This window comes from Scyliorhinus canicula, chromosome 8 (assembly GCF_902713615.1).
Source record: "Scyliorhinus canicula chromosome 8, sScyCan1.1, whole genome shotgun sequence".
NCBI lineage: Eukaryota > Metazoa > Chordata > Chondrichthyes > Carcharhiniformes > Scyliorhinidae > Scyliorhinus > Scyliorhinus canicula.
Window position 1 is genome coordinate 7,571,393 of NC_052153.1, and position 144,179 is coordinate 7,715,571.

Here is a 144,179-nt window from a genome sequence, read left to right on the forward strand (position 1 = left end):
TACCCTCCCTTCACACCCCTCCCCCCTTCACCCCCCCACCCCTACCCTCCCTTCACACCCCTCCCCCTTCAACCCCCCCACCCCTACCCTCCCTTCACACCCCTCCCCCTTCAACCCCCCCCACCCTACCCTCCCTTCACACCCCTCCCCCTTCAACCTCCCCACCCCTACCCTCCCTTAACACCCCTCCCCTTCAACCCCCCCACCCCGACTTTCCCTTCACAGCCCTCCCCCTTCAACCCCCCCACCCCTACCCTCCCTTCACACCCCTCCCCCTCAACCCCCCACCCCAACCCTTCCTTCACACCCCTCCCCCCTCAACCCCCCACCCCTACCCTCCCTTTACACCTCTCCCCCCTCAATCCCCCACCCCGACCCTCCCTTCACACCCCTCGCCCTTCAACCCCCCACCCCAACCCTCCCTTCACACCCATCGCCCTTCAAACCCCCCCACCCCGACCCTCCCTTTACACCCCTCCCCCTTCAACCCCCCCACCCCTACCCTCCCTTCACACTCCTCCCCCTTCAACCCCCCCCGACTCTACCTTCACACCCCTCCCCCTTCAACCCTCCCCACCCCTACCCTCCCTTCACACCCCTCCCCCTTCAACCCCCCCACCCCGACACTCCCTTCACACCCCTCCCCCTTCAACCCCCCACCCCTACCCTTCTTTCACACCCCTCCCCCTTCAACCCCCCACCCCTACCGTCCCTTCACACCCCTCCCCCTTCAACCCCTCCACCCTGACCCTCCCTTCACACCCCTCCCCCTTCAACCCCCCCCACCTCGACCCTCCTTTCACACCCCTCCCCCTTCAACCCCGGCACCCTGTCCCTCCCTTTACACCCCTCCCCCCTCAACCCCCCCACCCCTACCGTCCCTTCACACCCCTCCCCCTTCAACCCCGGCACCCCGACCCTCCCTTCACACCCCTCCCCCTTCAACCCCCCACCCCAACCCTTCCTTCACACCCCTCCCCCTTCAACCCCCCACCCCTACCCTCCCTACACACCCCTCCCCCTTCAACCCCCTACCCCTACCCTCCCTTCACACCCCGACCCTCCCTACACACCCCTCCCCCCTCAACCCCCCCACCCCTACCGTCCCTTCACACCCCTCCCCCTTCAACCCCGGCACCCCGACCCTTCCTTCACACCCCTCCCCCTACAACCCCGCCACCCCGACTCTCCCTTCACACCCCTCCCACTTCAACCCCCCCATTCCGACCCTTCCTTCACACCCCCCCTTCAAGCCCCCCACCCCGACACTCCCTTCACACCCCTCCCTCTTCAACCCCCCACAACCCGACCCTCCCTTCACACCCCGACCCTCCCTTCACACCCCTCCCCCTGCAACCCCCCACCCCGACCCTTCCTTCACAACCCTCCCCCTTCAACCCCCCCACCCCGACTCTACCTTCACACCCCTCCCCTTCAAACCCCCCACCCCTACCCTCCCTTCACACCCCTCCTACTTCAACCCCCCCACCGCTACCCTCCCTTCACACCCCTCCCACTTCAACCCCCCCACCCCTACCCTTCCTTCACACCCCTCCCCTTCAACCCCCCACCCCTACCCTCCCTTCACACCCCTCCTACTTCAACCCCCCCACCCCTACCCTCCCTTCACACCCCTCCCACTTCAACCCCCCCACCCCTACCCTTCCTTCACACCCCTCCCCTTCAACCCCCCACCCCTACCCTCCCTTCACACCCCTCCTACTTCAACCCCCCCACCCCTACCCTCCCTTCACACCCCTCCCACTTCAACCCCCCCACCCCTACCCTTCCTTCACACCCCTCCCCTTCAACCCCCCACCCCTACCCTTCCTTCACACCCCTCCCCCTTCAACCCCCACCCCAACCCTCTCTTCACACCCCTCCCCCTTCAACCCCCCACCCCGACCCTCTCTTCACACCCCTCCCCCTTCAACCCCCACCCCGACCCTCTCTTCACACCCCTCCCCCTTCAACCCCCACCCCGACCCTCTCTTCACACCCCTCCCCCTTCAACCCCCCACCCCGACCCTCTCTTCACACCCCTCCCCCTTCAACCCCCACCCCGACCCTCTCTTCACACCCCTCCCCCTTCAACCCCCCCACCCCAACCCTCCCTTCACAGACCCCATCCCACCACTGTGAACCACTCGTGTCGCTAACGGTGCCCTCTCTGGGTCTCCTCAGCAAAAGCTCTCCCATAATCATTGGGAGAGGGTCCAGACTGGCGGAGGGGTGCCGTACCTAAGAATCCTCCCCACCTTCGAGGAGCGGGCCCTGGAGGTGACTGGGGTGGCCGAGGACAGATCTGTCATCCAAGCGGAGGCAGGCGGACGCCACAGAGGTGAGGGAGCACCGAGCTCCATCCAGGGGACCTGGCAAACGTGAGTAGTGATTACCTTACTGACCGACCCATCCCTCCCACTGACCACATGTCCATTCTCCCACAGCTCCTCCAGCCGACAGTGCCGGCCCATCCCTCCCACTGACCACACGTCCATTCTCCCACAGCTCCTCCAGCCGACAGTGCCGGCCCATCCCTCCCACTGACCACACGTCCATTCTCCCACAGCTCCTCCAGCCGACAGTGCCGGCCCATTAGGTGACATTAAAACGCACAAAAAGTGGCTCCCGGCTAGGTCTTTGTTTTTCTTTTTTTAATAAATTTAGAGGACCCAATTTTTTTGTTCCAATTAAGGGGCAATTTCACGTGGCCAATCCACCTCACCAGCGCATCTGTGGGTGTGGGGGTGAAACCCACGCAAAGACGAGGAGAATGTGCAAACTCCACACGGACAGTGACCCAGGACTGGGATTCGAACCCGGGACCTCAGCGCCCTAGTCCCAGTGCTAACCACTGCGCCACCGTGCTGCCGTCAACGGCAGAGTCTTTGTTTTTGATCCCTTTTATCCGTCTTTTCGGGGGATTTTGATGACCACACAACCGTTGTGGTGTTAAAGAACTGTTCCCCGATGGAGACATGTCGGAAATGTCGGCAAAGAAGCCAAACTTGAAGAAAGTTGAGGAGTGTAGCCTGTCGAAGGAAAGGTGAAGGAGCGAAGGTGGCCGCCACACCCATTAGTTTAAACACACTGGCTACAGTGATGACACAGGAGCTGGAGGAATTCGGCAAGCAAACCGCTATCGAGGAGGCTTTGGGCCCGATTCAGGAGCAGTTGGTGAATACTTGGAACGCGGTCAAAGCGCAGGATGAGACATTGAAGGATGTGAAGGAGGCCGTGTTGCAGCACGAGGATAGGCTTTCCTTGTTGGAGGCCGAGTTGCTGACGGTGGGCGGATAACAACAAAAGCCTGAGGCTGAAGGTGGAGGATCTGGAGAATAGGCTAAGGTGGTTTAATCTCAGGCTGGTGGGGTTGCCGGAGGGATTGGAGGGCTCGAAGCTGACTCAGTACTGTGTGGAGATGTTTTCTCAGTTAGTGGGTGGGGTGAGGTGTTTTTTTTTAATGTGATTCATTTTCGGGATGTGGGCGCCTCTGGTTAGGCCAGAATTTATTGCCCACCCCTTCCGAAGGTCTCTATCAAAGCCTTAGACCATAAGGCCATAAGACATAGGAGCCGAATTAGGCCACTCGGCCCATCGAGTCTGCTCCGCCGTTCAATCATGGCTGATATTTTCTCATCCCCATTCTCCAGCCTGCCCCCCATAACCCCTGACCCCCTTATTAATCAAGAACCTATCTATCTCTGTCTTAAAGACACTCAGTGATTTGGCCTCCGCAGCCTCCTGCGGCAAAGAGTTCCACAGATTCACCACCCTCTGGCTGAAGAAATTCCTCCTCATCTCTATTTTAAAAGATCGCCCCTTTAGTCTGAGATGGTGTCCTCTGGTTCTAGTTTTTCCTCCAAGAGGAAACATCCTCTCCACGTTCACTCTATCCAGGCCTCGCAGTATCCTGTAAGTTTCAATAAGATACCCCCTCAACCTTCTAAACTCCAACGAGTACAGACCCAGAGTCCTCAACCACTCGTCATAGGACAAGCTCTTCATTCCAGGGATCATTCTTGTGAACCTCCTCTGGACCCTTTCCAAGGCCCCAGCACATCCTTCCTTAGATACGGGGCCCAAAACTGCTCACAATACTCCAAATGGGGTCTGACCAGAGCCTTATACATCCTCAGAAGTACATCCCTGGTCTTGTATTGTAGCCCTTGCTGAAGTCCAAGTAGACTACGTCAAATGCATTTCCCTTATCTGCACATCTGGTCACCTCTTCGAAAGATTCAATAAAGTTGGTCAGACATGGGACGGCAAGGTGGCACAGTGATTAGCGCTGCTGCCTCACGGCACCGAGGACCCGGGTTCAATCCCGGCTCTGGGTCACTGTCCGTGTGGAGTTTGCACATTCTCCCCGTGTCTGCGTGGGTTTCACCCCCACACCCCAGAGATGTGCAGGGTAGGTGGATTGGCCACGCTAAATTGCCCCTTAATTGGGGAAAAAATTAATTGGGTATTCTAAATTTATTTTTTAAAAGTTGGTCAGACATGACATTCCCTTAATAAAACCATGCTGACTGTACCTGATTAATCCCTCCCTCTCCAAATGCAGATTAATTCTGTCTCTCAGAATTGCTTCCAATAGTTTCCCCTCCACTGGGGTTAGACTGACTGGCCTGTAGTTTCCTGGTTTATTCTTTCCTCCCTTCTTCAATAATGGCACCACATTGACGATCCTCCAGTCCTCCGGCACCTCTCCTGTGGCCAGAGAGGAATTGAAAATCACTGCCAGCACCCCTGCTCTTTCCTCCCTTGCCTCAGCCAACAGCCTGGGATACATTTCATCTGGCCCTGGATATTTATCTACTTTTAAGTCTGCCAGACCACTCAGAACCTCCTCTCTGTCTATGTTAATCTCTTTCATTTTATTACAGTCCTTCTCCCTGATTTCTATACCCACACCGACCCTCACACGAGTGAACACTGACTCAAATAGAATAGAATTCTTACAGTGCGGTAAGCGGCAATTTGGCCCATTGAGTCTGCATCGACCCTCTGAAAGAGCATCCTACCTAGGCCCACTCCCATAACCCCACCTAACTTGCACGTCTTTGGACACTAAGGGCAATTTATCATGCCCAATCCACCTAACCTGCGCACCTTTGGGCTGTGGGAGGAAACCGGAGCACCCGGAGGAAACCCACGCAGACACAGGGAGAGCGTGCAAACTCCGCACAGACAGTGACCCAGCGGGGAATCGAACCCGGGTCCTTGGCGCTGTGAGGCAGCAGTGCTGACCACCGTGCCGCCCCAGACATTAGTGAACCAGGTGGCTTTTTTACGACAATTGGCAATAGTTTCATGGTCATCTTTCGACTTTTAATTCCAGATTTTTTTATCGAATTGAAATTCCACCACCTGCCATAGTGGGATCTGAACCCGTGTCCTCAGATCATTATCCTGGGTCTCTGGATTACTAGCCCATCGATAATACCACTGTGCCACTGCCTCCCACTGAGGGGTACATTGCGCCGTGGCCCCTGGCACTCCCACTCACGCGCTCTTGCATCAGTCTACCCAACAAGCTCCAATGGAATCTCGCATCGACCGCATGAATGCTGCATTCAAAATCCCTGCTCTTCCCAGCAGCAACTCTCCCCAGTTAGGTTAGCAGCAATCCCTGGGTGATTGAAAGCCAGGTAGCTCTTTAATTTCCTAGTCCTTGAAACACCGCTGGATTTTGGGACCAAATATCAAAGTCAGAGTACAGTCAGGGGAGCCGCTTGATTTCATCGGCATTTTTTTTTTTACGTGCTTCGCTTGCGACACGTTGGAATCAAATAACATCTTTCACAGCTTGTTTCCTTTTCGGTGCTTTGAATGAGCTTTGTTCTCATCTATATAATTGGAAAGCCTTCTGAAAAGCAATCGCGACGGGCAATATATACACAGGTCACGCCATGAGGGAACGCTGCAAATTCTGTGCACACATTCCCCGCGTATCGATGGAAACTGGTGGCTTGTATTGAACAGAATGTTTTCAACAAGCAGGAGCGTGGAGCTGGGTAAAACCGAGACTGGCCGGGGGAGAGGAATATCGACGCAGCTCGCTGGTGATCTGAATCTTTGATTTTGCAAAGGTGAACGTTCTCATGCTCCAGTTTGAGCGGGGGTGGTTAGGGGGGGGGGCAGTAACGGGGTCCTGGCGGGCGCGGGGGTTGATGGAACCGGCCGAGGTTGTTGCCGTGGAGTCAGAGGCGTTGGTGAGGCGGCCAAATCCTCAATGGAGAAAATAGCCAGCAGGAAGCTGGCCCCTCTTGGCATGATCAGTGCATATTGCCCGTCGCCATTACTTTTCAGAAGACATCCTGCCATGGCAGATGATGACATTTGAAGCTTCCTGGGAATCGCCGTCTGTTACCTTTATTCCTGGGTTTTACAGAAGACGATGTAAGTAGTTGGTGTCCAAGACAGGGAGCGCCCAGTGGAAATAGGCCATCTATTGAACATATACAAAATGCCCTTCCGCCAAAGATTAATGATTCATTAAGGTGGAATACCTCCTCCATCTCTCATATGTGGCCCTGGACAGTGAATTTTCATAGACAGGGTGACATCAATCACAGCTATCTGATCCTGTCCAGGCATAAATTCAATGCACCAGGGGTGACTGCATAGTGATTATTAACAGGAAAACTAGATGGTTTCCCTTGCCTGGAGCAAGAAACGTTTACTGTCCAGAACACTGACTTTACTCAGGATAGACTGGGAAAGCATATGTGGCGTGGGTCCCAAAGGTCAGCCGCTGTGGGTCCCAAAGGTCAGCCGCCGTGGATCCCAAAGGTCGGCAGGCGTGGGTCTCGGTCGGCCAGAGTGGGTTCAGAAGGTCAGCTGACGTGGGTGTTGAAGGTCGGTCGCTCTGGGTCCCGAAGGTCGGTCGCTCTGGGTCCCGAAGGTCGGTCACTCTGGGTCCCGAAGGTCGGTCGCTCTGGGTCCCGAAGGTCGGTCGCTCTGGGTCCCGAAGGTCGGTCGCTCTGGGTCCCGAAGGTCGGTCGCTGTGGGTCCCGAAGGTCGGTCGCTCTGGGTCCCGAAGGTCGGTCGCTCTGGGTCCCGAAGGTCGGTCGCTCTGGGTCCCGAAGGTCGGTCGCTCTGGGTCCCGAAGGTCGGTCACTCTGGGTCCCGAAGGTCAGTCGCTCTGGGTCAAGAAGGTCGGCAAGTGTGGGGCCCGAAGGTCGGTCGCTGTGGGTCCCGAAGGTCGGTCGCTCTGGGTCCCGAAGGTCGGTCGCTGTGGGTCCCGAAGGTCGGTCGCTCTGGGTCCCGAAGGTCGGCAAGTGTGGGGCCCGAAGGTCGGTCGCTGTGGGTCCCGAAGGTCGGTCGCTCTGGGTCCCGAAGGTCGGTCGCTCTGGGTCCCGAAGGTCGGTCACTCTGGGTCCCGAAGGTCAGTCGCTCTGGGTCCCGAAGGTCAGTCGCTCTGGGTCCCGAAGGTCGGTCGCTCTGGGTCCCGAAGGTCGGTCACTCTGGGTCCCGAAGGTCAGTCGCTCTGGGTCAAGAAGGTCGGCAAGTGTGGGGCCCGAAGGTCGGTCGCTGTGGGTCCCGAAGGTCGGTCGCTCTGTGTCCCGAAGGTCGGTCGCTGTGGGTCCCGAAGGTCGGTCGCTCTGGGTCCCGAAGGTCGGCAAGTGTGGGGCCCGAAGGTCGGTCGCTGTGGGTCCCGAAGGTCGGTCGCTCTGGGTCCCGAAGGTCGGTCGCTCTGGGTCCCGAAGGTCGGTCACTCTGGGTCCCGAAGGTCAGTCGCTCTGGGTCCCGAAGGTCAGTCGCTCTGTGTCCCGAAGGTCGGTCGCTGTGGGGCCCGAAGGTCGGTCGCTCTGGGTCCCGAAGGTCGGTCGCTGTGGGTCCCGAAGGTCGGTCGCTCTGGGTCCCGAAGGTCGGTCGCTCTGGGTCCCGAAGGTCGGCAAGTGTGGGGCCCGAAGGTCGGTCGCTGTGGGTCCCGAAGGTCGGTCGCTCTGGGTCCCGAAGGTCGGCAAGTGTGGGGCCCGAAGGTCAGGGCTGCTGACTCCTATCGCTAATAGGGAATTGGCAGTCATGTTTAAGCCAGCACTCCACACAACACAAGTGGATCCCCCTGGGTGGGCGGGCCATGTAACATTTGGGAGTCATTGCCCAGCATCTCAATCATACCTTGATGCCTGGACACTGTGCCTGAACACTGCGGGAGGCAACACCACTTACACAGCAGTCAACATCCTAACACCCAGGGTATGGGACACAGCTCTGGGGCCATGTCCATGGCCAGAGGGTGGTGAGTGCTGCGAGGAAGGGTGGATGCCTGGAGAGATGGGCCATGGGTTCGGAGGTCACATTACGGAAGGAAGTGACAGAGGTGCCTTACTGCTTGTAATAAAGGGTTTGTAATGTGTCACAGGTGTCCCAACAATGCCCCACTCTTTCGATGGTGCTGCCCCACTCTCTCGGCCACCCCCTCACCCCCCAACCCCCTTCATACCCCCCTCCACCCTTTCCCCCCCCCACCCCCGGTGCCCTCAGTGATCCTCAACATGCTTAACCCTCCCTAGCTCTACCGCTATGCCTAGGTGTGTCCCCAGGATGCACAACTGAGGTGGAGGCAGCCAGCTGCTTACCTCGTCCCATGGCCATTGATACCCCTGGGAGGCGTCCTCTGGGGGCTCAGGTGCTGGGGGTGCCAGTGTACCACCTTGTCCTTGAACACCAAGGGGGCTCAAATGGGTTCACTATTTCCTTCTTGAATGTGTCCCACTGTTTTGTCACAGATTTACCTAAAAGTGTTTGCCCCCAGTTCCCTCTGGCCAAATCATATCTGGTCTTATTGAAATCAGCTTTGCCCCAGTTTAGGACCTTGTTCTCAGGCCCATCCTTGTCCTTTTCCAAAACAATCTTGAATCTCACTGAATTATGATCACTGTCTGAAAAATGCTCCCCCACTGATATTTTAACCATTTGCCTGGCTTTGTTATCTAAAATTAAGTCCAGGACCGCCCTCACCCTCTTATAGGACCTTCTACACACTGGTTTAAAAAGCTCTCCTGGATGCATTTTAAGAATTCCGCTCCCTCTAAACCTTTCACACTCTGACTACCCCAGTTAATGGTGGGGAAGTTGCAATCCACCACTGTATTACCTTTACACTTCTCTGAAATTTGCCTACATATCTGTTCTTCTATTTCTCTCAGACTGGTAGGGACCCTATAGAACACTCCCAGCAATGTGATTGCTCCTTTTTGCTTTTTAAGATCTACCCATGTGGCTTTATTTGAAGAGCCTTCTAGGATCTTGTCCCGCCTTACTGCCGTAATTGATTCGCTGATCAAATTGCGACACCTCCCCCCCCCCCACTTCTTTACCTCTTTCCCTGTCTCGCCTCAAGATTCTATATCCTGGAATATTGAGCTGCCAATCCTGCCCATCTCCCAACCATGTCTCAGTGACAGCAATGGCACCACACCGCCTTGTTTTAATTCGTGCCCTCAACTCATCTGCCTTGTTTGTCAGACTCCTCGCATTAAAATAAATGCCATCCAATCTTGCCAAACTCCCTTGTGACTTAACTGGTCTCGAAATTCTATGCCTTCTTGACTTACTTGATGGTTCTTCTAATTTTGGCTCTGCATCTCTCCCTGCTGAACCCTCTCTCAGGATCCCAGACCCCTGCCAAGTTAGTTTAAACCCTCCCCAACAGCACTAGCAAACCTCCCTGCTGGTCCCGTTTCAGTTAAGGTGCAAACCTCCCACCTTGTACAGGTCGCACTGTCCCCAAAAACAGTCCCAATGGCCCAGAAATCTAAAGCCCTGCCTCCTGCACCATCCCTCCAGCCACCCATTCATCTGGATTAACCTCCCACAGCTTTACTCACTAGCACGTGGCACCGGAAATAATCCAGAGATTACTACCTCCTGGGTTCTGCTTTTTAATACACATCTTGGGCGACATTCTCCCCTACCCGGCGTGACGGAGGGTCCCGGAGTAGGGGAGTGGCGCCAACCACTCAGGGGTCGCGCCTCTCCAAAGGTAGGGAATTCTCCCCACCTTTGGGGGCCAGCCCCGCGCCAGAGCGGTTAGCACCAGAAGACTGGCGCAAAAAACCGGCGCCCCCGGCAGCGGGGCTGGCCGAAAGGCTTTCGCCGGTTGGCACATGCGCCGGCAGTGACGTCAGCAGCAGCTGGCCGCTGACGTCACTGCCGGCGCATGCCCGATGTGGGGTTCGCTTCCGCTTCCGCCATGGCGGAGGCCGTGGCGGCCGCGGAAGAACATAGTGCAGCCAGGGCACTGGCCCGAAGTCTGAGCCAGGGGCCCCGATCGCGGGCCAGGCCATCGTGGGGGCACCCCCCCCGGAGTTCGATCGCTCCCCGCCCCCCCCAGGACCCCGGGCCCGCTCGCGCTGCTGAGCCCGCCGTTCCAGAGGTGGTTTAAACCTCGGCGGCGGGAGAGGCCTCCCAGCGGCGGGACTTCGGCCCATCCGGGCCACAGAATCACCGGAGGGGCCTCTCCGATCGGAGTGGCGAGATTCCCGCCACCGCCACTTCCCGGGTGGCGGAGAATCTCTGATCCCTGCTGGGGGTTGGAGAATTTTGCCCTTTAACTCCCTAAATCCTGCTTGTAGGACCTCATGCCTTTTCCTGCCTATATCGTTGGTACCAATGTGTTCCACAATATTGGTAGTTTTCCCTCCCCCTTCAGTGTGCTCTGCAACTAGTCGGTGACATTCCTGACCCTGGCACCTTGGAGGCACCATACCTGTCTAATATACACCAGTATATCATGGTGCAGACACACACTGATGGACACACACAGGGACCAATCAACATGTACAAACACCGCAGCCAATCACCAGTTAGAATACACACACTATAAAGGCAGCGGGCACCACGGTTCCCGTTCATTCTGGGTGCTGCCTCTGAGTGTAACAGGAACTCATCCAGCCCAGCACAGACTCACACCACGTGCTGAGAGAATCAACTGGTTCGGACAGGCTTAGGGCTCTAGTTTAAACTAGCATTGTTTAAACCCGCAGTTCTCGTATGACGATTAGTTCATAGTTAGTTAATAAAATAGAGTTGAACCTTCCTCAGTGTTGGTGCTATATGTTAACCTCGCAAACCTACATTATCCAACACTTCAATACCATCCTGGAGTCTCTTTTGTGCCTGTGCCCCTTACGATTGAAGCCGCTACCTTATAGCCCTCCCATTCTCCTTCCTCCCCTCTTGTGCAGCAGACCCACCCACGGTGCCCTGATGTTGGCTGCCACTGCTTTCCCCGACACTGTCATCTCCCCCAACAGTGTCCAAAATGGTCTATCTGTTTGAAAGGGGGATGGCCACAGGGGACTCCTGCACTACCTGCCTTCCTCTACTCTGCCTGGTGATCACCCGTGCCCTTCCTGTCTGCTCAATCTTCACCCTGCGGTGTGACCACCTCACTGAAGGTGCTAACCACGACCTGCTCAGCATCGCGGATGCTCCACAGTGAATCCACCCTCAGCTCCAGTCCCAAAATGTGGTTAGCCAATGGCTGCAGTTGGACACACTTCCTGCACACATGGTCACCAGAGACAACTGAAGTTTCCATGGTTTGGCACAGAAGGAGCACAGCATGGGTGTGAGCTCTGCCTCAAACCACTTACTGACACCCTTTTTTAACATAAAATGATGCTTATATAAGAATATTATTAACTTACCTCCCTTACGCTAGCTTTACTTCCCTTACCCTACTTTGTTTACTTACATTACTTTATTATAAAGACCCTGACTTTCACTTATTTGTGTTGTTTCTCAGCTAACCCCTTCTTCCAAAAATAAACACTTTTTATTTTTTTATGAAGTATTTTTTATGGCATTTTCAACTTTAGTGAGAGAAACTTTGCGTCCGATATTTACAGTTTATACAGTTCTTATGTACACACAATCATTCTGGGTCCCGAAGGTCAGCAGGTGTGGGATCCAAAATCGACCGGCGTGGTTGCGAAGGTCGGGCTGTGTGGGTCCCGAAGGTCGGGCTGTGTGGGTCCCGAAGGTCGATCTGGGTGCGTCACGAAGGTTGGCCAGCGTGAGTCACGAAGGTCGGGCTGTGTGGGTCCCGAAGGTCGGGCAGTGTGGGTCCCGAAGGTCGGGCTGTGTGGGTCCCAAAGGTCGATCTGGGTGAGTCACGAAGGTCGGGCTGTGTGGGTCCCGAAGGTCGGGCTGTGTGGGTCCCGAAGGTCGGGCTGTGTGAGTCCCGAAGGTCGATCTGGGTGAGTCACGAAGGTCGGGCAGTGTGGGTCCCGAAGGTCGATCTGGGTGAGTTACGAAGGTTGGCCAGCGTGAGTCGCGAAGGTCGGGCTCTGTGGGTCCCGAAGATCAGCTGGTGTGAGTCGCAGAAGTTGGGCAGTTGGCAAATGTGGGTCCTGGGGAAAAGGTTTTAAAAACACTGATTTAGAGCGGGGGAGGCTGTTGAGCCTTCTTTTGAGATGAGAAGCCCGTGGGGCCTCGTTAAGTGGACCAATTAACATTGAATAGCGTTGCCGGCCTCGCTGTGCAGAGCACCGGAAGCTCGCGGAAGTTCCTGCTTGCTACCACACTTGGAAATGTTTCCGCAGAATCGCGCCTTTGGAAATGTTTTTTTTCAGTGGGGAGCTGAATTCGCCGGCGGGATCGGCTCCTCAGAGACTGTGGCGCCATTTTGAAAGAGTTCCCCCATCTCTAAGTGAGCGTGGGAGTCCCCCACATTCCCCACCCACGTAAAATTCCTTTCCCACAATATCTATCCCAGTAATTGTGGGGAAGTTGAAATCCCCCATTATACTATTCTATTACTTTTACACTTCTCTGAAATTTGCCCACATATCCGCTCTGCTATTTCTCTCGGACCATTAGGGAGCATTCAGAACACTCTTAGATTTGCTCCTTTTTGCTTTTTAAGTTCTGCCCATGAGGCTTTATTTGAAGAGCCTTCTATGTTGCCGTCCCTCCTTACTGCTGTAATTTATTCCCTGATCACAACTGCAACACCCCCTCAAAGAATCATAGAACTTACAGTGCCAAAGTAGGCCATTCAGCCCTTTCAATCTGCACCGGCCCTTAGAAAGAGCACCCTACTTAGCCCACACCTCCACCCTTTCCCCGTAACTCAGTAACCTCAGCTAACACTAAGGGGCAATTGATCATGGCCAATCCACCTAACCTCCACATCTTTGGACTTTGGGAGGAACCCGCAGCACCCGGAGGCAACCCACATTGTCACCCGAGGCTGGAATTGAACCCAGGTCCTTGCAGCTGTGCGGCAACAGTGCTAAACACTATGCCACCGTTCCGCCCTCCTCTTTTCACTCCTTCCCTGTCTCACCTGAAGATTCTATATCCTGGCATATTGAGCTGCCAATCCTGCCCCACTCTCAACCATGTCTCAGTGACGGCAATGGCATCATACCCACTTGTTTTAATTTGTGCCCTCAACTCATCTGCCTTGTTTGTCAGACCCCTCGCATTAAAATAAATACCATCCAATCTCGCTTAACTCCCTTGTGACTTAACTGGTCCAGACATTTTATGCCTTCCTGACTCACTTGGTGTCTCTTCTAATTTTCATTGTGTCTCTCTCCCTGCTGAACCCTCTCTCAGGATCCCAGCCTCCTGCCAAGTTAGTCTAAACCGTCCCCAACAGCACTAGCAACAGCAAGTTAGCCTAAACCGTCCCCAACAGCACTAGCAAACCTTCCTGCAAGGACGCTGGTCCCGTTTCAGTTCAGGTGCAAACCATCCACCTTGTACAGGTCGCACTGTCCCCAATAATGGTCCCAATGTCCCAGAAATCTAAAGCCCTGCCTCCTGCACCATTTCTCCAGCCACCCATTCATCTGGATTAACCTCCCACAGCTATACTCACTAGCACGTGGCACCAGAAGTAATCCAGCGATTACTACCTCCTGGGTCCTGCTTTTTAATACACTTCTTAGCTCTCTAAATCCTGCTTGTAGGACCTCATGCCTTTTCCTGCCTATATCGTTGGTACCAATGTGTTCCACAATATTGGTAGTTTTCCCTCCCCCTTCAGTGTGCTCTGCAACTAGTCGGTGACATTCCTGACCCTGGCACCTTGGAGGCACCATACCTGTCTAATATACACCAGTATATCATGGTGCAGACACACACTGATGGACACACACAGGGACCAATCAACATGTACAAACACCGCAGCCAATCACCAGTTAGAATACACACACTATAAAGGCAGAGGGCACCACGGTTCCCGCTCATTCTGGATGCTGCCTCTGAGTGTAACAGGAACTCATCCAGCCCAGCACAGACTCACACCACGTGCTGAGAGAATCAACTGGTCCGGACAAGGCTTAGGTCTCTAGTTTAAACTAGCATTGTTTAAACCCGCAGTTCTCGTATGTCGATTAGTTCATAGTTAGTTAATAAAATAGAGTTGAACCTTCCTCAGTGTTGGTGCTATATGTTAACCTCGCAAACCTACATTATCCAACACTTCAATACCATCCTGGAGTCTCTTTTGTGCCCGTGCCCCTTACGATTGAAGCCGCTACCTTATAGCCCTCCCATTCTCCTTCCTCCCCTCTTGTGCAGCAGACCCACCCACGGTGCCCTGATGTTGGCTGCCACTGCTTTCCCCGACACTGTCATCTCCCCCAACAGTGTCCAAATAGGTCTATCTGTTTGAAAGGGGGAGGGCCACAGGGGACTCCTGCACTACCTGCCTTCCTCTACTCTGCCTGGTGATCACCCGTGCCCTTCCTGTCTGCTCAATCTTCACCCTGCGGTGTGACCACCTCACTGAAGGTGCTAACCACGACCTGCTCAGCATCGCGGATGCTCCACAGTGAATCCACCCTCAGCTCCAGTCCCAAAATGTGGTTAGCCAATGGCTGCAGTTGGACACACTTCCTGCACACATGGTCACCAGAGACAACTGAAGTTTCCATGGTTTGGCACAGAAGGAGCACAGCATGGGTGTGAGCTCTGCCTCAAACCACTTACTGACACCCTTTTTTAACATAAAATGATGCTTATAAGAATATTATTAACTTACCTTCCTTACGCTAGCTTTACTTCCCTTACCCTACTTTGTTTACTTATATTACTTTATTATAATGACCCTGACTTTCACTTATTTGCATTGTTTTCCTTCTAAAAATAAACACTTTTGAAACTCACGACTGCTTCACTCTGAAGCTGACTGCGAGATCAATGAGAACAGGAATCCAAGCCTGGTGTTTATGAGACTCAGTTGCAGTCCGCTCCTGCCCAACTGAGACTGAGCTCTGAACTCAATCTTTTTAGCTTCCCCGACTCCCGATTTCACCCAACTCATGTTTTCACCCAGCTCCAAAAGTTCTATTGTTTAGCCAAACAGCACTCACAGAATGGCCGTTTAGATAACAAGCAAGTGGGAGTGGCTTGTGGAGGGGAAAGAGATGGTAGACGATTGAGAAGGTCTCTGAGATATACACATTTTAATGTATAGTCAAGGTAGCCGATGGGGGCTGACAGCCGGACACACGGAAGGCATAATCAAAGAACAACAAAGGTATATTTGACCAGTCCTTAAGGAGGAAGGGAGGCGGTTACCACCTAGCAGTCTCAGAAAGCAGACAGGGCAGTTTCCAGCCACCAAGCCTGAAGGCTAAGTTCACAGCAAACACATGACTAAGTCTTAGCGCGAAGGCAGTGCAGAAAACCTTTGTAACAGCAGTTTTAAAATATCTTCGCTGGACCAAGAAAAAGACTGGTCCCAGATTTGAGTATCATCCCCGTATTGCATGGTAATTATAGCTGGTTATTCAATGTGGGTGTTGTTTGGGGAACAGGGGAAGTCTTACAGAGTTCAGCTTTCGTATACATTGACGAGGGGTGCGTTCTACATAAACTGTGTGTGTTTAGTAATTCAAATGCCTTAATTACGTGAGAGTAGCGTCGTCCTGTTTGTGTGTTTTTGGCTTTTCTTTACTTTAATAAATAGTCTTTAATAATTGTCACACAACAACGGGGCTGTTTATTCTCACTGGGGTTTCCCTTGTCTCCTCAAACCAAAACAAAACAAAACCATACAGCCTCCACAAACCAGCGTTGCAAGTTGCTATACCCTCACAGGTAACAACAGCCGTGCTTGACGACACAATACTGGGGCAGGATGGAACTGTACTAATGGAACAGGCCCCTCCCCGATAGGAATGGAATCAGCTGGAAATGTTAAATAGGCCTGGAAATGGACTTTGTAAGATGAAGAGGGAGATCTAATTTGATAGAGATGACCATAAACCGAAGATATAAGCAATAAAAGACGAGCAAAGTCTGATTTAGGCAAGAACAAGGGGAGCATAAATGGCCAGAGACTAAGTAAAGTTTACAGCCTAAGTTTAAAATAATAAGTATAAAAAATAGAGTCAGGTGTAAGATTAATAAAACTAAATCGAATTGTCTGTACAGCAATGTGCACAGAATCTGAATCATAATGAGGGGATTGGGGATCATAATGTAGAGAGATGTGGCAGGGAGAACTGAAACAGGCTGCTTGACGAAAAATATTGGCAATCAAATATTAACTAGTCTAACGTACTAGGAGCAGTTCTCCAAAAGCTAGTGCTTTGAAACAAACCTGTTGGACTTTAACCTGGTGCTGTAAGACTTCTTACTGTACTGGAACAAGATAAGGGAGGAACTAGGGTGGGGTAGGTGTACTGGTTGGAGATAACATAATGGCGGCAGTGGAAGAAAGTCATTGAGATTGTAGCGGTCATGTGACGACGCGGGGGATGCGGCTACAAAGAGTCACGTGACACGAGCGCAAGAGCTCTCGCTGGAGCTCGGGCAGAGCGCAAGCACTCTGCTTGTTTGCACTCTTCCCGCGCCATTCCCGTCATACATTCTATACAATCGGCAAATGCCCCACCTATGCCCCCCCCCCCCCCTCATGGCCGTGGCTCTGTTAGCAGTGTCAGGGGGCAGTGTCAGGGACACTGCCCTGCCATGACCCCTGACCACCCTGGGCCTCCAAGCCCCCACGGCTTGGTCTCCGGTGGTGGAGACCATGGGCGGGATTCTCCTGCCTCGCAGGCTGTCGGCGGCGGGATGCGGCGAACCCTTCACTTTCAATGGGACTTTCGGTTCCCACCGCTGTCAATGGGAGTTCCCGATGAAGCCACCCCGTACCGCCGGGAAACCTGGCGGGGGTGCTCTGCCAGCGGGACCAGAGAATGCCGGCGCCAGCAAGCGGCTGGAGAATTTCAGCCCATTTGTAATACCCACCGGCCTCAGCTACGCCTGCGCCCAGGAGAATCCGCGGTTCCGGGAGAATCCGGCTTTAACCTGACAGAGCGCTATCTGGTTTACACGCAGCGAGGGCATGTACCGGATTGTGTCAGGTGCCACGGGGCAGGAGCATTAATAATAATAATAATAATAATAATCGCTTATTGTCACAAGTAGGCTTCAATGAAGTTACTGTGAAAAGCCCCTAGTCGCCATATTCCAGCGCCTGTTTGGGGAGGCCGGTACAGGAATTGAACCCGCGCTGCTGGCCTTGTTGTGCATTACAAGCCAACTGGTTAGCCCACTGTGCTAAACCAGCCCCTTTGGGCTCCATTCAGCGCCTGGCACAAATCCCATTTTGGGGCTTTCCTGCTATTTCCCCAGAATTGTGGATGTGTGCCAGGCTAGAATCGCCCCCTGAGTATTGATGATACAAGTCTCGGCTGTCAGCGTTTGGGAACCCCGCACTTTTACATGGTATCAGGAGTTGGCAATGTGACACGAGGACCTCACCGCGTCGACCCGCTCGTCTTCGACGAGGACATTGCAGACAGTGTCGTTGGATGTGGTGTCATGTGAGAGTACCTTTAAGAAATGGATGTTTAAGCAATGTACCTTTAAGAAATAAAGCAGATCATATTACTGAAGTGATGTCAGAGGGTTGGGGTAGCTGAGTTGAGTTCACTTCTGCTTTAGTTTCAGTTTGAGAGAGCAGCTGAAAAATGTCTGGCTGGATTGCTGAGAGCTGCATGAAGAAAAAGAGCTTGGGTGTGTCTGTGTTTGCAGTGAGCTGGATCTGCTGTGATCTCGGCCAGGAAAGACTATCTCTGAATCATTTGGGTGATTTAAACTCATAATAGTAATGTCTTTAACCTGATGTGTTTCTGTTTAAAGGTGTTAAGTCTTTTGGAGGTTTGAAGGAACATTTTGAGGGATTATTTAGTGTTGTATTATTTTCGGGGTTATCTTTGAAGTAAGGGGTGGTAAGGGATCCAATATTTATTTTAAAAGGTTAAGTTGAATTCATGGAATAAACATTGTTTTGTGTTTAAAAACACATGTGTCCACAATTGTAATACCACACCTGGAGACCAAGCTGTGTGCTTCAAAAGCAACAATACATTAAAGGGAGAGGTTGGTTGAACTCCATGATACATATTGGGGTTCTGAAAATGCCGCTCCCATAACAGTGGGATCACTTTGCTCCGTCTGTCACATGTTTTGCATGTTCTGAGCTATGAGCTGGAACCTCATTTTTCAGTATGCCTGCTGCCTCTCCTGCCATGTCCTCCTGCTCTTATCACTGAACCAGGGTTGATCCCCTGGCTTGATGGTAATGTGGGAGCGAGGGATATGTCGGACCATGAGGTTATAGATTGAGGGTGATGACAATTCTGCTGCTGCTGATGGCCCACAGTGTCCAGCTTTGAGCTGGTGGATCTGTTCTGAATCTATCCCACTTAGGGCAGAATGGTAGATCCACACAGCACAACGGAGAGTATCTTAAAGAACAATCAACAGTGTTCAGGGTGAACATATCCATTGTTTTCGTTAGAGAGAAGAAGGTTAAGAGGTGACTTAAGGGCAGCACGGTGGCCTAGTGGTTAGCACAAGCGCCTCACGGCGCTGAGGTCCCAGGTTCGATCCCGGCTCTGGGTCACTGTCCATGTGGAGTTTGCATATTCTCCCCGTGTCTGCGTGGGTTTCACCCCCACAACCCAAAGATGTGCAGAGTAGGTGGATTGGCCACGCTAAATTGCCCCTTAATTGGAAAAAAATAATTGGGTAATCTAAATTTATTTTTTTAAAAGAGGTTACTTAATAGAGGTATACAAAATGATCAGAGGGTTAGATAGGGTGGACAGTGAGAGCCTTCTCCCGCGGATGGAGGTGGCTAGCACGAAGGGACATAGCCTTAAATTGAGGGGTAATAGATATAGGACAGAGGTCAGAGGTAGGTTTTTTACGCAAAGAGTGGTGAGGCCGTGGAATGCCCTACCTGCAACAGCAGTGAACTCGCCAACATTGAGGGCATTTAAAAGTCTATTGGATAAGCATATGGATGCTAATGGCATAGTGTAGGTTAGATGGCCTTTAGTTTTTGACTTCCCATGTGTCGGTGCAACATCGTGGGCCGAAGGGCCTGTACTGCGCTGTATCGTTCTATGTTCTATGTTCTATGAACTACAGGAACAAATGAACCAATAAGGAGACATAATGGATGAGTAAAGAGATAGGTACAAAACAGAATCGAAAGGCAAAGACACAAACTAAAGACAGAGGCAAAAAAGCTGGGGATAGCAAAGTGGAATATGAGGAGGCTTGGAAAGAAGTTTAAAAGTAGCAAAGATGAATCATGAAATGAAGTTATCAAAGAATATAAAAATAATTTGTCAAGTATTCAATGGACATATAAATAACAGCAGAAAGCATTTGGTAGGAATAGGGTCATGAGGGGATGCAATAGGTATAATTAGGTATATCCACAGATAATGACGGAATTGACAGAAATATTGCGCAATGGTTAGCACTGTGACTTCACAGCGGCAGGGATCCGGGTTCGAATCCCGGCTTGGGTCACTCTCTGTGCGGAGTCTGCACGTTCTCCCCGTGTCTGCGTGGGTTTCCTCCGGGTGCTCCGGTTTCCTCCCACAAGTCCCGAAAGACGTGCTTGTTAGGTGAATTGGACATTCTGAATTCTCCCTCAGTGTACCCGAACAGGCGCCGGAATGTGGCGACTAGGGGCTTTTCACAGTAACTTCATTGCAGCGTTAATGTGAGCCGACTTGTGACACTAATAAAGATTACCACATGGACTTTCAAAAGGCCTTAGGCAAGGCAACACATCGGAAACTCATGACCAAGGCCAGAGCATGTGGCATCAGCAGACTGATAGTTGAATGCATGACAAGCTGATTATGAAACTGAAAACAGAGAATAGGAGTGCAGGCATTTCGAGAAACTGGTGGAAGGTAAATAATGGTGTCCCAATAGGGATTGACACTGAGATCAGTGTTTCTCACCATTGACTACAATGATTTGGACTCGGGAAAGTGGTGGGTTTGTTAACAGAGGTGTAAATTGGAACAGACTGGCAGAATTAAAAAACAATGCTGCCAGCATTTATTGCCCATCCCTGAGGACATTTAAGATTCATTGGTGTGGGTCTGGAGTCGCAGGTAGGCCAGCCCAGGTAGGAAAGACAGATTCCCTTCGCCAAATGAAATTAGGGAACCATGTGGGCATTTACAGCAATGATTTCATGGTCATTATTTGACTGTTTTTCAAAAAGATTACAGATTTATATTGAATTCAAATTTCCCCATCTGCCAAGGTGGGGTTTGAACCCACGTCCCCACAGCATGATACTGGGTGTCCGGATTACTACTCCAGGGACAGTACCACTGCACCACCACCTCCTTCTGGAACGGACAGTCCCATCGATTGTGGAGATGCAGCCACTGAGCCAGGGACTACCTGAGGAGATGTCGGCGAGCATCCAGCACCTGCAGGCCCGGGTGGAGGAGTCCATCCCCGTGCAGGAGCTCCTGGTGGTGCCGGCCATGCGTGGATGGAGTCCGCAGTGAAGGTTTCGGCCATGGGTCAGGATGTCCGAGGCCTGGGGCACTCTGTGTAGGCAGTGGTTGAAGCCCAGGACAGGGCTGCCCTTTCACAGGCAGCCATGTCGCAGAACCACGTGGACATTGCAGCGGCGCTCCCGAGTGTGGCCCAGTCACAGCGGGCCATAGCTGAGAGAGTCGGCGGCATTGCCCACCTGCTGGCTGTTGTGGACAGACAGAGGGAGATGGCCCAGTCTCAGATGGAGGTGACGCAGTCACGGGCTGATGTGGCACAGACCCAGAAGGTGGGGGCACAGTCATTGGGTGATGTGGCGCAGTCCCAGATGGAGATGATCCACTCCCTGTGCTCCATGGCTGTGACCCCCGTCGAGATGAGAGTGGGCCTCCAGGACTGGCAGGGTCCTGTGGTGGGGGAGCCTCAGGGGCTAGCTCCGCTTGCACCCCTGTCCCACGCAGTAGCCCGGGGACCATCAGGCACCCCGAGGGAGGAGGAGGTGATGGGGCCCGTGCCGGTGACTCCCGCAGGGGAGGGGCCGGAATATCGCAGCACCTCGGACTCCCCCCACCCCATCCCTGGCATATCTGGTGGGCAGCGGATAGAACAGGGTGGCACCACACCACCTGGGACACCCGAGCAGCAGCCGGGCCCATCCAGGCCCGGTTGCCCAGAAGACTGCCACCAAAGGGGCTGCCAAGGACAGTATTGCAGCGGCAGAAAGGATGTCTGATGCGGACCCGTCTACTGAGGTAGCATGGGCTGAGGTCAGAAACAGGGACGGAGAGGTCATCCTGTTGGGAGTTTTCTATAGGCCTCCGAAAATCTCCAGAGATGTCGAGGAAAGGATTGCAAAGATGATTCTGGGTAGTAGCGAAAGGAACAGGGTCGTTGTTATGGGGGGGACTCTAACTTTCCAAATATTGACTGGAAACGCTACAGTTCGAGTACTTGCCTGGTATGGAGGGAAGATCATATGAGGAAAGGCTGAGGGACTTGAGGCTGTTTTCGTTAAGAAAGAAGAAGGTTAAGAGGTGATTTAATAGAGGCATACAAGATGATCAGAGGATTAGATAGGGTGGACAGTGAGAGCCCTTTTCCTCGGATGGTGATGTCCAGCACGAGGGGACATAGCTTTACATTGAGGGGAGATAGATATAGGACAGATGTCAGAGGTAGGTTCTTTACTCAGAGAGTAGTAAGGGCGTACCCTGCCTGCAACAGTAGTGGACTCGCCAACATTAAGGGCATTTAAATGGTCATTCGATAAACATATGGATGATAATGGAATAGTGTACATTGGTTTCACAGGTCGGCGCAACATCGAGGGCCGAAGGGCCTGTACTGCGCTGTAACGTTCTATGTTCTATCCTCCAATCACATGGCCAGATCCGCTGTTACCGCCAACCTCGGGCCTGCATCCCATAGTGAGGCGGGTAGGAATCACGGCGGGGGTGCAAGGGGATTGCGGGGTGGCACAGGGAGGGTGTTCACGGGAGTGGATGGCCAGTGTGGGAGGTGTGGGGATGGGATCTCCGTTCCGCTGGCCAGGCTCCCTCGTCGGTAAACAGAGCGTCCTTTGCGCATCGGCCCTGACGCACACATTGTGCCTGCCCGGGCCGCATGTCCTGCCCATCCTCGCCCTCCCCCGCATCCTCTTCGCTGGTTGGGGACTGACGTCCGTCCTCCTCGTCCAGCACGTCGTCCCTCTGCTGCACCATGTTGTGGAGGAAGCAGCAGGCCACCACGATGCGGGCGACCCTCCCAGCGCTATATTGGAGGACCCCACCAGAGCGGTCCAGGCACCTGAACCGCATCTTCAGGATGCCACAGCACAGCTCGATCATGCCCACGGTGGCAGCATGGGCATCGTTGTAGCGGGTCTTCGTGACAGTCTGTGGCCTCTGGGTAGGTGTCACCAACCACGGCAGCAGCAGATAACCTCTGTCGTCCAGGACCCGACCCCTCAGCTGCCGGGGAGGGGGCTCTAAAAGAGGTCAGGGACCACCGAGTGTGTCAGGATGAGGGCGCCGTACACACTGCCCGGGTATCGGGCCGCAGGCATGCATGATGCGAGGCTCATGGTCAACGTCCAGCTGAACGTTCATCCAGTGGGACCCCTTTTGGTTTGTGAAGACCTGCCTGTCATCTGCAAGTGCTCGGAGGGTGACATGAATCCCGTTGATCACCCCCTGGACCAGGGGCATCTCGGCGATGGTGGTAAACCCCGCTGCCCAGGCATCATGGTGGGCTCGGTCCACATTGAAGTGGATGTATTGTGCCGACTGGGCATACAGTGCCTCTTGAGATGCCGTACAGGTTCCCACTCAGCGCCTGGAAGGACCCTGTGACGTAGAAGTTCAGGGCGACCATCACTTTGACGGCCATTGGGAGCGGGTGTCCCCTGCCCTCATTCCCCCGCGGTGCCATGTGTGCCATGATCAGGCGGATATTTTGCATAATCCCCCTGCTCATCCGGAGTCTTCAACGGCATACCCGGTCCAGCAGGTCCTCGAATGACAGGCGCTGCCGGTACACACGAGGCCTCATGGGGGCCTGTTGGGCGGTTGGCCCTCCATACTCATTGGCTGCCACCTGTTCCTCTGGGGCAGGCTCCACTGCTGCAGCTTCCTCCTCCTCGAGCAGCCCGAGATCGTACAGCCACAGGGCATCCCCCAGGGCTGCAGCAACCAGCAGGAAGACCACCATTGCTGGTTGAATCCCAATATCCATTGTCTGCAGGGGGTGAAAGGCCGACATGTTAGCACGGTGAGTACTCCCGTGCCCGACGGGCTACATGGTGGGCCCGGCTGGCACTACAGATGTTCTCCCCCACATGTTCCCCTCTGAACCCCTCCCTCTCATCTCCGCACCCCTGTCCTGGTCGGTGCCTTGCACCTTGGGGGCCTCTGGCCCAGGCACACATGCCTGTTGCCAGGTGTATAGTCGGCTGACGCTGCCTTTGCCAGCGGTATGCAGCACGGCTCTGTCCGGTGGCCCCTGTGATGGCTACTGTGTGCATTGCCCTTGGGTGGGGCGCGTGATGCACCACTGATGGATGGTGGCCAGTAGGGGGGGTTGGTATAGTGGAGGGTGGGATGAGGGGGTGATGGGGTGGAGGGTTAGGGTTGGGGTGCAGGGGGTGATGGGGTGGAGGGTTGCGGCTGGGCTGCAGGGGGTGGGGCACCCATACGGCCGGTGTCATTCTGCAGAAACACGGGCCAAGGTGGGTAGTCAGCGGGGTGCGCAGCAAGATGGCTGCCTTGCAGGTCGCAGCAATGGCAGTCCGTGCCTGGACACTCCGGCCCTGGTCACCCCCCCCCATCACCACCTCCCCCTCGGCCCTGGCAGGGCCCACCACTCCAGCCAGCCCGGTCAGTGTCAGGACTGGCAACCCACGGTCACCCCTCTGCATGTCCTACCTTCTCTCGCTCCCTCATCAGCCACGATGCCTATTGCCCGATTTTTAAAAGCACAAGTGAACCTCACCATTGTTAATTCTCCCCCTCCCCCCCCCCCCCCCCCCTCCTCCCACCCCCCCCCCTCCTCCCACCCCCCCACCCCCCACAGGCGGAGCATCGTGAGTGCCCTGGAGAATGCCAGGTCAGGCCCGTTAATGATATGTAAACGGTGTTTACTGTGCGTGCGGAGTGGAATGTATTGACACTGCTGTAGGGACGCCGGAGAATTACGATTCAGCGCCTGCCACAATTTTGCCATCCAGACCGATTCTCTACCCGATCGCCTTTCCCCTTTTCAGCTTGGGGAGATCAGCTCAGTCCTGGGTGTAGCTCGCAAAGGCAGGGAGGCAGTGAATTTAGAGAAGCTTTGAGAGAGAGGGGAGCTGAATTCTGATCTGTCTGACTCAGAGTCCACAATTCTTTCCAAGTAGGATAGTTAAAAAAAAAGAATAATGATGTTTTAACTTTCGGACCACTGCTCCTTCCTCAGGTGAATGGAGAGGTATGTTCCAGAACCTACCTCTTCATTCACCTGAGGAAGGAGAAGTGCTCCGAAAGCTAGAGTTTCGAATCAAACCTGTTGGACTTTAACCTGGTGTTGTAAGACTTCTTACTGTGTCCACCCCAGTCCAACACCGGCATCTCCACATTAATAATATTTTAAGGCAGAGAAGTCTTGTCTGAAGACAAGGAAGAGGCTGAAACAACCCAATTGAAGCAGCTATGGGAAGATATTCAGCCAGAGTCTGAAACTCTTCCAACCGAAGACAAATCTGTTTTACAAAGTGAATATTACTCTATGCCTTCCTGATTTTAAGCTTGATTGAGAGCTGTATGTTTCTTTTCTTGTTTAATGGGAAAGTGACTATTCATGTTAAGGGGCAATTGTTCTTTTCCGGTGTGAAGTCAAAAAAATTAAAATTGTATTCATGATAAAGTTTTGTTTTAGAAATGTTAAATCCCAATTTTTTTCATTCATTCACTCCTCAAGCGAATCGTTCTTTCCGCACAATCTTAAAGTAAATTAAAATAGTGGGGTTTTGGTCCAGTATCGTAGCCACTGTTGGGGTTTGTATTAATGTACGAATGAGAAAATGGAGACCGTTGCATATTCAAGCAGGTGAGAAATAGGCAGAAGTTCATCAAGTGATATTACCGGTGGGTTGTAGAAAGGAGGTTTTGCAAGTGGCGGCTGAATTTCCAGTCGGGGGTCATTTGGGAGTAAAGGAAAACTCAAGAAAAAATACAAAAATATTTTTATTGGCCTGGACTGTGTCAGGATGAATTTTGTTGTACATGTCACACGTGTCAGGTAATAGGGAAACTTTGGGTGGTAATCAAACCAACACCTTTCATACCCATTCCAGCATTTGATTAACCTTTTATTAGGGTCCTAACTGTTTGCGTGGTATCCTTTCCTGAAACCAAAAGTGGGAATCAGAATCTGTTGACCATAATGGATGCGTCCACAAGATTTCCAGAGGCAATTCCATGAAGGAACATTACATCAAAGAGGGTTGTAGAGAGGTTAACCATATTTTATGGAATACCAAAAGAAATTCAACCAGATCTGGGATCCAATTTTATGTCAAAGTTATTCAAAGAAGTCATGGATAGCTAAGGAATAAAGCAATTTGACTCAACAGCGTATCATCGGGAATCATAAAATCATAGAATCCTTACAGTGCAGAAGGAGGCCATTCGGCCCATTGAGTCTGCACTGACTCTACCAGGCCCAATTCCCCACCCTATCCCCGTAACCCCACCTAGGGGCAATTTAGCATGGTCAGTCCACCTAACCTTTGGACTGTGGGAGGAAACCTACACAGACACGGGAAGAATGTGCAAACTCCACACAGTCACCCGAGGTCGGAATTGAACCCGGGCCCCTGGCGTGTTGAGGCAGCGGTGCTAACCACTGTGCCACTGTGTCTAAGATGCTGTGGAATTGGCTTTTTGAAACATTTTTCAGATACTAAGTTGAGAAGTGGAGTGCTGTTGAAGACCAAAAGTGTCCATTTGGAAGACCTAGTTGAACATAGAACAGTACAGCGCAGAACAGGCCCTTCGGCCCTCAATGTTGTGCCGAGCCATGATCACCCTACTCAAACCCACGTATCCACCCTATACCCGTAACCCAACAACCCCCCCTTAACCTTACTTTTATTAGGACACTACGGGCAATTTAGCATGGCCAATCCACCTAACCCGCACACCTTTGGACTGTGGGAGGAAACCGGAGCACCCGGAGGAAACCCACGCACACAGGGGGAGGACGTGTAGACTCCACACAGACAGTGACCCAGCCGGGAATCGAACCTGGGACCCTGGAGCTGTGAAGCATTTATGCTAACCACCATGCTACCCTGCTGCCCTTGAGGAGGCACTAACCTCTTAATCACAAGAGGCATTTGAAAGATAGCATTGAACTCGAAAGACCATGGCCGGGATTCTCCCCTACCCGGCGGGGCGGGGGGTCCCGGCATGTTGGAGTGGCGTGAACCACTCCGGCATTGGGCCGCCCCAAAGGTGCGGAAGTCCAAGCCTTCACGTTGAGGGGCTAGGCCCGCGCCGGAGTGGTTCCCACTCCGCCGGCTGGTGTGAACGGCCTTTGGCGCCACGCCAGCCGGGGCCGAAAGGACTTCGCCGGCCGGCGTAAGTCCACGCATGCGCCGGAGCGTCAGCGGCTGCTGACGTCATACCGGCACATGCACAGGGGAAGGGGTCTCTTCCGCCTCCGCCAAGGTGAAGACCATGGCGAAGGCGGAGAAAAAAAATCTGCCCCCACGGCACAGGCCCACCCGCCAATCGATGGGATCTGATCGCGGGCCAGGGCACCGTGGGGGAACCCCCAGGGTCAGATCGCCCCGCGCCCCCCGCCAGGACCCCCGCGTCCACCCGCACCGCCAATCCTGCCGGTAAGAGAGGTGGTTTAATCCACGCCGGCGGGAGAGGTTAGTCAGCGGCGGGACTTTGGCCCATTGCGGGCCGGAGAATCGCCGCGGGGGGCCCGCCAACCGGCGCGGTGTGATTCCCGCCCCCGGCGGGAGGTCGGAGAATCCCACCCCATGTTGAGGGCCTAAGGTCAGGACTAGACAGAGGATTGGGATAAATGAATTCCATTTTTACAAGTAGGGAAACACCTAATGAATTGACTAAATTCAGTCCATTCGAATTGATATTTGGTCATGAAGTGAGAGGACCACTTAAATTGATCAAAGAGAAGTCGGTGAGACAGCGTTCAGAGACTACATTGCTGGGCTATGTGTCAAACCTCAGAGAGAGATTAACTAGGGCTGGTGAGTGGGCTCGGAAACATTTAAAATTGTCACAACAGGTAATGAAAAAAGAGGCAGATAAGAAATCCAAAATTTGCAGTTTTGTTAGTGGGGAGAAAGTACGACTATTGTTACCAATGGTAGGTGAAACATTAAAAGCAAGATTTAGTGGGCCTTATCAAATTGAAAGGAAATTGAGTGTGATTAATTATTTGATAAGAGCGCCAGGCAGAAGGAAAACTCATAACTCATATATTAATATGCTCAAAAGATATTTTGATAGAGAAGGCAAGAAGGAGGAAGTGTTAATCATTGTAACCGAGGTAGAAGAGATAAATCCAGACGATTCTGAATTGGACATTCCTCAAATTGAATTGAATAATGAGGAAGTATTAAAAAATTGGGATAAATTATTGAGTTACCTCAGGAGAAAAATCAAATTGACCTAAAGGAGTTATCACAATCACATAGAGCTGTATGTGGGAATAAATTGGGAAGTACAAATGTAATTACGAATTAGATATGTAATTAGATATAGGAAATGCTAACCTATTAAATAACATGCATTGGTTCCTTGGGCAAAGTTAATGAGGAGCTGAAGGCGAGAGAGAAGTTGGAATTGGAGCCTCATTAAGCAGAAGGTATCAGTGATAGTTCCACAAAAGAGAAAGTTAGCTTGGAAAGGCATATTTGGGCGAAAACTAAGATCCAGTATCAAATTGCACAGCACTCCAGCATACCAGCATGAACTAGAAAAGGAGCAACAACAACTTCAACAAGAGAGGGAATTAATCAGAAGACAATAGGGTGCAATGAAAGAAAATGCAGGAACTGCGAAGGTCCAAGAGCAGTCAAAGTCCTGTCATGATAGAGGCACAGGAGGTCTAGGACCAGTGAGCCCAGGGGGCTAGGACCGGGTGAGAGCGACCAGGGAAGGGGGTTGCAGTGACCTGGACATGCTCTGGAGCACCTCAGCAATGCCTACCTGAGACTGGGACATGCTCCCAATAACTTGGACATGCTGTCAAGGCCCTCATCCATGGCCGTCACTGGCTGTGCGATGCCTTGGACACCGCCAATCAAGGTGCTGACGTTATGCTCCAGGTTTTCCACTGCGGTCACCACCCTAGCAGTGTTGGCCTCAGTGCCATGCATTGCCGGCACCATCTCCTGCACCCACAGCCTCTGAGACTCCTCCAATCGGCTATGGAACCGTTGGAGTGTCGCTGAATCTCACGGCCGCACCCGAGCGACTGTATCAGCTCCTGGATAGCTTGGTCCAGAGACACAACATCTAACTGGGACCCAGCTGGGTCCTGGGATGCAGCAGATCTCCCAGGCACCCTGGATGGGGCGGCAGCACCGGCTGAAGATCCTGCAGGAGAATGGAGGTGGTCAGTGGGAGGTTGGGATCACCATGTGCTGGCATGAAGAACACATGTGTGACAGGTCATCTGGGTGGGGGGGGGGGGGGGGGGGGACAGTGGATACTCACCCCTGCAACGCAGGACAATCTCGATGTCAGTAACTGATCTGTCCTCGGCCACTTGCACAACCACCAGGGCCCGTTTCTCGTACAGGGTAAGATGTCCAGCACCCCGTCTGGGCCCTCTGCCGTCTGTTATGGGCCAACCTCTCCTGCGGGAGTACAGAGGGGGCATCTTGAGTCATACACTGCGGGGGGCATGGTGGACAGCAGGCATAGGCACCACCCCTGGGCATGGGTGGTGTGTGCCGGTGGGTGCCAGGGTGTAATGGGGCATGGGCGTGACATTGTGCTCTGGGCAAAGTGCCAAGCGCAGGGTCATCGGCGGGTGGCAGGCGGGACCGGTGTCATGGGACCGATGCCAACTTACCCGTGTGGCCCGGTGGAGGTCGTTGAGATTCTTGCGGCACTGGGTGGCGATCCTCCTGGTGGCACTCCCTGCGCTCACTGCCACTGCCACCCAGGCAGCACTGGCTGCCCTGTGGCTGACCCTCCGACCCCCTCAGGGGAGCAGGGTATCCCGTCTGGACTCCACCGCGTCCATCAGTCAGGCCAGATTGGCATCTCCGAATCCCGGAGCTGGTCTGTGTGGTGATATGGCTACGTGCTGTCTCGGGTTTACTTTGCGGGATCAGTTTAAGAGCTGTTCGCCTCATTAGCGGGGAGCTGCCATGCGCAGTCCCGGCCAATCAGCTGGCGGGACAGTGGGGTATCATGAAGTGACCTAATTAACGTTAGATACTGGTGACGGCCTCTCTGGATTGACCTTCAGACAACACCCAGCTGTTCCCATTCGCTACCACACTTAGAAACTTTCCAATTCGATCGCCCCCAACTTGTTTTCAGCTTGGCGGACATTAGGCAAATTCTGGGTGGAGCTCAAAGAGGCAGAGAGGCAGTGAATTTAGAGAAGCTTTGAGAAAGAAGGGAGCTGAATTCTGATCTGCCTGACTCTGAGTCTTTTCAAGTCGGATAGTTAAATTTATAATATTTTAAAGCAGAGAAGTCTTGTCTGAAGACAAGGAAGAGGCTGTAACAACCCAGTTGAAGCAGCTATGAGAAGATATTCAGCCAGAGTCTGAAACTGTTCCAACCGAAGACAAATCGGTTTTATAAAGCAAGTATTACTCTAATCCCTGCTAACTGTAAGCTTGATTAAGAGCTGTATGTTTCTTTTCTTGTTGTCTAATAGGAAACTGTATAGTTGTATTAAGGGGTAATTGTAAGCTATTTTTATGGTGTGAAGTTAAAAGTTAAATATTGTATTCATATTAAAGTTTTGTTTTAGAAATATTAAATCCCTATTTTTTTCATGCAATCACACCTGGAGTGAATCATTCTTTCCGCACGATCTTAAGATAAACTAAACTATTGGGGTTTCGATCCAAATTGTAATATAAGATCATGGCTGATATGATTGTAACCTTAACTCCACATTCCCGGCTATCCCTGATAACCTATCACTCCCTTGTTTACCAAGCGACTATGTTACTGCCTTCAAACTTTAAAAATACTGCTTCCACCGCCTTTATGACCCCTAGTTCTAGATTCTCCCAGAAGAGGAAACATTCTCTCCACGATCACGGTGTCAATAACCTTCAAGACCTTATATGTTTTGGTCAAGTCTCACTCTCCTAAACTCCAGCAGGTACAAACAGAGCCTGTCCAACCTTTCCTCATAAGACAGCCCCGCCCATTCCCGGTATTAGTCTAGAAAACCTTCTCTGAAATATGAATGCATTTACATCTTTCCAAAAATAAGGAGGCCAAGGGGCAGCACGGCAGCATTGTGGGGGCAGCACGGTAGCATTGTGGGGCAGCATGGTAGCATTGTGGGGCAGCACGGTAGCATTGTGGGGGCAGCACGGTAGCATTGTGGGGCAGCACGGTAGCATTGTGGGGGCAGCACGGTAGCATTGTGGGGGCAGCACGGCAGCATTGTGGGGGCAGCACGGTAGCATTGTGGGGGCAGCACGGTAGCATTGTGGGGGCAGCACGGTAGCATTGTGGGGCAGCACGGTAGCATTGTGGGGGCAGCACGGTAGCATTGTGGGGCAGCATGGTAGCATTGTGGGGCAGCACGGCAGCATTGTGGGGGCAGCACGGTAGCATTGTGGGGCAGCACGGCAGCATTGTGGGGCAGCACGGTAGCATTGTGGGGCAGCACGGTAGCATTGTGGATAGCACAGTGGCTTCACAGCTCCAGGGTCCCAGGTTCGATTCCGGCTTGGGTCACTGTCTGTGCGGAGTCTGCACATCCTCCCCGTGTGTGCGTGGGTTTCCTCCGGGTGCTCCGGTTTCCTCGCACAAGTCCAAAGATGCGCAGGTTAGGTGGATTGGCCGTGCTAAATTTCCCCCTTAGTGTCCAAAAAGGTTAGGTGGGGTTACGGGGGTAGGGTGGAGTTGCGGTATGTTCTTTCCAAGGGTCGGTGCGAACTCGATGGGGCAAATAGCAGCAAAAATTCTCACACCATTCTCGATAGATGGGCCACTGAGGTGTTAATTCTGTCTCTCTCTCTTCACAGATGCTGGCAGACCTGTCGAGTTTATCCAGCACTCTTGACTTGCCCTTCTCTGTTTATTCAACGTGTGTTATTTCTCAATGATCTGCCTCCTTCCAGGGACAACCCAGTGTCTCCTTATTGGTTTGTGTGTGTGTGTGTGTGTGTGGAGAAGGAACACGCCCTCCAGGGGATAAATACCGCTGTGGAATCACCCCCCTCCAAGCAGCAGCCAGGGTGAAGGAGCCGCACACTGTGTCACCTCCCCTCCCTGGCCGAGTCCAGGAGCTCAACTCGCACCAGCCCCGAGCGCTGCGCAATTCTGCGGGGCATGGCCGGCGGGGTTCCCGCTGCCCAGGGCGCCAGCCTGCAAGTCTTCAAGGGGACATTCATCCATTCCACTGACACCTCCCCATTGGAAATGCTGGACCCCTGTATCCTGGGAGTGAACGGGTTTGGAAAGGTGAGAATTGTTTCAAACTTATTTCCTTTATCCAAATGGATACAAGTTGTGGTTGGAGTGGGTTGCGGGGGGCGGGGGGGGGGGGGGGGGATTTTGTCTCGGGCGTTCGCTGCTGCGGCCAAATTTGCAAATAGAAGCTCCGAGGGGTAATTGTGCAGCGGGGACATATTCCCAGCTCCAAGTGTCAACTCCAGCTGATTGCTGCAATGCAAATCCTCACCTTGCTCAGAACAGGCTGTGCAGGTTTCCATACTACTGCCACCCTGCCTGCCAATTGTGACTGCCCAATTCTACCCCACACCACCCCCTTGGGAGGCAATCGTGATGCTTTATTAAACCCCCCACCCTCTCCTGTCTGAAAGCTGCACTCCACCGAGTACACAATATGGATTTTATTTCCTCCAATGAGAAACTAGGGTCCATAGTTCAGCACAAAAACAGCTCGATACCCTGCATTTAGTCATTGCGGCAAGCGAACCCATCCCGGGCGGCACTCTCGACTTCACAGCACCAGGGACCCGGGTTCGATTCCCGGCTTGGGTCATTGTGCGGAGTCTGCGCCTTCTCCCCGTGTCTGTGTGGGTTTCCTCCGGGCGCTCCGGTTTCCTCCCACAAGTCCCGAAAGATGTGCTTGTTTGGTCATTTGGGCATTCTGAATTCTCCCTCTGTGTACCCGAACAGGCGCTGGAGTGTGGCGACTAGGGGCTTTTCACAGTAACTTCATTACAGTGTTAATGTGAGCCTACTTGTGACAATGATTATTTTACCTTTGAGTCTTCCCTTCCATCCTATTCTAGCTTAAAGGGTTGTTTCCTTTTTTTTTGTAATTCTAGGAATCTGGGGAGCAATATCCTGGCAAATATTTGTCAATTAAATATTCAAAGCTCTTGTTGCAACTTCCCGAGGCAGTTCTAACAGAGTGATAGTAAAAATTAAAGTCGCCACAGTTCCAGATGACCATGGGCTGCTTTCCCCTTTGAGGGGGGGGGGGGGGGGGGGGGGGGAGCTGACTGGTGATTATTTAACCTGAGGGTCATCACACCTCAAGCAAGGGGCAAGGTTGAGAAGGTGGGATAACCTCAGCCGGTACGGGAATTGAACCCACATTTTTGCCGTCCCGCTAATTTAGAGTATCCAATTTTTTTTTTACAATTAAGGGGCAATTTAGCGTGGCCAATCCACCTACTCTGTACATCTTTGAGTTGTGGGGCGAAGACCCATGCAGACACGGGGAGAATGGGAGAAACCCACATGGACAGTGACTCAAAGCCGGGATTCGAACCTGGGATCTCAGTGCTGTGAGGAGGCAGTGCTAACCACTGTGCCGCCGTGCCGCCCTGACAGATAAATGTTTGAAGTGGAAACATGGGCAGTGCGACAGGGAGGGGGGGGGGAGGGGGGGAATGGGACTGATTGGACAACCCTGCCGAAGGGCTGACACACAGACATGATGGGCCGAATGGCACCCAAAACGCGAACTCTGTTTCTCTCTGCACAGCTGCTGGCAGACCAGCTGCGTTTATCCAGCACTTTCTGTTTTCATTAGATGTGCTTCACCCTGCGGTATCTGGCTTGGATCTGTTTCCTCGACTCACTCCCAAATGTTTACTTTCTTCCTGTTGTCTCCTGTCCTTTTGCCAATCGCCTTAAATCTCTGCCCTCTGATTACCCACCCTTCTGCCATCTGAAGCAGAATCTGCCCTTTCACCCTCGCAAACTCCCTGACCATTTTAAACAGGGCATTAGTTTGCCTTAATGGCTAAATAACCACAGTCGTCTGAGTGAAAGGGATGATTTAAACAATCAGAGAGCCACTTGTTGAAAGATTGAGTTGAGGTTAGGGTGATGGAATTCTGAATACAAACTCTGAACGGGGAGGGACACATGGGACATGTTTGAATAAAATAGCAATTCCTCGGTGACACCAAACCTGAATATTGCTGAAAAAAGGGACATGTTGCTGAAGCTTTACATCTTGCACTCATCAGGGCATGGGCAAGAAGACCAAGAGGTGAATTCTCTGCCTGTGGCGGAGCATTGTGTGTGGGCATAAAGCAGGTTTGGTGTTCTCCACTGCTGCGGTCCTGCTCCTGCTTGGGGCGGCAGCAAGCTACACCCCCTCACCCCCCGCCAGTGGGAGGATACAGATGGGTCATTTGACCGCCATTTGCATCTGGTTAATGAGCTGGGCACCTAATTCTCCATGCCCCCCCCCCGTCATGCTCCCGCCCTCTTGACCGGTTTTCGTTTACTCAACAGAAAGCACTTAACTGCATTTCACTGGCGACATCCTGTGAATCACATCAAGATGTTTATAAAATTTGAGGAGGATGCCCCTACTTGTCAGTTGTGCGGGGAGGGGGGAGGGGGGCAGGATTTTCATTGTGGGTGGGATGGTGGCCAGCTGCAGGACCGGGGTATCTAGCCGCCCGCCCGGCCGTTTCTGCCGGAAACACTGAGGGTTTAACGTGGCGTGGCTGCTAGCCCCCTACCGGGCAGAGCATCGGTATGGGGGCGGTGCCGGCTTTTTCGTCATAAGAGACTAGACACTTCCTCCGCACATAGCCTCAAAATCAGAGAATCCCGCCCAACGTCTCCCAAACGGAGAATCCTGCTCCAAATTTAAAAGAACCCCAACAATATGTATAGAGGAGAAAATTGGCAAGTTCAGCATCATCCAATAGCCACGCTGCACCAGAAAGTCAGCTCGCTGTGTGCAGCACGGCCGCTAACAGTCATGAGAACCAGCTCCCGGCATCTACCCGGCTCGCCGCTCATCCTGAGATGCAACATGATTTCGCGAGACGTTGCAATGTGAATCTCGCCCACAATGGGCAGGATCACTTTGTGGCAATTCTGCAGTTTAGAGCGGGGCAGCTAGTCTCACTCTAATGTGCAGATTCTCGAGGTACCTGAGGCTTTGGGATTCATCCCCCTCGCCTCGGGGTTCTCGGGTGAGCGCCGTTTAGCACTGGCCCCCCACAAATGGGGAACAGGTGGAACAGCATTCATGGGGGTCTCTCAGAGGACCTTTGGGCTGGGTGGTTCCCTGGCACTGCTGGTGCCACGTGGACACCCTGGTAGTGCCACCCTTGGCACTGCCACCTGAATTTCAGCCTGGCTGTGCCAAGCTAGCATTTTTTACGCATGCAATCAGGTGCGGCCGAGGCGGGGGCTCATACTGCATTTGGGCTGGGGAGGTTCGCCTGGGCTGTTTCGGGGACCTTGGAGATCAAGCCTCCATTTTTAAAGCTCATTTGGGAGCTCCCCACTGTCCGAAACGAGGCTGAATGCAGCCTGAGCCACACGTTCCCCATTCACGCCTCATATACAATGCGAGTCATGTTGAATGGCTACATGTTTCTGGGCAACGCAAGCGCCGGGAAACACGTGGCTAAACACGCTCACTGCGGGAGTTTTGTTCCCTTTTGGGAGAATTGCGCCTGTTGACTTTATATTTCCCCGTTGTTTTCTCAGCCAATTGGACTCAACGCGCCAAAGTATTCTCGTGTTTGTCCTGGTGGGTGCAACAGGCAAAGCTTTGTCAACATGTCTCTTTTTTTCCAGGAACATTTTAAGTGTTTAACTATTTCTTGGTTTTAATTATGATAAGCCACATGGTCGACAGCTGGTCTCGGCACCATGAATGTCCACCACAAAGACGTTTCAGTTGTCAAGGTGATATGCAGTTAAATCTAAATCTCAAAATGCAAAGGTTACTGGATGTATTGATATTTGTATGCAGCTACATTCGACGGGAGATTTGCTTTGGGATGAGTGGATGTAGGATGCGATTTTAAAAACAAATTCACAGTCAGTCTCACCCCAGAGATGTGAGCGTGTCGTCCAGCCTGATTCACCAGTGTATCACCTAGGAAGCTCTACCGGAGCTCCCATCATTAAGATGAGGCGTTGAGAGAAGTCCCATTTGCTCCCCACTGGAAGGAATTGATCCCGTGGCCCTGGGATTTCCTGGTCATTTGGTAACTTATCCATCAGGAGAAAAAGCAGATGATCTGGTTAGTTATCACCTTGCTGTTGAAATGAAAATCGCTTATTGTCACGAGTAGGCTTCAAATGAAGTTACTGTGAAAAGCCCCTAGTCGCCACATTCCGGCGCCTGTTCGGGGAGGCTGGTACGGGAATCGAACCGTGCTGCTGGCCTGCCTGGGTCTGCCTTCAAAGCCAGCGATTTAGCCCAGTGTGCTAAACCAGCCCCTTGGTGGGACATCGGCGTGTGCAAACTGACAACCACATCCCCTGCCAATGAACAATGATTCCAAAAGAACTTAACCGTTTGCAAAGCCCTTTGGGACTTCATGGGACCATGGAAGGCACGACTTTCTAACGATTACAAAAGCTAAATTGAATAAAAAGCAACAATTGTTGAAAATGCTCAGCATGTCAGGTTACAAGTGTAGAGAGAGAAAGTCTTTTTAAATGTTTTTAGTGAGATTCTGGTGTATAAAACAAATATAAATATGCACAAACAGTCGGAGACAAAAAGAGAAAATAAAAAGTAAAACTAAAACTATTTACACATCAGTCGGCTTCAACTATTGACATATATGCATCGTAGTTTCTTTTCTTTCTCCTTACAGTATTTGCAGTGCTGATTAGGGTTTCCAGTAATTTGCTCCCCATCAGTTTTCTCTTTTGTTTTTCCCCCTTTGGTTCAGGTTGCTGCACTGCCCCCCCCCCCCCCCCCTCCCCCCCAGTCTCCTCCTCCTTACTGTGTTGTGGCTACCCCCTCCTGCTCTTTGGCTTCCTAGCTCCTGGCCACAAACAGGTCCCGGAACAATCGGGTGAATGGCTCCCATGTTTCGTGGAAGCCACCTTCCGACCCACGGATGGCGAATTTAATTTTCACCATTCGGAGAAACTCCGAGAGGTCGGACAGCCAGTCTGCAGCTTTGGGTGGTGCTGCTGACCGCCAACCGAACAGGATTCTCCGGCGGGCGATCAGGGAGGCAAAGGCAAGGGCGTCGGCCCGCCTCCCCATGAAGGTATCCGGCTATCCTCGTACCCCAAAGACCGTCACACTCGGGCACGGCTCCACCCTCATCCCCCACCACCTCGGACATTGCCTCGAAGAAGGCTGCCCAGTACCCGGCAAGTCTGGGGCAAGACCAGAACGTGTGGCCGTGGTTGTGAAACAGAGTTAATGTTTCGGGTTGTGATGGTCCTTCCTTCCTGAGGACTCTATTTGCTCAGGTGGCGGTAATGAGGTAATAATAAAATACAGGCAGGCCCGAGGGCAGCTATTGGGTGGATTGAGCTCCTGACGCTCACGCCCTAGCTTCTAATTACTCATCAGAAAATATAGGCACCTGTCCCACTGCGCCATTCTTGCGTCTCAATTGGAGGTGCAGAATAAACCATATTTCTTATTTCCTTGCAGATCGTTTTCATCGAGACTGTTGATAAAGAGCAGGAGTTGTCCGAAAAATGGCATTTTAAGAGAGAGAACGTCAGAGAGCTTCAGCCGAGGTTGGTGAGCTCTGAGTATCACTGAGCAAGGTCCTCAGTCATTGGCCATGTACCACAGGAAATCATTTGTAGTTAGACACATCGGCAGCGCCCCCATGAATTTGCAATATGCCTAATGGGTGGGGGCGCTTTGCATTTGCATTCAAATGATCCTATTTTCAAGTGTTTCTGGTTTTGCAGCTCCAACGTCCTCATATTGCTTCTGGGGGGTTTTTTTTATTGACACCTGAGCCTGTCCACATCGGGGGTGGGAATCTCTGGCTCCCCCCCCAGCCGCGTGTCTCTTGGCGGAGCGCCGTTAACCGGCGGCGGGTTCTCTCCTCAATGGCCAGTGGGATTCCCCATTGAGGCCACCCCATGAGGTCGGGAACGCCACAGGTGAGGGTGCGCTGCCGGCGGGAAAAAAAAATCCCAACAGCCGGAAGACCCTGGCCCAGAATTCCCAATTCCGTATAATACATCCCTCAGACATGACTGAGGAGGGCGAACGAAAGGCCAACGCATGTTGGAATGAGCCATTTCAGAGATGCTCTAGCGTCCACAGCACCAAATATGTGAAGTAATTGTTTTGAAACAGGATTTTCCCAGTGCAGGGTGAACAACTGTCCTGAATGTTAAAGGATTGTCCCTTTATTGTGACTGTTTCCCCCATGTCAAAGGACACCTTCTGTCCATTATTTGAGGGCGGCCCATGGGAGATTGACCCTGAGAATCTCCTCGGCCTTTGCATCTTTGTGTCCTTTTGCTTTGACTGTGTGACTGTGGCCACCTCGTCCAAGGGGGATGTGGAATGTAGAGGGAGACTTCCTTTTTCCACAGGCCCCAGTCTATCCCTTTGATCCCTGCATGGCTTCACCCCTCCTCCCATCTCTGTGATCTCCTCCAGCCGGCAACCCTCTGGGATCGCTGCACTCCTCCAATATTAGCCTCTCGGGTATTCCCAGTTTCCATCGTTCTGCCATTAGAACATAGAACATTACAGCGCAGTACGGGCCCTTCGGCCCTCGATGTTGCGCCGACCTGTGAAACCATCTGAAGCCTATCTGACCTACACTATTCCATTTTCATCCATATGTCTATCCAGTGACCACTTAAATGCCCTTAAAGTTGGCGAGTCTACTACTGTTGCAGGCAGGGCGTTCCACACCCCTACTACTCTCTGAGTAAAGAAACTGCCTCTGACATCTGTCCTATATCTACCACCCCTCAATTTAAAGCTATGTCCCCTCGTGTTGGTCATCACCATCCGAGGAAAGAGACTCTCACTGCCCACCCTATCTAACCCTCCGACTATCTTATATGTCTCTATTAAGTCACCTCTCAGCCTTCTCCTCTCTAACGAAAACAACATCAAGTCCCTGAGCCTTTCCTCGTAAGACCTTCCCTCCATACCAGGCAACATCCTAGTAAATCTCCTCTGAACGCATTGGCGACCAATGTCTTTGACTGCAAGGAGTGTAAACCTCTCTCCTCCCCCTTTTTGTTTTTTGGTCATTTTTATCTTTTGTGAGGGCGACATAAGGCGCAGTGGTTAGCACTGGGACTGCGGCGCTGAGGACCCGGGTTCGAATCCCAGCCCTGGGTCACTGTCGGTGTGGTATTTGCACATTCTCCTCGTGTCTGCGTGGGTTTCACCCCCACAACCCAAAGATGTGCAGGGTGGGTGGATTGCCCCTTAATTGGAAAAAATAATAGCTACCTCGTTTACACAGCAGAGCATCACAGTCAGAGAGTCGCAGGAGGTAGAGTTGGAGGTTGGTCAGGCACAGAATGTGGGGGAAGGTGTGGGGAGGAAAAGGAGGTGTGGAGGAGGAGGAGGTGCGGTGCGGAGGAGGAGGAGGTGTGGAGGAGGAGGAGGAGGAGGAGGTGCGGAGGAGGAGGTGGGGAGGAGGAGGAGATGTGGAGGAGGAGGTGTGGTGCGGAGGAGGAGGAGGTGCAGAGGAGGAGGAGGAGGAGGGGGTGGGGAGGAGGAGGTGCGGTGAGGAGGAGGAGGAGGAGGTGAGGAGGAGGAGGTGAGGAGGAGGAGATGCGGAGGAGGAGGAGATGCGGAGGAGGAGGAGGAGGAGGAGGAGGTGCGGAGGAGGAGGAGGTGCGGAGGAGGAGGAGGTGCGGAGGAGACGGAGGAGGAGGAGGAGGTGCGGAGGAGGAGGTGCGGAGGAGGAGGAGGTGCGGAGGAGGAGGAGGAGGAGGAGGTGCGGAAGAGGAGGTGGAGGAGGAGGAGGTGAGGAGGAGGAGGAGGAGGAGGAGGTGCGGAGGAGGAGGAGGTGCGGAGGAGGAGGAGGTGCGGAGGAGGAGGAGGAGGAGGAGGTGCGGAGGAGGAGGAGGAGGAGGAGGAGGTGCGGAGGAGGAGGAGGTGAGGAGGAGGAGGAGGAGGGAGGGGGAGGAGGAGGTGCGGTGAGGAGGAGGAGGTGCGGAGGAGGAGGAGGAGGAGGTGAGGAGGAGGAGGAGGTGAGGAGGAGGAGGAGGAGGAGGTGCGGAGGAGGAGGAGGTGAGGAGGAGGAGGGAGGGGGAGGAGGGGGTGCGGTGAGGAGGAGGAGGAGGAGGAGGAGGTGCGGAGGAGGAGGAGGTGCGGAGGAGGAGGAGGAGGAGGAGGTGCGGAGGAGGAGGAGGTGCGGAGGAGGAGGAGGAGGAGGAGGTGCGGAGGAGGAGGAGGAGGAGGAGGAGGTGTGGTGAGGTGGAGGAGGTGAGGAGGACGACGAGGTGTGGTGAGGAGGAGGAGGAGGAGGTGAGGAAGAAGACAAGGTGCGGTGAGGAGGAGGAGGTGCGGAGGAGGAGGAGGAGGAGGTGCGGAGGAGGAGGAGGTGCGGTGAGGAGGTGAGGAGGAGGAGGTGAGGAGGACGACGAGGTGCGGTGAGGAGGAGGGGGTGCGGAGGAGGAGGAGGAGGTGCGGTGAGGAGGAGGAGGAGGAGGAGGAGGAGGTGCGGTGAGGAGGAGGGGGTGCGGAGGAGGTAGGGTAGTGCAGAGGGGGTGTGGTGGAGTAACGGGATAAGGGAGTGAGAGATCGGGAGTGGGGAGGGGTGCTGCCGAATGGGTGAGAGTTGGGGAGATTAGTGCCCAGGGACGGAATGGTACTGGGGCAAGGTTGCTTCGATCAACGCACTCTGAAACTATACCGGCGACTTCTCCGATTCTCCAAGCCCAGAACTAGGGCCATCGATATAAGATAGTGACGATTAAATCCATGAGAGACTTGCGGAGAACCCTCGTTACCCAGAGAGTGGTGAGAATGTGGTGCGGACAGTCAATACAGTCAAGAGGAAGCTTGATAAACAACGAGGGAGAAATAAATGAAAGGTTAGGCTGATAGGGTGAGGTGAAGAGGGGCTGGGAGGAGGCCTGTGTGGAACATACGAGACCAGACTAGCTGGGCCGAATTCTAGCTCATTCCTTTACACCTTGGAATTGGAGGTGTCATTGTTGACCTGTGCCCTGCCTGAATCCAGGAAGTTTGAACCCTGCAGTTTTGTTCAATACGATGCCGTCTCATTCCGCTAATCTCCAGTTGATTACTTTTAAACCGATAACGAGTTAGCAATTATTTCTCCTGTGGGGAAGTATTAATTGTTTTGCTTTCGCGGTCATGTTTTGCATTGAATGGGGTTAAATGTTAAAGGGCGGAGGCTCAGCATTAATATTCCATTTTCTTTTCAATTCAGGGACGAATTCTTTATTCCAGGATTGATTGACACGCATATCCATGCATCCCAATACCCCAACATGGGAGCTTGCTTGGATCTACCACTTCTTGAATGGTTGGTCAAATATACCTTTCCTGTTGAAGCCAAATTCAAAGACCTGAAGTTTGCAGAGGACACCTACACACAAGTGGTGGTATGTGCAACCTGATCTTTTTCAGCTCTCTGGTCGAAGGCAGGTCCGACTCACAATGCTGCGATCTCCACCGTGGGTAGGGCAAGGAGGCGGCCCCCAAATCCACCCCAGCTGAAATGGGGGATCAGAAATTACCCCTTAGCGTCACAAAGGTGTGTCGGCTTGGTGAGGTTATGGAGATTGGGTGGGAGAGCGGGCCGAGCCAAGGTGCTCTTTCAGGGGGCCAGTGCAGACTCGATGGGCTGAATGGCCTCCTTCTGCACTATAGGGATTCTATGCATTCTGTGAACCAGGAGCAGGTGGAGGCCATTCAGCCCCTCAAGCCTGCTCCGCCATTCAATAGGATGGTGGCTGATCCGATTGTGGCCTCAACTCCACATTCCACATCACCCCCGATAATCCTTGACTCCCTTGATAGGCAAGAATCTACCTTAAAATTGCCCAATGGCCCTGCTCCCAACTCTCCCTGGGGAAGAGACTTCTAATTCTGATTAGCAAGTTTGCAGATGATACTAAGATTGGTGGAGTTGCAGATAGCGAGGAGGACTGTCAGAGAATACAACAAAATATAGATAGATTGGAGAGTTGGGCAGAGAAATGGCAGATGGAGTTCAATCCAGGCAAATGTGAGGTGATGCATTTTGGAAGATCAAATTCAAGAGCGGACTATATGGTCAATGGAAGGGTCCTGGGGAAAATTGATGTACAGAGAGATCTGGGAGTTCAGGTCCATTGTACCCTGAAGGTGGCAACGCAGGTTGATAGAGTGGTCAAGAAGGCATACAGCATGCTTGCCTTCATCGGACGGGGTATTGAGTACAAGAGTAGGCAGGTCATGTTACAGTTGAGGGAGTGGAGAGTGAGGGAGTGGGGAGGGGAGAGTGGGGAGTGAGGGAGTGGGGGAGTGAGGGAGTGAGGGAGAGTGGGGAGTGAGGGAGTGGGGAGTGAGAGAGTGGGGAGTGAGGGAGAGTGGGTGGGGAGGGAGTGGGGAGTGAGGGAGTGGAGAGTGAGGGAGAGTGGGGAATGAGGGAGTGGAGAGTGAGGGAGTGGGGAGGGAGTGGGGAGTGAGAGAGTGGGGAATGAGGGAGTGGAGAGTGAGGGAGAGTGGGTGGGGAGGGAGTGAGGGAGTGGTGAGGGAGTGGGGAATGAGGGAGTGGAGAGTGAGGGAGGGAGAGAGTGGGGAGTGGGAGAGTGGGGAGGGAGGAAGTGGGGAGTGAGGGAGTGGAGAGGGGGGAGGGAGGGAGTGGGGAGTGGGAGAGTGGGGAGGGAGGGAGTGGGGAGTGAGAGAGTGGGGAGGGAGGGAGTGAGGGAGTGGGGAGTGAGGGAGAGTGGAGAGGGAGGGAGTGGGGAGTGAGGGAGAGTGGGGAGGGAGGGAGTGGGGAGTGAGGGAGAGTGGGGAGGGAGGGAGTGGGGAGTGAGGAGGGAGTGGGGAGTGAGGGAGTGGGGAATGAGGGAGTGGGAGAGTGAGGGAGTGGGAGTGAGAGAGTGGGGATGAGGGAGTGGAGAGTGAGGGAGTGGGGAGTGAGGGAGTGGGGAGTGAGGGAGTGGAGAGTGAGGGAGTGGGGAGTGAGGGAGTGGAGAGTGAGGGAGTGGGGAGTGAGAGAGTGGGGAATGAGGGAGAGTGGGGATGGAGGGGAGTGGGGAGTGAAGGAGAGTGGGGAGGGAGGGAGTGGGGAGTGAGGGAGAGTGGGGTGTGAGGGGAGTGGGGAGTGAGGGAGTGGGGAGTGAGGGAGAGTGGGGAGGGAGGGAGTGGGGAGTGAGGGAGAGTGGGGAGGGAGGGAGTGGGGAGTGAGGAGAGTGGGGAGGGAGGGAGTGGGAAGTGAGGGAGGGAGTGGGGAGTGAGGGAGTGGGGAATGAGGGAGTGGAGAGTGAGGGAGTGGGGAGTGAGAGAGTGGCGGATGAGGGAGTGGAGAGTGAGGGAGTGAGGGGGTGGAGAGTGAGGGAGTGGGGAGTGGGGGAGTGGAGAGTGAGGGAGTGGGGAGTGAGGGAGTGGGGAGTGAGAGAGTGGGGAGTGAGGGAGAGTGGGGAGTGAGGGAGTGGGAATGAGGGAGTGGGGAGTGAGGGAAGGAGTGATTATTGTGACTCGTGTGGAATAAAGGGAGTTGTACTCGGTCAGCCTGGCCTCTCTGCCTCCGTCTACAACAGAATGTGTTAACATTCCAAGTTGAGGAAAGTATAAAGTTGAAAGGGAAACAGCAGTGCAATGTGATTCGTTTTGGGGAGCTCTTAGCAAAGAAACAACAAGGGCAAAATAGGCTAAATGGCACAGAGTGTACAGAGGGATACCGACAGGCTAAGTGAGTGGGCAAAAATCTTGCAGACAACATAATGCAGGAAAATGTGAAGTTAGGCCCTTTGGCAGGAAGAATAAAGGAGCTGAATAAAGTTTATTTCAAGTATAAAGTACCCAATTCCGTTTTTTCCAATTAAGGGGCAATTTAGCGTGGCCAATCCACTCAGCCTGCACATCTTTGGGTTGTGGGCGTGAGACCCACACAAACATGGGGAGAATGTGCAAACTAGGGCTGAATAATGTAGACATGGAGCAGATGCTTCCTCTTGTGGGCATTCTAGAACAAGAGAGAGGGGTCGTAGTCTTAGGATAAGGGGTAGCAAATTTAAAACGGAATTGAGGAGAATCTACTTCTCCCGAAGGGTTGTGAATCAGTGGAATTCGCTACCCCAGAGTGTTGTGGATGCTGGGACAGTGAGTAAATTTAAGGAGGAGTTATTTAGATTTTTTCATTGGTATATGGGTTGAAGGGTTATGGAGAACGGGCTGGATGGTGGAGTTAAGGCCCGGGTGAGATCAGCAGGATTGAATGGTGGAGCAGAACCGATGGGCCAAATGCCTAATTTCTGCTCCCATATCTTATGAACTTATGAATATTATTTGAATGGAGAAAGACTGCAGAAAGAAGCAGCACAAAGGGGCCTGGGGGTCTTCGTGAATAAATCACAAAAAGCTAACATGCAATTTTAGCTGGCAATAGAGAAGGCAAATGGAATTCTGCCCTTTCTTTCAAAGCAAATGGTGTATAAAAATAGGAAAGTCCTGCTAAAATGTATAAGGTCACATCTGGAACAGTTTTGGTCCCCTAATCTAAGGAAAGATATACCGGCATTGGAGGCAGCACAGAGAAGGTTCACTCGGTTGATCCCGGGTATGGAGGGATTTTCTTATGAGGGGAGGTTGAGTAGGTTGGGCCTGGACTCTTTGGAGTTTAGAAGAATGAGAGGCGACCTTATTGAGACATATCGGATTCTCAGGGGGTTTGACAGGGTCGATGCTGAGAGGTTGTTTCCCCTTGTGGGAGTCTAGGACCAGAGGGCAGAATCTCAGAGTGAGGGGGTCTCCCATTTAAAACAGAGATGAGGAGGAATTTCTTCTCTCAGAGGGGAGTGAATCTGTGGAATTCTTTACCGCAGAGAGCTGTAGGGGCTGGATCGCTAAGTATGTTCAAGGCTGAGCTTTATTTTTAATTTAGAGTATCTAATTCATTGTCTCCAATTAAGGGGCAATTTAGCGTGGCCAATCCGCCTACCCTGCAGGATGTGGGGGTGAAACCCACGCAAACACGGGGAGAATGTGCAAACTCCACACGGACAGTAACCCAGAGTTAGACAGATTTTTAATCTGTGAAGCAATCAAGGGTTAGGGGATAAATTGGGAAAGTGGAGTTGAAGATTATATCAGGTCATCCATGACCTCAGTGAATGGTGGAACAGATTTGATGGGCTGAATGGCCGACGTCTGCTCCTGTGTTTTATAGTCTTACACCCAGCTGCACCTTTTCAGATCTATGCAGATTTGTAAGCATGACATAATTACAAAAGCTATTTCATTCTCTAATTCACAGTCCCGCTAAAATAATATGCAGAATATGGTCAGACACATCACACTCTGAAAGCAAGTGACAGATACCACCACACAGGATCCTGTGAATTCCCCATCAATTTACCACAGACGCTTGTCACACATTGAGCTAACTGGCCTCTCTGGAACTCTGACTTTCACATGTAGGTCTTCAATCTCCACTCTTCAACAACATGCGTCAAAAAGAAAGCACGGTGTAGAGGAAAAGACGTTCCAAAAATCAAAGAACTTCACTCCTGTGACGTAGTCCAAAGCAATCAACAGTCTGTTCATAATGACGAGGTATCTTCCACCTCTAACGGTCAAAACCATTGGTGCGCAGTAGGGGCAGAGGAGGTCCTAAGCACTTCCCTCGTGCACAATCAGTTTTGTTAGCTCTCCTTGCATACCGGGTTGTCCTGAAGGCAGAAAGTCTGATACCTTATTGCCCCCACAGTTTAGAGTTAAGTCCTGACAAAGGTGGTTGTGATATTCCACAAGGACGTGAGCTCAGTGTGTTCATCGTGATTGGCCTTTCGGAAAGCTTTCAGTTGCATGTCCAACTTCCAAAGATCAGGTGACCTGTGGCAGTTCCAAAGATCAGATGACCTGTGGCAGCCATCTTAAAGATTCAGCAGGGTCTTTTTTAAAGAAGGAGTACAGCTTTTTGAAAAAAATAAGTTGTGATATCTTCTTGTCTTCACCCCTCCCCCCTCCGCCCCCGCCTTGGTCTTTCAAAATAAACTCTCGGTTTTTTTCATAGTGTCTGTAAAGCAGAAGTAAATACGTTTACATCAATTGCTCCATTCAAACTGAGGTCTTCACACACTGTTGCCAAATGCATTACAGTTTCCCATCGCACCCTTTCTCATGAAATATTTCCCTGTTATGTGTTAGCGAGTGAATTGATTTTCTCACTCATTAAAACAGTCTGTGCTGATTTCAGCCTTTGAACCTCGCTGACCTCCATGTCTGGACTAGCCTCACCTTTAGTCAGTCAAAAGTTAGATTCCCTCCTACTCCTTTAACTGTGAAGGCATCCTTATTTCCAAGCTCACTTCCCAGGCGCAAACATTTAAAATGATGATCTTTTTGAGGGAACAAAGTATGAAATGGCCTCTTTTTCTGTGCCAACAACTCGTTCCTTCTTTGATCAAAGTCCCTTATTGTCATTAGGACGCTGTCCAGGAACAATAAGAAACGCTTAATATTCTTGGCTGGCTGGGGTTTTGAACACTGTACGGTCTTTCAGTTTCTCTTGACCCCCTTCAGGTCCAATTTGTTTAATTATTTTCAAGCGACATCAATAGCTTGGATCATAAGGCACTGGAGCAGAGCTAGGCCACTCGGCCCATCGAGCCTGCTCCGCCGTTCAATCACGGCTGATATTTTTCTCATCCCCATTCTCCTCCTGCCTTCTCCCCATAACCCCTGATCCGTGACGGAATGGGGTGCATTTGATTTGTACCCCTGGAACCTGTCAGCAACACCTGGGCCTCCTTTTAGTCTGATCCGAGTGGGACTTTGCTTTAGGCAGTAATGGTTTCCCCAGTTCTGTTACTATGGGGATGGATTGGTCCCCATCCTATCCCATGCCTTTGAGGACACACCTGCTCACAGGTAGATGGTGCAGAGGCTTATGAGTGAGTTCACAATCATCGGCCATTACTGCTGAGGTTGTCGTATTCAATATTTTCCCCGCTTCGGGACTGTGATAGAGAAATTCAAACAGCATTCATTAGGTAAGCAAAACTGAACTTTATTTAAGAATTAGAACTGACTGCTAGCAGTAATGGCTGAGACTTGAAGTCGGAAGGCAGTCAAGTACAAACTGCTGAGTCCGTCCCAAGTCTGCGATATTACAGAAGAATAAGGCGATTTTTATACATTATAGGATCAAGATAACATGAATACAACTTGGTCAGGAATTTGATCGAAAGTAAAACATAAGTAATAATCGTTACAATGCCGTCACCTTGCTGACCTTTAGGGGACTGGAGTTTCATATCATTATCTTGTCTTTGTTTTAAGAAAGGGACAAATTTGTTTACGTACAGGAAGAGAAAGTTTTTCAGCTTGGTATGTGTTGAGACTGCTTCTAGGTTCATTACGAACAAGCCTTATCTAGAATTTCAGAGTCACCCAGTTCTCAGGTCATGTTGACCTCGGCTGTATCTGTGTATTTTGTATCTGTGCCTTAGGTTATATGAAATCAGTTTAAATTCAATTGTACCAAGAAGACTTGACTAGTTTTCCCATCATGCCATTATTTGCTTTGCACAATACCACAAGGTAACTCTTTGTTCGTCTAAGTGCATTTTTAGATTGTCTTTACGACTAAGTGATAAGAATTAAACCTCGATGGAGTTTAGAAGGATGAGGGGGATCTCATTAAAACTTACAGGATACTGCGAGGCCTGGATAGAGTGGGCGTGGAGAGGATGTTTCCACTGGTAGGAGAAGCTAGAACCAGAGGACACAATCTCAGACTGAAGGGGCGATCCTTTAAAACAGAGATGAGGAGGAATTTCTTCAGCCCAGAGGGTGGTGAATCTGTGGAACTCTTTGCCGCAGAGGCTGTGGAGGTCAAATCACTGAGTGTCTTTAAGGCAGAGATGGGGCTGGGATTCTCTAAAAACGCGGTTAAGTGTTGACACTGGCGTAAACATCGGAGTGTTTCACCCCGGCGTCAATGGGCCTCTTTGGCCACATTCCGGCACCTGTTCGGGGAGGCTGGTACGGGAATTGAACCGTGCTGCTGGCCTGCCTTGGTCTGCTTTCCAAGCCAGCGATTTAGCCCAGTGTGCTAAACCAGCCCCTAAGCTCAATTACGTCAAAATTGACTGGTTTGAAATGGATTCAATCCTGGATGCAGAACCCAATTTCAGGTACACACAGGGGAGAGAGGCAGACTGAATGCTCCCAAGTGTGTCTGTCCATAATCAGTGTGGTTTAATTTAGACAACACTGAGATGTGTTCCCAAACTTCCCCTTTTTGATGTGTGGGCAGTTTTGTAATCCTGCCCCTGGCACCAGCCGTCCACGGAATTTAAAAACCAGAGTATTACTTATTTACACACACTTCTCCGGGGGAGGTTTATCGCTACTTCACGCACACACACACAAACCACACAAGAAAGGCACAGTAAAATAAAGGAGTTTCACTTCTCCGAATGTTCAAACCAAACAGGATAGCTGACAGTTCACGTGTTTATTAAGGGTGCAGTGAGAGGAGCTGAACGTCAGGGGAGGGCGGGATTCTCCGCTGCGCCGGCAGAGCACTCGCGCCCGTGGATTTCCCGTCGATGCCCACAGCGGGGAATCCCCATTGGCCGGCTACCGGGACGGAGGATCCCGCTGCCGGCCGGGGGGCGCACCGCACCAGAAAACGGAGTGCGGTGGGAGAATCCTGCCCGGGATATTGTGGAATAAGAGATGCAGAGCGAGTAGAGTGAGCAGCCTCGATAGTATTTGCGGCCAGAGAACCCGTTTTACTTCTCCACGTAAACGCGGTATCTTTCGTAAACAGACTTTCAAGGGGGCGTTCAAACGTTAAGCCTTGTGGTGCAGTAGAAGGCCAAATGCTATAGGCTGCTTTCAGCAAAGATGTCCCTGATGACGTTACTTTTGTATTCTCCAATCTGCTGTTGACTGCAAAGGCAAGCAGGGCTTCAACTAAAAGGCTTTCCAAATGCAAAGAGCTTGGGCCACGTGACAACTGGTGGCGGATTCATGAAGGAAAGCAACTACTAGTCTGTTCATGTCACTGAAGGAGCTTCCAAGCCCCATGGTCAAAACCATTGACATTCAATCGGAAGATCGGGAGTTCTCCTGTATTACCTGATAGCTCTGGAGACCGAAATTCTGAGACCTTATTGTTCTTATTGCTTTGGGTTAAGCGTGACAAAGGCAGGGGCAAAATTCCACCCGACCATGGTCTAGACGCGTTCACAATAGTCCAACTTTTGGAAGCTTCTAGAAGCCAACTTGCAGTGCCAAAGGTCAGGTGACCTGTGACAGCCATCTTAAAGTATCATTTTTAAAGAGAATTTTTGTTTCAATTTTGTAATGCCGTCATGTCTGCTTGGCATAGGGGCAGCACGGTGGCCTAGTGATTAGCATTTCAGTCTCATGGCGCCGAGGTCCCAGGTTCGATCCCGGCTCTGGGTCACTGTCCGTGTGGAGTTTGCACATTCTCCCCGTGTCTGCGTGGGTTTCGCCCCCACAACACAGAGATGCGCAGGGTAGGTGGATTGAACATGCTAAATTGCCCCTTATTTGGAAAAAAATAAATTGGGTACACTAAATTTAAAAAAAATGTCTGCTTGGCATGACAAAATAAAAAACATTGGGATACATTTTTATCAGAATAGTATTGAGAAGTGATGCTAAACTTGTATTGAACCCTGGTTCGACTACACTAGAATCCTGCAGACAGTTCTGGCCTCCATATTATAAAAACAATATAGAGGCACTGGCGGAGCTGCAAAGAAAGGATGATAAAAAATCTGAGTGAGGTTGTATCAGAGAAGACCGAATAGACTGGGCTCCCTTTCTCTCTAAGGAGAGAAGACAATGTGGTAGAGATTTTTAAAATGATAACGGAGGTTGATAGGGTAGATGTAGGTAAATGCCACCAGTGATACAGTCCAAACCCGGAGCCATCAATGTAACTTAGTCAAAACCAAATCCAACAACGAATTGAGAACAGGGCATGGTTGAGACGAGTGACATAGATGTATTTAAGGGGAAACTAGATAAACGCACGTGGGAAAGAATGGCCTTTTTCTGAGATGTAAATTCTTTGTAGGAAGAGGTTCTCCCTCTGTGAATGAGATTTTACTGCACGGATCCTAGAGGACAGAAATGAATGTTATTTTTTTGAACAAAGTAGAGATTAGAAGCTTCTCACTAACAGTGCGTTCATTATTTGACAGAGAAGAACTCTGAAAAATGGCACCACCACCGCGTGCTATTTTGCGACCATCCACACAGACTCATCGTTGAAGCTTTGCGATGTCGTAGGTAAGTCGTTAACGTAAGCCTACACGGTAGTTATCAGTTTGGGGTGGGGGAGGGGGAGTAGGGATCGGGGATGATGGTGGAGTGATTTCCGTTTGGCCAGTACCCTGGTAAGCAGCTAAAATGGAAAATTTGGCATTCCGACATTTGTCCCAACTCGATTTTCCAAGGTCGCAGCCAGAGTGAAGATCAGGCCTGGGGAGCACACACTGGGCGTGACTGGCACTGATTTTATGAATTGAGACAAATCATTACAGATTTATATCATGCAACTATCCTCCACTGACCGTATTATACAGGACAATTAATCAATTTATATTACACAATTCCACTGTACTTCTCATAATGATCCATGCCATTGTCACCTGGAACTTTAGCTATTCTAATGCTGGCTGACCTCTGATCTTACACCTTCAGCTTATTTAAAACTCTGCTGTCCAGTTCCTTATTCACTCCAAGTTGTGTTCATTGTGTTCACTCGTAATTGTCACCAATATTGGCTCCTGGTACCAAATCCTTCCTTGTCCTATTCTCCTCGAGCGACACGGTGGCACATCGGTTAGCACTGCTGCCTCACAGTCCTCAGGTGTCGGTCTGTGTGGAGTTTGCACCTTCTCCCCCTGTCTGCGTGGGTTTCCTCCGGGTGCTCCGGTTTCCTCCCACAGTCCAAGGATGTGCAGGTTAGGTGGGGTCACTTAGACAGGGCAGGGGAGTGGGCCTAGCTAGGGTACTCTCTCAGAGGGCCGGTGCAGATTGATGGGCTGAATGGCCTCCTTCTGCACAGTCGGGTTTCTACGGATCCTTCCAACCTTTTTTAAAAATAAATTTAGAGTACCCAATTTTTTTTTTTCCAATTAAGGGGCAATTTAGCGTGGCCAATCCACCTACCCTGCACATCTTTGGGTTGTGGGGGCGAAACCCACGCAAACACGGGGAGAATGTGCAAACTCCACACGGACAGTGACCCAGAGCCGTGATCGAACCTGGGACCTCAGCGCCGTGAGGCCGCAGTGCTAACCCACTGCGCCACCGTGCCGCCCGGATCCTTCCAACCTGACAAGCCTCCAGCAATTTCCATCACTGCCGCACTGGTGGCTTTGGCTTCTTCACGTGCCTTCAGCCTCAAATTCAACTACACTTCCAGTAAATTAGATGCTTTCCCTTTGACCCCCTGGAACCAGGTACCAATACTGGCAGCTGTTGTGATGAGATGCAAACTAGTGCGAATGACATTTGCATGACTTGTCGTGAGGAAGAGCGACCCGCCAGATTCTCCGAGCTCCCTGAGGAAGAGCCCCCCCCCCCCCCCCCCCCCCCCCCCCCCCCGGCGCCACCAAACCTGCTGCGAGTTGCGAGAATTACGTCCTCCCTTCCTAACAGCACTGTGGGTGTACCTACGCTGCAGGGACCAAAGCGGTTCATGAAAGCAACTCCTCACCTAATTGGGTGATTAGAGGTGGCCATTAATTGCCACCCCATGAAAGAATAGCAAAATAAAAACTCCTTATGTAGCCCGTTGTCACGTTTTGTTTGGTAGTCACTCCAGTGAAGCACCGAGGGACCTTTAACTACATTAAGTGCATTATAGAATTACAGGTTGTTGGTGTTGATCGGGTCTGAACATTCCGGGCAGGATTCTCCTGTCTGCCAGCCGCGTTTTCCAGCAGGGCGCGCTCCTCACTCGTCCCCCCCCCTCCCCCTCAGGAGAGGTGGGATTCGGTGGGGCTAATTGGAGGAGGTAAACTGGATTGGCTGGGAGTGCCACCTGGCATGTGCCCAGGTTACCTACCTGCACAAAAGCCAACAATGCTCTCGTTAACCCGGATGCAACAACAATGAGTGCATTAAGTTGGAACAAATTGAGAGACATTTCTGCTTGTTACAAAGCTGTGAACAATGTGCGTTCCCTTTTTCTTTTGTGCAGATAGATTGGGCCAGCGTGCCTTCGTAGGTAAAGTTTGCATGGACCTTAATGAGCTGTTTCCCGAGTATAAGGAATTGTTGAGCGAATCTGTGAGCGAAACTAAGAGGTAAAACTCAAATTGCTCTGCATTGTCAAGTACTTCAAGTCTCAAACAAGTGGTCATTTGTTTTTGCTTCCATTGACTAAATGTTGTACCCATGATAATTAATTTAAAGACCGTTCCAAATTGTACTTGCTTGGTGGCCGTGCCATGGGCTAATGTTTATTGGAGTGGAGTGCAGCACAGCAGATGCCTCCCCCCCCCCCCCCTCCTCCACTCAAATTCTCTGCAATGTAACTTGCTGAGAAAGCGAGCTGATGCGGACACAGTGAGGGTGACTGGAATCTGAGAACACAATGAACAATGAGACCAACTGTCTTATTCCTTCGCCAATGAAATGATAAAATTGATAAAGGTGAACAGTAGAAAAGGAACTGGGACAGCAAGGTGGTTAGCACTGCTGCCTCACGGCGCCGGGGGACCCGGGTTCAATCCCGACCTCGGGTCACTGCCCGTGCGGAGTCTGCACCTTCTCCCCGTGTCTGCGTGGGTTTCCTCCGGGTGCTCCGGTTTCCTCCCACAGTCCATAGATGTGCGGGTTAGGTGGGGTCACGGGGATAGGGAAGGGGAGTGGGCCGAGGTAGGGTGTTCTTTCAGAGGGACGGTGTAGACCCGATGGGCCGGATGGCCTCCTTCTGCACTGTAAGCATTCTGAAAAAAATCAGGTACAGAAAGAGAAATAAAGAGAGGAGAAAAACTAGGAAATGATTAAGAAAGATGAAAAAGAGACACAAGGAAAAGCAAGAATATATTTTTTTAAAATTAAAACTTGATGTCTTATAATCTCGAACAAAATTTATTACATGTAGCAAATAAATTGGACTCTTAATTATTCCCTTTCTGGGCTAGAGAGGTTGGTTGTCATTTCAATGATAGATATCATATCACATTGTTGAAAGAAAAAAATAGAGCTTTGCTTTGTTCGAACATCTTTCACAACCACAGGACACTCCAAAACAGTTTATAGTCAATTAACTACTGTTGGAGTATAGACAGCTAGTCTCACTCTAAAATGCTCTCCCCGGATATACCTGAGGCGTTGGGATCTGACACCCTTCAGCTCAGAGGTCTCGGGTGAGCGCCAGTCAGTGCTGGTTCCCAGAAACGGGGACCAAGCGGAACGGCACTTTGTGGGATCAGAGGCCCCCAGGTGTTTGCCCCCTGGGCAGGGTGGCACCCTGGCACTGCTGGTGGCACTGAGGCACCCTGACAGTGTCAGCTGTGTGCCAGCCTGGCAAGGGCACCGCCAGGCTGGCATTTTTCCCACAGCGATGATCGGGCCCGGGGGTGCTGTGTTCCCGGGGCGCAGGGGCATCCGAGAACCCCCTTAGAGGTGAGCTGGAGCTTTGGGAGGAGCGTGTTTTAGGGTCGAGAGATCAGGACACCATTTTTAAATGCCGTCCCAATCTCGTCCTGCGCTAAGGCGTTCCGGCGCACGGAGCTCCTTAACGCAGGAAACAGGAATAAGTGCAGCCTCGGCAGCGCGTTAGCCACTGAGGCCCCGAATTGAAACAAGAGTTCGATAGATAGCCACAAGCGCCAGGACTCACCCAGTTAACTGTGCTCGTCACGGGTCTGGTAGATTGGTTAGATTGCGCCTATTGTTTGTGTGAAGCTATCAGAGGCCGCCTAAATCAACCAGTAACTCACAACCCAAGGTATTTCTCATCATCCCCGTCAATCGCCACATGATTGCCTCATTAACAATAGCACGCATAATTAACATACCCTTACCAGGCAAGATCCATTTCACTGTGGTAGTCACCACAGGTCCTCTCTTAAGAGTTGTGGCTGTCAACAGTTCATTCACTTTTCAGTTGTTACTGACCAACAAGAATTCCGGGGGCCAACGTTCCTGGAATCCGGACCGAGTCAATGAATCCCTCCCCCTGGATAAAGGCCAATTAAAGAAGGGAGTGGAGCTGCCTTAGCCAGGTCCCCCCTCACCCATTCCCTTGCTTCCCCACAGGATCAGAACCAGGTTTGCAACGACGGCAGGTGGATGGAGACATAGGAAGGGAAGTAGGCCATTCAGTCCCTCAATTAGATGGTGGCCAATGACGTTGCCATAGAAAGGAAGTGGGAGTGTTCCCAGCCTTCCCACCTCACATCTCAGTGGCCTTGTCCAAAGGATGTCTGTTTCTATTAGTGGCTGAAGAAACTGTTAGACTTTAAAGAAATATATTATTGAAACTTTTTTAAAAGTCTTACAGTTTCTTCAGTCACTAATAGAAACAGACATCCTTTGGACAAGTTTTACAAATTTAGAGCGGCCAATTCATTTTTTTCCAATTAAGGGGCCATTTAGCGCGGCCAATCCACCACCCTGCACATCGTTTTGTGTCGTGGGGGTGAGACCCACGCAGACACGGGGAGAAGGTGCAAACTCCACACGGACAGTGACCCGGTGCCGGGATCGAACCTGGGATCTCGGTGCCGTGATGCAGCAGCGCTAACCACTGCGCCACCGTGCCGTTTGATATTAGGAAATGTTCTTAGAAATAATCGTATAGTATTGGAGCTCTTGGCTAATGATAGTTCTTTTTCCAGTGTAGTGTTATGATGAAGAAGCCTTTAGGAGATAGTTTTCGGCATCTATCAATGTAACAAAGAGATTTGTAGAGTTGCTGCTTAATATAAAGATGCCTGAAGACCATAAATCTTCAATGCCAGCTCAGGGTTATTGGGATTACCAAAAGTGTCTCCATTTGTGCTTCCTGGATTCAGAGGACAGGGACAGCCAAACAGACAGGAATCCAGATTTGGATTCAAACATTGTGGTGAATGTAACTCCGTAATTCACACTGTATTGTATATACATGAGACCATGCATTTGTAAGCGCAGTTGCGTTGCCCGACCACTAGGGGGAGTAGCGCTGGGAATGCTTAGGAGTTTGTACAGTGCTCCACCCGTGGCTCCACCCACGACTCCTCCCCCTGGACTGCTGTATAAATACCAATGCTCAGAGCAGTCGTTCAGTTCATCGAGAGTTCAATGCGGAACAGGCTGGCTCTGTTGTAAGTAGATTAAAACCACTGTTCATATCTTAAAGCACGTGTGTAGTGAATTGATGGTTCCATCAAACATGCAGAATACTTGTTCCAGATTGCTGAGCAGCATATTGTAGCTGACAATGTTTGATATAAACGCTGGCCTAACCAGCGTCGCCCACGTCCCCGAAATTAATTTTTTTTAAACTAACCTCCAGGTCATTCAATGGCAACAACTTATATTTATATAGCGTCTTTAACATCGGAAAACATCCCAGGATTCTTCAAGGGCACTTTAAAATTTGACACGTAATGAGACGTTGAGACGGGCGACGAAAGTTTTCAAGGAGTGTGGGAAATGAAAAAAAGAGAGACAGAGAGTTTTTTTTTTCGGGGGGGGATTCAAGAATTTGTGGCCTCAACAGATCATAGGTCATCCATGCATAATATATAAATAATGAGGGTGTTTGTATGACACATTCACTCAGAGCATGATCACAGTCTCCTGGTACCATGTCGTGTTAGGTACACTGGTCTAACACTGGCTGCAACTGGATGCAGTTTATATCAGAAAGATACTCCCTACCTTGAAGTTAGTTCAATCAGGTTTATTGAACTAATAGCACAGTTAGCACAGTTCTCTGTGAGTTTGACTCTCTGCTAACTTAAGTGTGGTTATTCTGTCTGACTGAACCAGACTAGCTCTTAGCCACGTGCTGGAGGTGTGAGATTGTAACAACACCCTTGACTGACTGTTCATCAGTGGGAAGAGGTGGAGTGCGAGTGCCTCGTGTCTTTTATAGTCAGATCCCACCCCTGAGTGTCCTGCCTGCTTATTGGTCATGTCCTGTTCTCTGTGTCCATTAGCTGCTTGTCTGTATATCATTATGTGTGTGTGCCTGCATATCATGACAGATGTTACCCATTCACAAAGCACCAACTCCAAGGGTGCAGAACTTGAATTTATTGCTGACTATTACCTTTGTGCTAAAATTCAACTATCACTGGCCTCTTATTGGGTATCATCTTGTGCATTTAGAAATGCTTCACATGTTGTGATTGGTATTGGATGCCAAAAGTATATCTGACGAAAAACACAGCAACACAAGACGCTGACCTTGAATTGTTGTTGCTGTTCACAGATTCGTCGCTGAACTGGCCAGGCGGGAGGTAAGACAGACGTGCCTAGACTGATATTACAAAAGCAAAACGCCGGGGACACTGAAAATCTTTCATGAAAACCGAAAGTGCTGGGAAAACACTGCAGGTCCGGCAGCGTCTGTGGAGAGAGAATCAGGGTTAACATGTCGAGTCCACGTCACTCTTCTGCAGAATCCCTAGACAAAGCTTTTTTAGGGTGTAAGAGTATTTTGAAGTGCAGAGGCATGGAAAGAGGGGACAGGAAGGCCCGTGATAGGCTGGAAGACAGGAGTGATTAAATGGTGGTGGTGCGGCAAGATAGCACAGTGGTTAGCACTGTTGCCTCACATTGCCAGGGACCCGGGTTTGATTCCCGGCTTGGGTCACTGTCCGTGCGGAGTCTGCACGTTCTCCCCGTGTCTGTGTGGGTTTCCTCCCACAGTCCAGGTTAGGTGGATTGGCCAAGCTAAATTGCCCTTAGTGTCCAAAAAAGGTTAGGGGATGTTGCTGGGTTACGGGTATAGGGTGGAGGTGTGGGCTTAGGTAGGGTGCTCTTTACAGGGGCCGGTGCAGACTCGATGGGCTGAATGGCCTCCTTCTGCACTGTAAATTCTGTGATCCTACGAAAAGGGGAAGGTAATGGGCTAAGTTAAGAAATATAGAAATTAGGGGCAAGAGGAGGCCATTTGGCCCTTCGTGCCTGTTCTACCATTCAATATGGTCATGTTGAGCCCCTGTCTCGATGCCTTCCTCCCCGCACTCTCCCCATAACCCTTGAGACTTTTAGAGTCTAGAAATCTGTTTCCGTCTTCAATATAATCAATATATTTGGCGCCTTCACAGATTCCAGGTTCACCTCCCTCTGAATGAAGAGGTTTCTCCTCATCTCCGTCCTAAATAGCCCATCCCGGACCCTGAGACTGTGACCCCTTGTTCTAGACCCTCCAGCCAGAGGCAACAACACCCCTGCCTCCATTCTGTCCGGCCCTGTCAGAATTTGATGTTTCAATTAGATCCCCTCTAATTCTTCTAAATTCCAGTGAATACAGGTCTGTCAACCCAAACCACTCCTCATACAACAATCCTGCCATCAGTCTGCTGAACCTCCGCTGCGCTCCCTCGATGGCAAGAATATCCTTTCTTTAATAAGGAGACCAAAACTGCTCACAATACTCCGGGAGTGTTCTCGCCGAGGCCCTGTACAGCTGCAGTAAGACATCCTTCCTCCTGTAGACAAGTCCTCTTGCAATGACGGCCAACATACCATTTGCCTTCCTAAAATTCTGTATCTGCATACCGACTTTCAGTGACTGGTGTACCCGGGCACCCAGGTCCCTTTGTACGTCAACATTTCCCAATCTATCACCATTTAAATAATACTCTGTTTCTCCATCCAAAGTGCGTAACTTCACATTTATCTGCATTACAGTGCATCTGCCATGTATTTGCCATGAACATAGGGCGGCACGGTGGCACAGTGGTTAGCACTGCTGTCTCACAGCCCCAGGGTCCCAGGTTCAATTCCAGCCTTGGGTTACTGTCTGTGCGGAGTCTGCACGTTCTCCCCGTGTCTGCGCGGGTTTCCTCCGGGTGCTCCGGTTTCCTCCCACAGTCCAAAGGTGTGCAGGTTAGGTGGATTGGCCATGATAAATTGCCCTTAGTGTCCAAAATTGCCCTTAGTGTTGGGTGGGGTTACTGGGTTATGGGGATAGGGTGGAGGTGTGGGTTTGGGTAGGGTGCTCTTTCCAAGGGCCGGTGCAGATCCGATGGGCCGAATGGCCTCCTTCCGCACTGTAAATTCTATGATTTGATCTAGATGCCTTATAATGGCATTACTGGGAGAGAGGCATCTCATCCGGCCTTTTGAGCATTGTACCTGCTCAGCCAATTTCCATTTGTTGCTGGGCAGGTCGCATCCAATCATGTCTTGTTAGGTTTGCGTTACTGCTCTTACCAGGCAAACCCGTGACACCAATTCTCATGAAGGGTGTGGAACATGAACACCATTTCTCTCTCCACAGATTCTGCCCGAGTATTTCCAGCATTTTTGGTCTTAATTATAATGGAAAAATGTGCTTCAAATGTACGAGGGCCGAATTCCTCACCTATTCAGCGAGCGGGTCAGAGGTGTTGAAATGGTCGTATTCCCCAATGTTTGCTGTTTTATTTGCAGTACCCTCTGGTAAAACCCATTGTGACTCCTCGTTTTGTGCCCAGCTGCTCTGCAGAATTAATGCAACGACTGGGGTCATTCGTCACCCACAACAACTTACATATTCAGGTACCGCGCTCAGTAGTTACAGCGAGGATGTTACGGTATGGGGGGAATTGTGGGTGTTATGGGCTGTTAGTTGCATATTACTGCTTTTTGCTATACTTTTTGTTATATTTTCTGTAAAAAATTCCAATAAAAAAATTAAAAAAAAAAAAAAAAAAAAAAAAGTAGTTACAGCGAGAATTTAAACTCCCCTGGAATGCGGTCGGCATCGTTCTTTTTTTTTGCAACCCCCGTGTGAACAGTTCCCACAATCAATTTCCGAATCTGTGAGAACAAAAGAAACGAACCGGATTTTCTGATTTGAACCGCAATCTGTCACTGAGGCATGTTCAAGTGTAAAGTGTTTTTAAAGAGAAAACAGGCGGCATTAATAGCAATGACACCGCACACCTCCCGCCCCTTAAACCTGTAGAATCACAGATTATTACAGTACTGAAGGAGGCCATTCGGCCCATCGAACATGCGTCGCCTCGTTCAAAGTGTGATCCAGTTAACCCCACTCCCCTCTTCTTGCCCCGTACCTTCGCAATCTCTCTCCTTCACAAATGTATCCAGTTCCTTTTTGAAAGCCGTTCTTGATTTTGGGCAGAGTTTTACGTTGCCCGCGCAGGCGCACGCCCGACGTATTCTCACGTGATTTCACGGGTCCTGATGGCGCACTCACACGTGGATCGGAGGCCCTCTCTCCAATAATTAGGAAGCTCATTTAAATGATTAACAGTGCTACTGACCAGAATATAATAATAATTTATAATAATCTTTATTGTCACAAGTAGGGTCACATTAACACTGCAGTGACGTTACTGCAGGGAAAATCCCCGAGTCGCCACACTCCGGCGCCCGTTCGGGTACACGGAGGGGGAATTCAGAAAGTCCAAATTATCGAACAGCACGTCTTTCGGGACTTGTGGGAGGAAACCGGAGCACCCGGAGGAAACGGGGAGAACGTGCAGACTCCGCACAGACGGTGCCCCAAGACGGGAATCGAACCTGGGACCCTGGCACTGTGAAGCAGCAGTGCTAACCACTGTGCTACCGTGCCGCCCATATCACATTGCCTGTGTGATTTTCCGGTCAGCGCACAGGCAACGTGGATAGGCGGCCAGTCTGTTTTTGCCTTTTCCGTGTACAAGGGCGAGATAAAAGGGGAGCGGAAGGAGTTTTGGGGGAGTTTAACGAGGGTTTGGTTTGGAGTACTGTGAACATTTCTCTGGCACTTCGAGCATCCAGCCTGGATCTTTCAGGACACTTCAGCCTTGTGACATCTGTGATTCGCATGCTCCATTGGCATCTCTGCAGATGGGTGTGGTCTACTCAGCAGGGAGCATCTTCTCTGAGGGGGGAAGACAAGGGACAGAGAGAGAGGAGGCCAGGTGGTCGCAGGCATTACCCTTGGGCCTGGGCCGGGCTGTACAGGCAGTGATTCGGCCACCTCGACATGACTGAAGCCCCAGCGCCGCAGGAGGCTCCGGTTTCCCAGGGAAACCGTCACGACCATTTGTCAGGTGATTGGGCTGGAGGGAGCCTCCAGTTGTGTGGGTGCCCTCAAGGTCACTGTGGCGTTTCACCTTTCTACCTCAGGGTCTTTCCGAGAGGTCAGTTGGTGATCTCTGCGGAGTCTCGCAGTCATTGTGCATTGTACACAGCTGGTGACTACCACTCTGTCCAGACCATTCCTTCATTTCAGCACATATCAAGTCAGCCAGCCTGAGCAGGTCAGAGGCTTTGCTGCAATTGTGGGGTTCCCCCGCATCCAGGGTGCCGTCAATTGCACCCATGTGGCCATCAAGGTGCCTGCCGGCCAGTCAGGGGGCCTTTATCAAGAGGAAGGGGTTTCACGCCATGAATGTTCAGATTGTTTGTGACCACAGGGCCCAGATTCTACAGGTGTGTGTGAGGTAACCTGGCGGCTCCCCACAATGCCTACCTACTGTGCCACCCACAAGTGCCAAGGCTCTTCGAGGCCCCAGTTCACCTTGTCAGAGGGTTGCTTGGTGACAGTGTAGAATGACTGATGTCATCTCTCAGGCATCCGAGGCAGAGGAGAAATACAATCTCTGCCATGTATCCACAAGAGGGATGGTGGGGAGGACAACGGGCCTGCTGAAAGTGAGGTTCCGGTGCTCGGACCACACTGGGGGCGTCTGCAATATCCGCCAGAGTCAGTGTCGCTCACTGCCATTGTGTACTTAGGGGCAGCACGGTAGCATTGTGGATAGCACAATCGCTTCACAGCTCCAGGGTCCCAGGTTCGATTCCGGCTTGGGTCACTGTCTGTGCGGAGTCTGCACATCCTCCCCGTGTCTGCGTGGGTTTCCTCCGGGTGCTCCGGTTTCCTCCCACAGTCACAAAGATGTGCAGGTTAGGTGGATTGGCCAGGATAAATTGCCCTTAGTGTCCAAAATTTCCCTTAGTGTTGGGTGGGGTTACTGGGTTATAGGGATAGGGTGGTGGTGTGGGCTTCGGTAGGGTGCTCTTTCCAGGAGCCGTTGCAGACTCGATGGGCCGAATGGCCTCCTCCTGTACTGTAAATTCTATGTACTATGCTCTGTATAATCTGGCTCTCTCTCGGGGGGGGGGGGGGGGGGGGGGGGGGATCCACTGGACCGGCAGGACCCTGAGGCGGGGTTCAGAGGAAGAACCTAACGAAGGCTCAGGTGAAGAACCTCCTTTCCAATCACCTCACTTCCGAACATCTCACGCGGAACCCTGCCATTAACCCAACGTCGCAACATTTCCCCGGTAATGAGGTTTTCTGCCTCCAATGTCCTTCATCGGGCATTGATGAGGTCTCGGCCTTTTGGCTCAGGTCAGGTATGGGATCAGTCCCGAGATCAGGCGCGATGCATGTTCTTGCCAGCTTGGATCGGGTTTGTCTCTCATGTGGGCACCTTGGACTGGGTTGAGTTTGAATTGGTTCATGGGGCAAGCAGGCAGGGCCTGCCCTGCCCACTCTGCACACTGACTCTGTAACTCTGAGAAAGGAATAACTTTTTAAATAATAACAGGGCCCCCCCTCCCCCCCCCCTCGCTGGCAGCAGTATGAGAGGCACGTTGCTGGCTGTGGTGTCTTAAAGAAATCGTGAGGTGAGTCTAGACCTTCCTGCTCACCATTGATGGAGAGATCCGGTGCCACATCCTCCTCCCGCACTGGCAGTGACCTACTGACGCCAGACCCTGTGTGAGGGACTGCGATGTCCGAAGGTAATTCCAGGAACTCTCAATTCTGTCCCTGGAGTTGCCTCTCCATGGGAGTCGCCACTCGATGGATGAGGTTGTGCACTCATAGCTCAGGGTCAACGCAGTGTTTATGCTCCACAAGGACTCCTCCATGACAGAGACCATGACTCGCAGAATCTCTCCATGACAGAGACCATGGGCGAAATTCTCCGCCCCCCACGACGGGTGGGAGAATAGCGGTAGGGCCTTACCGACATTTTTGCCGCCCTCCCGCTATTCTCCCGCCCCCCCCCGCCGAAGTCCCGACCCGAATCGCTGCCGCCGTTTTTTTACGGCCGGCAGCGATTCTCAGCTGTTAGATGGGCCGAAGTCCCAGCCCTTTCCGCCGTTTTTACGAACGGCAAACACACCTGGTCTTGCCGTTCGTAAAAACGGCGTCACAAACTCGCTATTAATAACCATGGCACCGATTGGCACGGCCGTGCCAAGGGTGCCATGGGCCCGCGATCGGTGCGCACCGATCGCGGGCAGCGGGCCCGATGCCCGCGCACTACTTGTCCTTCCGCCGCCCCGCAGTATCCATTCGCGGGGCGGCTGAGGGGCAACCCGGCCTGCGCATGCGCGGGTTTCGCGCAAAAACGCGATGACGTCACCCGCACATGCGCGGGTTTGAGTCTTCCAAACTGCGCATGCGCGGCTGACGTCATATGACGCGTCAGCCGGCGCTAACTCCGGCAAGCGGGCTTAACGATTTTTGTTAAGCCCGTCTTGCCGGAGCCTACGGCGTTGGGCTGCTAGCCCCGACCGGGGACCAGAATCGGTCCCCCGTCGGGAAGGGGCGCGCTGCCGTAAAACCCGCCCGGGTTTTACGCCAGCTTTACGATTTCTCCCGTTTTGGGAGAATCTCGCCCCATGACTCGCAGAATCTCTCCATGACAGAGACCATGACTCGCAGAATCTCAGGGATCTCTGCCGGATCTCCCTGTGCATTCCGCTGCACATCCATCATTTGCCGCCTAATCGCCCACTCCAGACGCTCAGCAGGGTCCTCGTCGCCAACTGTCCACCGGGTGCTGGCACCCTGGACAATTCCCGCCTCCACCAAGCCAGCATGATGTGCCCTCATGGCTGGTGAGGATTGCCAGGTTAGCAACCCCACCACCAGTGGCCGTTCTCTCCACGTTGTCATGGCTACGTTTCCCCTGTAACTAAGTGCAGAGTTCCATTGAATCCTCAGCCCTCCACCTCCAGCACCACACCATTCCTGTCCCTCATCCCACTTCCTTCCCTTTGAGGCATGTGAACGTTGCCAACCCCTTTGCACACCTGACCCTTTGATGGGCCCAACGCTTCAGATCTTCTCCCCAGCCTTCAGACGCCTGGGCAGAAATGTCTCCTGAGACTCCCCGATTTCCTCTGCCCCTATGGACCCCAGGATGTGGAGATGCCGGCGTTGGACTGGGGTGGGCACAGTAAGAGGTCTTACAGCACCAGGTTAAAGTCCAACAGGTTTGTTTGGACCCCGCACTGGACAGTGCCAATTCAGAACTCACCATGGCCGAGGGCAGAATTCACTGCCATTGTACCCGATGCCCACCGCGTTCCCACCCTCGCTGGCCCCGCTGACCCCATCCAGATGTGTTTCTTGCTGGCGGCCAGCTAACGTTAAATCACAATCACGAGAATTCGGGCAGGACCGGGAACACGGCCACTGAAGTCATGTCCACCATGCGTGCACATCGTGTGAAAATCAGGCCTTTGTGCCGACCATCCCATAGACAGATCCTAACCCAGGGCTGGATTCTCCGTTTCAGGGACTATGTCCCCACGCCGTCGTGGAAACTGACACTCATTCACCTTCTTGCTGGGGGCTAGCAGGCAGCTGTCTTGGAGCTCGCAGCTCCAGCTGCTGATACAGCTCCCCCCCCCACCCCTCCCCACACCCCGCACGTCCGGATCAGAGTCCGCGCGTGTGCACAGCGGTGGTCTCCAGCGGACGCGCCATGCTCCATGGTGGATTCAGACCACGGAGCTGGACCGCGGAAATAGTGCCTCCGATCGGCTGCGCGCCCGACCCGGACCGCCCGCCCAAAAGTACCCCGGTCCCATTTGAGGCCCACCCCCTGCGCTCCGGTCGCCCCCCCCCACCGGACCTTGGCAGCCGCGGACTAAGTCCGCAGCCGCCACGTGAGTATCTCGAACGGCCGGCACCAGATTCGGCCCACACCGTCGGGGGCAGAGAATGGCAGAGCCGGCCTCCAGCAATGGTCGCAGGTAGGCGATGCGCGGCGTACTTCCCGGGTACGTCACTTTTCGGAGAATCGAGGAACCGGCGCCGGTCCCGATTCCATGCGTGGAAATGGATTCTCCGCCCGGCACCGGACGCGATTTTGCCGTCGGAGTGTGGAGAATCCAGCCCACTATGTTACTATAAAAAGTTCTTCTTCACGTGACACCTGGTCGTTCTGTCAATCGCGTTGAATCTGTCTCCAATGGCACCCATCCATCAGCCCTTGGAAAATCTTTCTCTTCAGTGACTCTATCTACACCAGGGGTGGGCAAACTACGGCCTGCGGGCTGCATGCGGCCCGCCAAGATCAAGTCATAAAAAAAAAATTAAAAATTTTTAATTAAAAAAAACAATTTTTTTTTTTAATAAGGTTAATTGGGGGGGGGGGGGGGCTGTTGGGTTACTGGTATAGGGTGGATATGTTGACTTGAGTAGGGTGATCATTGCTCGGCACAACATCGAGGGCCGAAGGGCCTGTTCTGTGCTGTACTGTTCTATGTTCTATATGAGGCGCCCAGAATCATAACCGGGTGAAGCGCCATTTTTGAAAAGTAGAGAAAAAGAGGGCTAAAGGCAGGATGCCGCCGGGGGAAGCGCTGAGGTATATGCTGCACGCTAATTGGTTACAACCGGGACTATTAATTAATATACTATGCGGCCCTTTAAAATTGTGAATTTCTGAATGTGGCCCTTGCACGGAAAAGTTTGCCCACCCCTGATCTACACACTACAAATGGCCAACCGTTTGCGTTCATGTCAGTTTCAGAGTTGCTGCTAACAGCTTCCTAAACGCTGTCTTAATTTCAATCAGAGAAAGCCACTGGCCTCCAGGAAATTGGTTCTCGTTCTCGGCAAACTCAATAGTTGTGTTCAGCCTCGATCACACCGGAGGGACAGACAAGTGGGAGAGCTTGCTGACTTCTACCTCCATAATATCGCCTGTTTCTGCCCTGCCTCATCGCACATGCTGCTGGATGCTCATCCAAATCCATTCTTACCTCGGCAGTTCACTATTCCAATGGTCTCCTGACCTTCCCCTTCCCACCCTTCCTAAACACGAGCTTGTCCAAAATGCCTGCGGCCTGCATTCTAATTTGCACAGAGCCCCGTTCACCACCATCCTTCGGTTGCTGACCTACATTTGTTCGCCGACGTCTTAATTGTAAAATACTCCTCCTCGTGCCCAAGTCCTTCTCTCCGGCGGAGCTGGTGGCGTGGTGGTAATGTCACTGGGCTAACAATACTGAGGCTCACACTCTGAGTAAATGGGTTCAAATCCCACAACTGCAGAAGGCAAAATTTGAATAAATTTGGAATATATTAGTGATGGAATCAAAAACAAATGTTCGTCTGATTCAAGAATGCCTCTTACAGATGGCGACAGGAGTGGTGTTGGTCACTGGACTAGTAATCCAGAGACGTAAGATGCTGCTCTGGCGATAAGGGTTCGAATCCCACCGCAGCAGCTGATGGAATTTTAAAATGGGTGCCACGGGGGGCACAGTGGTTGGCACTGCTGCCTCACAGCGCCAGGAACCCGGGTTCAGTTCCGGCCTTGGGTCACTGTCTGTGTGGAGTCTGCACGTTCTCCCCGTGTCTGCGTGGGTTTCCTCCAGGTGCTCCGGTTTCCTCCCACAGTCCAACGATGTGCGGGTTAGGTGGATTGGCCGTGATAAATTGCCCCTTAGTGTCCAAAGGTTGTGCAGGTTAGATGGGGTTATGGGGATAGGGCAGGGGAGTGGGCCTACGTCGGGAGCTCTTTCAGAGGGTTGGTGTAAACCCGATGGCCGAATGGCCTCCTTCTGCGCCGTAGGGATTCTATAACCTTTGAATGGCCTCATCCCCTGTCTGTCTCCGTAACCTCCACCACCCCCACACCACTTCGAGATCCCTGAGCTTCCAATTCTGGCCTCTTGCGCATCTCCGATTTTAATCCCTCCACCATTGGCAGCCGTGTCTTCAGTTGCCCGGAGCCTAAACTCTGTAATTCCTGCCCTAAACCTCTCCACCTCCCTTTCCTCTTCCTTTTTCTTGCAATGCAAATGAATCCTGTTATTTTTCTAAACAGAGTCACATAAGTGAGTCCTGCAAAGAGGTGGAGGTTGTGAAGAAAACCTTTTCGACCTGCAAGCATTATTCCGACGTTTACGACAGACACGGCCTCCTGACAGATAAGGTTGGTCCTCAACACTGCTCTTCTTTCGAAATACCACCGAAAAAAAACGGTTCCTGAATTCCATGATCCTTACTGCGTGCACAGTCCCAGTCCACATGTAGGATAGGAGCCTGACAACAGGCCCCAATAATGAATTAGGCCTGACACGACTGCTCCCAGTTATTTCTACTGCTTGGGTGTCAGTCTTACCTCAGTGGATGGTACTTGTACCTCTGACTCAAAGTTGGTTCAACTCTCCAAACACTCAAGTAGCAAAGTTCTGGATTGATCCCCCCCTCCCAGTGCAGGACTGAAGGAGTGCTGCACTGTCACAGTTTGTGGATAAGACATTGAACCAAAGTCCTGTCGCTTCGCCGCCGCCCCAGGTGGGTTTCAATAATCCTGTGGCCGTGGCAATGGAGAAGATCGGGGGAGTTGTCCTCAAACATTTATCCCGAAGCCAACACCGTGGAAGAGCAGGCTGATGTTTTTTGCATCTTGCTGTGCGCACATTGGCTACCACTTTTCCTACACCATAACAGTGACTATAGTTTAAGAATATTTTATGGGCTGTAAAGTGTTTCGGGATGTCCTGCAGTTGTGAAAGGCGCTGGGGGAACACAAGTCTTTATTTACTTTCTGTCACTGGAGCTCCGGCCTCGAGTGGAGGAGGCGAGAACCCCGTGTGGGGCACACCCAAGGGGTGAGTGACCTCTCGGGTGGGTATATGACACTCCACCACCCCTCCCCCAACCCCGCTCCCAATCTGCAGGAAATCTTAACCAGCAGGAAAATGTCTTTTATGCTTTTCCATTAATGTGACCATTTCAGCAAACGTGTTCTGGCACGAAATCTCAGCTTCTTTCTGGATCTGAATTGCTGGTTCACACTGTCAATTGCATTCTCTTTACTAGAGGTAGTGGACGGGTGCGAGAGGTGTGGGAGGGGGCCGGCGAACCATGCCCATATGTGCTGGGGTGTGGGGAGTTGGAGAACGTTTGGTGTTTGGGAAGCGATCGAGGATTAGAGGGTTTGAAGTGAAGCCGGACCCCATGGTGGCGATTTTTGGGGCGTCGGAGGTGTCGGAGCTGCTGAAGGGGAAGGAGGCCGGATGGTGTTGCCTTCGTCTCTCTGATTACCCGGTGACAGATACTTTTGAATTGGAGGTCGGCCACACCACCGGGGGTCGTGGCCTGGCTGGAGGATTTGTACAGGTTTCTCAGGCTGGAGAAAATCAAATTTACCCAAAGGGGGTCGGAGGAGGGTGTCGAGGTACAGCGGGGGCTGTTCATAACTATATTGGAGGAGCTGTTTGTCACGGGGTGGGGGGGGGGGGGGTTAATGAGGAAAAATGTACAAACTGGAAACTGTTGGAAGTTAAGGTTATGTTTCTATGTTTTTTTTTTTTTGTTTTTTTTTTATAAATTTAGAGTACCCAATTATTTTTTCCAATTAAGGGGGTAATTTAGCGTGGCCAATCCACCTACTCTGCACATTTTTGGTTTTGTGGGGGCGAAACCCACGCAGACACGGGGAGAATGTGCAAACTCCACACGGACAGTGACCCAGAGCCGGGATCGAACCTGGGACCTCAGCGCCGTGAGGCAGTTGTGCTAACCACTAGGCCACCGTGCTGCCCTATGTTTCTATGTTGAACATGTTTGGAATAAAATACGTTTTTAAAGAAAAGTCATTTGGGGCACCATCTAGTGACCACAGTGCGCCCGAAAGGCAGCGCGGGTAGATGCTAGGTGATCCCTTTTGTGGGATCTACCCAGCTCACCATACCTCGCGAGGTCTCACGCAATCTCAGAGACGCCGCGATGTGAATCCCGCCCATTGTGGGCAGGATTACGTTGCAGTAGATTAAAGTGAGACAGCCAGCCTCACTCTAATATGCACTCCCACGATCTACCCAAGGCGTTGGGATCTAATCCCAGGTCTTGGAGACCTCGGGCGAGCGCCATTCAGTGCTGGTCTCCAACAAATGGGAATCAGGCGGAAAGGCACTTGTGGAGGTTTCCCAGGGGATCGGAGACCCCCAGGTGGTTACCCTCTGTGCAGGGTGACAGCCAAACCCGTTTGGTTTCACTGTTGGTCAGGTCTGTCTCCGATGAAGTGTTGACTTGTTTCCATTCTGTAATTCCCTCATTGTCCTCCTTCTGGGATCTTTCATTGCCTTCCTTCTGGGGTCTTCCACTGCCTCCTGAGGCCTTTGTTACCTGCTCTTTGAGGTCTTTGCCACCTGTGGATCATTTTAGAGAGTTGCTGTGTGTCTGAGGACTGTCTTTTGTCCTCTTTTCATTGTCTTCTTTTGCCTCCTTTCTGAGATCTTCATTGTTTATTCTTTGAGGTCTTCCTGCCTCCTCTGAAGTCTTCTGTGGCGTCTTCTGTGAGGTCTTCATTGCCCTCTCTTTGCCGCCTGCGGACCTTTTTTTTAAAAATTTAGATTACCCAATTATTTTTTCCAATTAAGGGGCAATTTAGCGTGGCCAATCCACCTACTCTGCACATTTTTGGGTTGTGGGGGCGAAACCCACGCAGACACGGGGAGAATGTGCAAACTCCACACGGACAGTGACCCAGAGCCGGGATCGAACCTGGGACCTCAGCGCCGTGAGGCGGTTATGCTAACCACTAGGCCACCGTGCTGCCCCTGCGGACCTTTTTTGAGAGTTACTCTCTATCTGGGGTCTTCTCTAATTTCTCTGTGCATGGCTGTTTGTTCCTGCTTGTGTTGTTGCTTTCAGTGCATTGCCACTTCAAATATATCAACTCGTTAATGGTATTGCCGCTTTAAGACTGCGTAGTAATCTTTTTTCCCCACACAGGCTGTAGTTGCTTGGATACAGCTGGACTCCGTTTGTAGGTGTATTTAGAAATAAATGCATTAATGCAGGGCCAGAGTATTCGGAGCTGTTTCTTTTTATTTGTGCATTCGTAAAGGTACAGCGCTGTTTTCTAGTACCAGTCTGTTTTTTAAAAACTTTTGAACTTTTTTAACTGCAGCAACTCTTTGCCTTTTATCCAAATTCCTTTTTTAGAAAAAGGTTGAGAATTGCTCTGCTTGATTGAAGTCCTTCAGTGCAAGGGTTACTGACTTACCCCAACCCTACCCATCGGGATTCTGTCACTCTGATTTGGCCTCTTGATCTTCCTATGCTTTGGGAGACCTTGCCACAACTCATTTCGGCCTTTTGTTAAGCTTACAGCACTGCTTTCTGCCTGCTCTTTAAAAAAAAACTTTGCAGCAACTCTTTCTTTTACTTAAGGTTTACTTTTTAAAACTTAAAACGACAGCTCTTGCCTCACACGGTTATTTTCTCCTGTTTTTCTCTCTAAACTTTTTCTGAACTTATGACCCTGCCGGCCGATTCAGATTCCTTCTGTGTCTGTCCCTCAGCCTCTCCATTCCACTGAATCTCCCAGACCGCCTCCTAGTCCACAATGTGTTGTACGAGTATGGGGAGCAGGCCAGTCACTCCCAGGAGATTGTTCAGGGCCGGGATGGGGTGAGGGAGCTGGTGGTCTATGCTCCGCGGAGCAGGTGAATAGGGCACTTGAGGAGTTTTATAAGAGGTTGTATAGATCGGAGCCCCCGGGGCATGAGTCGGATAGGAGTGAGTTTTTGGAGGGGCTGGAGTGTCCCACAGTGGAGGAAGAGGATAGGGCGGAGTTGCAGGAGCCAGTTGAGAAGGTTTGGACGTCAATCGGGAAAATGCAAATGGATAAAGCACCGGGGCCGGATGGGGTCCCAGTGGAATTTTGTAAGATGTTTCTGGGACAGGCTGGCGCTGCCGTTGGTGGAGATGTTTGAGGATGCGGTAGTTAGGAGGGGCGCTTCCGAAAACGATGGACCAGGCATCTATTTCCCTTTTGTTGAAAAAGGATCAGGACCCATTGGCCAATAACTTTGCTAAATGTGGATGCCAACATTCTGACCTTAGGCTGGAAGAGTTCCTTCCGCAGGTGATTGGGGAGGATCAGACGGGGTTTATAAAGGGCAGGCAGTTGACTTGAATATGCGGCGCTTGTTAAACGTGGCGGTCTCCGCATCAGAAGGGGGGGGGGGAAGCAGGAGGTGGTGGTGGCACTGGATGTGGAGAAGGCATTTGACAGAGTAGAGTGAAGTTATTTGATGCGATATTGGAGGGGTTTAGGATTGGGCCTACGTTTGTGGCTTGGGTTAAATTGTCATTGCAGGAACCGAAGGCGAGTGTTTGTATGAATTAGGTGAACTCGGGATATTTTTATTTTATTTACGGTGGCGATAGTACCCTTGGCCATTGCGCTGAGGAGCAATGGATAAGTGGAGGGGAATAGTGAGGGAAGTGGGGTGGAGTGTAGGGTGTCCCTGTATGCCGATTACCTTTTGTTGTATATTTCCAACCTGGTTACCAAGGTGGGGGATATAATGGGGCCGCTCAGGCGATTTGGGGGGTGTTTTTTGGTCTCTCCGCCGGGGACGGGAGGGGGCTTGGGGGGTTTGCCGTTTTGTGTGGCGGCTTCTCTGGGGGTTTCTGGGGGTGCAGGTGGCTGGAGATCGGGCCCGGCTCTGGAAATTGAATTTTCCGAGCCTAGTGGACAGGTTCAAGGCGGACTTGTTGAGGTGCGACAAATGGTTACAGGCGGTAAAGATGAACGTTTGGCCGCGGTTTTTATTTTTATTCCAGTGTTTACTGGTCTTTGTGCTGAAAGAGTTTTTTGGGGGGGGGGGGGGGGGGGGGAAGGGGTGATTTTGTCGTTGCTCTGGGCAGATGAGGTAGCCACTCCCGTTTGCCGCAGGGAAGTACTCGGGGAGTCCGGTGGTGGTAGCCACTCCCGTTTGCCGCAGGGAAGTACTCGGGGAGTCCGGTGGTGGTAGCCACTCCTGTTTGCCGCAGGGAAGTACTCCGGGAGTCCGGTGGTGGTAGCCACTCCCGTTTGCCGCAGGGAAGTACTCGGGGAGTCCGGTGGTGGTAGCCACTCCCGTTTGCCGCAGGGAAGTACTCGGGGAGTCCGGTGGTGGTAGCCACTCCTGTTTGCCGCAGGGAAGTACTCGGGGAGTCCGGTGGTGGTAGCCACTCCCGTTTGCCGCAGGGAAGTACTCGGGGAGTCCGGTGGTGGTAGCCACGCTGAAGATATGGAGTCAATTTCAGCAACACTCAAAGTTAGGGGCGGGGTCGAAACTGATGTCGGTCTGAGAGAATCATGTGTTTGAGCCAGCGAGACTGGATGCCAGGTGTCAGGGGTGGGAGGAGCGAGGGAGGGTGACGGAAATGAAGGAAGGACTTATTTCTGGAAGGGTGGTTTGTGAGTTTGGAGGAGTTGACAGAGATGCGGGACTTTGCGGGACTTTGCAAGGAAGGTTTTCCCGATGTTTCTAGTCACACCACCCTCCTCGGTTGTTGGAGGGGTTGTTGTCGGTAATGGGGCTGGAGAGGGGGGGGGTCAGCTCGGCGATTATGGGAGGATTCTGAAGGAAGATAGGGCATCATTGGAGGGGGTTAAGGCCAGGTAGGAGGAGGAGCTGGGGGTGGCATTGCGGGAGGGGTTGTGGTGTGAGGTGCTGTGGAGAGTGAATGCCTCAACCTCGTGTGCAAGGCTGGGATTGATACAGTTGAAGGTGGCGCACAGGGTGAAGGACATTTGTGAGCCGGTGTGGGAGAGGTCTGGTCAATCATGTACAGACGTTCTGGTCCTGTCCGAAACGGAAGAATTTTTGGAGGTCGTTATTCAGCACCATGTTGGTGATCTTGCACATGAACTTGGAGCCCAGCCCCCTGGAGGCCATGTTTGGGGTGTTGGACCTGCCGTTGTTGCAGATGGGGGTGGGGGGAGATGTTTTAACCTTTGCCCCGTTGATCGCTCGCAGGCGAGTCCTGTTGGGGTGGAGATCAGCCTTTCCACCCCGTGCCGCAGTGTGGCGGAGGGGACCTGATGGAGTTTCTGTATCTTGAGAAGGTTAAGTTCACCTTGAAGGGGGCGATTAAGGGCGTGACCCGACTTTTCGTCCGACGTCACTTTGTCCAACGTCACTTCGTCCACGTCTTTTGGACCTACGTCTTTTTGTCCGCACGTCTTTTGGTCCTACGTCCGATGATTTTTTTGTCCAAAGACTTTTTGTCCGATGATTTTTTTGTCCAATTGTAAATAAACTCCTTAGAAAACAAGGTATAATATCTTCAATAATGTATGCACAAAACTATAACGAGCCTCGTTAAAGGATTGTTATTACCGTTCTCTTTCCTTTAACGAGCCTCGTTAAAGGATAGTTATTACCGTTCTCTTTCCTTTAACGAGCCTCGTTAAAGGATAGTTATTACCGTTCTCTTTCCGTTCAGTTGTTATTGTATCGTTAAAACCTTATGATAAAGTAGTATACTCATTCTCTCTCTTAGAAATTGCTCAAATTAAATGTAAACTTTCTGTTTGGCGGGTGGAGCACATTTGAATATTTGGAGATTAATCAAAACTCTGAAGGAAGAGGAAGGGTTGGTTAAAGGCAAAAAGACTCAAATTCCTCGGGGAGATCCGTCAAATTCATGTACGCGATATAAAAAAATAACTGAAAGCCTCAAAAGATTGGTCACTGAATATGGTTCAACAAGAAAAATTGATTTTTTGAGGAATGTGGCATATAATATGCATCAATTTTAAGTGATATCTTATTGCTTTTAGTAAATTTTAGTAATTAGTAAACTTTTAGATAGTTAAATCTTATTACTTTTCTTAAATAACTTTTTTTTAAAATACATTTTCCCACTGTATTTTACTTGTATTTTATCAATAAAATTCTCATAATAAATCATTAGTTCTGTGAATCTATCATTGAAGATATTATACCTTGTTTTCTACTGAGTTTATTTACAATTGGACAAAAAGTCGTTGGACTAAAAAAAAACATCGGACAAAAAGACGTGGACGAAGTGACGTTGGGCGAAGTGACGTTGGACGAAAAGACATAGCACCAATTAAGGGATGGGGGAGGCGGGATTTACTGGCTGGTCACGCCGGCGGGAAATTGCGGTCCAACACTGACACGGGTTTCCCAGCGGAGAGGGGCGCTGTCAACGGGAAATCCCCTGGACAACGGCAGGACATGTAGATTCCGCCTGCGGGCCGCGTCCCCTGCAGAAAAACACGTAGTGGGGTGATTCCCTACTCTGAGTCTCCATTGGTCACCCAGGTCAGGTGACCCATACTCTGCTGTGTTACCCTTAAAGGGACAATCATCACATTCTCTCTCTCTGTGTCTCTTTATGTCTCCTCTCAGTCTGTCTGTCTGTCTCTCTCTCGCTCTCTCTGTCCTTCTTTTTTCTTTCTCTCTTTACACAATTCCTCTCATCCTTGTCTCTCCCGCCGTCTCAATCCTTTTCATCGTCCTCTCTGTTCCTTCACTAACCCTTTCATCTGGATATCTCCCACTGCCTCTGGCTGTATTCTAAATTGGCCTTCTTGTCATTAACCGGGCTGTCGCAAACAATCTTTTCACACAGACCATCATGGCACACGGAGTGTATCTCTCCGATCAGGAGCTGGAACTCTTCCACAAAAACGGAGCAGCCATTTCACACTGTCCCAACTCAAACTTCTCGTAAGTATGCAATCACTTGTGACATTAGGGGAAATGCGCAGAATACAAAGGGTTAATGTCATATCATAATTAACCACTAGATGGAGCGAGATGCAGAGCTATATAAAGCACTGACTCACAGGCTTCTGGGAGAGGGCTGGAGAGGAGAGCATAGAAGTAGTGAGAGAGATCAAAGTACAGTTATAGATAGAGTGTAGAGACTAGTGTTAGTTCAGTGTAGGTTGTAGATTACTAGATTATTGTTTACTATAGAAGTAAATGGTCAAGCTTTAATAAGTAGTGTAAATAAATGTTAGCTTTGTTAATGAATTTAGCTTCTGTGGTCCTTGTGAACACAACAACATCCATCCTGATAACAAGAATCAAAAAGAACTCCACATAAGAACATAAGAACTAGGAGCAGGAGTAGGCCATCTGGCCCCTCGAGCCTGCTCCACCATTCAATGAGATCATGGCTGATCTTTTGTGGACTCAGCTCCACTTTCCGGCCTGAACACCATAACCCTTAATCCCTTTATTCTTCAAAAAACTATCTATCTTTACCTTAAAAACATTTAATGAAGGAGCCTCAACTGCTTCACTGGGCAAGGAATTCCATAGATTCACAACCCTTTGGGTGAAGAAGTTCCTCCTAAACTCAGTCCTAAATCTACTTCCCCTTATTTAGGAGGCTATGCCCCCTAGTTCTGCTGTCACCCGCCAGTGGCAACAACCTGCCCGCATCTATCCTATCTATTCCCTTCATAATTTTATAGGTTTCTATAGGATCGCCCCCCATCCTTCTAAATTCCAACGAGTACAGTCCCAGTCTACTCAATCTCTCCTCATAATCCAACCCCTTCAGCTCTGGGATTAACCTAGTGAATCTCCTCTGCACACCCTCCAGCGCCAGTACGTCCTTTCTCAAGTAAGGAGTCCAAAACTGAACACAATACTCCAGGTGTGGCCTCACTAACACCTTATGCATCACTGAAATCAGTTTATCTGGGCCACATACACACACTGATCCTGGTGTGGGTCTTATCTCAGTGATCCCACTCTGGAGGTTAGAACAAAATGTCCAGCTCAAGATTTCCAACTCAGTCCTGAGTGGGTGCAGCAGAGCCCGAGGCGCTGTCCCTCAGGTGAGGTGTTAAACAAAGCCCCTTTCGCTCTTGGAGATAGGCCTCAAAGAGTTGGTGGCCCTCATTCCAACGAGGAGCATGGGAATTCTCCCTGATGTGCTGGCCAATATTTCCCCTTCGACGAGCGTCACGAAAACAGGTCACTGTCACATTGCTGTGTGCGGACATTTCCCGCTGCCTTTCCTACACTCCAACAGTGACGACACTTTAAAAAGTACTTCATTGACGGTGAAGCGCGTTGGAACATTCTGAGGTTGTGAAAGATGCTATAAAAATGCAAGTAGCGGGGGGCAAGCTGAGAATTGGAGGTGGATAGACTGGGTCCTGGTTTTCCCTGTCAGCTCCCCCTGAAGGCCCCGGTTTGAAATGCAGTGTCATGCCAGCTGGACCAGAGATGTTTGGCAGGGTGGACTGTCAGACCAGGAATCCCCACTGATCCCCTTTCTGGGGCTGTACCTTCTCCCTCACCTTGACTCCCAATGGCTAGGTATCCCAACTGGTAATGTAGGCCCGGATACTAAAACGTTTTTAAATTTGGGCAAATTGTGGCTCCCTTTCTACGTCGACTTACGTCAGACGTTTCAGCAAGAAACAGGCCATTTGGCCCACCTTGTCTAAGCCAGTGTTTGTGCTCCACGTTTCGGGACACACACTAGTCTTGTGAAGGGCAACCTGGGCCAGTGAGTTGGGTCACATGTGTGTCCCTCCTTCATCTCAATGGGCTGCAAGATTTAAATCGGGGCTCGTTCCCCAACCATAACCCATGAATAAGACCAAATACATTTAATGCATGCCGAATGTTTCATCACCGGGCAGCACGGTGGCCTAGTGGTTAGCACAACCGCCTCACGGCGCTGAGGTCCCAGGTTCGATCCCGGCTCTGGGTCACTGTCCGTGTGGAGTTTGCACATTCTCCCCGTGTCTGCGTGGGTTTCGCCCCCACAACCCAAAAATGTGCAGAGTAGGTGGATTGGCCACGCTAAATTGCCCCTTAATTGGAAAAAATAATTGGGTAATCTAAATTTATAAAAATAAATATATATATATTTCATCACCGAGTTCTAGAAAATGCTTCATGTATTAATAGAACGGTCATCAACTTCAAATGGTAAAAACAAAAGAAATATTTAGGATTCAGAAGCAGAGGGAGTGCCGGGCTGTCACAGTCAGTGTTGTGAGCAATCAGCACATGCCTCACTTCACTCCCCCCTCGCTTTATGTGTGAATCACTTCAGTCAAACCGGGAAGAAAAAAACTACATGGACGGGAATGGGCGACCCTGCGTGTGGTCAACAAAATGTCAGGTGCGCTGCACTCAGAACCCAGACGGGGCCCCATGTGGCTCCTGGGTTGCACTTTGCCCATAACTGATCTAATCGCCTGTACCCAGGCTCTTTAGGCCGAGTCAAGGGAGGTCATCCAATATTGTCTTGGGACCTTTAACGATAGCCAGTACTTATCTCCTTGCTCCCTCTCCTCCAACACCTTCTTCATCACAACTGATCGGCAAATCCTCCTATCGCTTCTCCCTCAGATCTTTACCTAACTTCCCCATAAACATATCGAAGCTGTTCGCACCAACAACTCCCTGTGGGAGCGAGTTCCACATTCTCACCACTCTCTGGGTGAAGAGGTTTCTCCTGAATTCTCGATTGAATTTATTTGAGACGAGCATTGCGGTTAAACACACTCTAACGTTTGGACAGGCCAAAGTGAAAACTATTCGTACAGCTGGAAATTTGGATCCAGAGCGAGAATCCCGGGGGGATCACGGAACAGGAGATAATTGCGTTCGAAAGGATGATTTAAGTCGAGATATTGGGTGAATGAGGTCCAGATTATGCCGATGATGATCAAGTACCTCCCTTACCCCAATTATTTCCTTTCCTTCTATACTTAGATAAAACTGTGGCTGCAACTTTAGCATTGACTAACAAAGGTTTGTAGTGCTCGGATAAATGGTTTCAAGAAAGGGATAGATATATTTTTGATTAAAAAACGGGTTAAAAGGATATGGACAACAGGTGGGGAGGTGGATTTGAGACCAGGAAGAGATCAGCCATGATCTGGTTGAATAGCGAAGCAGGCGCAAAGGACTGAATTGCCGACGGCTGCCAATTACTACGTTCCTATGTGCTTAAGTGAAGCTTACGGACAAGTCGGTGTAACATAGAAACCAGCATGAAAGTTGAACTTCTTCATCAGGGGCATGGTGACATCACTTCTCTTTTGTTTTCTCTTTCAGACTTTGCAGCGGCTTATTTGATGCCCGAAATGCTTTGAACCATAAAGTGAACATCGGACTAGGAACTGGTAGGTAAAAGCTCTATTTCGCTTCTCAATAAATTAAACCGAGATGCTGTACTTTGTCACTTTCTTATTTTCTTGCCCCCTCACGTCCAGGGCAGTCTTGGGGTTTCAAATATTCGCCACGCTTTGTCGCAGGATTTTGAAAGAAGCCTCTCTATCCCTCCTGGTTTTTAGTGTAAGTGCTACCACCCAACACCCCAGTCCCACGCCCCAGCGAGGAAGCCGGATTGAAGAGTTTGTTCTCATCCATAACCCACAAAGGCACTCTAGGCAGCCGCCTACGGTCCTCACCAGAAAGACAACCCAGGTTTGTCTTGGGACCCTCTACCCTAGCCAATGTTTCTTGCCTCATCACCCCCTCTCCATCTCCTGTGATTGACTATCTTTGGACAGGATTGAGAAGCTGGGTAGGGCAGAGGGTGACATTGAGGGAGGGTGTTTGAATAGTCTCCATCACTATTGAGGGCAGAGTGTTGGCGAAGGGTTCCCTACGTTGGGAGCACTGTGGTTAGCACTATTGCTTCACAGCGCCAGGGTCCCAGGTTCGATTCCCGGCTTGGGTCACTGAAATGAAAATGAAATGAAATGAAAATCGCTTATTGTCACGAGTAGGCTTCAATGAAGTTACTGTGAAAAGCCCCTAGTCGCCACATTCCGGCGCCTGTCCGGGGAGGCTGGTACGGGAATCGAACCGTGCTGCTGGCCTGCCTTGGTCTGCTTTAAAAGCCAGCGATTTAGCCGAGTGAGCTAAACCAGCCCCAGAGTGAGCTAAACCAGCCCCACTGTGCGGAGTCTGCGCGTTCTCCCCGTGTCTGCATGGGTTTCCTCCGGGTGCTCCGGTCTCCTCCCACAAGTCCCGAAAGATGTGCTGTTAGGTGAATTGGACATTGTGAATTCTCCCTCTGTGTACCCGAACAGGCGCCGGAGTGTGGTGACTAGGGGCTTTTCACAGTAACTTCATTGCAGTGTTAATGTAAGCCTACTTGTGACAGTAAAGATTATTATTATTAGGTGCAAGCATACAGCTGATTCAAGCCCTTGTCATTATGTAGAACCTTTAACACAATAAAGCACCCCGAGGTGCTTCACCTCGGCTGGGGCTATCACCCAGAGATGGAGAAAATGTTTAGCGTCTTACTTCATATAATGTTGTGGCTTCGGGAATGACTAATACCCAAAATGTTCCCCTCCTAGTACAAATACCCATCTGGGCCCTGGGATGGATAGAAGAGGAGTGGAAGAAAGGAAGGAAAGGCCCAGGAAGGGAGGAGAAGGAAGGTTGTTCGAAGTGTGATGATGAAAATTGGAGGGGGGGGGAAGACGAGGTAGGAAGGGTAGAAGGAAGAGATCAAGGGGAGACTGATGGAATGGAATGCTTTTAGTGAAAATATTGAAGGTATTCGCTCCCAGAGTGGATCAGCTTTCTTGCAGGGATATGACCATCAAGTGTTAACCTCTATTCCAGATGTTTCAGGTGGCTACTCTCCTTCTATTCTGAATGCCGTGCGAAGTGCAGTTGATGTAACCAAAATACTGAGCCTCAGATCTTCTAATTATGAAAGGCTTTCGTACCAGGAGGTATTCAGACTGGCCACGCTCGGTGGCAGCAAAGGTAGGGAACTACTGATTAGCATCATAAAGCACTTTCTGCAATTTAACAATCGACAAAAATTATAATAGAATTACACATCAGTGTTTCTAGGACTTTCAGCCCGTTGGTCTGTACTGGTGCTGATGTTCCAGCCACCTCTCACCCTATTTCACTCCACCCTATCGACCTACTGAGGTGTATAAGATGATGAGAGGGATGATAGAGTGGACGTTCAGCGACTTTTTCCTCGGGTGGATGTGGCTGTTACAAGGGGGCATAACTGTAAGGTTCATGGTGGGAGATATAGGAGGGATGTCAGAGGTAGGTTCTTTACTCAGAGTGGTTGGGGCGTGGACCGCACTCTCAGCTATGGTAGTGGAGTTGGACACTTCAGGAACTTTCAAGCGGTTATTGGATAGGCATATGGAGTCCAGTAGAACGATTGGGAGTAGGTTGATTTGATCTTAGTTTCAGACTAGTTCGGCACAACATCGTGGGCCGAAGGGCCTGTACTGTGCTGTACAGTTCTATGTTCTATCCCTCTATTCCTTTCTCCCTCATGTGTTTTTACAACTTCTCCTTAAATGTATCCATACCATTCAACTCAATCACCCTGCGTGGGAGCAACTTCCGCATTCTCACCACTCTCCGGGTACAATCCCGAATTCCCTGTTGGATTTATCAGCGACTACTTCATATTGATGACCCCCCCCCCCCCCCCCCCCCCCCCCCCCCCCCGCCCCCTCGTGGTGGTCATCCCAGGAGGTCAGAACATCTATCTCCATCCTGGCGAACCTGCTCATTGGGTGGGACTGCCCGGCCCTGCCCGCCGGTGGGATCGCTCGGTCTCGCCGAAGGCGACACGCCAGGTCGGGTTTCCTGGCGGCGGGATGGGAATGCCGCACAAAGCGGCGGAGACTTTTCTGGGACTGGCAGATCACGCCGAGGGAGAGCTCCTTCGCTGGCGGAAAACAAGCCGTGGGGGGAGGGGGAGCGCTGGGGGATCTCGGCTGTGGTTTGGACCACCCCAATCAGATCGCGCCTCAGCCTGCTCTTTTCTTCAGTAAAAGAAAAGAAAAAAGCATTTGTCCTCTTGTATTTGAAGATGTATTGAATGGTGAATTTCTGATGTCAGGGTTAATGCGGTTTTCTTTGCCAGTATACTGATTCCTTTGAACTCTGGGATTGGGTGACGTCCTGTGAACCCAGGGGGGGCAAGAGCAAGTCATTCACCCCTCGGGCCTCCTGTGCTATTTGGCTATGATCACCTCTCAATCCTCTGAACGCCAGGAGGGATGATCTGCTCCTGCTTAGCCGATCCTCGTCCCAGTAATCAGTCGAGTCAATCTCCTGGTGCCGAGCACCGACAACCGAGACTCATTGAGCAAACCAAGCACGGTGACTAACAGCGACTGCAGGGGTCACACGCCCACAGTCCCACCAGCACAAAGGGACATCTTGGGCGGGATTCTCCTCTTGCCGACGCCAATTTCGTAATCGCCGATTGGGCGGAGGATCCCTTTTTACGACCGAATTGGGAGCGGCGGCTGTTTGCGGATGCTCTGCCCACTCCAAACCAGCAGCATCGTGGAGTACGCCGCACGCCATTGGGATGGCCTCAGGATGTTACCTGAAGGCCCTCCCCCATGCTCTGCCCCCGATGGGCAGAGTTCCCGATGGCGCGGTTGACGTGTGGTCTCACTGGTCGGCGGTCTGTGGGGACTGGTGGGGGGGGGGTGGCCATGGGTGGCGAGGTGGTGTCCAGGGGGGGCACTATCTGGCAAGTCGGATCAGTATTGTACAGCGTAACCGCTGCAGGTCGTCACATAGAATATACAGTGCAGAAGGAGGCCATTCAGCCCATCCAGTCTGCACCGATCCACTTAAGCCCTCACTTCCACCCTCAACCCGTAACCCAATAACCCCTCCTAACCCTTTTTGGTCACTAAGGGCAATTTAGCATGGCCAGTCCACCTAACCTGCACGTCTTTGGACTGTGGGAGGAAACCGGAGCACCCGGAGTAAACCCACACGCACACGGGGAGAACGTGCAGACTCCACACAGTGACCCAGCGGGGATTCGAACCTGGGACCCTGGTGCTGTGAAGGCACAGTGCTAACCACTGTGCTCATGCGCGGCCACGGACCCGGCAATTCTCCCGCCGTTTATATTGGGAAGATCATACATTTTATGTGGCATGGGTGCTAGCCCCTCACTGGTCAGAGGATCGATGCTGGGGCCTTACTGATCTTTCCCACGTAAAACGCCACGGATCCTCCGGATAGCGCCCCAAAATCGGAGAACCGGAATCGGAGAATCCAGCCCCTCGTACTCTTGCACATTATTGCTGCATTCTGCTCTTTCCCTACTATAAGAGCACGGACTGTCCACTCACCTCCTCAGTCCGCTTCCTCTCAATAACATCCCTGTACCTCCCTCCCCTTTGGCCTAGTCCCCAATATAAAAACAGTGAATGACCACTTTCTGCAATTAATCCCACTCGAGAAGCAGTCAGCATGTCCAGTGGCTATAGAATTATAGAATAGTACAGCACCGACTGAGGCCATCCGGCCCATCCCTCTGTGCTGGCCCTCTCAAAGAACAACCCAATTCGCTCCACTCCCCCACTATTTACCCACATTCCTGTAATTTTTCCTTCTCCGTCTATTTCTCTGGTTCCCTTTTGAAGTTTCCGATTGATTCTGCTTTCACTGCCCTTTCCCAAATCCCACCCACCCAAATCCCACCCACCCAAATCCCAACCACCCAAATCCCACCCACCCAAATCCCAACCACCCAAATCCCAACCACTCATTGAATAAAAGTTTGTTTTTCTCGTTTGCCCTCTGGCTGTTTTGCCAGCCAGCTTAAAGCCGCGTCCTTTGTTTGTCAATCCTTGGCAGTGGCATCTCCTCATTTACTCCATTGAATCCTTTGATTTTAAACCTCTCAAACAAATCTCCCCGTCACCAGCTCAGCTCTAAGGAGAACAATCCCAGTTTCTCCCGTCCATCCCATGTAACTATAACCCCTGGCGTGTTTGATGTGTGTGGTGAATGAGATTCACACGGGTGTTATAAGTTACCAATGTCACTCTGTTCCCACTGTATATACGTACCGATATTGTAAGTGCAGTTGCACTACCTGACCACCAGAGGGAGTAGCTCTGGGAGTACTCGAGAGTTTGTACTGGGCTACCCCCCTTGGCTCCGCCCAGAACTCCTCCCCTGGAGCTGCTGTATAAAGATCCGTGCCACAGAGCCAGCCAGCCAGTTCATCGAAAGTTCAACGGCGAACAGGCTGGCTCTGTTGTAAGTATATTAAAAACGCTATTCTAATCCTACAAGCACGTGTCCGTAGAATTGATGGTTCCATCAATGTGAACATTTGTAAAGAATTGTTTTGCCTTCTGCAGCTTTGGGCCTCGATAAACTGATTGGAAACTTTGAGGTGGGGAAGGACTTTGATGCCATCCTTGTCAAAACCAACGTCCCGGACAGTCCTTTTGATGTATTTCCCGATGACCCTCAGCAGGTAATTACACTCTGCCCTGACTTCAACACACAGATTAGAAAGTACCTTTTCTGTATCGTCATTGTTCTGGAAAGCAACTGACATTATCCCTTCTCATTTTCAAGGATATCTTCCAGAAGTTCTTGTTCTTGGGTGAGTTCTGAATTTTATTGCAATTCTCACAAAGATTCTCCACAGTTTCAAAGGCATTGACCACATGTTAATCATAGAATCCCTACAGTGCAGAAGGAGGCCATTTGGCCCATCGAGTCTGCACCGATCCATGTCCCACCCTATCCCTGCAACCCCATAACCTAGCTTTCACATCCCTGGACACTAAGGGGCAATTTAGCCAACCCATAATGTTTGGCGTTGAGCAATCCCTCTGCGGGCGGACGTTGTTTGATTTAAGACACACCAACCTTGAATATTGTTGAGAAAAAGACGCTTTGCTGAAGCTTTTCATTTTGCACTCATCAGAATGCCCAAATTTCAAACAATTACAATTCGTACTCCAGGATGAAAGGGTGCTGATTGGTGGGCACGTCACATTTGATCGGCTGAGGAGTTGCCGTGGAAAAAGCAATGGGGAAACTATAGGCTCCCCGAGATCCCGGGTAATTAAAGATAAAGGCGCAAGGCTTGGACATACTGCTTGGGCGGGATTTTTCGACCCCCCGCCGGGTCGGAGAATCGCCGGAGGGGCGGCGTGAATCCCGCCCCCGCCGGCTGCCGGATTCTCCGACGCCAGAGATTTGGCGGGGGTGGGAATCACGCCGGTTGGCGGCCGCTGGTAGTGGCCCCGTCGGCGACTGTCCGGCCCGCGATGGGCCGAGTGCCGCCCGTTTTCGGCCAGTCCCGCCGGCGTATGTTACACCAGGTATTTGCCAGCGGGACCTGGCTGCGCGGGCGGCCTCCAGGGTCCTCGGGGGGGGGGGGGGGGGGCACGGGGGGACCTGGCCTCCGGAGGTGCCCCCACGGTGGCCTGGCCCACAATCGGGGCCCACGTCGGGCCTGTGCCGTGGGGGCACTCTATTCTTCCGCACCGGTGGCTGTACCGATCCGCCATGGCCGGTGCGGAGACGAAGCCCTCTGTGCATGCGCTGGGATGACGCCAGCACACGCTGGCACTCCCGTGCATGCGCCAGCTCGCGCTGGCCGGCGGAGGCCCTTCGTCGCCGGGTGGCGTGGTGCCAAGCCCCTTCCCCGCCGGCCGGCGCGGCGCAAACCACTCCGGGGGCCGGCCTAGCCCCTGAAGGTACGGAGGATTCCGCGGAGGATTCCGCACCTTTGGGGCGGGCTGACGCCGGAGTGGTTCACGAAACTCCTCGGCGACCCCTCGCCCCGCCGGGTAGGGGAGAATCCCGCCCCTTTTCTTTGCAGTAAATGAGTCCCTGTGAGTGAATGAATGTCACTTCAACAAGCGTACATGAGGCACGTTACAAAAACAGCAACATATCTCTTTCCAGCAATTTCCAAGTTCTGAACCAAGTTTATAGACAAGGATCAAACGGATAGGGGGCGCTCACAGGTTTAGGTGTGACACATTGGTTAGCTTAGTTTTCAATTTCTCAGGAGTAGATGATTCAATTTGAACCACTAAGGTCACTTTAGTGGTATTACCACCAGGGCATGATTTTGGGTCTAGATTTAGCTCCGTAGCAAATGCAGAATGTCAAAGGTCTACAAATACCAGAGAGGGCAGCACGGTAGCATTGTGGATAGCACAATTGCTTCACAGCTCCAAGGTCCCAGGTTCGATTCCGGCTTGGATCACTGTCTGTGTGGAGTCTGCACGTCCTCCCCGTGTCTGCGTGGGTTTCCTCCGGGTGCTCCGGTTTCCTCCCACAGTCCAAAGATGTGCAGGTTAGGTGGATTGGCCATGATAAATTGCCCTTAGTGTTGGGTGGGGTTACTGGGTTATGGGGATAGGGTGGAGGTGTTGACCTTGGGTAGGGTGCTCTTTCCAGGAGCTGGTGCAGACTCGATGGGCCAAATGGCCTCCTTCTGCACTGTAAATTCTATAATCTATGATCTCCAACACCAACGGGCCAATTGCTGGGAAGCAGCTTGAATTTCCGGGAACGTCCGCAGTAGCACACTGGTTACCACTGTTGCTTCACTGCTCCAGGGTCCCAGGTTCGATTCCCGGCTTGGGTCACTGTCTGCGTGGAATCTGCACGTTCGCCCCGTGTCTGCGTGGGGTTTCCTCCGGGTGCTCTGGTTTCCTCCCACAGTCCAAAGATAGGTGGATTGGCCATGCTAAATTGCCCCTTAGTGTCCAAAAAGGTGGGGTGGGGTTACTGGGATAGGGTGGAGGTGTGGGTTCTGGCTTGGTTGGGTGCTCTTGCCAAGGGCCGGTGCAGACCTGATGGGCCGAATGGCCTCCTTCTGCACTGTAAATTCTGTGATCCTATGAATTGGTGGCGTGATTAAAATGGGGCATTGGCCAGAGGTCAGAATTGGAGGAGCTCAGAAGGTTTCAGATTACGGAGAGAGGGAGGAGGATGAAGATGCCCAATCTGAGGCATGGCTGGGTACACGTGTAGCCAGCGTACATCGGAGGGCACAGAGGTGAAGGGTGACGGGGACTTGGTGCGAGCAGCTTTTGAATGAGCCATTACGACAGACCGTTCAGCCCATCTGGTCTATGCCAGCTCTCTTGCAGGGTTTAAGCTTATCGAGGTGGAAGAAGGCGGCAGTCTATATAAATCGCCCAAAGGTGTAGCCAATCATTGTGAGGGGAATCCATGGAAACCGGGGAGTCAATAGGTTGGAAACTGGCTTGAGGAAAGAGCATTTGTTTTTATAGCTTATTATTGCATTGAATTAATTTAATATTTATGCCATTCCAGGCGATGACCGGAACATGATTGAAGTGTACGTTGCCGGCAAGAAAGTGGTGCCTTTCCTGGCACCCTAGGCTAACAAAGGCGCCAAAACACAGCTATTACATAATAGCAAAGATAAATTCTCTGATTTCTGCTTGCGGCTTTGGTTACTGTTCACCTCCTGTTGTTTCTTCAGCTGATTTTCATGCAACAAGAGTGTGTGTGGTAAATCCTGTGCTGTAACACCGAGTTCCACGCAACGATTGCTATTTGCTGCTTGAATGTCAGCGAGATTGAAAATGTTGTCCATTTACTTGTAAACCCCACCCTCGTGTTTCTCGCTCGTTATTTTTTTCTCTTTTTCTACTCCAGTTGGGTTCTTGTGGCTGTGTCAATGCCACAGGCGCCCTCCCAGACACCTACCAGCATTGCTTTGCAAATCCAAGTATTAGATGGCATTTCCGAGACATTACTTGTGAGCCAGTCTGATGCCCAATCGCCAAACAAGCACACACACACACACACACACTCAGACACAGACACACACACTCAGACACACACACACACTCAGACACAGACACACACACACACACTCAGACACAGACACACACACACACACTCAGACACAGACACACACACACACACTCAGACACAGACACACACACTCAGACACACACACACACACTCAGACACAGACACACACACACACACACTCAGACACAGACACACACACTCAGACACAGACACACACACACACACTCAGACACAGACACACACACACACACACTCAGACACAGACACACACACACACACACTCAGACACAGACACACACACTCAGACACACACACACACTCAGACACAGACACACACACACACACTCAGACACAGACACACACACACACACAGACACACACACACACACTCAGACACAGACACACACACTCAGACACACACACACACACTCAGACACAGACACACACACACACACACTCAGACACAGACACACACACTCAGACACAGACACACACACACACACTCAGACACAGACACACACAAAACCACACAGACGCAGAGACTCACAGACACACACACATACACACAGAGACACACACAGAGACATACTTACACACACACACGACAGAGAGACATACACACAGCGACACACACGCAGACGCACACAGGCACATACATAGATAGAGACACACACACAGCGACACACACGCAGACGCACACAGGCACATACATAGATAGAGACACACACGCAGACGCACACAGGCACATACATAGATAGAGACACACACACAGCGACACACACGCAGATGCACACAGGCACATACATAGATAGAGACACACACACAGCGACACACACGCAGACGCACACAGGCACATACATAGATAGAGACACACACGCAGACGCACACAGGCACATACATAGATAGAGACACACACACAGCGACACACACGCAGACGCACACAGGCACATACATAGATAGAGACACACACGCAGACGCACACAGGCACATACATAGATAGAGACACACACACAGCGACACACACGCAGATGCACACAGGCACATACATAGATAGAGACACACACAAAGACACAGACACACAGAGACACAGACACACAGCGAGACGCACACATGCAGACAGACACATAAGCAAAGACAGACACATAGAGCCAGAGACATACACAGACAGAGACACACACACATATACACAGAGACACACACAGACACATGAACACATACAGACACACACATACACACAGACACACATAGACAATGACACACACACAGATACACATGCGCACACACACACAGATACACACGCACACACACACAGACACACACAGATACACACGCACACACACACACAGACACACACAGATACAGACGCGCGCACGCACACACACACACAGATACAGACGTGCGCACGCACACACAGACACACACACACACACAGATACACACGCACACACACACAGACACACACAGATACACACACACAGATACACACGCACACACACACAGACACACACAGATACACACGCACACACACACACAGATACAGACGTGCGCACGCACACACAGACACACACACACACACAGACACACACACACACACAGACACACACAGATACACACGCACACACACACACAGATACAGACGTGCACACACAGACACACACACACACACAGATACACACGCACACACAGATACACACGCACACACAGATACACACGCACACACACACAGACACACACAGATACACACGCACACACACACACAGATACAGACGTGCGCACGCACACACAGACACACACGCACACACAGACAGACACACACAGATACACACGCACACACACACAGACACACACAGATACACATGCACACACAGACACACACACAGACACACACAGATACACACGCACACACACACACAGATACAGACGTGCGCACGCACACACAGACACACACACACACACAGACACACACACACACACAGATGAATACACTCTATACTTTGGCCCCCTTCTTCGAAGTGTGGGGCCCAGAATTAGACACAACACTCCAGCTGAGACCTAAGCAGTGATTTCTAAAGGTTCTAATGGTACCTCTATTGCTCTGGTTTACGTCCCACACAGTCTCCGAGAGAACGACAGGCAAAGTGGAAATGGTGATGGTTCCCTGATAGTTTATACTGTAGTGGGTGAATAGACTGTGTGGCTACATTCAACTCCTCATGTGTGCACTGTCTCACCGTAGGAGCAATTTATCCAGTGTCACTCACCCTCGCCCTCCCTCGTGACCCCGCACACTGTTCCTTCTCAGCTGATAATCAAATTCCTTCTCGAAAGTCTCGATCGAACCTGCCTCGACCGCACTCTCGGGCAGCGCAGTCCACTTCCCAACACACTCACTATGAGCACAACATTTTCCCCCGTCTCTCCATTGCTTCTTTTGCTAATTGTTGGCTGGTTCTGGGTCCGTCCACAGATAAAGTATGGGGGGAAAAAAAAGCAAGTTTAGCAGCAATCTGCACAGGGGGAAGTCTGGATTACGCTATCAGTTCCGTGATTAAAATATTAACTGCATTGCTTTGGTGAAGTAAGCAGTGTGGTGAATTACGTAGACACTTTATAAATGCACTTCGATAACTGCCCAGCTACCTGGAATATATACACATGCAAATAAACAGCTTTCGAATGAAGCATAAATTAGAATATAAAAGGAAAACGCTACTAAGGTGAATAGTTACATTTAAAGCAATATCATCAAGCATGTAAATCAAATCTGAGTCTAACTCTGATGTAAAGTTTTGGTGTCAATGAATAGTTAAGTCGTTTATATGCACTGGTGTCTGTTAAATACTTTGGATTGCACCGAATCGGTAATGTTTAAACGCTAAGTGTTCTATTTTTATTTATTAGGGGACTTCAGATGCTTTGCGCGCTTCCCTGTGTCAAATAAATACGCCAGTAATTTGATGACAATCTACTGCTGTAAATTGCTCCTTAATAAACAGCGTTGCCGCTGTACTTTGCTCGCAAAAGTATCTGAGCTTACAATAGATCATTAAATAGTTTTTTTTTAAATTTAGATTACCCAATTATTTTTTCCAATTAAGGGGCAATTTAGCGTGGCCAATCCACCTACTCTGCACATTTTTTTTTTTTTTTTTTGGGTTGTGGGGGCGAAACCCACGCAGACACGGGGAGAATGTGCAAACTCCACACGGACAGTGACCCAGGGCCAGGATCGAACCTGGGACCTCAGCGCCGTGAGGCGGTTGTGCTAACCACTAGGCCACCGTGCTGCCCGATCATTAAATAGTTAACCCATTAACAAAATATTTGACCTCAAGCCATGAGGTTTTGGAGCCTCAAACACCAGCTTGTTTTAAGGCAGATCGTTTTTGTAATCGCAGCTCCCTGCGTGTAGCTAGTATAATGAATAAAGGGTTAATTGTTCACCGCAAAGACTCATTTTGCATTATTTGCTCAGGTGACTTTCAAGGGTCCTTGAAAAATACAGAGATGATACCCGAGTGTTTCCACTTGGGCCATACCCAATGTAGTGGGGTCGTAAATACAAAATGGTCATTAAGAAGTCAGATAAGGAACTTGGTAGCGACTACCCAGTCAGGCTCGCTGCCATACGTGGGTGGCTGAGGTGAATAGTGTAGATACATTGGAAGGTGAAATTGGGTAAGAACATGAGGGACAAAGGAATAGAAGAACAACAGAAGGAGGAGGAGATGGTTGACAGCTTCAAATTCCTGGGTGTTCACATCACCAAAAATCTGTCCTGGTCCACCCACGTTGACGCTACCACCAAGAACGCACAACAGCACCTGTACTTCAGGGAACTAAGGAAATGCGGCATGTCCGCACTGACTCCTACCAACTTTTACCGATGCACCATAGAAAGCATCCTATCTGGCTGCATCACAGCCTGGGTATAGCAACTGCTCGGCCCTGGACCGCAAGAACTTTCAGAGAGTCGTGAATACCGCCCAGTCCATCACACAAACCCGTCTCCCATCCATTGACTCCATTTACACCTCCCGCTGCCTGGGGAAAGCAGGCAGCATAATCAAAGACCCCTCCCACCCGGCTTACTCACTCTTCCAACTTCTTCCATCGGGCAGGAGATACAGACGTCTGAGAACACGCACTAACAGACTAAAAACAGCTTCTTCCCCGCTGTTACCAGACTCCTAAACAACCCTCTTATGGACTGACCTGATTAATACTGTATGCTTCACCCGATGCGGTGTCTAGGTATTTACATTGTGTACCTTGTGTTGCCCTATTATGTATTTTATTTTTATTTTCATTTTCATATACTAAATGATTTGAGCTGCTCGCAGAAAACTACTTTTCACTGTACCTCGGTACACGTGACAATAAACAAATCCAGTCCAAATGTTGATTGGATGAGATGAAGAGGGTTGGGAGAATACGGAGGTGAAGCATAAACCCCAGAATGGATACATACAACTGTGAATATCCATCTGAGGGCCTTAAACTGACTGACGCAAATATCCTGGGGGCTGCCAAGGGAGTTCTTAGGCCCCCAAATTAAAATCTTCAGACATCAATCCAAAATCAATGGATCATTTCTATTGATGGGGGCGAGCCACGTTTGTCCCTTGGTCTCTCTGCCAGAACAATCCAGCAAAGGTAAACAAACAGAATGTCAACACCCAGGCACAACAGAATTTAACCTTTGCTTTCGAAACATTGCAAAATCCTCGAGCGTTGGAAGGACAAATTTTACTTTCATAAGTTTAGTTCTATATTTTCAAAACAGAACGTAGAAGTGAAGATAAAACTTTAAACAGAGTAACAGCCATTTGGAGAGTTTTTGAATGATTCCAGTGCGATCTCATTCCGTTTAGACGTCCTGGGTTGATGTAGTCTGATTCCGGAATGTCCCCACCGGTCTGTTATTTTTTCTACTCTTTGATCACCTTGCATAAAAACAAATCTAGTGATTACCCGCAGATATTTTCTTTTTACCACACGCAGTAGTAGGTGGCAGTCATGACAGTGGGTATTCTGCGGCAGTCCACAGTGCCAGTTACGTTTCAGCATCATCGCAAACCAAAGGCATCAATGGCTATCTATCCAGTGACCGTATGACCGATGCCTTCATGTGCAACCCACATCGGCACAGCAAGAAATGTGATAGAGCAAACCATTGGGGTGCTGCAACAACAGTGCTGCCATCTACCCCACTCCGCAGTAGTCATGCCAAGCGGGTATCTAATTCAAGGTGGTAACAATCTCGCCATCATCAGGGATCAACCCTACCACCAATAATACAGCAAAGAGCGGAGATGCAGGAGCACAAGGATGGGGTTTGGAGGAGGCCACATGGACAACACTGAGCTGCCTGTGAAGAACCAGTCATCACATTCCATTTTCCCCTTCATCCATGTCACACGCCCCTCCATCACTGACCCTCACTCACTGTCACACACGCCCCTCCGCCACTGACCCTCACTCACTGTCACACACGCCCCTCCGCCACTGACCCTCACTCACTGTCACACACGCCCCTCCGCCACTGACCCTCACTCACTGTCACACACGCCCCTCCGCCACTGACCCTCACTCACTGACCCTCACTCACTGTCACACACGCCCCTCCGCCACTGACCCTCACTCACTGTCACACACGCCCCTCCGCCACTGACCCTCACTCACTGACCCTCACTCACTGTCACACACGCCCCTCCGCCACTGACCCTCACTCACTGACCCTCACTCACTGTCACACACGCCCCTCCGCCACTGACCCTCACTCACTGTCACACACGCCCCTCCGCCACTGACCCTCACTCACTGTCACACACGCCCCTCTGTCACTGACCCTCACTCACACACAAGCCCCTCCATCACTGACCCTCACTCACTGTCACACACGCCCCTCTGTCACTGACCCTCACTCACACACAAGCCCCTCCGTCTCTGACCCTCCCTCACTGTCACACACGCCCCTCCACCACTGACCCTCACTCACTGTCACACACGCCCCTCCACCACTGACCCTCACTCACTGTCACACACGCCCTTCCGCCACTGACCCTCCCTCACTGTCACACACGCCCCCCCTCCACTGACCCTCCCTCACTGTCACACACGCACCCTCCTCCACTGACCCTTACTCACTGTCACACACGCCCCTCCGCCACTGCCCCTCACTCACTGTGACGCACGCCCCTCCCTCACTGACCCTCACTCACTGTCACACACGCCCCTCCGCCACTGACCCTCACTCACTGTCACACACGCCCCTCCTCCACTGACCCTCACTCACTGTCACACACGCCCCTCCTCCACTGACCCTCACTCACTGTCACTCACTGACCCTCACTCTCTGACCCTCACTCTCTGACCCTCACTCTCTGACCCTCACTCTCTGACCCTCACTCTCTGACCCTCACTCACTGACCCTCACTCACTGACCTTCACACTGTCACACACGCCCCTCCATCACTGATATTTCCCCACATCCCCAAACCCGTGTCTACATCATAAATCCCCTTTATGAGCAAATGTCCTTCAGTGTCCAGTTCAGTTTTTAGTCCCAGATCGGAAGGGGTGGCAAACCACCCTCCTCCCGCACGTGCCTTCAGAAAGTGCCATCCTGTGGGTCACTTCATGCTGTTTGTCCCCCAGTTGGCATTGGCCCAGTCGCAGCCTGGATCCTTCAGTCTGATGGGTGTACCGGGCCTTTCAAGGGGCACCGAAACCGTGGGCTCTGCCGCCGTCCGTCCCCATACGGTCGTGATCACTTGGGTTTGATGGCTGTCCGGTGTGACAGTGGAAAATGTGCATGAGGCAAATGCAATGGGCCATTAGGAAATGTTTGGGAGCTCCAACACCATATCCATCATAGAATCAGAGAATTTACAGTGCAGAAGGAGGCCATTCGGCCCATTGAGTCTGCATTGGTTCTTGGAAAGAGCACCCCACCCAACCCCACACCTCCACCCTATCCCTATAACCCAGTAACCCAACCCAACACTAAGGGCAATTTATCATGGCCAATCCACCTAACCTGCACACCTTTGGACTGTGGGAGGAAACCGGAGCACCCGGAGGAAACCCACGCAGACACGGGGAGAACGTGCAGACTCCGCACAGACAGTGACCCAAACCGGGATTCGAACCTGGGACCCTGGAACCTGTGAAGCAATTGTGCTAACCACTGTGCTACCGTGCTGCCCCCATATGCATCACACGCCAGGGTGTGCCAGGACTTTAGCAACAGTGAGCTCCAGCTTGAACTCCTTGAAACTTTCCTGACAGACTTGTGACTTATCACATTTTTCATTCTTCTGCCGCAGATTATTCAGCGGTGCTCCCTTAGTTGCCAAACTGTAAGTGAACTTACTGTGGTAATTCACCAAATCCCCAAAACGAATGAAGCTCCTTAATGTTTTTGGGCTGTGGTGCATTCACTCCTGCTGCCAACCGTCTGGGAGAGGTTGAGAGGTCAGCTTCACTGATCACATGTTCCAGGTTCCCCACTGAGTTCTTCAGGAACGAAGGTGTGGATTTCTGACTGTAGGCGTTGTACCTTTTGCAATCTACGCAGGACCCTTCCTGGGTTCTCTAAAAGAGTTGGGTGTTCTAGTGATGGCCATGTCATCTTGGAATCAGATGACACCGAGAGGCCCTGCAGTATTTTGTCCATAGCCTGCTGGAATAAGACTGGTGATCATGCAGTTCTGGAAGGTGGTTTGTATTGATACACTCCTCTCTCCTGTGTGTTAGCAAATAAAGACGGTCAGGCTTTGTCAATAATTCATTTCCATTTGGAGCAATTTCCAGTTACAGGCACTGATGCACTTCCAGGAAAGTCTTAATGGTGATTTTGCGGCCGCCACATTTTCCGATTTGACCTATCACCTTCACTTCTGGGACGATGGGATCTGCCCACTCTCCTATAATCAACTTTCACAATTATCTGAAAGTTTTCAAATCAATCCAGTTTCTGTTCAATTTTCTGTTGTATTGAGTAGGGAACGGAACGTGGTTTGAAGAACCTTTGAGAAGCTTCAGTATTTCCCGTTAGTTTGGCTTCAATGTCTTTAATAACTCCAAGGCCTTCTTTGAAGACAGTGGCATGCCTGTCTAAAAAAGACTGCAACATGGGGATGCAATGTAGTTTCTTTTTTCTTTTACCCAGTTCTGCTCATAAGCGATGGGCGATTCCGTTCCACAATGCTAGGTAGCAACTGCCTGATCTCCATATTTAGCTTGAACTGATATTTTTCCAAGTATGTTCACAGGCTAACCAGTGTAGGTGCTAAGCTGGAGGAGGGTTCTCTCCACTGGACATTTCTTGTAACATTTGTCCCAAATCTTCGGACTCGATGGGCTGAATGGCCTCCGTCTGCACTGTAAATTCTATGATAATCTATGATTAATCTAGGACAAAGGTTCGGCACAACATCGTGGGCCGAAGGGTGTATTTTCTATGTTCTAATAACTCAGCAGTATCTTTTACTCTGTAACCGTGGGAGTGGTCGGGTGAAATCTATCTGCAGTTGCTCCCATGGCCCCTGCGCTCTGGGCTGAAACCTCATTCTTATTTTTGGGGATTTCTCTGGTTCGCATTGGGCACAGACTATACCCTGCTGGCAATGTATTGCTATCTCTCTACCCATCCCTTTCCACCACCAGCACCCATACATTTGTTCGATCATTTTCTCCCTACCAATGTGAGCTATTCCATGGTAAACCTTTAATAATGTCTGCCTTCTACACCTGGGTCCAACTGCCCCTCCTTTCTCCAGATTTCATCAGGATCGTGTTTTGCCCTCTCTCGTTTCCACTGCTCTTTCCCTTCCTCCCTCGCTGTTGCCTGTAACCTTCCTATGATGTCTGGGTCTGCTTCCTAGAATCATAGAATCATATCAGGTGCTGCAATGGCTGACACGTCTTCCCCAGGTCCCTCGGGGATCTGCTCGGTAAGGGCCTTTAGAACATAGAACATTACAGCGCAGTACAGGCCCTTTGGCCCTCGATGTTGCGCCGTCCTGTGAAACCCCTCTAAAGTCCCTCTACACTATTCCCTAATCGTTCATATGCCTATCCAATGACCATTTGAATGCGTTTAGTGTTGACGAGTCCATTACTGTTGCAGGCAGGGCATTCCATGCCCTTACTACTCTCTGAGTAAAGAACCTACCTCTGACATCTGTCCTATATCTATCTCCCCTCAATTTAAAGCTATGTCCCCTCGTGCTGGACATCACCATCCGAGGAAAAAGGCTCTCACTGTCCACCCTATCTAATCCTCTGATCATCTTGTATGCCTCAATTAAGTCACCTCTTAACCTTCTTCTCTCTAACGAAAACAGCCTCAAGTCCTTCAGCCTTTCCTCATATGATCTTCCCTCCATATCGGTGATGTGTTGGGTATGCTGGGTCTGTGAGGACTGCGTTTACCAGAGCAGTGAGAGAGACAGGCTACCAACACTTGTAGAAGTACAACTCTATTTTATTGAACTATGAGCTGTTAAACATACTTGCACTGTGGGTTGACACTATGTTGAGTTGACTGGAGACCTGAGGCTAACCTGACCAGACTATCTGACTACCACATGGTGGATGTTCGTGTTGCTGATCACGGGCTCTAGCTGTCTCAGAGGCTGCATCCCGAGAGAGCAGGAAAACTAGTGCCCTCTGGCTTAATAGTGGCCGTGTCCTGTCTGGTGATTGGCTGCTGTGTTCTGTGTGTTGATTGGTCATTCAGTGTGTCAGTCTGTGCACCATCATATACCTGTGTGTATATTATGACAATCGACATAATCATTGCCTTGCTGTTGTGGGGTTTGTATCTTTTTACGGGCGGCTACTTTGATTACGGCGGCTTCTGCTGGGGCTCTGGTGCTTCTACCAGGTGTCGTACGTGCTGTTCATGTTGCACGTGCCCCCCTGATGAAGTTATGTAACCTCGCCTAGCCCAAGCTACCATACAGTCATGAATCACTCGGAAAGCATACCGGCTGTCTGTATAAATATTCACCTTCTTTCCTGCTGCTAATCTTAAGGCTTCTGTGAGGGCAATTAATTCTGCTACCTGAGCTGACCAAGTCCCCGGACTCTGGCTTCCCCTTAGTACCGTGCATGTTTTATTCACTACTGCCCATGTGGTACGGGGCAACCCCCCTCATGATATTTCCGGGACCCGTCCACAAATAATTCCCATACATCTTCTCCCCTCCCTGGGGTTCCTCTGCTATCCCGCCACTCTCGCTCTCATCGACCTCCTCCACACAATTATGCCTCCGTATCTGCTTTAACCGTCATGGACGCAGGGTTAAGGGTTGAATCTTTAACAATCTGGATTCTTTTGTCTGCTGGGAGTGAAATGCTTTCCCATTTAGCTCGGCGACTATCTGAAATTGCCCTTAATTTCCCTGCTTCTAATAGCTGTACTATAGGACTTGGGGAGTGAGGGATAACGGATTCTAAGAGCGTCACTGCTTCTGCTGCCCCTATCGCCCACGTGGCACAATCCAGGGCCTGCACACATCGATGTAAACCTGCCACCACGGAACCCCGTCTACATGAGGAACGGGTTACTGGCCGCACCTTGTCCCCGTGTTTCTGACCTACCTCCGCTGTATAATGCCCCCCCTGATTGTCACAGTCGAGGTGAAAAGGTTTAGGTGTATCTCGGGCTGGGGCTAAAGTGAGGGTGTGCTTTAATTTGCTAAAGGCTGTGTCTTGCTCTGGGTCCCACTCGACTCTCTCCCGGGACTGTCTCCCTCCCCTGGTCAATCCTTGCAGTGGCTCCGCAAGAGCGGAGTAATTCTCGATAAAGTTCCTACAGTAGTTGAATAGCCCCAATATCTCCCCTTATGGTCTGGGGGTTTCGGCATTTCTAAAATAGCTTTCTTCCGATCCCCTGGAATCTTTCTCTCCCCTTGTTTAATGTGGTATCCCAGTACACCACCTCTCCCCGCCCTAACTGCGCCTTCCTGGGTTAGACCGGAAGGCCAACTCGCTGTACGGTTGCTACGGTCCGGGTGAGGACAATGATGTGGTCTTGCTCCCCTACTGAAGCTATTAGGATGTTGTCTACATACTGGAGTGTGGTACGCTGTGTCCCGCTAAAATTCACTTGGGCGACCACCTCGGCCATGTGCCTATGAAAAATGGCCGGATTATTGTGAAAGCCTTGGGGTAACCTAGTCCATGTATACTGTTTTTCCCCTACGGTAAAAGCTAATTTGTTGATACTTTCCCCCCCCACTGGGATAGACCAGAACCCATTGGCTATATCTAAAACTGAGAACACATTCTGTTTTGGGCGATGGTTATTCCAAATAGTGGTCAGATTTGCCATAATGGGGTACTCCCTTCCCACATGCTTGGTTAAGCTGGTGTAATCTACCGGCAGTCGGTACGAGCCGTCTGGCTTCCTCACTGGCCAAATTGGGGAGTTAGTGGGTCTCTTTTACTAGCCCCATAGCTTCTAATTCTTGCACTATCTCCCTTACTGCCTCGGTCGCTTCCCGTTTTATGGGATACTGCTTATGTGGTGGGTGTGGGTCTCCGGTGATGGGGACTGGAGGCACCTCCAGGCTCCCACAACCTTGCTTGTTTGTGGCCCATACTGCCGGGTATGTCTGTGCTGTTCCCCTGCTGCTCCCAGTCAGTGGTGACTGAAGCCATGCTGTGGATGTGCTGCCAGGCCTTCCCCACCGACCTACATTGGATGGCCCTTTCCACTCAATGGCCTATGTTTAATTGTTTATTACTGCTCCCAATCGCTCTAACCAGTCTGTTCCTAATATAGTCCCCTTAGCAGTCTTGCATACCCAGATTGGGATTCTAACCGTGAAATCCCTGATTTCTAAAAGGGTGGGTTCACTTAATGTGGCTACATGGACCCCATTCCCCACCCCCCTGATCTGGATTAGAACATAGAGAACATACAGCACAGAACAGGCCCTTCGGCCCTCGATGTTGTGCCGAGCAATGATCACCCTACTCAAGTCAACGTATCCACCCTATACCCGTAACCCAACAACCCTCCCCCCCCACAAATTAACCTTATTTTTTTAGGACACTAAGGGCAATTTATCATGGCCAATCCACCTAACCTGCACATCTTTGGACTGCGGAAGAAAACCGGAGCACCCGGAGGAAACCCACGCACACACGGGGAGGACGTGCAGACTCCGCACAGACAGTGACCAGCCGGGAATCGAACCTGGGACCCTGGAGCCGTGAAGCAACTGTGCTGCCCACTGACGGGAATTCGAATTATACAGGCAGGAAAATACAGAGCGCGCTCTCAGTGTTGAGACCGGCACCCTGGATGGTGAGGTTTCTCTTGTATCTTAAAACAAATAAAATAACAAATTAAGCAAAAATGAGAGGAGTGACAGCCCTGGGGGTGGGGGGGGGGGGGGGGGGGGGGGGGGGGGAGCACTGTAACTAACATCATATGGTAATGGAAACATAGCCAAAATATCATTACCGGGGTGATGGTGCACCCCAGCCCCCGCTGCACCCACTACTCTTTTGTACTAATATGTCACCAATCTCACTGTTGCAAGAGATTCTGGGCCAATACGCCAGGTCAATTGTAGGGTTAGTAACAGGCTTCCTTAGAACCATGAGATTCCTACAGTGCAGAAGGGGGTAATTCAGCCCATCGAGTCTGCACTGACCCTCCGAAAGAGCACCTCACCTCGGCCCACTCCTCCACCCATAACCGTGTCCAGCCTGCACTTCTTTTGACTGTGGGAAAAAGCCCGCGGAGTCACAGGGAGAACATGCAAACTCCACAGAGACAGTCACCCCAGGCCGGATTCGAACCCGGTTTCCTGGAGATGCGAGGCAGTGGTGCTAACCACTGTGCCACCGTGCTGCCCTTATTATTAGAGCAGAGATGGGGGTAAATCCATTTGCTGCATTTAAAGGGGCTGGCTGCATGATTACGTGTTGTAAATTGACCGTTAAGGAAAACAGCAAAGATGCCCTTAAGGGGGAGGTAGATAAACTGGAGGGAGAAGCTGGAGGGAGAAAAGACAATTTAATGGGTTAAGATGGAGATGTGGGAGAGAATGCTTGTGTAGACCGTAAACACTGGCACAGACCAACTGGGTCAAATGATCTGTTTCGGAGTTGAAAATTCGATGCAAAATCCGTTCTTGTCCAGGAGGTGAATGCAATCGTTTAGCACACTGGGCTAAATCGCTGGCTTTTAATTTAATTTAATTTAATTTAATTTCAATGCGACATGAATCCAAGGTTCATAGAATACCTTGGAATCATGTCGTATTACACTCACCCCCCACTATCTGGCCTGGGCTTATTAAATCTGACCAACTGGACCCGGCCTGTGAAATAGTCCCCACCTTCAGCCAGCTCGCGTGCCCCAGACCGCCCCCCCCCCCCCCCCCCCACAGTGTTCCCAGCCTCGAATAATGCTTCCCCCCCCCGCCCGCCCGCGGATCGGCCCTCCTCCTCCGACTGTGGCAGCGTTGGACTGAGTCCGCAGCTGCCATGCTGAATTCCCACCGGGTGAGACCGTGAGACACCCACGCTGTCAGGAACTCGCATCGGTGCATCGCAAAAGCGACGCTTCGCCCGATTTTGTCATCATCGGGGGTCCTCCGCCCCCTCGCCGAAAATCATTTTGCCGTCGGGGATTGGAAAATCCCGCCCCAAATGCTGATGTCGGGACAGCATCGGTGGACTTCTACGACAGGCAAATTGGCGCCAATTCCAGAGCAATTCATCAACCGTTAATGGGCTAGCACTGGCGTCATGCGGAACACGATCAATTCCATTGAAAAACTGTGTCGGATTCGCTGGGGCACTCGAGAGGCTGACTCTCCACACCCACTCATCCCAACAAGATGGCACTGGTTAGAATCAAAGAATTTACAGTGCAGAAGGAGGCCATTCGGCCCATCAAGTCTGCACCGGCCCTTGGAAAGAGCACCCTACTTAAGCCCACGGCTCCTCCCTATCCCCGTAACCCAGTGAACCCACCGAACCTTTTGGACACTAAGGGGCAATTGACCATGGCCAATCAATCTGCACACCTTTGGACTGTGGAAGGAAACTGGAGCACCCGGAGGAAACCCACGCAGACACGGGGAGAACGTGCAAACTCCACACAGACAGGGTGGGGCCGGAACATTGGCTAACAGCCTAAAAAGAAACAGCCTCTGGTTGATCTGTCCAACATGTGGTTAACCAGGATAGATTGTGCCAACCCCTTTTCCCTCGCGCAGTCAAGTGGCAGATGCACCATTAAACACTGCTTTCCCCTCGTGAGAATGAGAAATCGCTGATCTAATTCGAAAATGGTTTGACTGACAGCGAGCGGCTGATGCTAATGCACGCTGTTTTGCAATCCATTAGGGCGGATGGAATAGCTGCTTTGTTCGCATGCCGCAGTAAAGAGGCAAACAGAATTTCTTTACAGGTTTGTGGCTGTGGTGATATGCATCACTGTAAATATGCAAGGGGTTAACCATGTTGTGTTATGCTTCTTCATGTAGCATAAGCTGCCTCTTCGAAATATACTCTGACAAAGGAAGGTTCAGACTTGGAGATAGGTTTAACACATTTATTGAACAGTTAACAATTCTCCGACTAGAGTTCGACTCTCCTGCTAATCTAACTATAGTAACTCAGTTTAACTAACCAGTCTGCTCTAAGTCATGCGGTGGGTGTGATGCTTCTGATCTGCCCCTGTCTCTCCGAGTGTCACCTGTGGAAAGAGAAAGAGCATGTGTGCCCTGTCCTTTTATATGGGTTGCCCCCTTGTGGTAGTGTCTCCTCTGGGTGTCTTGACTGCCCATTGGTCGTATCCTATCTTACTGACCTATTGGATGAATGTATGCGTGTCATGATGTCCCTGGTGCTCCCTCTAGTGTTTATTTAGTCTTAGTGTATTTGCATTAACCCCTTGTGTATTTACAGTGATGCTTATCACCACAGCGGCCATTGTTTAGGTTAAGAAGCTGCACTTCGCAACTAGCCATTTGCGAAATCGAGAGCCAATTGGAATCCCTTCCCACCAGCCTCCCGGGAGCTGTATTTCAGCCTCACTGTCAAACCTTTTCTTCCCAATTTGAACTCCCTGGCAGCTTTTCCCAAAAGCCTTTCCGGGGAGGGGGGGGGATGAAAAGGGAATGTAAAACAGTTTTCTTTTTCCCTTTATAAAGCTTGCTTTATTGACATTTTCCACAATTAAAACAAAAGTAACCTCGAGCGCAATAAGGAGGGCTGAGATACGCTCAATATTTCCAGCACTGTACCCCTTTCAAAAGGGCTGCAGAGGTCTGGAAACCACACATAACAGCTCGTCATAACAATGCCGGAGATCAGGTTCCAACCTTCAGAAGCTCTTTGCAACTCCAGTGACGCAAGCCAAGGACACAAAGACAGACAGCGGAATTTGGTAAAATTATTAATTGATGAACACGAGGACAGACGCTATTTCAGCCCGAAAGTTGCCAAGTTAATCTTCCAAGTTAATATAACTCTTGATTTTCTTCTTTTTTTTTTAAAAACAATATAGCAAATCAATTCTTTTTTTGTTTAAAACATATTTATATATAAAAAGGCCGACTGATTTCGCATGGCAGTAATCTGTTTGCTTAATTCAAACTCAACAGGTTGGACCACATTGGCTACTTGTCACTATCTTACCAATCCCCCCACTTCAGAGTAGCCATGACTGATGTGCCACCTGGATGGTGGCTATTAATAGGTATTTACATTGCATCCACAGATAATCGCTACAGTGACCACGGGAGTAAATGATACCCCTGCGAGTTTGTAAAACCTCGGAAGTGTAGGTTATATAAAGCCACTGCACGGTTTTAAAAAAAATTTGTGTATATACAACCATCATATAAAGAGATAAATTAAAAAAAAAAAAAATGTGCACCCTGTACAACACGTACAGCTTTACAAATTAAATCTTTTTTTTTCCCCCCCAATAAAAAATATAATTATTTCAAGTGGTCAGGCGAGTTGCGTTTTCCGCAGTTCTTCGCCCACCCGCTGCCCCGCTCGACGGTTCCTCTTCAGTATCGGAGGGGGCTGAAACGTACGTTCTTAATTTCCAGCTCCAGCTGCATCACCCTGACCTCTTTCTGTGCCAGCAGCTCCCGTAGCCTCCGAATCTCCTCCTGCTGCCGGTAAAACATCTGCAGAAGCTGGTCGAAAGTAAACCACACGTCGTTTTAGAACACAAAAAAAATGTACGTTTTCTTTTTTTTTTTAAAAGCGCGGAGCAGGTTTCGATTCGATTAAACCCCCCCCCCCACCCCACGGAACAGAAACCTGAAGGGGTCGACCCTGCAATTAATAATTAGGAAAAGTGGAGCCCCGCGGGGCGAGAGGTAGAAGTGAGGAACGCGGCTGCAAAACTGACTAAAGGGCTGAAAGCCTTGTCGTGGTGAATGGCTCTATCGGACAGTAGGGGAGACCAGCAGTGCTATTCCCAGGGGATTTTCCACATACTTATTAATGGCTGGGTAGAACATAGAACATTACAGCGCAGTACAGGCCCTTCGGCCCTCAATGATGCGCCGTCCTGTGAAACCATCTACACTATTCCATTATCATCCATATGCCTATCCAATAACCATTTGAATGCGTTTAGTGTTGGCGACTCCACTACTGTTGCAGGCAGGGCATTCCACGCCCTTACTACTCTCTGAGTAAAGAACCTACCTCTGACATCTGTCCTATATCTATCTCCCCTCAATTTAAAGCTATGTCTCCTCGTGCTAGACATCACCATCCGAGGAAAAAGGCTCTCAATGTCCACCCTATCTAATCCTCTGATCATCTTGTATGCCTCAATTAAGTCACCTCTTAACCTTCTTCTCTCTAACAAAAACAGCCTCAAGTGCCTCAGCCTTCCCTCATAAGATCTTCCCTCCATACCAGGCAACATCCTGGTAAATCTCCTCTGTACCCTTTCCAATGCTTCCACATCCTTCTTATAATGCGGCGACCAGAATTGCACGCAATACTCCAAATGCGGCTACACCAGAGTTTTGTACAGCTGCAACATGACCTCAAAGCTCCGAAACTCAATCCCTCTACCAATAAAAGCTAACACATCGTACGCCTTCTTAACAACCCTCTCAACCTGGGTGACAACTTTCAGGGATCTATGGACATGGACACCGAGATCTCTCTGCTCGTCCACACTGCTAAGAATCTTACCATTAGCCCAGTACTCTGCATTCCTGTTATTCCTTCCAAAATGAATCACCTCACACTTTTCTGCATTGAACTCCATTTGCCACCTCTCAGCCCAGCTCTGCAGCTTATCCATGTCCCTCTGTAACTTGCAACATCCTTCCGCACTGTCCACAACTCCACCGACTTTAGTGTCATCTGCAAATTTACTCACCCAACCTTCTGCGCCCTCCTCTAGGTCATTTATATAAATGACAAACAGCAGTGGCCCCAAAACAGATCCTTGTGGTGCACCACTAGTAACTGGACTCCAGTCTGAACATTTCCCATCAACCACCACCCTTTGTCTTCTTCCAGCTAGCCAATTTCTGATCCAAACAATGTGGTAAATGTGGCATGATTTCAAAGTGGCCCGATGGCACAGAGGCCGCCGTCTGGATGAGGGACATCAGTGCCAGGGCACTACCCTGCCCAAAGGACATGCAGCTCCAATCCCCTAGGAGACTCCCACGAGTGCCGTGCCATCTGGCCCCTGTTTGTGGGGACTAGTGCTAAACACGAACTTGCCCGAGGACTCCGAGGCAGATCCCAAAGCCTCAGGCACCTCGGGAATCTGCACATTGCAGTCAGACCAGCTGTCTCGCTTTAATATGCAGATTTGCCAAGGTGAGTTACATCGGAACGCCTCCCGAGATTGCGTCGGATCTCGCGAGGCGTTACCAGCCAGGCAGATCCCGGGAGCGGGGATCCTGCCTTTTTCCGGCCGCACTGCACCACGGCAAGCCGATTCTCGGGCGCACCGGGGCAATTGGATTCCACCCATGGATTTATGGTAATTGGCAAAAGAACCAGAGGTGACACGAGAGGGAAACAAATGACTTAACGAGTTGTCACAATCTGGGACTGAACGGGTGGAGGAAATAGACTCAGTAACCTTCAAAAGGGATTTGAAAAGAAAAAAAATGCAAGGCTTTGGGGATAGAGCTGGCAGAGTGGGACAAATATACAAAAGGCCACGTGCCCTCTTCCTGTTCTATATCATTCCATGATTCAAAAAAACTGATATTCAGCCTCCTCCGAGGATTGGGTGTCTTTGGGGATGGGGAGGAGAAGGGGCAGAGGGAGGAGAAGGGTGGAGATAATCAATGGGGCTGAATTAGCCATTGTAATTTGATCAGGTGAGAAAGTCGAGGACACTCTAACTAGGAAAGGATTGCAGGTGTCTAAAGGCACACGATTGAGAAAAGAAAGAGTACTTGATTCAGACCGATACATGGGGCATGTGAGTGAGGTGGAGATAGGAGAGTACTGGGATAGTGTCATACAGGTCCAGTGTTACGGATCAGAAAAACACAACGCTATTTCACCCTACCTCATTCTCTGTTTTGGGGACTGGGCTCTCTGACAAATCGTAACCATTTGTTATGAAACTCTTTTTCGGCTCTTGTATTTTATCTGTGTTCCTTTGTTCCTGTTTTTCTGGAAGTGCGTTCCCTCTCACTTGTTCTTTCTTAAGGCGGCCAGGCGGGTCCCACCGCTCAGTCCCGTTTCTCAGAGGGGAAGACTGTGGGCTGTTACAGCCAGGCTTTAAGGAGATGAATATAGGATCTGAAACAGTAAACGGGGAAGAATGTGACTGAAACCGCAGGAAATGCCATTATGGAGTTAGGATGACGAACTATGAGATAAAGTGTTCATGCAGCACACTTGTGTGTGTGCGTGGGACATCAGCTGTAAGTCACTGGATCAGCTGTAAGTCACTGGATAGCACTTGTGACTCTGACTCAGAAGGTCACTAGTCCTAGTGTCACTCCAGGGACTTGAGTCCAGAATCTAGGTTGATGTTCCCAGTGCTGAGGGTGTGCTGCACTGTTGGAACTGTCTTTCAGATTTGATGTCAAACTAAGGCCAAGTCTGGCCCGTAGCAGGTCCCATCCACTATTCTGAAGGACAGCTGGGAGGTTTCCCCCTAGTGCTTTCCTGGTTCAGCTGGGGCTGGTTTAGCACAGCGGGCTAAACAGCTGGCTTTGTAATGCAGAACAAGGCCAGCAGCGCGGGTTCAATTCCCGTACCAGCCTCCCCGAGCAGGCGCCAGAACGTGGCGACTAGGGGCTTTTCACAGTAACGACACTGAAGCCTACTTGTGACAATAAGCGATTATTATTATTAGTATTGTTCCGTCTTCACCCTTCAACCAAAATAAAACAGAAATAAAAACAGAGGATGCTGGGAAAACTCAACAGGTCTGGCAGCATCTGTAGGGAGAGAAACAGGGTTAATGTTTCGGGTCCAATGTGACCCTCCTTCAGAATGGAAACATTTTATTATTGCTGTGTTCTATATCACAGAGATATGCAGAGATGACAGGCCGGCTTGTGTGGGTGTGTGTGTGTGTGAGAGAGAGAGAAGGGCAGGAGTTTTATTCAATGCTTTAAAATGTCTGCTCCCATTATTTTCGCAGCTTGCCTCAGTTTTGTTTCTTTTCCTAAGTGGCCACACACAGGCTTAACTAATCATACACAGAACACATACCAGACACGCACAATCAAACACTGTGCAATTAAACACTACAATTGTCATATCACTGTTTGTGGGAGCTTGCTGTCTGCTAGTTGACTGATGGGTTTCTTACAGGAGCTGCAGTTCAAAACTACTTTCTTTTCGTTCCATTCTTTATTTTCTTGCCTTTTCTCCCACACGTCCAATGTTTCCCCAGTGCAATTTACAAACCATGTTAATACTTTCTTTATTTTTTAATTGAAAGTACCCAATACTTTTTTTTTTCAATTAAGGGGCAATTAAGCATGGCTAATCGACCTATCCTGCACATCGTTTCGGGTTGTGGGGGTGAGACCTATGTGGACATGGGGAGTGATGTGTTATGGACTCTGGGATAACACAGGCTGCAACTGGATGCAGCTTTGACCAAAAGATACTCCATACTTTGAAGTTAGTTCAATCTGATTTATTGAACCAGTAGCACAGTTAGCACAGTTCTCTATGAGTTCGACTCTCTGCTAACCCAAGTGTGGTTACTCTGTCTGACTGAACCAGACTAGCTCTTAGCCACGTGCTGGAGGTGTGATACTGTACATACACCCTGACTCACTCTGCAGATGTTCATCAGTGGAAAGAGGTGGAGTGTGAGTGCCTCGTGCCTTTTATAGTGAGATACCACCCCCGAGTGTCCTGCCTGCTCATTGGTCATGTCCTGTTCTCTGTGTTCATTAGCTGCCTGTCTGTATATCATTATCTACATGTCGGCATATCATGACAGGGAGAACGTGCAAACTCCACATGGGATCGAACCCGGGTCCACGGTGCCGTGAGGCAGCAGTGCTAACCACTGCACCGCCCTGAGCTCCTATATCTGATGTTCTTACAGAATGATTTCACAAGTTTACACAGGCATACTGGGGGTCATTTTAAGCTGACCCTCTAGGCAGGAAACCAACGGCATCAGGCAGCAGAGTGATTTTATACCCTGCACAATATCGCTCTGACTTTCTTTAACGGAGATCGATATCGAGCGGCCTGTAAAACCACCCTGCACCCGATCCTGGCGCTGTTACACCTGGAGAACAAGCTAAATATCAATCCCTGTACAAGCCACATTAAAATCCATTTCATTAAAGACAGGTAGATCGTGAATGCGATCATGGCCTAATCTAGAAAAAAACGTAGATTAAAGCAAATTACTGCGACTCCTGGAGTCGGAAACAAAAACAGAAAATTCTGGACAATCCCAGCAGCGTCTGTGGAGAGAGAAAGGAGCCAACGTTTCGAATCTGGATGACTCTTTGTCAAAGCAGAAGAACATGTAGAAAAACGTATAGAGAAACATATACTTTAACAACAGCCAACATCCTATAAAGGGGCAAGGATGTAAATAAAAAAAGGTTTCTGATAAGGTTTATACAGTGTGTACAAGACTGACCTTTATTCACTCCACTTAGCCATTCCTGGGCAGTCATTGCTGGCTGTGCTCCTGCCGTCATTGGATAGATATCATCCTGGTACGATTCAGACTGCAAGGTATATGGGATAAAGAGTAATCTGATTGGCCACTTAGTGCATCACCCACATATCTATTTCTTAAACTTTTAGGCTCGTTTAGTATGCCATACTTTTCAAACCAAACTGCACCCTTTCCAGCCTTTCACTTTCCACCACCCTGAGCTCATTCAAAACGCTGCTGCCCCATCGCCCATCCTGCACTTTGTCCTATTCACCTGTCAGCACCTGTGCTCGTTGACCTACACTGGCACCAGGTCCGGTCAAATCTAGATTTTAAAATTCTTATATGGATTTCAAACCCTCCACATCTCCTCCAGCGCCAATCTGCTCCTTCAGTCCCGGCCTCGTGGTTTCATAGAATTTACAGTGCAGAAGGAGGCCATTCGGCCCATCGAGTCTGCACCGGCTCTTGGAAAGAGCACCCTACCCAAGCCCACACCTCCACCCTATCACCGTAACCCAGCAACCCCACCCAACACTAAGGGCAATTTTGGACACTAAGGGCAATTTATCACGGCCAATCCACCTAACCTGCACATCTTTGGGCTGTGGGAGGAAACCGGAGCATCCGGAGGAAACCCACGCAGACACGGGGAGGATGTGCAGACTCCGCACAGACTGTGAACCACTCCGGGAATCGAACTTGGGACCCTGGAGCTGTGAAGCAATTATGCTAACCACCATGCTACCGTGCTGCCCGATCACCATCCCGGGTTTCATTCAAACACCATTGGCAGCCATGCCTTCAGCCACCCGGGTCCTCAGCTGCGACGAGGCGGCCTCATTGCGCCCGACTTGGTGTCGGGACGAGGCCGTTGAAATCCCGCGAGAGGCCCGCATCAGGATGTCTCGCGACGCTCATAAATGTCTCGCGAAATTCAATTCAATCTCACAGCGAGTTCCGATCTGGATCTCCCTCTCGTTGGGCAGGATCCAGGCTCGCGTATCTATGTGCTCACCGGATTTATTTGGGACACGGGATTAACTGGCCTGCCCAGCGAGACCTCAACCGGATGCTGTTTGGTACTGGTTCACAGGTTGTGATGGTGCCTCCGGGGGGGGGGGTCTCACCGGGGCGTTGAGATCCACGGGGTGGTCAGCGAGGCACACTGGCACTCCCCCGGCATTGTGACACTGCCAGGACAGCCGGATGACACAGCCAGGACGGCAGGGGCTATGCCAGGGTGCTGGGTTGGCAGTGCCCAGGTGCCAGGTTGCCCATTCCAGGGGTTAGGCCCGGGGGGGGGGGGGGGGGGGCCTTGCCCAAGCGAGGTGAGATGAGGTGGGGCTTGAGGACCCCGGAAGAGGTAACTAGGGTGAGGTGGAGGGTCCTGAAGCGGTGGGGTGCAGAGGGGGTCAACAGATTGGGGCTGCCTTTTAAAAATGCCGCCCCGACCCGCAGGTGGTCTTCCCGCGGTAACCTCGATGGGGAGCTCCTCACCGAGGCCAAAAGAAAATAGCAAAGTGTCGTTGAATAGCGGGATCTTTCTCAGCACTAAACATGCTATTCAGAGAACTTCAACTTGAATCCGCTGAATTCTACCCCTTAGCTCAGGAAATCTCTTCCATCTCTCTCTCCCTCTCATTTAGGGGATGTTGGCGTCACTGGCTAGGCCCGATTTATTTCCCACTCCCAGTTGCCTGTGAGGAGATGGTGGTGAGCTGGCTCCTTGAACCGCAAGTCCATGTTGAATCGGAGAATCCCTACAGTTCAGGAGGCCATTCGGCCCATCGGGTCTACACCGGCCCTCTGAAAGAGCACCCTATCGAGGCCCACTCCCCGGCCCTATCCCCATAAGCCTGCAACCCAAAGTACCTAACCTGCATATCTTTGGATTGTGGGAGGAAACGCACGCGGACACGGGGAGAAAGTGCAAACTCCACACAGACGGTCACCCCAGGCCGGAATTACATATTACACATTCGTTATCTTTGGGAAAAGCATGAAAGAATGGGAGCCTTGGATCAGAGGCTCAATTCTAGTATTGAGGAGGGATGGGTGAAAAGAGAAGTGTCATGAGGAAATTTCACTGGAATATTCAGAACACCTGCTTGAGTTTATACTTGAAACTTTGCGGGATAATTTGATTTGGCATTGTAAATAATCCTGGCATCATTTACACACAAAGCTTATTGAGTTGGGTGAAACTTGCCTATTCCAAGTCCTCTCATGAGTAGGTACACCCATTGTGCTGTTAGGGAGGGAGTTCCAGGATTTTGCCCCAGCGACAGTGAAGGAACGGCCGATATATTTCCAAGTCAGGGTGGTGTGTGGAGGGGAACATACAGGTGTTTCTATATATCTGCTTCCCTTATCCTTCTAGGGGTAGAGGTTTGGAAGGTGTGTCAAAGTAGCCGTGGCGAGTTGCTGCAGTGCATCTTGTAGATCAGGGGTGGGCAAACTATGGCCCACGGGCTGCATGCGGCCCGCCAAAGGTCTTTATGCGGCCCACCAAGTCATTAAAAAAAAAAAAAATGTTTTTTAAATTTGTCTTTAAAAATTTTTAATTCTTTTTTTTAAGGTTAATGGGGGGGGGGGGGGGGGCTGTTGGGTTACTTACTGGCATAGGGTGGATACGTTGACTTGAGTAGGGTGATCATTGCTCGGCACAACGTCGAGGGCCGAAGGGCCTGTTCTGTGCTGTACTGTTCTATGTTCTATATGAGGCGCCCAGAATCATAACCGGGTGAAGTAATTATTTTACTTAATATACTATGCGGCCCTTTAAAATTGTGAATTTCTGAATGTGGCCCTTGCACGGAAAAGTTTGCCCACCCCTGTTGTAGATGGTACACACGGCTGCTACAGTGCATCAGTGGTGGAGGGTTTGAATGTTTGTGGATGGGGTGCCAATCAAGCGGGGCTGCTTTGTCCTGGATGGTGTCGAGCTTCTTGAGTGTTGTTGGAGCTGCATTCATCCAGGCAAGTGGAGAGTATTCCATCGCACTCCTGACTTGTGCCTTGTAGATGGTGGACAGGTTTTGGGGGGGTCAGGAGGTGAGTTACTCGCAGCTGAATCCCTAGCCTTTGATCTGCCCTGGTAGCCACAGTATTAATATGGCTAGTCCAGTTCAGTTTCTGATCAATGGTAACTCCCAGGATGTTGATTGTGGGGGGATTCAGCGATGGTAATGCCATTGACTGTCAAGGGGCGATGGTTAGATCCTCTCTTGGTGGAGATGGTCATTGCCTGGCACTTGTGTGGCACGAATGTAACTTGCTACTTGTTAGTCCAAGCCTGGATATTGTCCAGGTCTTGCTGCATTTGGACATGGACTGCTTCATTACCTCAGGAATCGCAAATGGTGCTGAATATTGTGCAGTCATCAGCGAACATCCCCACTTCTGACCTTATGGTGGAAGGGAGGTAATTGATGAAGCAGCTGAAGATGGTTGGGCCTAGGACACGACCCTGAGGAACCCCTGCAGTGATGTCCTGGAGCTGAGATGATTGACTTCCAACCACCACAAACATCTTCCTTTGTGCCAAGTATGAATCCAATCAGCGGAGAGTCTCCCCCCCCCCCCCCCCCCCCCCCCCCCCCCCCCCCCCCGATTCCCATTGACTCCAGTTTAGTTTGGGCTCCTTGATGCCACATTCGGTCAAATGCTGCCTTGATGTCAAGAGCAGTCACTCTCACCTCACCTCTGGCATTCAGAACTTTTGAACCAAAGCTGCAATGAGATCAGGAGCTGAGTGACTCTGGCGGAACCCAAACTGAGCAGGTTATTTAAAGTGCCTCTTGATGGCATTGTTGATGACCCCATTCATCACTTTACTGATGATTGAGAGTAGAGTGATAGGACGGTAATTGGCTGGGATGGATTTGTCCTGCTCAGAACACACCTGTGCAGTTTTCCACATTGCTGTGTAGATGCCAGTGTTGTAGCTGTAATGGAACAGCTCGGCTAGAGGGCCTGGCATCCTCCGGTCTTCAGTAATATTGCTGCAATATTGTCAGGGCCTATAGCCTTTGCAGCATCCACTGTCTTCAGCCGTTTCTCGATATCACGTGGAGCGAATCAAATTGGCTGAAGACTGACATCTCCGGAGGAGACCGAGATGGATCACCCACCCGGCACTTCTGGCTGAAGATTGTTGCGAATGCCTCGGCCTTGCCTTTAGCGCCGGTGTGCCGGGTTCCTCCATCATTGAGGATGGGGATATTTGTGGAGCTTCCTCCTCGAGTGAGTTATTTAATTGTTGACCGTCATTCACGGCTGAATGTGGCAGGACTGCAGAGCTTCGATCTTAGACCAAGGATTTGGTCAGCTGTTCTAAGATCTCCATATGCGGCATGGCGTCATATTTCTCTGGACAATCCCTCCTGCGAAGTGCCTTGGGAAATTTGGGTGAAAGCTGTCGCAGGGTATGCTGATAGGGTGAGACGAAGAGAGGTGGGAGGAGGCTCATAAATGCTGACATGGACCTTTGAGCCCAATGGCCCGTTTGTCTAATTCTACGCTTTGTTTCTTACCCGGCGAGGCACAATCATGGAAACAGGCTCAATAAGGCTCTTGATTGTCACCAACTTGTAGAACCTGAAGACTTCACAGCTAGAGACATCCAGGCCCCTCTTTGGCATTATACCTGAAAATTAAAAATAATAACAAACTTATACCCAGTGTATTTGAAACTCATACTGCAACTCACTCTCCAGCCAAGAAAGGCAGGCAGTAGGGACTGGAGGTTATTATTCAGATCCGCGCAATGTATCGTTTTGAATTGTTCGGCGTTCGATTCTGTGAGGCTGTTTATTATTGATGTTCAATGTGCTTGATTGGTTAAGCCTGGGTGCAGACTCAGAGAAACAAACTGTAGAAAGAGCTGGAAGTCAGAGCTGAAGCATGGAGCAGACATTTTAAAGCGCTGCGATTAAAACCTGTCGTACACATAGAAAGGAGGGCGGCACAGTGGGTTAGCACTGCTGCCTCGCGGCGCCGGGGACCCGGGTTCGATCCCGGCCCTGGGTCACTGCCCGTGTGGAGTTTGCACATTCTCCCCGCGTCCGCGTGGGTGTCACCCCCACAACCCCAAAAGATGTGGGGGGGTAAGTGGATTGGCCACAACACAGCTGACTGGGTCTTTAATGCTGGAATTTTCTCCCTAACCATCGCCGCCCCTCCAACCCTCTTTCCTCCACTTTGCACTTCGGGATGGGGGAGAGAAAGGCAGGTGTGGGGAATGCGAGGGAGAGGTCGCAATTGCAATCACTGACGTACGACACCACTTCCACATGAAAGGAAATAATTTCTTAAAATTCCAACCGAAGGGCAGCACGGTGGCCTAGTGGTTAGCACAACCGCCTCACGGCGCTGAGGTCCCAGGTTCGATCCCGGCTCTGGGTCACTGTCTGTGTGGAGTTTGTACATTCTCCCCGTGTCTGCGTGGGTTTCGCCCCCACAACCCAAAGATGTGCAGAGTAGGTGGATTGGCCACGCTAAATTGCCCCTTAATTGGAAAAAATAATTGGGTAATCTAAATTTATAAAAAAAAAAATAATAATTCCAACCGAGTCGAGCCACAAGTTGTCTTCTGCTTGAGCGACATTGCGCACACACAGGAATGATGCAATTTTAAAAAGTCTTCCTTGCTGAGATATTGGGCTTGTCATCACTCAAGTTCATCACATGATACAGTGCAGCATGATATAATAATATAATAATGATATAAGGACCATCAGGTAAAGTTCATCCAGGTTATTCCATATCAGAAGCTGACAAGGTGCCCAGGCCTTGGAAAGTGTAAAGACAGAATTTTTAAAAAATTATTTTGGTGATGTGGGCGGGGCCTGCATTTATTGCCCCTCCCCAATTGACCTTGAACTGAGTGTATTTCAGACGGCATTTTAAGAGTCAACCACATTGCTGTGGGCCTGGAGTCACGTGTAGGCCAGACCGGGTAAGGACGGCAGATTTCCTTCCCTAAAGGACATCAGCGAACCAATTGGGTTTTTCCGACAACAATTCCATGGTAATTATTAGACTTTTAATTCCAGATTTTTTATGGATTTCAAATTTAAAAAAAAATTGAATTCAAATTTCACCACCTGCCGTTTGAACCCGGGTCCCCAGAGCGCTAAACTGGCTCTCTGGATTACCAGTCCAGTGACGATACCACCGTCTGCCCTTACCAGGGATTAGGAACTTGAGTTGCGCAGAGAGACTAGAGAATCAGGGATTGTTCTTCCCGGAGCAGAGAAGGTTGAGGGGAGATTAGCCAGTGCTGTTGGACATCACAAAGGATTTTGAGAGAGTGAATAAGGAGAAACTGTTTCCGTCGGAGGTGAGCCAATAACCAGAGGGCACAGATGGAGGGGGGGGGGGGGGGGGGGGGGGGGTAATAGATGCTGCCAGACTTGCTGAGCGTTTCCAGCGTTTTCCGTTTTTATTTCCATTTTCCAGCATCTGCAGTCATTTGCCTTGACTGTTCTGCTTCCAGCATTTCCCCCTCCCTGGGCCTTGGCAAGTAACTACACCTCACACATAAATGCCACGGGCGCGATTCTCCACTCCCCACGCCGGGTGGGAGAATCGCGGGAGGGCCCCCCGACAAATTTCACGCCCCCCCTGGCGATTCTCCCCCCCGCTCAGAAGAATCGCTGTTCACCGTGAAAAACAGCGACCCCCGCAATTCCCCGACCCGGGTGGGCCGAGCGGCCGGCCGTTCGCGGCCGCTTCACGACGGCGGCTAACACACCTGGTCGCTGCCGTCGTGAAACGGGAGTGAGAAGCCCGTTTGGGGCTTGTAGGTGGCCTAGAAAGGAAAGAGCACCACGACTGTGCTCGGGAGGGGACAGGCCCGCGATCGGTGCCCACCGATCACGGGCCGGCGTCCAAATCGGACGCACTATTTCCCCTCCGCCGCCCCGCAAGATCAAGCCGCCACGTCTTGCGGGGCAGCTGAGGGGAAAGACGGCCACCCCACATGCGCGGACTCGTGCCGTCAGCATCATGGCGTCAGCCGCGCATGCGCGGGTTGGAGCCGGCCAACCTGCGCATGCACGGCTGACGTCATTAGGCGCGCCGGCCGCGTCATTCTTGGCGCGACGCCCCCGCGGCCGAGAGTTACGGAGCGCCGCTCCTAGCCCCACCGGGAGGGGAGAATAGGAGGCGAGGAGCGGCCTCCAAGGCCGTCGTGAAACTCGGCCAAGTTCACGACGGCCTTCCCGATTTTTCCCGGGATGGAGAATTCCGCCCCACGTATCTGGTTGTTACAATTAAAGGAAAAACCGTGTAACATTTTTAACAGCTTAAAAGAATGAGACTACGGCTGGGATTTTCCAGACCCGCCCACCGAGCGGCGTGTAATTTGCGTTGCTCGCCAGCTATGCCGTCAGGGAACCCGCCATGCCGGGGGGGGGGCGGCAGCGCCCGCTCATGGCGGGACCGGAAGACCCGCTGGTGGGAAAGGGCCAGAAAATCCGGGCCTACATATTTCTTGTGCCAAGTGAACATACCCATCCCTTTCTGAGGTAGTGCAGAGCGAAAATCCATCAAGAAGTGTAGGTAGGGTTTTTCCGAGCTCAGCTCATAGTACCTGATGTTCCCTTCGCCCTGTGAAGGAGCAAGAATGAAAGTAGGTATCAGGCTTCGATCACTGCAACGTTCAAAACAAAAAGCGTACTCAAAAACCCTAATCCAGGACGGGCCACAACAGCCTCGGAATAATCATTCCCTTTCAGCAGGATGTACACGAGCATCAGACAGAGGTGTGAGCCTGGATGCGGTGGGATTAATCTACAGGTCGGGTCAGTACATAGAATATAGAACAGTACAGCACAGAACAGGCCCTTCGGCCCTCGATGTTGTGCCGAGCAATGATCACCCTACTCAAACCCACGTATCCACCCTATACCCGTAACCCAACAACCCCCCCTTAACCTTACTTTTTAGGACACTACGGGCAATTTATCATGGCCAATCCACCTAACCCGCACATCTTTGGACTGTGGGAGGAAACCGGAGCACCCGGAGGAAACCTACGCAGACACGGGGAGGACGTGCAGACTCCGCACAGACAGTGACCCAGCCGGGAACCGAACCTGAGACCCTGGAGCTGTGAAGCATTTATGCTAACCACCATGCTACCGTGTTGCCCTGTAGGCCAAGGGTTCAAGCCAAGCTGCAGAACCTGAGGAGACCATCGAGCCAGACACTGCCAGAGGGGGCTGCCTTTCAGATGACACCTCTCCCCACCCTCTCGGGCCCGCTTGTCCCCTCTCTCGGGCAGGGGTTGTTGTGGCCGCCTCCTGCCTCACAATCTGGTCAAGGATACCAGGGGGTGAACAAGGGGTTAGACTGAGAGCCTCGGGCATCTTAACCACCGGCACGGCTCTGCTGGGCTTTCCCAACAATATGGAAGCGAGACGGAATTCTGAGTAAATCACTCATCACTTTGGGCACTTGTCTGCCTCCCGACTGTCACCCTGAAGTTAGGGAACACTTTCACAGGCAGAGGGCGGTGGCGCTTTGGAATTTTCTTCCACAAAAGGACAGGAGATGCTGGCTCAATTGTTAATTCCAAACCGGTGGTTGATCATTTTTGTCAGCTGAAGGTACAAAGGGACCTGGGGTCAGGACACAGATCAGCAACCATCTCGTTGAATGATGGAATTGGCTCGACTGGCTGAATGACCTCTCGCTGACCCAGAGTTCCTCTGTAACCAGCTCTTATTACACACTTGGGTTGAGAGTAGAACAACCTGGGGCAGGAATTCACCTGACTGTAATGCCTATTGCAAGAAAATTACGAATGCATTTGCAAGTATTTAATTAGCTTTAAACTTCCAGAATGGGATTAATCTATCTCACATTTACACATGAATGGAACAGACATAGCAACCATGGTGGTTGGAGTTACTGGGGGAAGGGGTGGGGTGGCACAGTGTTTAGCACTGCTGCCTCACAGCACCAGGGAACCAGCTACGGTTCCAACCTTGGCCGACTGTGCGGAGTCTGCACTTTCTCCCCCGTGTCTGCGTGGGTTTCCTCCGGGTGCTCCGGTTTCCTCCCACAGTCCAAAGATGTGCAGGTTAGGTGGATTGGCCATGCTAAAGTGTCCTTTAGTGTCCAAAATGTTAGGTGGGGTTACGGGGTTGCAGGGAGTGGGCCTCGGTGGGGGTGCTCTTTCAGAGGGGCAGTGCAGACTCGATGGGCTAAATGGCCTCCTTCTGCACTGTAGGGATTCTATGATTCACATTGCTGTGGGTCTGGAGTCACATGTGGGCCAGACCAGGTAATGACAGTGGATTTCTTTCCCTATAAGACATTACTGAACCAGATGAGGTTTTATGACAATCGACAATGCTTTAATGGTTAACAGTAGGCTTGTAATTCCAGACTTTTATTCAAATCAAATTTCACCATCTGCAGTGGCGGGATTTGAACCTGGGTCCCCAGAGCATCACTCTGGTTCTCTGGTTTACTAGTCCAGTTTTTGGAGGACGGTGTTCAGCACCATTTCGGGGGCGTTACATGAGGACGTGGCGTCCGGTCCCCTCAAAGCCACATTCGGGGTGTCCGACCAGATGAGCTGGAGGCGGGTGTGGGGGCAGATCTTCTGGCCTCAACCGGATTGGTTTTCGTTGCTCATAGACGGGTCTTATCGGGGTGGAGGTCAGTTTCTCCGCCCTGTGCTGGGGGCACGGCGGGAGGACCTGCTGGAGGTTCTGGAACAGGGGAGGTTTGCTCCGGGGGCGCTGAGTGATGGTGTTTCGCAATTGTTGCAGTTTGTTCATCATGCATTTTTGGGAGTTGGTTACTGTGACTGTTGGGTGGGTGGGTGGGCGGGGTTCTGAGGTGTTGTTTTCTATTGTAAAACTGTTGAAAATTTGCTGAATAAAAATTTTTTTTTTTACAAAGTTCAATAATTGAGGCCACGCGCCTTACCTTTCCTGCCAAGTATAACATGTACGTGTCAGGGTCATAAAATGGAAAAAGCACACCCAAGGACCCGTCCAAATCCTCCTCCCGTAAAGGCACAGTTAGGTCATCCTGAATTAATCATAAGAAGAAGGTACTCATTAATGCAATGGGAAAAAATGTAACTTTTAAAAATTCTTCCATGGGATGTGGGTGGATTTGCCACCCGTCCCTAAATGCCCTTGAACTGAGTGGCTGGCTGGGTCATTTCAGGGGGCAGTTAATAGTCACCTACATTGCTGTGGGTCTGGAGTCACGTGTAGGCCATGTGGTGATATGCATCACTGTAAATACACAAGGGGTTAATGTAAATACATGTAGACTAGCTAGACACTAGAGGGAGCACCAGAGACATGACACACAGACATTCAACCAATAGGTCAGTAAGATAGGACACGACCAATGGGCATTCACGATACACACAGAGATGACACTACCACAGGAGGGCTTTACACCAACCCATATAAAAGGACACAGCACACATGATCTTCCTCTTTCCAGTGGAGACACTCACTTAGTGAGCACAGACACAGGGTTGATTGAACATCACACCCACCACGTGGATTGTAGCAGACTGGTTCGTCAGTCGGAGTAGCTGTAGCAGGATTAACAGGAGAGTCGAGTCCGAGTAGGAGAATTGTTAATAGTTTAATAAACGTGTTGAAGTTATCGCCACGTCTAAACCTCCCTTTGTCAGAGTGAACATCAAGGAAGCAGCTTATGCTACGTCAAGAGCATAACAAGACAGGCCAGACCAGGTAAGGATGGCAGATTTCCCTCCCGAAAGGCCATTATAGATATAGATATAGATATAGAACAGTACAGCACGAACAGGCCCTTCGGCCCTCGATGTTGTGCCGAGCAATGATCACCCTACTTAAACCCACGTAACCCGTATACCCGTAACCCAACAATCCCCCCATTAACCTTATACTACGGGCAATTTAGCATGGCCAATCCACCTAACCCGCACATCTTTGGACTGTGGGAGGAAACCGGAGCACCCGGAGGAAACCCACGCGCACACGGGGAGGACGTGCAGACTCCACACAGACAGTGACCCAGCCGGGAATCGAACCTGGGACCCTGGAGCTGTGAAGCATTGATGCTAACCACCATGCTACCGTGAGGCCCCGTTAGTGAACCAGATGGGGTTTTTACAACAATCGATAGTTTCACCGTTACTGAGACTAGCTTTATATTCCAAATTTATTAATTGAATTTAAATCCCACGAGCTGCCATGGTGGGATTTGAACCCGTGACCCCAGAGCATTAGCCAGGGTCTCTGGATTACAGTCCAGTGACATTACCACCATCTCCCCCCAAATGATGGGTTTAATGCAAAGACCGGGCATCTTCCCATGTAGAACATAGAACAGTACAGCACAGGACAGGCCCTTCGGCCCTCTATGTTGTGCCGAGCAATGATCACCCTACTCAAACCCACGTATCCACCCTATACCCGTAACCCAACAACACCCCCCTTAACCTTACTTTTTAGGACACTACGGGCAATTTAGCATGGCCAATCCACCTAACCCGCACGTCTTTGGTCTGTGGGAGGAAACTGGAGCACCCGGAGGAAACCCACGCACACAGGGGAGGACGTGCAGACTCCGCACAGACAGTGACCCAGCCGGGAACCGAACCTGGTACCCTGGAGCTGTGAAGCATTTACGCTAACCACCATGCTACCGTGCTGCCCTCCTGGGGCCAGCCATGGCACAGTTGGCAACACCATTACCTCGAATCCAGGATTTGAATACAAAAATCTAGGCCGATACCCGCAGTGCCAGGATTGAGAGAGTGCCGCACTATTAAAGGACCTTCCTTCAGAGGAGTGGGAAACCAAGGCTATCTGCCCTCCCAGTGGGACGTTAAAGATCCCGTGGGACTCCCATCATTGAATCTACGATCATCAAGATCCCTTGGCCAGGGATTTAACTGCATCAGCCATATAAACGCTGTGCCTCCAAGAGCAGGTCAAATTCTGTGAGAGTCACTCGCCTCCGAAACCTGTCTCCAAAGCCTGTCCACCATCTGCCAGGCACAAGTCAGGGGCGTGCTGGAATACTGCTGCACTTACCCGGACGTGGGCAGCATCAGCAACACTAAAAAACCTCAACGCCATTCAAGGCAAAACAGCCCGCCTAATCATCACCCCATCCACCACCCAACGCACCCTGACAGCAGTGAGCAGCAGCCACAAGATGCCCTGGGTAAATGGGGGCCAACAGGTCACACTTGACCAACCTTACAGATTTCAACGAAGCAGTGCAGGAGGGGAAATCGTCAAGAAATGGTTAGGTGGATTGGCCATGCTAAATTGCCCGTAGTGTCCTAATAAAAGTAAGGTTAAGGGGGGGGTTGTTGGGTTACGGGTATAGGGTGGATACGTGGGTTTGAGTAGGGTGATCATGGCTCGGCACAACATTGAGGGCCGAAGGGCCTGTTCTGTGCTGTGCTGTACTGTTCTATGTTCTATGTGTGTATCGTGAATGCCCATTGGTCATGTCCTATCTTACTGACCTATTGGTTGAGTGTCTGTGTGTCATGTCTCTGGTGCTCCCTCTAGTGTCCAGTCAGTCTACGTGTACTTACATTAACCCCTTGTGTATCTAGTGATACATATCACCACACCACCCTTCTGTTTGAAACATGGACAATGTACGGCAGATACGTCAAATCCTTGGAGAGATATCACCAACGCGGCATTCACAAAATCCTGCAAATCCAGGCCAATATCCCCAGTATCGAGGCGCTGGGTCACGCTCGACCAGCTGCGATGGGCAGGCCGCATTGCCCACATGCCCGACAGAAGGCTCCCGAAACAAGTGCTCTGCTCCGAGCTCCGCAATGGCAAGCGATCACTAGAAGGGCAGTGGACCCCTTCAACAAAAATAAATTCCACAGTTGCTATTTGAAAGAGTAATCCTCGGTGTCCTGGGCAAAATTCATTCTTCAATTAACATCACAAAAATAGATTATCTGGTCACCATCTCATTGCTGTTTTTTTGGGAGTTTACTGCCTTCAAAATAAGACATGGGAAAACCTGGGGCATCATAAGACTAGTTAGCCTGGGACATCACAAGACCAGTAAGTGTTCCTTCAGTCACCGGTAAATAACAACACGTGCTCGTGTCGATCAGGACCAATGATTTCAAAAAGTCACGTGTGACTAGCCCCAGAGATGTCATTGAAACAGTCCATGAGAAGAATAATAAAGAAATGGAAATACATCTAAAGTTTTCAAACATCACTGAATACATTTTCAAAGAGTTCACTCAAGGTTAAGATGACTTTCTGGCTCAAAACATCAATGTACATAGAAACATACAGAAAATAGAAGCAGGAGGAGGCCATTCGGCCCTTCGAGCCTGCGCCGCCATTCATTATGATCATGGCTGATCAAGTTCAATACCCTGATACCACTTTCCCCCCCATATCCCTTTAGCCCCAAGAGCTGATTCCTTGTTGAAATTACACAACATTTTGGCCTCAACTCCTTTCTGTGGGAGTGAATTCCACAGATTCACCTCTCTCTGGGTGAAGAAATTTCTCCTCACCACAATCCTAAAAGGGTTTACCCTTTATCCCAAACTATGACCCCTTAATTCTGGATGCCCCCACCATCGGGAACATTCTGTATCTACCCTGTCTGATCCTGTTAGAATTTTAGAAGTTTCAAGGAGATCCCCTCTCACTCTTCCAGACGCCACTGAATATAATCCTAACCGACTTAGTCTCTCCTCATATGGCAGTCCCGCCATCCCAGGAATCAGCCTGGTAAACCTTCGCTGCTCTCCCTCCATAGCAAGAACATCCTTCCTCAGATAAGGACACCAAAACTGCCCACAATACTCCAGGCGTGACCTCACCAATTCCCTATACAATTGCAGTAAAACATCCCTATTCCTACACTCACATCCTCTCGCTATGAAGGCCAACATACCATTTGCCTCCTTTACTGCCGGCTGTACCTGTGCGCTTACTTTCAGCGACTGATGCACGAGGACACCAAGGTCTTGCTGAGTATTTCTCTATTCTTATGAAAATGAAGCAGGAACTGAATCAATAAAAACTCAATGGAAATTATGTGATGCAAATTAACATGAGCTCTTAGCAGGGATGAAACGTCTTATAGCTGTTAAAAAGAGTCTAGAAGACAAAGCTACTTAGCCAGAACTGAGATAATTAAAATATTGACCCGTTTTTATTTTTATTTCGTCATGTGATGTGGATGTCATTGCCCAGCCCTAATTGCCCTTGAGAGGGTGGTGGTGAGCTGCCTTCTTGAACCACTGCAGGTCTGTGTGGTGTAGGTACACCCACTGTGCTGTTAGGGAGGGAGCGCCAGGATTTTGACCCAGCGACAGTGAAGGAACGGCCCATATATTTCCAAGTCAGGATGTGGAGTGGCTAGGAGGGGTACGTGTAGGTGGTGGCGTTCCCAGGTATCTGCTGCCCGAGTCCTTCTTGGTGGTAGAGGTCACAGGATTGGAAACTATAAAACATTACCATCAAGTAAATGGAGCTACCCAGGTTCGATCCCGGCCCTGGGTCACTGTCCGTGTGGAGTTTACACATTCTCCCCGTGTCTGCGTGGGTCTTAACCCCACAACCAAAAAAGATGTGCAGGGTAGATGAATTGGCCATGCTAAATTGCCCCTTAATTGGGACAAAAAAATTATTTTTAAAAAGTAAATGGAGATAGATTGTTTCCGTTTGTCAATGGGAGGACATCAATTTAATATAATCAAGATACTTTTTTTTTAAAAAGGGTGATGGAACATGGCATTTTCTGCCCAAGACAGCTGCTGATTGAAAGAAGAGGAAATGAGCAGTTTCAGAGTGCAGCCTAAAGGGGGCAGAGTCACTCCACAGATCCACCACCAGTCAGTCAGCAACACCATGAGCAATCGGACAAGGTAGACCCACCAGTCAGTCAGCAACACCATGAGCAATCGGACAAGGTAGATCCACCAGTCAGTCAGCAACACCATGAGCAATCGGACAAGGTAGATCCACCAGTCAGTCAGCAACAACATGAGCAATCGGACAAGGTAGATCCACCAGTCAGTCAGCAACAACATGAGCAATCGGACAAGGTAGATCCACCAGTCAGTCAGCAACAACATGAGCAATCGGACAAGGTAGATCCACCAGTCAGTCAGCAACACCATGAGCAATCGGACGAGGTAGATCCACCAGTCAGTCAGCAACACCATGAGCAATCGGCCAAGGTAGATCAATGCAAGTCACGTTTTTGGAGATTCTGACCAAACATGGAAAGCCTGCGGAATACAATTCGCTTCTGCAATTTCTTAGGCACAAGTAGAAAATCAATTGCCTTCTTTCTTTTCAGGAATCCATTAAACTGACCCGCATTTTACGAATTCCTCGCACTTAGAGTCGGCATGTTTTCCATCGTCGGAGGAGCAGACTTTGATTCAGGAGCCCAAGTTAACTTGAGGCCAGGCTGCCAGTGTCAGGCACATCAGAGTCCCAGGGCAGGTTACCCAAAAGAAGAACGAGGATTATGTCGCTGTCAAGGCAGCACGGTAGCACAGTGGTTAGCACCGTTGCTTTACAGCACCAGAGTCCCAGGTTCGATTCCCGGCTTGGGTCACTGTCTGTGCGGAGTCTGCACATCATCCCCGTGTGTGCGTGGGTTTCCTCCGGATGCTCCGGTTTCCTCCCACAGTCCAAAGATGTGCAGGTTAGGTGGATTGGCCATGATAAATTGCCCTTAGTGACCAAAATGGTTAGGTGGGGTTACAGGGGAGAGGGTGGAGGAGTGGGCTTAAGTAGGGTGCAGACTCGATGGGCCGAATGGCCTCCTTCTGCATTGTAAATTCTATGATTCCTCCTTCACACAAACCAAAATTAGTTCAAACATTCGCTGTTTTGTGGTCCTTGGCTCCCCAAACACCAAAAATAAATGGAATAGTGTAGGTCAGATAGGCTTCGGATGGTTTCACAGGTCGGCGCAACATCGAGGGCCGAAGGGCCCGTACTGCGCTGTAGTGTTCTATGTTCTATGTTCTACCTGCTGCCAAAATGAGAGTGATGATCACTCAGCAAAATTGACCTGGCTGGGAAATGTGAATTAAAACTGTTCGCCAAATACAAGTTAATGAAATGGCTAAGAATCAGCTGCTTTGAACATTTAATTAAGATTAAAAGCGAGAAACCAGACTTCGGCCAAGATATAATTGGCCAAGTGGCCTTTTATCAGGATTTTCCATTTTGTTAATTATGGGTTTAGATCCATTATCAATTCATGAGATTAGTTAGGAGCATTTCTGACGATTTGCACTGGTCTTTTTTGTTAAATTGGATCATTTGCCATGGAGGGCGTTCTGCAGGAACGCATTTAGATTGCCTGTCAATGCTGATGGAGATTAGACTTGGCCTCGCTGATTGCTCGTAGACAGGTTCTGCTGGAGTGGAGGTCAGCTTCTCCCCTCACCCTCCCCCCAGTGCCGGGGGGGGGGGGGACCTCCGGAACTTTTTGTAGTTGGAGAAAGTTAAATCTGTGCTGAGGGGGTCGATGGGGAGGTTCCATGTACGATGGTCACTCTTGGCTGTTTGGGGCAGGGGGCTGTTCTTGTTTTTGTATTGCATACAAATGTTAAAATGTTCAATAAAAATAGTCACAAAAAATATATATACTGGTGGAGATGGGGATTGGAAAAGGCTGAAGCAATTGCCACGGATAAAGTGCACGTGTTCAAATAGAAACTCTGGGAGCATGAATGTCAACTGGTTTCAAGTTTGCCTTTTATTCTCCATTTTAACATTTACTTTTCCAATACATTGGTGACTTTCCTCCACATGCATTGTCCTAACTTAGCTCGTCTTTCATTTGTTTCCAGCTATTCCAGTCTTGTCCCTGGGCGAGTGCAGGGAGAGCACACTCTCCGAACGGCACAGATACTGCCCCTGTGTGAGGCGATGGGGGTGGTCCGGGTAGGGGGTAGTGGGGGGGGGGGGGGGGGTTGAGCCTTATTCAATAGCTCACTCACAGAACTGCTGCAGCCACAAATGGGCCGAATGGTCGTTTACTGCATCACCTGACTCCATATAGAACGTGGCATTTTAAACAGCGGCCCCGTCTGTCCTCTGGCCGATCAATAACCAGAGAGATGCCAATTTAATTGATTGGTGGAATGAGGAAAAACAGTTTCTTTTGCACAGCGAGTGGTTAGGACGCAGAATGCACCCCCTGAGAGCGTGTGGTGGAGGATCATAGACTGGTGGCTTTGAGTCGCTTAAACACCTGAAGAGAAAAGAATTTGGAGGGCTATGGGGAAGGGGGATGCCGGGTGAAGTACTCTTGCAGTGAGCCAGCACAGATAGGCTGAATGGCCTCCTTCTGTGCTATCTTCCCCAAAAGGAACAAAGTCCCCGAGTGTCCGAGTTTAGCCGTGTGTTTCCCGACACTCAACAGTGCTGAGAAACACACGGCTATACAACGCGACTAGCCTTGAACAAGGGGCCTGAACGCGGAACACGCGGTCGAGATCGCACACAGCACTGTTTTTTTTTACAATGGGGAGGTCCACTCGCCGGAACGCCCCATTGTAGCGAGAGATCAATGGCGTCCCGATCGCCAAGGCCCCAGAAAGAATCCCCGATCTCCCCCACACCCTCTCAAACGCAACATGGGAAGGTCTCCTGGCCCCACCTCCAACACCCCCACCCCCACCGAGCAACGCCAGACCGATCACGCGCGTGTAATAAATGGCAGCTTGGTACCCAGGTGGGGCACCAACCTGCCCAAAGGGCACATAGCTGGGTCCCTCCGATCCGTCTGGTCCCCGTTTGTGGTAAGCAGTACCAAACGCAATCGGCCGAGTTCCCCGGGGGCAAAGGGATGGCATTCCAAAGCCTCAGCTACCTCGGGAATCTGCACACAAGAGGAAGGCTAACTGCCTCACTCTAATATGCAGATATGCCAAAAGGTGACCCCGCCCATTGCAGGAGGGATTCCCCTCACAACATCTCATAAGGTTGTGTTGAATCTCGTGAGCCGGGTAGATCCCGGGAACGCGGTCTCCCAGCTTTCACCGGCCACGCTACGTCGCAGCGAGCTGTTTTCCGCCGCAGTCTGGCCAGAGGACAGCGCCCAATGATTCCTCAAGACATCATTGTAAGGCTCCCCGCAGGATGGGAGACGGCAGCATAGTGGTAACGACATGGCGATCCTGAGGCCCGAGATGATGCTCTGGAGAAACGAGGTTTAATTTCAATTGATCAACAAGTTCAATTAATTAATAAAAACCTGCAATTGAAAGCTAGTCTCAGTAACGGTGACCACGAAACAATAATCCACTGGCTTTACAAATCCATCTGGTTCACGAATATCCTTGAGTGAAGGAAATCTGCCGTCTTTACCCGGTCTGGCCTACCTATGTGACTCCAGACCCTCAGCAATGTGGTTGAGTCGGAGATGGGCCTAGCGAGCCACTCGGTCGTAGCAGTTCGGCCTCACCGGCGATGCCCGGGTCATCTTAAAGAGTAAAGAAACATGTGCCTTGGTGACTCTGTAAAAACATTTACCTGGTCCCAGAGGACAATTTGTCGATTGTTCCACTTGGAGAAGCCAGCAGACATTACCATATTCAAATTGCCGAGGTACAGAACTTTATTGGTCCTGTGCAACTTGGGGCTCGATTCCTGAAAACCGCAAGGAACAACAGTCAGACGTGAGCTCAAACCGAAGAAAAGGGCAAACACAGCAATAAAACATCAGCGACCTATCTGACATTGGCTTGGGACTTTCACTTTACAGTTTAATGACTGGATTAAATACATATAGTAAAATAAGCATGAGAACATACCACTTCTTAAAGAACAAATAAGGTACATGTAGCGTAGAGAGTCTTGCTAAACCCAAATGCAACTTAAATCAACCGTAGTTGATTTTGTGCGGCTTAACTTTTAGTTAAATCACGCATCGCCTCGAAATGCTTTGAGAAAATTATTCGACGTTTTCCAAATGAAACGTAACAGGATGTGGACGATGGCATCCAATCCCGGAGAATCCAAAACACGGAGAGTCTCGGGATAAGGGGGCCGATCATTTGGGACTGAGACGAGGAGAAAGTTCTTCGCGCAAAGGATTGTGAATCTTGGAATTCTCCACCCCAGATGCTCTGTCGTTGATTGTATTCAAGGCCGAGATTGATAGGTTTTGATCTGAGGAGCTGGGTTGTGGCAGATCGTCAGCCACGATTGTACGGAATGGCGGAGCAGGTTTGAGGGGCTGAATATTCTACTCCTGCTGCTCAGCATTTATAAATTCTTATCCTTCTTTCCAAATGCCTCCTAGACTTTGCCTGTTTGTACCTTTAATCGTCTCCAGTACTAACAAATCTCCAATTGTGGCCTCTTTTACATAGCAACACCCCCCACCCCGCCCAGTACCGCCAACGCATTTCCATAGAACAATTATCAAACACAATCCTGACACCAGGCCACAAAGGGCTGCACGGTAGCATTGTGGATAGCACAATCGCTTCACAGCTCCAGGGTCCCAGGTTCGATTCCGGCTTGGGTCACTGTCTGTGCGGAGTCTGCACATCCTCCCCGTGTGTGCGTGGGTTTCCTCCGGGTGCTCCGGTTTCCTCCCACAGTCCAAAGATGTGCAGGTTAGGTGGATTGGCCATGATAAATTGCCCTTAGTGTCCAAAATTGCCCTTAGTGTTGGGTGGGGTTACTGGGTTATGGGGTTATGGGGATAGGGTGGAGGTGTTGACCTTGGGTAGGGTGCTCTTTCCAAGAGCCGGTGCAGACTCGATGGGCCGAATGGCCTCCTTCTGCACTGTAAATTCTATGATCTATGATAAGCAGTTTTAGGGACAGGTGACTGAAGGCTTGAGCAAAAGAGTTGGGTTTGAAGGAATGCCTTCGAAGAAGTCGTCTGACAACAGGTCTTCACCTAGTGAAGGAGCAGCATTCCAAAAGCTAGTGATTCTGAACAGACCGGTTGGACTTTAACCCGGTGTTGTGAGACTTCATACTGTGCCCGTCCCAGTCCAGCGCCGGCATCTCCACATCTTCGAAGAAGAAGAGAGAGTTTAAGAGGAGTTTAGGGAGGGCATTTCAGATGTTAGGACTTGGAAAACTGACGGTGTGGCTCTCAAAGCTGGACCGATGGAGACTGGGAATTGGCAAGAGGCTAGAATTGGAGGTGTGGGATTCGGGGAGTGGGAGCGGGCAGCCACGGAGGGATTTGTAAACAAGTTGATGTTAGGTAGTGAGAATAACTACACAATCCTGTGTGATTACCTTGAAATCACCGAGAATGAAAAGATTAATCTCCGGGACCCTGCTGCAAACGGAATACAAATCTAAATATAAATTCAATATTTCTTTCTTTGAATAGTTTTGTGAGTTAGTTATGAAAATATTGGAGGTGATTAAAGAGGCTGTTTAATTCGGCAAAAGGCTTTCCCCCCCCCACCCCTTGTTAGTGACCTGGCCGGCAATGGCTTTCTGGGAAAGCGAATTCCACAAACTAACAACACAGAAAATAATTTCTTCTCGTCTGTCTTAAACGGACAACCTCCCATCTTTGACATCCCTGAGCTTGTGGAAGGTGCGATATATTAATGCACCTGCTTTCTGTATTTCCAATTGGCTTGCCCAGCGAGAGTAGATCTTCACAGAGTAACTCGGCCTATCTGCCCTTACCTGGAGAACCTTTCCTGTGTGACTGTCGATGATTCGCATCTTCTTGTCTTTGCAGGAAGTGACCAGTCGGCTGCCGTTTGTGTTGAAGGACATGGACAGAATGACATCTTTGTGGCAGTCCAGGATCTTTATTGGGTTGCGAATCAGCTGCTCTCCTGAATTCAGGTTCCAGATCATAACCTGAAACAAAGGAGGCAAAGAAAATGTGATGTATTTAACAGGCCGCATCCATTCATGAGTTTTCACAGGGAAGTTCCCAGTCCTGCTCCACATTCATCCCAAAAATTCCAGCCCTTTGATCCCAATAATGACATTGAACAGTCAGCCCCGGAAACTCTGTAAACACTTCTCCCCATTATACAAAAGCTCCCTCTACTGTCCAATCCAGGAAACACGTTAAACAGCAGAGAGGGACACAGGCGGGGGGGAGAGGGAGACAGGCGGAGAGAGAGGGAGACAGGCGGGAAGAGAGGGAGGCAGGCGGGGAGAGAGGGAGGCAGGCGGGGAGAGAGGGAGGCAGGCGGGGAGAGAGGGAGGCAGGCGGGGAGAGAGGGAGACAGGCGGGGGGGGAGAGAGGGAGACAGGTGGGGAGAGAGGGACACAGGCGGCGGGGAGAGAGGGAGACAGGCGGCGGGGAGAGAGTGAGACAGGCAGCGGGGAGAGGGGGACACAGGCGGCGGGGAGAGAGGGACACAGGCGGCGGGGAGAGAGGGAGACAGGCGGCGGGGAGAGAGGGAGACAGGCGGCGGGGAGAGAGGGAGACAGGCGGCGGGGAGAGAGGGAGACAGGCGGCGGGGAGAGAGGGAGACAGGCAGGGAGAGAGGGGGACAGGCAGGGAGAGAGGGGGACAGGCAGGGAGAGAGGGGGACAGGCGGCGGGGAGAGAGTGAGACAGGCGGCAGGGAGAGAGGGAGACAGGCGGCGGGGAGAGAGTGAGGCAGGCGGGGAGAGAGGGGGACAGGCGGCGGGGAGAGAGTGAGACAGGCGGCGGGGAGAGAGTGAGACAGGCGGCGGGGAGAGAGTGAGACAGGCGGCGGGGAGAGAGTGAGACAGGCGGCGGGGAGAGAGGGAGACAGGCGGCGGGGAGAGAGGGAGACAGGCGGCGGGGAGAGAGGGAGACAGGCGGCGGGGAGAGAGGGAGACAGGCGGCGGGGAGAGAGGGAGACAGGCGGCGGGGAGAGGGGGAGACAGGCGGCGGGGAGAGAGGGAGACAGGCGGCGGGGAGAGAGGGAGACAGGCGGCGGGGAGAGAGGGAGACAGGCGGCAGGGAGAGAGGGAGACAGGCAGGGAGAGAGGGGGACAGGCAGGGAGAGAGGGGGACAGGCGGCGGGGAGAGAGGGAGACAGGCAGGGAGAGAGTGAGACAGGCGGCGGGGAGAGAGGGGGACAGGCGGCGGGGAGAGAGTGAGACAGACGGCGGGGAGAGAGTGAGACAGGCGGCGGGGAGAGAGTGAGACAGGCGGCGGGGAGAGAGGGAGACAGGCGGCGGGGAGAGAGGGAGACAGGCGGCGGGGAGAGAGGGAGACAGGCGGCGGGGAGAGAGGGAGACAGGTGGCGGGGAGAGAGGGAGACAGGCGGCGGGGGAGAGGGGACACAGGCGGCGGGGAGAGAGGGAGACAGGCGGCGGGGAGAGGGGGACACAGGCGGCGGGGAGAGAGGGAGACAGGCGGCGGGGAGAGAGGGAGACAGGCGGCGGGGAGAGAGGGAGACAGGCGGCAGGGAGAGAGGGGGACAGGCAGGGAGAGAGGGGACAGGCAGGGAGAGAGGGGGACAGGCAGGGAGAGAGGGGGACAGGCGGCGGGGAGAGAGTGAGACAGGCGGCAGGGAGAGAGGGAGACAGGCGGCGGGGAGAGAGTGAGCAGGAGGGGAGAGAGGGGACAGGCGGCGGGGATGAGAGTGAGAACAGTCGGCGGGAGAGAGTGAGACAGGCGGCGGGAGAGAGTGAGACAGGCGGCCGGGGGAGAGAGTGAGACAGGCGGCGGGGAGAGAGTGAGAAAGGCGGCGGGGAGAGAGGGAGACAGGCGGCGGGGGGAGAGAGGGAGACAGGCGGCGGGGAGGAGAGGGAGACAGCGGCGGGGAGAGAGGGAGACAGGCGGCGGGGAGAGAGGGAGACAGGCGGCGGGGGAGAGAGGGAGACAGGGGGGCAGGGAGAGAGGGAGACAGGCAGGGAGAGAGGGGGACAGGCGGGAGAGAGGGGGACAGGCGGCGGGGAGAGAGGGAGACAGGCAGGGAGAGAGGGGGACAGGCAGGGAGAGAGGGGGACAGGCGGCGGGGAGAGAGTGAGACAGGCGGCGGGGAGAGAGTGAGACAGGCGGGGCGGGGAGAGAGTGAGACAGGCGGCGGGGAGAGAGGGACAACAGGCGGGGGAGAGGGATGGCAGGCGGGGAGAGAGGAGACAGGCGGGGGGGAGAGGGGACTGGGGAGAGAGGACACAGGCGGCGGGGAGAGAGGGACAGCGGCGGGGAGAGAGAGAGACAGGCAGCGGGGAGAGGGGGACACAGGCGGCGGGGAGAGAGGGACACAGGCGGCGGGAGGAGAGGGGAGACAGGCGACGGGAGAGAGGGAGACAGGCGGCGGGGAGAGAGGAGACAGGCGGCGGGGAGAGAGGGAGCCAGGCGGCGGGGAGAGAGGGAGACAGGCAGGGAGAGAGGGGGACAGGCAGGGAGAAAGGGGGACAGGCGGGGAAGAGAGGGGGACAGGCGGCGGGAGGGAGAGAGTGAGACAGGCGGCAGGGAGAGAGGGAGACAGGCGGCGGGGAGAGAGTGAGGCAGGCGGGGAGAGGGGGGACAGCGGCGGGGAGAGAGTGAGACAGGCGGCGGGGAGAGAGTGAGGACAGGCGGCGGGGAGAGAGTGAGACAGGCGGCGGGGAGAGAGTTGAGACAGGGCGGCGGGGGGACGAGGAGAGACGTTGAGACAGGCGGCGGGGGAGAGGGGAGAAGGTGGCGGGGAGAGAGGGAGACAGGCGGCGGGGGAGAGAGGGAGACAGGCGGCGGGGAGAGAGAGGGAGGAGACAGGCGGCGGGGAGAGAGGGAGACAGGCGGCGGGGAGAGGAGGGAGACAGGCGGCGGGGAGAGAGGGAGACAGGCGGCGGGGAGAGAGGGAGACAGGCGGCAGGGAGAGAGGGGGACAGGCAGGGAGAGAGGGGGACAGGCGGCGGGGAGAGAGGGAGACAGGCAGCGAGATGAGAGTGAGACAGGCGGCGGGGAGAGAGGGGGGACAGGCGGCGGGGAGAGAGGGAGTGAGAGTGAGACAGGCGGCGGGGAGAGAGTGAGACAGGCGGCGGGGGAGCGAGTGAGACAGGCGGCGGGGAGAGAGGGAGACAGGCGGCGGGTGAGAGAGGGAGACAGGCGGCGGGGGGGAGAGAGGGAGACAGGCGGCGGGGAGAGAGGGAGACAGGCGGCGGGGAGAGAGGGAGACAGGCGGCGGGGAGAGGGGGACACAGGCGGCGGGGAGAGAGGGAGACAGGCGGCGGGGAGAGGGGGACACAGGCGGCGGGGAGAGAGGGAGACAGGCGGCGGGGAGAGAGGGAGACAGGCGGCGGGGAGAGAGGGAGACAGGCGGCAGGGAGAGAGGGGGACAGGCAGGGAGAGAGGGGGACAGGCAGGGAGAGAGGGGGACAGGCAGGGAGAGAGGGGGACAGGCGGCGGGGAGAGAGTGAGACAGGCGGCAGGGAGAGAGGGAGACAGGCGGCGGGGAGAGAGTGAGGCAGGCGGGGAGAGAGGGGGACAGGCGGCGGGGAGAGAGTGAGACAGGCGGCGGGGAGAGAGTGAGACAGGCGGCGGGGAGAGAGTGAGACAGGCGGCGGGGAGAGAGTGAGAAAGGCGGCGGGGGGGAGAGAGGGAGACCAGGCGGGGGGGAGAGAGGCGACAGGCGGAGGGTGAGAGAGGGAGACAGGCCGGCGGGGAGAGAGGAGACAGGCGGCGGGGGAGAGGGAGGACAGGCGGCGGGGGAGAGAGGGAGACAGGCGGCGGGGGAGAGAGGGAAGACAGGGGGCAGGGAGAGAGGGAGACAGGCAGGGAGAGAGGGGGACAGGCAGGGAGAGAGGGGGACAGGCGGCGGGGAGAGAGGGAGACAGGCAGGGAGAGAGGGGGACAGGCAGGGAGAGAGGGGGACAGGCGGGCGGGGAGAGAGGGAGACAGGCGGCGGGGAGAGAGTGAGACAGGCGGCGGGGAGAGAGTGAGACAGGCGGCGGGGAGAGAGGGAGACAGGCGGCGGGGAGAGAGGGAGACAGGCGGCGGGGAGAGAGGGAGACAGGCGGCGGGTGAGAGAGGGAGACAGGCGGGGGGAGAGAGGGAGACAGGCGGCGGGGGGAGAGAGAGGAGAGGAGCCAGCGGCGGGGACGAGAGGGGGGACAGGCGGCGGGGAGAGAGGGAGACAGGCGGCAGGGAGAGAGGGAGACAGGCGGCGGGGAGAGGGGAGACAGGCGGCGGGGAGAGAGGGAGACAGGCGGCGGGGAGGAGAGAGGGAGACAGGCGGCGGGGAGAGAGGGAGACAGGCGGCGGGGAGAGAGGGAGACAGGCGGCGGGGAGAGAGGGAGACAGGCGGCGGGGAGAGAGGGAGACAGGCGGCGGGGAGAGAGGGAGACAGGCGGCGGGGGGAGAGGAGGGGAGACAGCGGGAGGGGAGAGAGGGAGACAGGCGGCGGGGAGAGAGGGAGACAGGCGGCGGGGAAGAGAGGGGGGACAGGCGGCGGGGAGAGAGGGAGACAGGCGGCGGGGGGAGAGAGGGAGACAGGCGGCGGGGGACGAGAGGAGGGGGGACAGGCGGCGGGGGGAGAGAGGGAGACAGGCAGCGGGGGAGAGAGAGGGAGACAGGCGCGGGGAGGGGAGAGTTTGAGAGAGAGGGAGGCAGGCGAGGGGGAGGAGGGAGACAGGAGGGGAGAGGGAGACAGCAGGCTGGGAGAGAGGGAGACAGGCGGCGGGATGAGAGTGAGACAGGCGGCGGGGAGGAGAGGGAGACGGCTGGCGGGGAGAGAGTGAGCAGGTCGGCGGAGAGAGGGGGACGGCGGCGGTGGATGAGAGTGAGACGGAGGGGAGAGAGTGAGAAGTCGGCGGGAGAGAGGGAGACAGGCGGCGGGGAGAGAGGGAGTGGGGGCGGCGGGGAGAGAGGGATCAGGCGGCGGGGGGACGAGAGGGAGACAGCGCGGCGGGGAGAGAGGGAAGACAGGCGCGGGGAGAGAGGGAGACAGGCGGAGGGGAGAGAGGGAGGCAGGCGGCGGGGAGAGAGGGAGACAGGCGGCGGGGAGAGAGGGAGACAGGCGAGGGGGAGAGAGGGAGACAGGAGGGGAGAGGGAGACAGGCGGCGGGGAGAGAGGGAGACAGGCGGCGGGGAGAGAGTGAGACAGGCGGCGGGGAGAGAGGGAGACAGGCGGCGGGGAGAGAGGGACACAGGCGGCGGGGAGAGAGGGAGGCAGGCGGGGAGAGAGGGGGACAGGCGGCGGGGAGAGAGTGAGACAGGCGGCGGGGAGAGAGTGAGACAGGCGGCGGGGAGAGAGGGAGACAGGCGGCGGGGAGAGAGGGAGACAGGCGGCGGGGAGAGAGTGAGACAGGCAGCGGGGAGAGAGGGAGACAGGCGGCGGGGAGAGAGGGAGACAGGCGGCGGGGAGAGAGGGAGACAGGCGGCGGGGAGAGAGGGAGACAGGCGGCGGGGAGAGAGGGAAACAGGCGGCGGGGAGAGAGGGAGACAGGAGGGGAGAGGGAGACAGGCGGCGGGGAGAGAGGGAGACAGGCGGCGGGGAGAGAGGGAGACAGGCGGCGGGGAGAGAGTGAGACAGGCGGCGGGGAGAGAGGGAGACAGGCGGCGGGGTGAGAGGGAGACAGGCGGCGGGGAGAGAGGGAGACAGGCGGCGGGGAAAGAGTGAGACAGGCGGCGGGGAGAGAGGGAGACAGGCGGCGGGGAGAGAGTGAGACAGGCGGCGGGGAGAGAGGGAGACAGGCGGCGGGGAGAGAGGGAGACAGGCGGGGGGGAGAGAGGGAGACAGGCGGCGGGGAGAGAGGGGGACAGGCGGCGGGGAGAGAGTGAGACAGGCGGCGGGGAGAGAGTGAGACAGGCGGCGGGGAGAGAGGGAGGCAGGCGAGGGGGAGAGAGGGAGACAGGCGGCGGGGAGAGAGTGAGACAGGCGGCGGGGAGAGAGTGAGACAGGCGGCGGGGAGAGAGTGAGACAGGCGGCGGGGAGAGAGGGAGACAGGCGGCGGGGAGAGAGGGAGACAGACGGAGAAAGAGAGAGAGATAGAGAAGGACACAGACACACATACAGAAGTTTTGATAGAAGGATTGACCATTATGCGCTTCAGAAGTGAAAATAATTCACCACCAGCCCATTATCCAAACAAAAAGTTAATAAAAATGCAAACTGGACCTAATACAGGTTTGATACTTAATCAAACTTCAATCCATTTTGCATTTTGGTCTGATGAAGATTGGCAAAGGGTAGAACCTTCACTTTAAGGAACGAGATCTGATTGAATGTATGTAAACAGTGGACAGTAACAAGCCCATAGAGATGGTCCCATTGAATCTCAGGACCCTCCCCATTCATCAGCAGGCATCCTTTTGAGCATGCACTGAACAGAAAAAAGGCCATTACTGGCTCTGGTCCATGGGCACCAGAAACAAGGAAATCTTTGAGAAAACAACATCAATAGATAATAATAATCGATTCCCCCAATCTGATGAGCCAATGTAGGGAGTCAAAACTGCAGGGCTGCCTCTGGCAAAGCAGATGTGTGCAAGGTTCAATCAGGGTCCAATCCAGATCCGACATTCACATTTAGAGAAACACAGAAATAAAATCATCAGCATTTCTGGGTATACTGATGGGACATTAATACTATCATACATTTTTAAAAAACATTTACCATTCTTACAGAATTTAGTTTTACATTTCCAGTTTGTGAATCACAGCCTAGATCGGACCGTCGGAAATGGCTTCCCGCTGAGGGTCTTCGAGAAATGGTTTTCTTACCCGATAATCATACCCAGCGCTGAATAAAATATCCCTGGCTGTCGGATGCCATTCTATCAATCCCACTCGCCTCGAGTGAGCGTGGAGATCCAACTTTGAATTGGTTATACTGTTCAAGACTCCACACTTAGGAATTTCCCAGATTTTAACCTGTCCGAAAGAAATTAATTCCATTAAAATTAAAAATAATGCAACTTCAGCTCTCACCGGCTTTGACTATTCCCCCCCCCCTCGGGTTGAATGGAGAGACAATTTTGAGAGTTTTCCCCCCATCTCCTGGCCCAGATGTTTTTGTTTAATTTGTCCCTTTGGCTGTTGGCATCATTGGACCAGGCCGGCATTTGTTGCCCAACCCCGATTGCCCTTGAACTGAGGGGCTTGCTCGGCCATTTCAGGGGGCAGTTAAGAGTCAACCACACTGCTATAGGCCAGACCGGGTAAGGACGGCAGATTTCCTTCCCTAAAGGACATTGGCGAGCCAGATTGGTTTTTGAACAACGAAAGGATCCATGGTCATCATTACTAAGATTAATTCTTTAATCCAGGTTTACTGACTAATTGAATCTAACTGCGCCGCAGGATTGACTAAGGGGATAGGAGATATAGAGGAGTGGTCCCAGCAGTGGCTGTGACTGAAGGGGTCCTCCAGAGGTGGATTTTAAAACCATTACTTTCCTTGTTATATTTAAATGTCCTGGATTTGGGTAAGGGGAGATTGGAAAAGAGGGGGGGGGGGGGGGGAATGAGATACAAGTTCAAAGTTTGTAGTTGATGCAAAACTTGACAAGTTATTAAATAGGGGGTAGGCCTTTGGGAGGGAATAAAACAGGGTTGTGGAATTGGCAGACACACGTGAGCGGGATACACGGGTACAGCCGTGAATTTTCAACGTGATAGCACTCGTGATAGCGATCTAGACAAGAATTTTTTTCAATAAAGTGTTCACAAGGATACAATATTTTAATTCCCCCTACTGAAAAGTAAATGTTATATTTAGAAAAGCAAGGTAAGTAATAAAGGTGAAATAATGTTAGATTAGCCTAAGCCTATTGTTTTTATGAAGAGGTGGACGGAAGGTAGGCTATGACCGCATAGCCTAGGCTAATACTATATTACAAGTATTTACGAAAAAGTAATAAAAGGGTGAATTTGTGTTAAATATTTGCACCTTAGGAAACTCCAGAACACAGAAGAAAACACGCTATCTAAAATGCAATGCGCAGAGCTTCTTCAGCTTATTTGTGAGCAACACCTAATTGAAGTGTTCCCCAATATTACTGCTGCGCTTGAGCTGTACTTGACAATGCCTATCACGAGCCGTGAAGCAGAAAGGAATTTTTCAAAGCCATCCTTTACAAAGAACAAATTTCGGTCCACCATGACTGAAGAGCGCTTAAATTCTTTATGCATATTGTCTCTAAAAAATGACATTGCAAGGAAGCTCTCATACGACAAAACTGTACCTGAATATGTTGCTAGAAAAAACAGAAAAAAGAGTATTTTGTAAAATGTGCTTCGTGTAGTATGTATTCTCATATATAAAAGATGTCTAAAATAAAAGATTATATTGACTGTGGTCGTTTCTATATTTTATTTCACCATTCTATTATGCATCATGCGTGTATATAACATTTCCCTAATTTTCATCCCCCTATAACTCAAAAACTATAAGGCATAGGAAATTTTTATTCACACCAGTGACTTCGACATGTGAGATAATCCAGTACAACAATTTTAATCAAAATCTGAGATGTAGTGGTTAAATTTTTTTTAAATTTGTGGTGATCTGTCGTGGAACAACCTCATTGAAGAAGATAACAGTAGTTACCCAGATCTCGTTGCGGGTTGCGAAGGGGCCCCCATCACAGTTCAAGCTTCAGGGCCCCAAAAATGTAGGTCTGCCACGGAGTGTCACTGGGGAAGAAGTGGCTATTGCCGGGAAATATCTACCAGGATTAGGAGCAAATCAGGTGCAATGGCTCTTAGTGGAAAGGCCCCTTTCCCCGTGCTGGTTCCTTGGACCAGGCCATGAGTGTCGTTGAACAAAGGACCCCATCGGAACCCACACAGGCTTGCATGTTATACTCTCTGCATGGAGACAGGCCCACCCACCGTTGGGCTAATACCAGGAAAAGGGTCAAAATTGGGCCTTTAGTCTCTTAAAGGGCCTCAATTGGCAGTGAGGTGGGATGCCAGCCTTTGGCCTACCCTCCACAAACTTAAATCAGGTGGAGGTGGAAGAGTGCCAGGGTACCCACCTGCCACTCTTCTGCCCAATTAAATGCCACCTGTCACCAAACTCAGCACGGGAGAAAGCACTAAGTACTGCCCAAGTTCCCCAATTCTGTGAGCCCTATTTCTGTGTGAGTGGCACCTTATCAACTGTTTTAAGAAATACAAATATATTAGTTCCACCGTTTCCCCTTTCTATACCCTGCCACTTAAGCCTCAAGAACGGCATCAAATTTGTCGAGCGTAATTTTCCAAGGTTGTAAGGCTGGATGGAGCAGGTTGCAGAGCAGAAGAGAGACAAGGCCATCAAAGGAGTTTAAAATCAAGGTTAAAAATGTTAAAATAAAGGAATTGCCAATATAGATCAATGCGCAGACAGGTGATGGCTGAATGGGACTTGGTGCGTGTATGGAGACAGGCAATGGACCTTCAGATGAGTTGAAGTTTACAAGGGGTCATTGACAGAGAGGCATTGCAATAGTCCAGTCTCAAGGTAACAAAAGCATGGATGTCGGTTTTAACAGGTGAATTGGGCAATTGTGGAAATGGACATTACTGTAGTAACATTGCCCCTCAACATCTCCTTTAGTGGGCGGCACGGTAGCACAGTGGTCAGCACCGTTGCTTCACAGCATCAGGGTCCCAGGTTCGGTTCCCAGCTTGGGTCACTGTCTGTGCGGAGTCTGCACGTTCTCCCCCCGTGTCTGCGTTGGTTTCCTCCGGGCTCTCCGGTTTCCTCCCACAAGTCCCGAAAGTGCTTGTAAGGTGAATTGGACATTTTGAATTCTCTCTCTGTAATAATAATAATAACAATTGCTTATTGTCACAAGTAGGCTTCAATGAAGTTACTGTGGAAAAATCCCTGTGCACCTGAACAGGCGACTAGGGGATTTTCACAGTAACTTCATTGCAGTTAATGGCAGCCTACGTGTGACAATAAAGATTATTATTATTAGAGTCTGTCAGGTTTCAATTGCTCCAAGCATTCCTCAATCCTCTTCATACTTCCCAGCCCGGGACACTGTCCGTGTGGAGTTTGCACATTCTCCCTGTGTCTGTGTGGGTCTCTCCCCGCACGACCCAAAGATGTGCGGGTTAGGTGGATTGGCCACGCTAAATTGCCCCTTGATTAGGAAAAAAATAATTGGGTGCTCTAAATTTTAAAAATAAATGAATGAATTAAAATTAAAATTAATAAAAAAACACTACATGTAGATATCACTTTAACAAGGCTTTCATGTGGAACTTTGTTAAACAACTTTCTGGAAGCCCAACTAAACAAATCAGGAACGGCCCTACTGTCGATTGTGTTGATCGACCTTCACTGACAGGCAGAAATTGATGGAGATTTGAGAAACTGGTCGCTTACTGTGGTATCTTCAGAGCTGGAAGCAATGATGTAGTCGTCAAATGGACTCCATTTGATGTCCAACACATTTCCTCTGTGCCCGCACACCTTTGGCTGATGTGGGTCTATTTTCCCCGTCTATTAATAGAACAATATATGTGTTAAAATATTTGACGTTCAAAGACCTGCAAATGATCAAACACCCAAACCAGGTTACGGTGAACCGTGACCAGGAAACACGGACACAAAGGCAGAAATAAATTGGTTAGGAGACATTAAGGGACGTTTCAGAGCAGTCAGCAGTTCTATTACATACAGTGACTTGCCCACAACCTCCAGTAATGACAAGCTAAAGTGTTTCTATTAAAAACAAACATAATTCAATATGGGGGGGGGGGGTCAATGAGGTTTCTCTCTAATCCAGATTATAAGGTTCTCTTCCTGTTCATGCCAGAAGTACAGGGTAATAAGGCGTTTTGCTTCCATTTCTTTTTGTTTTTGTTTTTATAAATTTAGTGTACCCAATTAATTTTTTCCAATTAAGGGGTAATTTAGCGTGGCCAATCCACCTACCCTGCACATCTTTGGGTTGTGGGGGTGAAACCCACGCAGACACGGGGAGAATGTGCAAACTCCACACGGGCAGTGACCGAGAGCCGGGATCGAACCTGGGACCTCAGCGCCGTGAGGCAGCAGGGCTAACCCACTGCGCTACCGTGCTGCCCTTGTTTCCATTTCTCAGGTCGACATCAGGCTCATGAGCTATATTGGGACATTAACAAAGGAAAAATAAAGTTTAAACTCCAAACTTCCATGGAAGGAAAAAGATTTGTGTTTACATAGGACTTTCACAAGCATTAGACATCCCAAAGTACCTTATAACCAATGAATTAGTTTGGAGGTGTGTGACTGTTATCATGGCAGTGTGGAACTCCCTCAGTACTGGACAGGGATTCTCAGTTAACATCTAGTGCCCATGTTCCTGCAGTGAGACGTGAACACATGACTAGCCTGACTCAAACAGCAGTGTTACCCCCTGAGCCACTGGAGGTTTTGGTCTTTGGCCCTTATTGACTTTGTTCAGACTCAGTCGAATGCTGCCTCGATATTGAGGAAAGCTCCTATCATCTCTTCTCTTTCTTATTGTACTAGAATTCCCTTATCGTCAGCTTTCACCTCCAGAGGCGGAGTTTTTACCAAATGTAAGTTCAAAAGACCTTGCAGATCTTTATCCGGGGAGGAGGGGGGGGGGGGGGGGGGGGGGGGGGGTCCGAGAGGAACGTTGGTCAGCCCGTCCGCCTGTAATGAACACTTAAGGGCCTCATTCTGCCGCCAATGAAATGTTTGTTACCGACATGGTTTAGGCGAGTGGGCGGATCCTGGGTGGTGGGGGAGGGGTATACCTCATTCGAAAGCCCCCTGGGCCCATTGGCGGCGGGAGAGCCTTTAAAAGGTCACCCCACCGCCCCCAAACCCATTTCCCCCATCGTCTCTCCGCACAGACGCTGCCTGGCCCTCCGCTTATTGACAGCATTTTCTGTTTTTATTTCAGCTTTCCAGCAGTGTTCTGCTTTTCTATCGGAATTTAATAAGTTGTCTGGATCTGCTCCCCGTTTCACTCCGCTCTGGGGGGCCCCCAGCGTCCATCTCTGCGGAAATTACCATCAGTAACAGTTTCCTGTGGGCACCCGGAACTATCAACAGACAATCTACCGGGTTAGTCCCCGGGAAAAGACACGACCGATGTCAAACCATCAGAAAGAAAACATCACCATATAAAACTGAATGTGGAGTAAAAGACTTTAATTCAAACAAAATAATAATCTCCATTTCCTCAATATTACTTCCAGTGTGTTGCTTGCAGCATTTGCTCAGCTCATTTCCTGGTTTTAAACACAGATATTAAGTCCTTTATTTTAAACCTGGCAGGGTAATGGCTTTTCACACCGAGTAAATCACGGAAAGAATGCTTTGACATCTTAGCGTTGGAATATCAAAGAAGAAACGTGTCCTTACGACGATAAATCAAAGAGGAAGAAAATCATCAGGACTTATCATCATAGAATTTACAGTGCAGAAGGAGGCCATTCGGCCCATCGAGCCTGCGCCGGCTCTTGGAAAGAGCACCCAACTTCAGCCCATGCCTCCACCCTATCCCCGTAACCCATCAACCCCATCTAACCCAAGGGGTAATTTAGCACGGCCAATCCACCTAACCTGCGCATCTTTGGACTGTGGGAGGAAACCGGAGCACCCGGAGGAAACTCACGCAGACACATGGAGAACGTGCAGACTCTGCACAGACAGTGGCCCAAGCCGAGAATCGAACCTGGGACCCCTGGCGCTGTGAAGCCACAGTGCTAACCACTATGCTACCGTGCTGCCCAACGCAGCTTGAGGGGCTTCCTATACTTGCACACACTGAGACCCCTGATGTCCTCAGGGAACATCATCGACTGACAGCTAACGAAGCTCGCACACATGGCCTCAAAAGAAAAACAAGCATTCGTCTGAAATCTCAGTCATGAACGGGGCGTCCTCCACACCCTGCAAACCGCTGACTGCCCCACCTCTCAATGGCTCCACTCCGGGTTGACTGCGAGGAACTGTATCTTGGTAACTGCCCGAATGGTGAGGTCCCAGGTTTCAAACTTCCACAGAAAATCAAAAAAAAAACAAAAAAACCACAACCTCTTGAGGACAGGGGGGGCTGGGGAAGATGGAACCATTTATCCACAAGTGGAATACGAGAGACAGTTCAAATTGCGTCCGCGGCCATCCAAGGTAGACCATCGTCCACAATCTGCCCCGAGAGATCCACTCCTGGTGGCATCATAACACTCACACTGCACCAGCTGTAAATTCAGAGCGGTGGATACTCAGTGAGACCTTGGTGTCCGTGTGCATCAGTCGCTGAAAGTAAGCGCGCAGGCACAGCAGGCAGTAAAGGAGGCAAATGGTATGTTGGCCTTCATGGCGAGAGGATTTGAGTGTAGGAATAGAGATGTTTTACTGCAATTGTCTAGGGCATTGGTGAGGTCACGCCTGGAGTATTGTGGGCAGTTTTGGTGTCCTTATCTGAGGAAGGATGTTCTTGGCAGCAGGGTAGCATGGTGGTTAGCATAAATGCTTCACAGCTCCAGGGTCCCAGGTTCGATTCCCGGCTGGGTCACTGTCTGTGTGGAGTCTGCACGTCCTCCCCCTGTGTGCGTGGGTTTCCTCCGGGTGCTCCGGTTTCCTCCCACAGTCCAAAGATGTGCGGGTTAGGTGGATTGGCCATGCTAAATTGCCCGTAGTGTCCTAATAAAAGTAAGGTTAAGGGGGGCTGGTTGGGTTACGGGTATAGGGTGGATACGCGGGTTTGAGTAGGGTGATCATGGCTCGGCACAACATTGAGGGCTGAAGGGCCTGTTCTGTGCTGTACTGTTCTATGTTCTATGCTATGGAGGGAGAGCAGCGAAGGTTTACCAGGCTGATTCCTGAGATGGCGGGACTGTCATATGAGGAGAGACTAAGTCGGTTCGGATTATATTCATTGGAGTTTAGAAGAGTGAGAGGGGATCTCATAGAAACTGAACAAAATTCTAGTGGGATTAGACAGAGTAGATTGAGAAATTTCTTCACCCAGAGAGTGGTGAATCTGTGGAATTCACTGCCACAGAAAGTCGTTGCGGCCAAAATATTGTGTAATTTCAAGAAGGAATTAGATACAGCTCTTGGGGCTGAAGGGATCGGGGGGGGACTGGAAAAGATGACGGAAAAAGCGCTGGGGTGGCGGTGCCTGTCCAGTGGTGTACAGAGCAGCTTGTGAACCTTTTGAACAACCTCCAGCCGCAGAGGAAGTAGGCCTGAGGGGACCTGGCTAACGTGGTGGAGCTGCTTAGGGTGACTATCGAGGGAGTGGAGCAGAGGCTGGAGGCGCAGGGCCTGGCACTCCAGAGAGGTGGAGGAGCGGATGGGGGAGCACGAGGACCGGCTGGCCTCGCTGGAGGCGGAGATGGTGCTGGCGCCGGATAGTCACAAGAGGTGGAGTGAGAAGGTGGAGGGCCTCGAAAACTGTTCCGGGAGGCCAGAATCTCCGGATCGTGGGGATGCTCGAGGAGATCGCAGGCCGCTAAATATGTTGGAGGAGCTGTTGGGGGAGGGGGGGGTCTTTGACCGTCCCCTCGAGGTGGATCCCGCGTACAGGGCGCTGAGAAGGAGACCGAAGGCGTGGGGGGAGCCACCGAGGGCGATGGTGATGAGGCTGCATCATTTTCTCGAAGAGGAAAAAGTTAATAAATGGGTGATGCAGGCAAAGAATTGCATCTGGGAGGGGAGCATGATGAGAATATACCAGGGCCCTGGGTATGGAGTTGGCCAAACGGGGGGGGTGGCTGGTTATAACCCGGATCAAGACTGCTCTTTACAAGGTGGGGGTGCTGTATGCTGCTCGTCTGTGGGTCACGCATCAGAATCAGGAGTTTTATTTTGATACCCCGGAGGAAGAGGAGGAGGCGAGTGTGTTTATGAGGGACTGTGGACTGTGAGGAGTATGAAGACTCTGAACTGTGGAGATGATAAATGGGTTCACAGGATGGGTGGATTGGGGGACGGGAGCGGAGAGAGAGAATGTGCTTTCTTTTATGTTTGGGTTTTGGGTGAAGGCGGGGGCCACCATGCACGTTTATTGGCTAGTTAATGGGAGGGGGGGATCAGCAGGAGGAAGGAGAGGGGGGTGGGTTGGTGGTTTGTTTGGTTATGGGATGGGGGAGGGTGCGGGATGCAGATGTGGAAAAGTTAGTGTGAGGAGGGATGGTGGAGGACATCTTGGACCCTCAGGAGCCCAGTGGTGGTATCAGCGCTGAGAGTTTGGAACCAGTGTAGGCAACACTTCGGACTGGAATGAATGTTTCTGTGGGCACCGATTTGGAGGAGGTCAGACGCAATTGGGAGGGAGAGTTGGGGGCGGAGTTATGGGCGGGATGTGGACATGTGGAGATTAAAGCTTCCTCATGGTGTGCAAGGTTAAGCCTCATCCATTTTAGAGTGGTGCATAGGGCCCACACGACGGCCTCGAGGATGAGCCGTTTCTATTCGGGGTGGAGGATAGGTGTGGGCTGTGCGTGGGGGAGCCGGTGAATCATATGCAAGTGTTTTGGGCATGTCCGAGTTTGAGGGAGTTTTGGAAGGGCTCTTCAGATGTAATGTCCAAAATTCTGGGTGTAGGGGTGTGTCCATAATTGGAGTGTCAGGTGGGCAGAGAGGCCGATGTCTTGGCCTTTGCCTCCCTGATAGCCTGGAGACGGATTTTGTCAAGTTCGAGGGGCCTCGGAGGCTTAGGGTGAGTGAGCTGGCAGAATATTTGCACCTGGAAAAACGTTGTTCTCCATTTGTGAAGTGGAGGAGTTCACCGGAGGATGATGTCTTTAAAGTGAATTGAGGCATTAGCAAGTGGGGGGGGGCAGAATTATGGGGTTCTGTTTTAAATGGTGGGTGGTAGGAGGGGAAGTAAAAATGAGGCGGGGTTGGGGTGAAGGCTGGGGGGGGGGGGGGGGGGGGGGGGGGGTGTGCACTGTTAGTTTTGTTACCTGTTGCCGAGATTTGGCTTTTGTATTTTTGTATATGTAAAAAAAATGTCTTCGATAAAAATATTTCTAAAAAAAAGAATAACTGCTTCCCCGACTATACAAAAAAATACTTAATAAATCCAATAGAAAATTCAGCAGATACTAGTTTACCCAGGGAGTGCTGAGAATGGAGAAATTGCTACCGCGCAAGTACTTGACCCATTTAAGGGGAAGTTGGTAATCGTGTGAGGAAGAAATGAATAGAAGGAAGGAATGATGTGTTGAAAGGGTGAGAGAAGAGGGGTGGGCGGGAGCTCATGCGGACTAGCATGGACCAGTTGGACTGAATGGCCTGTTTCTCTGTAGAATCAACCTCAATATAACAAAATAAATTGTAGAAAGGTGGTGTCTTCACCTGGACTTCGTGGACCACTGACCTCATTTATTTTTGCGAATAGAGAGTTAACGTAATGTAGAAAAGGAATCACTTGAAAAACAGTGGAGAGGCACTATGACA

At 51.3% G+C, this 144,179-nt stretch overlaps 2 protein-coding genes across 3 annotated transcripts in view; one reads left to right on the forward strand and one right to left on the reverse strand.

Annotated features, from left to right (window-relative positions):
• Positions 1-31,561: 31,561 nt before the first annotated feature.
• Positions 31,562-85,794, forward strand: gda (guanine deaminase). The gene is made up of 14 exons (XM_038804107.1): positions 31,562-32,000; positions 37,402-37,490; positions 41,147-41,321; positions 50,115-50,202; positions 52,124-52,229; positions 56,357-56,384; positions 58,528-58,635; positions 66,171-66,278; positions 73,736-73,833; positions 77,203-77,270; positions 78,733-78,879; positions 82,275-82,393; positions 82,498-82,525; positions 85,228-85,794. Exons 1-14 carry the CDS (start codon positions 31,869-31,871, stop codon positions 85,293-85,295), a joined length of 1,362 nt encoding a protein of 453 aa, XP_038660035.1. The 5' UTR covers positions 31,562-31,868; the 3' UTR covers positions 85,296-85,794.
• Positions 85,795-100,921: 15,127 nt separating this feature from the next.
• Positions 100,922-144,179, reverse strand: part of LOC119970093 (coronin-2A-like) — a 189,319-nt gene continuing 146,061 nt past the window's right edge. For both annotated transcript variants that reach the window (XM_038804108.1, XM_038804109.1), the window contains 10 exons: positions 138,135-138,251; positions 134,534-134,683; positions 127,573-127,752; positions 125,437-125,553; positions 116,837-116,941; positions 114,406-114,502; positions 111,424-111,536; positions 106,865-106,955; positions 104,300-104,535; positions 100,922-101,930 (listed from right to left, as the gene is read on the reverse strand). In XM_038804108.1, coding sequence (XP_038660036.1) covers positions 101,799-101,930; positions 104,300-104,535; positions 106,865-106,955; positions 111,424-111,536; positions 114,406-114,502; positions 116,837-116,941; positions 125,437-125,553; positions 127,573-127,752; positions 134,534-134,683; positions 138,135-138,251 — 1,338 coding nt within the window. In that variant the 3' untranslated portion in view covers positions 100,922-101,798. The remainder of the gene's footprint in view (positions 101,931-104,299; positions 104,536-106,864; positions 106,956-111,423; positions 111,537-114,405; positions 114,503-116,836; positions 116,942-125,436; positions 125,554-127,572; positions 127,753-134,533; positions 134,684-138,134; positions 138,252-144,179) is intronic.

Bases quoted from the DNA above. Each gene is read 5' to 3' on its own strand.
- gda (XM_038804107.1), top strand. From the start codon at position 31,869: ATGGCCGGCGGGGTTCCCGCTGCCCAGGGCGCCAGCCTGCAAGTCTTC. The intron at 52,230-56,356 runs GTAAAACTCAAA...TGCTGTTCACAG, and splicing joins TCTGTGAGCGAAACTAAGAG to ATTCGTCGCTGAACTGGCCA. The intron at 82,526-85,227 runs GTGAGTTCTGAA...ATGCCATTCCAG, and splicing joins CCAGAAGTTCTTGTTCTTGG to GCGATGACCGGAACATGATT.